Raw genomic sequence first — 144,179 nt, 5'->3', positions numbered from 1 at the left:
GGCCCACAGTGACAGACAATGTGTTCCTTGATGCAGAGCTCAATATACCCATAGGGAAAGCAACTACCACCTTTGGCCGACTTGCAAAATGCACATGGGATAACACCAAGCTGATCCTTAAGACCAAGCTGATGGTTTACAAGGTCTATGCTCTTAGCACCTTGCTGTATGGCTGTGAAACATGGGTGACTCGCAGCTACCAGGAAAAGAAGCTCAATAATTTCCATCTTCCCTGTCTGTGGTGCATTATAGGTACATCCTGGCAGGACAAAATCACAAATGCGGCAGTCCTCTCAAAGGCAGAGTTCCCAAGTCATAGAGTCATAGAGTCATAGAGAGATACAGCACTGAAACAGGCCCTTCGGCCCACCGAGTCTGAGCCGACCAACAACCACCCATTTATACTAATCCTACATTAATCCCATATTCCCTACCACATGTGTTGGGACTAATCAAACAGAGGCGGCTTCGGTGGATCGGACACATCGCAGGATGGAAGACGGTTGCATAGCCAAGGATCTTCTTAGAGGTAGCAGGGGCCAGGTGACCAGTGGGGCGCCCAAAGCTCTGCTTCAAGGATGCTTGCTTGTGTGACATGAAGACTCTAAATGTCGACTATCGCACCTGGAAGTCACTAGCTGGTGAAAGAGGGAAATGACAACACATCCTGTAGACTTCTGTGCACTACCACAATGACCAGTTGCTACAGCAGTTTGGCAACAGGTGCCAACACTGAAAGCAGCAACCCACAGAATCACTTGGCAGCTTCACGTGCGGCACTTGTGGCAGAACCTGCCTCTCAAGGATTGGCCTTCACGGCCATCAGCAAAGGTGCACCAAGAGAAGACACCCCACCTAAATGGATTGTTCGCTGCATGTCCACCATCTATTATAGTTGGAAGGATGTCAACAGAAGGTCGGTATCATATCATTGTGGTTGTGAATCCATCCTGCCCTGGAAAGCAATGTTAATGATTTGGAGGGAGGAAATATAAGGACGTGCATTTCTATAGCATATTTCGTGATCTCAGGATGTTTCAAAGTGTTTCACAGCAAATGAAGTACTTTTGAAGTGTAGTCACTGTTTGTAATGCAGGAAATGCGGCAGTTTGCATGCAAGATCACACAACCAGCAATGTGATAATGACCAGATAATCAGGTTTAGTGATGTTGGTTGAGAGATAAACATTGACCAGGACACTGGGGAGAATTTCACAATGCTTCTTCAAAACCATACCACTGGATCTTTCACATCCAGCTCAGAGGGTACGCAGGGTCTCAGTTTAACATCACACCCTACAAAGAGCACTTCCAACAGTGTTATACTCCCTCAGTACTGCACTGGAAGTATCAGCACAACTTTTGTACTTAATTCCTAGATTGGGGTTTGAACTCACAAACTTCTGTAGTGAACGTGCTACTTACTGAGCCACAGTTAACATCTAAGCTGCTGATAATGGCCAAAGGGAATTCTGACCCTCCATATGGCAGCAGGGTGTGATAACAGGATGGGTGCAGCTCCAACAACACTCAAGAAGTTCGACACCATCCAGGACAAAGCAGCTCGCTTGATTGGCACCCCGTCTACAAACATTCACTCCCTCCACCACCGACGCACAGTGGCAGCAGTGTGTACCATCTACAAGATACACTGCAGCAATGCACCAAGGCTCCTCAGACAGCACCTTCCAAACCCACGACCTCTACCAACTAGAAGGACAAGGGCAGCAAATACATGGGAACACCACCACTTGCAAGTTCCTCTCCAAGTCACACACCATCCTGACTTGGAACTATATCGCCGTTCCTTCACTGTCGCTGGGTCAAAATCTTGGAACTCCCTTCCTAACAGCACTGTGGGTATACCTACTCCAAATGGACTGCAGCGGTTCAAGAAGGCAGCTCACCACCACCTTCTCAAGGGCAATTAAGGATGGGAAATAAATGCTGGCCTGGCCAGCATCGCCCACATCCCATGAATGAATTAAAAAAAACAGGCATCGAGCAGGTTAAACACGGGAAACAAAATATCTTTCACAAAATACTTCTGAAGGTTCTCTGCAACTTTAATCGATCAAGTGGAGACAGTCAGGGCCAGCAGTTTCCCAGGCATTTTCTTTCTGCTCTCAATGTCACAGAAATGATTAATTGAAGGATTGAGATGACGGAATTATAAATCTTCCCAAAGACCTTTTTTTATTGCGCAATGAACTGTCAGCATATGTAAAGGAACAGAAGAAAGGTACAGCATAATCAGAGTGACATAGGAACTTGAGTTAAGACAAGAAGGTTCTAGATCATAATACTCTAATGTATAATGGAGAATCGAGGCACACAGGTCAACGCAAACTTGTTCTCTGGCCATTGTAATTTAAGCTGAGTGCAGAAAATTGCTCTTTGTCCGGCTGTTGTTATCTCTCCAAACAGGAGCTCAGTTCACGGTTCTAACTGGTTCCTGAGGCGTGGCTTGTTTTTCTCTCTTGCCCCTCCTCTCCTGAAGGTGCTGAGTCCCACTGGGGTTCAGATCCCCTCCTCTCCTGAAGGTGCTGAGTCCCACTGGGGTTCAGATCCCCTCCTCTCCTGAGGTGCTGAGACCCACTGGGGTTCAGGTCCTCTCCTCTCCTGAAGGTTCTGAGTCCCACTGGGGTTCAGGTCCCCTCCTGTCCTGCTGTGTCCCACTGGGGTTCAGGTCCATTCCTCTCCAGAAGGTTCTGAGTCCCACTGGGGTTCAGGTCCCCTCCTCTCCTGCTGAGTCCCACTGGGGTTCAGGTCCATTCCTCTCCTGAAGGTGCTGAGTCCCACTGGGGTTCAGGTCCCCTCCACTCCTGCTGAGTCCCACTGGGGTTCAGGTCCATTCCTCTCCAGAAGGTTCTGAGTCCCACTGGGGTTCAGGTCCCCTCCTCTCCTGCTGGGTCCCACTGGGGTTCAGGTCCCCTCCTCTCCTGAAGGTGCTGACTCCCACTGGGGTTCAGGTCCCCTCCTCTCCTGAGGTGCTGAGACCCACTGGGGTTCAGGTCCTCTCCTCTCCAGATGGTTCTGAGTCCCACTGGGGTTCAGGTCCCCTCCTCTCCAGAAGGTGCTGAGTTTCACTGGAGTTCAGGTCCCCTCCTCTCCTGCTGAGTCCCACTGGGGTTCAGGTCCCCTCCTTTCCTGCTGAGTCCCACTGGAGTTCAGGTCCCCTCCTCTCCTGCTGAGTTTCACTGGGGTTCAGGTCCATTCCTCTCCTGAAGGTGCTGTCGCTCACTGGAAGGAGTTGCACAGGTGGCAGGAACCCTCTGGTGCTTTATCGAATCCATGGGCCTGCCCAGTGAGTGCTGGCAGGTGATTATCATCCTTGCTTTCAAATTGTTCCATTTTTCTCACTCCTCCCTGACTCTATAACCTTTTCTAGCCCTACAACCTTCCATCTCTCCATTCCTCCAATTCTGGTGTTTTGCACATCTCCAATTTTCTTTATGTGATTTAAACAGCGCCTTTAACACAGTAAAATGTTCCAAGGCTCTTCACAGTCGTTAGCAAACAAAATTGGAAACTGAGCCACAGAACAAGATATTAGGACAGGTGACCAGAAAGTTCGGTCAAAGAGGTAGAGAGGCGATATGGTTTAGGGAGGGAAGTCTACAGCTTCGGGCCCAGGCAGCTGAAGACACGGCTGCCAACGGTGGAATGAAGAATATCGGGGACACTCAAGAGGCTGGAATTGGAGGAGCACGGAGATCTCAGAGTGTTGTAGAGCTGAAGGAGGTTACAGAGATGCTGATTGAGGGGGGTGGGGGGGGTGGCATCGTGGGATTTGGAAACAAGGATGGAAATTTTTAAAATGGATATATTTGCAGAACGGGAGCCAAAGTAGGTCAGCAAGTGCAGAGTTAATGTGTGAATAGAACTTGGTGCAAGTTGTTGGGAGGCCGGCTGGGAGAGCATTTAGGGCGGCACAGTGGCGCAGTGGTTAGCACCGCAGCCTCACAGCTCCAGTTACCCGGGTTCAATTCCGGGTACTGCCTGTGTGGAGTTTGCAAGTTCTCCCTGTGCCTGCGTGGGTTTCCTCCGGGTGCTCCGGTTTCCTCCCACATACCAAAGACTTGCAGGTTGATAGGTAAATTGGCCATTAGCAATTGTCCCTAGTATAGGTAGGTGGTAGGGAAATATAGGGACAGGTGGGGATGTGGTAGGAATATGGAATTAGTGTAAATGGGTGGTTGATGGTCGGCACAGACTCGGTGGGCCGAAGGGCCTGTTTCAGTGCTGTATCTCTAAACTAAAAAGCATTGGAATGGCACAATGTAGCAACAAAAAGTGTTAGAAATGCAGACAGTAGGTCTGTCAGTAAAGAGAAAGTATGCAGTCATATTTGGGGTATAACTCATCATCGACCAGCTTTTTGATTTCATTTCATTCACTCCTTTAGAATAAATGAAAGAAATTGCCTCCACACAATGGCTGACTGAGTTTAATGAGTGAGTTGGTGAGCCTCACAGCCTGTTTCTGTTCTTGTCTGGCTGCCACAAATGTACACATTCCAGTAGGAAGGGCTGGACCAGTGCAATTCCTCTACCCTATTCATATATGGAACATAGAACAGTACAGCACAGTACAGGCCCTTCGGCCCACGATGTTGTGCCGAACCTTTAACCTACTCTAAGATCAAACTACCTACATACCCTTCATTCTACTATCATCCATGTACCTATCCAAGAGTCGCTTAAATGTCCCTAACGTATCTGCTTCTACTACCACCGCTGGCAGTGCATTCCACGTACCCACCACTCTCTGTGTAAAGAACCTACCTCTGACATCTCCCCGAAACCTTCCTCCAATCACCTTAAAATTATTCCCCCTGGTGATAGCCCTTTCCGCCCTGGGAAAAAGTCTCTGGCTATCCACTCTATCTATGCCTCTCATCATCTTGTACCCCTCTATCAAGTCACCTCTCATCCTTCTTCGCTCCCATGAGAAAAGCCCTAGCACCCTCAACCTTTCTTCGTAAGACATGCCCTCCAGTCCAGGCAGCATCCTGGTAAATCTCCTCTGCACCCTCTCTAAAGCTTCCACATCCTTCCTATAATGTGGGCATTAGAAAGAATTGGTAAGCCAATTGCCTGTTTCAGCTAAAATCAAGTGACTAAGCACAGAGCAGGGCAGGACTCTTGACACCTTCCTGGTCTGTCCTGGGCCAACGTTCATCCCTCAACTAATGCTGCCAAAGGGAAATTAATTGCACGTTCACCAAAGTTTCTGTTTTTCTGGGATCATGCTGTGTGCAAAATGGTTGCCATGTTTGCTTATATAAACAGGACTATGAGGAACTAGTAGGGGGCTGGAATTAATTAGATAGCTCTAGCAAAGAGCTGGCACAGACACAACAGGCCGAGTGGTCTCCCTATGTGTTGTTTCATTCTATGTTTCTATAAAGAAAGAAAGGGCTAGTATTTTGATAGCACCTTTTGGGATCTCAGCGCATCCCAAAGCACTTTACAGCCAATGAAGTACTTTTGAAGTGTAGTCATGTTCTTATGTAGGAAATGGGTTATGACTGCAGCTTCAAAAGTAATTCGCTGGCTTTGAGAAGTTTCGGAGAGATGTGATAAGACAGTGTATCAAAATTAGGATGGCCCCAAATTAAATGAGAGCCAGTGACAAGAAGGACAGTGATGATACACGGGGCCCCAGTGTGTTAAATGGACTGTAAACTCATTCAAGGAAATAAAAAGGTTATTATACAAACCTCAGTGAAGCATCCTGAACAGCTCACTGAAACATGTCGTCACTCATACTCCATGGAATTCTTTGCAAGGTCACACTGTAACAGCCTGGCACAATGTTTCATTCTCACTTGAACTCCTATCAGGACATTACAGCCTCTGTTTGTTGAACAATTTGCACCTCTTTAGAAAATCTAACTATTTAATCCAAAGTATTTAGTCACTGGCTGCTCACAGTCCGAGGGTCACCGTTTATACATTAACAATGTTCTCTCTCATTTATACTGCCATCCTAGTGTCAGGGGAATGGATTATGGGGCTATAGTTAACCCTTTCTATACCTCTCCTCTGAAAAACTGTTGGTAATTTTGATCACAGAGAAGTCCCTGCTCCACACGCCCAATGTGTAGCTTACTACCAATTGGTAATTAATTTTATATTTACTTGTATACGGGGTTGAATTGGTGTCTTTTTATTAATTCTTAGGCAACTCTGGCAAGAGCGCATTTATTGCCCTGAGGAAATTAAGAGTCAACCATGTTGAGCGAGACTCGAGTCACATGTAGGCCAGACTGGGTTGGAATGGTAGATCCTCTTTCCTTACAGATATTTGCAAATTAGGTGGGTTCTTACAACAATCAGGCAGTTTTCATGGTTCTTTTATCAATTGCCAGCCCACAAATTAGAGACTTGTTTGTTTGTGGGAGCTTGCTGTGCGCAAATTGGTTGCTGCGCTTGCTAGATTACAGCAGTGACTACACATCAAAATCGTTCTCAATCGGCTGTGAAGGGCTTTGGCATGTCCAGAGGTTGTGAAAGGTGCTATGGAAATGCAAGTTCTTTCCATCACATGACCTGGCATAGCTGCCACATCAGAACCAGTTTGTTCTGCTTCCTCATGCTGACAGATGTGCTGTGCATTTTCTTTGTTTTCTGCTTTTGTCTCGCAATAGACTTGTCAGATTTGCTAACACCGGAAGAAGGGAAAAGCATCTAAAATCGGATCTTCCTTGCGATTGGACTTCGTGAATTTTGCAAGTTTACTTCATAGTTGCAGCCAGTTGCATCAGATCCTAATAACAATTTACATTTATATAGCCCCTTTAATGGAGTAAAACATCCGAAGGTGCTTCACAGAAGCTATTATCAAACAAAATTTGAAACTGAGTCACATGTGGAGATATTAGGACAGGTGATCAAAATTGGTCAAACATGTAGGTTATAAGGAGAGATTAAAAGGAGGAGATAGAAAGGGAGGCAAAGAGGCTTAGGGAGGGAATTCTAGAGTTTAGGGCGGAGGCACGGCTGCCAATGGTAGAGTGAAAGAAATTGGGTTGTGCAAGAGGCCAGATTTGGAGGAGCGCAGAGATCTCAGAATTGTAGGGCACAAGGAGGGATTGTGTGCTGATGGCTTCAGCACTGATAGTCTAGTGCAGGTATCTGCAACCTGCAGCTCCAGAGCTGCATGTGGTTCTTTAAGGATTCATTTGTGGCTCCCTTAGTGCTGCACTGGAGTGTTAGCCTGGATTTTGTGTCCCGTGTTAATGACACTATATATAAAGCCATCCTTTCTCTTTTCAGACACAGATGGTTATTTCCAGTGTTTTCAGTTTTACATGAGTGGTGACAACATTGTTCAACAGCAAATGCAGTTAATCCCAACCTGATCAAGCAGTAATTTCAGCATGCCATCTAATGAGGGGAGAGATATAAGGAGCAAATATGGTCGCTTAATGGTCACTACCAACTCTCTGTGTTTGATGACATTTTTCTCTAATTAGGCTCTGTTTACTGATTGTGCATGGTTTGAATCTTTCTATAATCCAGTCTTCATCAAACAGGCCCCACTTCATGAATGTAATTACGCAATCCCCATTTTCTGTTTCACAACACAGTTAATCACCTTTGATGAAGACATTCACTGGAATTGGTTCATACATCAGGAGGTCAATATGTTAAAATCACTGTTGCTAGTAGCAACAAGTGAAACACTGAGATTTGCTCCGCTTCTTTGTTCACCCTTTTGCGCGATAAGAATTTCTTTCTTGGGTTTTGTTTTAATGACAAGTATGAATTTGCACCGGTAGTTGCAACTCCTCACAGCTTCCCTAAAGAATTGCTCTTCAAACACCAACAACAGAAAAAACTTGCATTTGTATCACGTCTTCAACATAATAAAACTTCCCAAGATGAGTCACAGGAGCGATTATCAGACAAAATTTGACACTAAGCCAAATAAAGAGATATTAGGACAGGTGGCAAAAAAGCTTGATCAAAGGAGTGCCTTAAAGGGGGAGAGAGAGGTAGAGAGGAGGTGAAGTTTAGGAAGGGAATTTTGGAGCTTAGGACCCAGGCAGCATAAGGCATGGCCGCCAATGGTGGAGCAATTAAAATCAAAGATAAGCTGGAGGTCAGAATTAGAGTCATAGAACCATTAGGTTCTATGTAAGCCATTTGCCCATCAAGTCCATGCCTGCTCTCTGTAGAAAAATCCAATCAGTCCCATTCCCTTGCTCTATCCCTGTAGTGCTGAAAGTTTATTTCCCTCAAGTGCCCATCCAATTTCCTTTCGAGATCATTTATCGTCGCTGCTTCCACGACCCTTATAGGCAGTGAGCACCAGGTCAATACAACTCACTGCGTAAAAGCAGCTTTTTCTCACATTCCCCTGCATCCCTTGCTCAAAACCTTTAATCTGTGATCCCTCATCCCTGTACCATCTGCTAATGTAAACCTTGCTAATGTAAATCTTTGTTTACCTTATCTAAACCAGTCATAATCTTGCACACCTCTATCAAACCTCCCCTCAATTTCCTTTGCTCCAAGGAGAACAACCCCAGATTCTCCATAACATTGTAGCTAAAATCCTTCATTCCTGCAACCACTCTGGTAAATCGCCTCTGCATCCTCTCAAGGTCCCTCACATCCCTCCTAAAGTGTGGTGACCAGACTGAACACAATACTCTAGTTGTGGCCTAACCAGAGCTTTATAAAGGTTCAGCACAACTTCCCTGCTTTTGTACTCAATACCTCTATTTATGAACCCCAAGATCTCACATGCTTCGCTATCTACTCTCTCAATATGTCCTGCCACCTTCAAGGAGTTAAGCTCATGGATCCCAAGTTCCCTCTGTCCCTGCACACTCTTTAGAACTGTGCCGTTAAGTCTAGATTGCCTCTCCATAACCCTTTTGCCAAAATGCATCACCTTACATGGTCGCTGATTTAAATTCCATCTTTCACTTGTCTGCCCATTCTGCTAGCCTACCGATGTCCTGTTGCAGTCGATTTGTATTATCCTCACTGTTTGCCACACCTCCAAGTTTGGTATCATCAGCAAATTTTGAAATTTTACTCTATATTCCAATATCGAAGTCATTTATATATATATCAAAAAAAGCAGAGGCCCAAGCACTGAACTTTGGGGAACACCACTGTCTACCAACCTACAGTCTGAAATATAACCATTACCACTACTTGCTGTTTTGTCGTTAAACCAATTTTTTATCCAAGCTAACACTAACCCTCACATTCCATGAGCCTCAATTTTGTTAGCAGACTTTTAGGTGGTACTTTGTCAAATGCTTTTTAACAACAACAACCTTTAATGTAATGAAACATCTCAAGGCGCTTCACAGGAGCATTATAAAACAAAATATGACACCCAGCCACAAAAGGAGATATTAGGTCAGATGTCCAAAAGCTTAGTCAAAGAAGTAGGTTTTAGGGAATGTCTTAAAGGAGGAAAGCGAGGTAGAGAGATGGAGAGGTTTAGCTTGGGCCTAGGCAACCGAAGACACTGCCGCTGATGGTGGAGCAATGAAAGTCAGGGATGCGCAAGAGGCCGGAAAAGAGGAGCGCAGCTACCTTGGAGTGTTGAAATCCATATAGACAACATCCAGTGCATTCCCTCCATCAACCTTCTCTGTTACTTCATCAAAATTCAATTAGTCAAACATGATCTTCCTTTTACAAATCCGTGCTGGAGGAGCGCAGAGATTTCAGAGGGTTGTAGGGCTGTACGAGGTTACAGAAATAAGGATGGGTGAGACCATGGAGGGATTGAAAACAAGGATAAAATTTTTTAAATGGAGGCGTTGCTGAACTGGGAACCAGTGTAGTTCAGCAAACACAGAGGTGATGAATGAACAGGACTAGGCACGAGTTAGGATATGGGCAGCAGAGTTTCAGACCAATCAAGTTTATGGAAGGTGGAAGCTGGGAGGCTGGCTAGGAGAACATTCTAATAGTCGATTCTAGAGGTAACAAAGATATGAATGAGGGTTTCAAAAGGACACAAGAATTTTTTCCCTCAAATGCTGAGATTACCGGTGTACAGTATCAAAACACTATTGACCAACGTACTCACCCAATGACAGTGCCCCCTATTGCCCCTTCATAGAAAACATCACTGGGGTAGAAATTGGTCTGTAATGTGCCCCTTTTTCAGGCCTAAAACAGGTCTAAAGAATATCAATTTAGCAGTGGGACAGTGTGTTGTCATTGGTCCCCTTTATAAATTAATGGGACCCACCCTTTAATGTGATTAGATGCATTCAGAACAGCCCAAGTTTGCACAAGGGGTCTAAAACAGGCCTGTTATTTGATTATGCAAAGGGCCTTATGTTTGTTTCATGCACAGACCCTGGATGCCTCTTTTTATGCCTTCACCAATATGGTGGGCGGTGTACTACCAGGGTGTAATGAGCACGTGCACACCCAACTTGCCATATTGGATGCTTTTGCACCTGAAAAAATGGGAACAGCACCATCAAATTTCTAGGCCATTGTGTTATGTGGGGCTGAGACAGACAGGTTGAGATCCTTGCTCTGGTCTATGTTAACTGATTTCAGAGCTTGATTGGCGTAGCACAGTTGGCCTCATGCCCCCGGCCAGGAATCAGTAAAAAAATATCCTGTGTTCTCAATCTTAATCACTACCCAATACCTCTGCTGGAAAGTGGCAGAATGAAGTGAGGACAAGATAGGGGGTTGTCTGTAATCCTCTCTCCTGCCTCTCTCCTCTAGAAGAGCTGAGGCTGAGTAAAAGTTTTGGAGGGTAAGCAGCAAAGAACTAGACCTCAGTGCAAGTTTTTAGGAGAGCAAATTGGTGAGATAAATACCAATCCATTTAAACAAATAGAGCTTGTTATTTTATGAGTGATTTATGGTGAAATAGGTCACATTACAGAACCAAAATTGTCACTGTGAGTGTCACTTGGTAACAGCGTGAAGATACCATCTCATGGATACTGGCTTCCTGCCAACCATTGGGTAATCAATGTCACCAGCATTAATGTAAATCAACTGCTATTTCCCTCACAGTCTCAATTTATGTCATGACACAAGGATATTAAATGCCTGAGTGGATTTTGTTTCATCAGCTGTAAGACATCAAATCACAGGTGAGTCCTGGCTTCCTTCAACTGGGTACTAGGATACCGAAGGACATCATTTTCAGACCCTGTTCCCATTGCCCTGTCAGGCTATTCACTGAAGCTGTACCAGGCAAGGTAAAACCTTAGCGGCCTGTTTGACCCAGAATTAAGCTTCAAACCCCATATTCTGTCCATCGCCAAAGTCTTTCCATCTTCAACATTGCCCAACCTCAGCCTCTCCAATGGTGAAACATTCCTGTGCTCCTGTCAATGATAGCTCAGTGCAAACCACTCTCATATCTGATTTAGAAGGGTGGGTGTTCAAGTCCCACTCCAGAGATTTTTTTGAGTACAAAATCTTGGCTGACACTCCAGTGCAGCATTGAGGGAGTGCTGCACTCTCAGAGATGCTGTTTTTCACATGAGATGTTAAACTGAGGTGGTATAAAGGAGGGTAGTGAGCTGGAGTGGTTTAGGGAGGGAATTCCAAAGCTTAAGGCCTTGGCAGCTGAAGGCATGGCCACTCACAAAACCATGGATGCTCAAGAGGCCAGAATTAGAGGAGCTCAGATATCTCAAAGGTTTGTGGGGCTGGAGGAGACCCCAGAGATGGGGAGGGGTGAAGCCATGGAGGGATTTGAAAATTGAGGCACTGTTTAATGGGGAGCCAATGTAGGTCAGTGAGCATAGGGGTAGTGGAAGAATGGAACTTGGTGTGAGTTAGCACATTGGCAGCAGAGTTTTAGATGACCTCAAGTTTATGAAGCGTTGAACATGGGAGGCCAGCCAGGAATGCATTGGAATAGTCAAGTCTAGAGGTAACAAAGGGATAGATGGATGAGGGTTTCAGCAGCAGATGAGTTGAAGCCAGGCAGAGTCAGATGATGTTAAAGAGGGAGAAATAGGCGGTCTTAGTGATAGTGTGGATATGTGGCCAGCAGCTCATTTTGGGGTCATAGTTGCGGACAGCCTGGTTCAGCATCAGACAGTTGCCAGGGAGATGGATGGACTTAATGGCTAGAGAACAGAGTTTTTGATGGGTACCGAAGACAACATCTTCAGTCTTCCCAATATTTAATTGGAGGAAATTTCTGTTCATCCGGTACTGGATGTCAGAATAGCCGTCAGACAATTTAGAGACATTGGATCCCATGGCACAATTTTGAAGAAGAGCAGAGGGGTTCTCCCTGGTGTTCTCAAACAACATCACTGAAAAACAGATTATTTAGTCATCATCACTTTGATGTTCATGGGAGCTTGCTGTGTGCAAACTGACTGCCATGTTTCCCACTGCACTACACTTCAAAAGTACATCATTGGCTGTGAAGTGCTTTGGTATACACTGAGGTCATGAAAAATGGGTGGCACAGTGGCTGGCACCGCAGCCTCACAGCGCCAGCAACCTGGGTTTGATTCTGGGTCCTGCCTGTGTGGAGTTTGCAAGTTCTTCCTGTGACCGTGTGGGTTTTTGTCGGGTGCTCCGGTTTCCTCCCACAGCCAAAGACTTGCAGTTTGATAGGTAAATTGGCCATTGTAAATTGCCCCGAGTATAGGTAGGGGAATTAAGGGAAGGTGGGGATGTGGTAGGAATATGGGATTAATGTAGTATTAGTAGAAATGGGTGGTTGATAGTTGGCACAGACTCAGTGGGCCAAAGGGCCTGTTTCTGTGCTGTATCTCTAAAAAAAATGCAAGTCCTTTTTTAATGTAATGGTTGTAAAGTCAATGGAAATGATAATCGGTGATGCGCTATGTCTCTTGTGACCCCACAGAAGCTTCCCATCCTCCACACTCTATAAACTCCAGCTAATCCCAACCTCAGCTTCTGGATGTATCCTGTCCCAGACTAAATCCTGCACACCGATCCTCCCTATTCTCACTGCCTTCCGTTGTCTCCCAGTCATTCTCCAACCCCCACCCCCGCTGCCCAATATTATCCCCAGAGCCCTGGATCCCCAAAGCATTTTCACATCTCCATCTCCACAAGTGACAAACTGCTTCCCAGCCACGTATTAGCCAAGCTTTTCTTCCAATGCAGTGGATTGTTTATATAACAAGGCCATGGAACATGGGAACGTGGGACATCATTTTACCCGGAATTCACTACTCTGAGCTGAAGCAGAACTGGTCTCCTCCTCCACTGCTGACAGTGGCAAATACTACAAGGTTACACGCCACACTTATCAGGAACAGTGTGTACATGGTGTAAATCACATAGGCAGAGCAGTCTGTTAGTACAGAAACTATCAAGGCATATTTCTTTAAGAAAAAGGGAAAAGCATATTTCTTTCCAATTGTGCCTGCTCTGCCATTCAATTAAATTATGGTTGATCTACACCTCAACTCCATTTACTTGCCTTTACTCCATATCCCTTGACCCCCTCCCCCCCACTTCCCCAACAAAAATCTAACAATCTCAGTCCTGAAATCTCCAATTGGCCTGCAACATGCACAGCCTTTTGGAGAACAAATTTCACATTTCCACTACCTTCCTGCTTTCACCACTGAATAGCTGTATCATTACTTGGGTTCAGGTATCCCAGGCGCTGCATGTTAGTAGGGTACAGGCTTCCTCGGGGGATATGGTCATCCACCACCAGATCTGGCTGGACCACTTAAACACTATCAGGTCCTACTGTTGTCTGCTAAAACTGTTCACTATTTCCAGGATCATCTTGGAACGCAAAGATAACCCCCCGGCTTCTTTTATCTACTGCAAATGTTTTCTTAAACCCCTCTCCCCTGTCTCCTCCACCCTCATCAAAAGGAGCTCATGGACTTCTTTGTCATTACGATCGAGACCATCCAATCAGCTGCCTCTGCCGCATCACTCCCTTCCACTAGCCCACCTGGCCAAACTTCCTATAATGCTACCCACCACCCCCCCCCCAACCCCCGGCCTTGCCCTGAACTCACATATTTCTCAGTTTCTTTCCCATCTCCCCTCATGTCTTCTCTGAGCTCATCTTGACCATGAGACCCACTTCCGCTCCCTCAATCCTATTCCTACTAAAATGCTGATCACTCAGCTTCCCCTCCAGGTCCCCATGCTAGCTAATATTGTAAATACTTCTCTCTCTTCAAATGTTGTCTGTCATCACCCCTCTCAAAAAAAACATTTGACCCCACTGCCCTTGTAAACTACCGCACCATCTCCAACCTCCATTCCTCTCCGAAGTCCTTGAACATATTGTCGCCTCCCAAATCCATTCCCATCTTTTCCTGAACTCATGTTTGAATCTCTCCAATCAGATCTCCGCCCGACCACAGTACCGAGACAGCTTTTTATCAAAGTTACAAATGACATCCTATGTGGCTGTGACAAAGGTAAACTATCCCTCCTTGTCCTTCTTGACCTGTCTGCAGCATTTGACATGGTTGACCACACCACCCTCCTCCAATGCCTCTCTGTGGTCATCCATTTGGGTGGGACTGCTCTCACCTGGTTCTGTTCTTTTCTATCTAATCGTAGCCAGAGAATCACTTGCAATGGTTACTCTTCCTGCTCCCGTACCGTTACTTCTGGTGTCCCCTAAGGATCTATCCTTGGCCCCTCCTATTTCTCATCCAAATGCTGCCCCTCGGCGACATCATCCAAAATCATGGCATTAGTTTTCACATGTATGCTGATGAGACCCAGCTCTACCTCACCACCACCTCTCTCGACTCCTCCACTGTTGCTAAATTATCAGACTGCTTATCCAACATCCAGTACTGGATGAGCAGAAATTTCCTCCAATTAAATATTGGGAAGACTGAAGCCATTGTTTCCAGTTCCTGTTCCAAACTCCATTCTCCAGCTACTGACTCCATCCCTCTCCCTGGCAACAGTCTGAAATTAAGCCAGTCTGTTCACAAGCTTGGTGTCGCAATTGACCCAGAGGTGAGCTTCCAACCTCATATTCGTGCCATTAATAAGACTACCTATTTCTACCTCTGTAATATCACCCGACTTTGCCCCGTCTCAGTTCATCTGCTGCTGAAACCCTCATTCATGCCTTTGTTACATCTAGATTTGACTATTCCAACACTCTCCTGGTTGGTCTTCCACATTCTACTCTCTGTAAACTTGACATCATCCAAAACTCTGCTGCTCGTGTCTTAAATCGCACCAAGTCCAGTTCCCCTATCACCCTTATGCTCGCTGACCTACATTGTCTCCCAGTCAGGTAACATTTTGATTTTAAAATTCTCATCCTTGTTTTCAAATCCCTCCATGGCCTCACCCCTTTCTATCTCTGTAATCTCCTCCAGCCCCACAAACCTCCAAGATATCTGCGCTCCTCTAATTCTGGCCACTTGTGCATCCCTGATTTTAATCGCTCCACCATTGGTGGCTGCGTCTTCGGTTGTCTAGGCCCCAAGCTCTGGAATACCCTCCCTAAACCTCTCCCCACCTCACTTTCCTCCTTTCAGACACACCTTAAAACCTATGGCTTTAACCAAGCTTTTGGTCATCCATTTTGGTCGGAAGAATAGAAAGGCAAATTATTATCTAAATGGAGAGAAACTTTAGAGTGCTTCGGTGCAGAGGGATCTGGGTGTCCTCGTGCATGAATCGCATAAAACTAGTTTGCAGGTACAGCAGGTGATAGGGAAGACAAATGGAATTTTGAGATTTATTGCCAAAGGAATAGAGTATAAAAGTAGGGAAGTGTTGCTGCAACTGTACAAGGCATTAGTGAGACCACACCTAGAGTATTGCGTACAGTTTTGGTCCCCTTACTTGAGAAAGGATGTAGTTGCATTGGAGGCAGTTCAGAGGAGGTTCACTAGATTGATTCCAGAGATGGGGGGGGGGGGGGGGGGGGGGCTTGCCTTATGAAGAGAGTTTGAGCAGTTTAGGCCTTTACTCTCTGGAGTTTAGAAGAATGAGAGGATATCTAATTGAGGTATGTAAGATGATTAAGAGGATTGACAAAGTAGACGTAGAGAGGACGTTTCCTCTTGTGGGGCAATCTAGAATGAGAGGTCATAGTTTTAGGATAAGGGGTAGCAGATTTAAAACAAGATGAGGAGAAATTAATTCTCTCAAAGGGTCGTGAATCTGTGGAATTCACTACCCCAGAGTGCGGTGGATGCCAGGACATAGAGTAAATTTAAGGAGGAGAGAGATAGATTTTTAATTAGAAATGGGTTGAAGGGCTATGGAGAACGGGCAGGAAAGTGGAGTTGAGGCCAAGATGAGATTAGCCATGATCGTATTGAATTGCCTACTCCTGCTTCTAGTTCTTATGTTCTTATCTGACCTGATATCTCCTTTTGTAGTTCGGTGCCATATTTCGTTTTATAATGCTCCTGTAAAGTGCCTTGGGACATTAAAGGCATTATATAAAGATAAGTTGTTGTTAATGTTGTTGTTGTTACTGGATATGCGTTCCCCAAGCACTGAATGTTATATAAACTCCTGTCCTTTGGACAAGTTGGAGTTTATTGACGGTAAAATATGGGAGGCCAGCGTGGAGGATATTTGAGTAATGCAGTCTAGAAGTTGCAAGGTGTAGATAAAGGTTTAATGGTAGAAGGGGCTGAGTTAGAGGCAGTAGCAGACTTAGGAGAAAGTAAGCGGTCTTGATAATGGGCTAGAGGTGGGATTTAAAGATTAGCTCAAGGTTGAACAAGCCACCAAAGTTTTGCACTGTCTGGATCAGCTTGATTGAGAGGCTATGTCAGTGTCAAAAGCATGGAGTTTGCGGTGAGTGCAGAGAAAGCCGGCTTTGGTCTTTCCAATGATAAGTTGAAGGAAATTGTGACTCATATCATACAGGCAGTCGGGTAGCATGGATGTAGGGTTAAGATAGTTGGGGAGAAGTAGGTATTGTTGTCATAGGCATATAAATAGAATATAATCCCGTCCCTGTGAATTATATCACTGAGGGGCAGCATATAGATGAGGAAGAGGAGATTCTTGGGGATCTCTGAAGATGACAGTGTTATGGAGGGAAGAAGAAATAAAAGACTTACATTTACATAATTTCTTTCACATACCAAAACGCTTCACAGACAGTTATTTACCAGAGATTGTCACAAAAACTTTGTTGGCAAACACAGCAACCAATTTGTGCACAGCAAGGTCCCACAAACAGCAATAAGATAAATGATTAGATAATTGGTTTTGGCTGACGACTAAATGTTGGCCAGGACACTGGGAGATCTCCCCTGCTGTTCTTTGAATAGTGCTGTGGGACCTTTTATATCCACCTGAGAGGGCAGAAGGGATCTCGGATTAAAGTCTACATCAAAAAGATGGCACCTCTGACAATGCAGCACTCCCTCAGTACTGCACTGAATTTCAGTCTGGATTATGTGCTCAAATTGCTCGAGGGGGATTTGAACCTCCAAACCTTCTGACCGAGAGGTGAGATACACTTATTGAGCCACAGCTGACAAACGCATTGAAATTGCTTCTTAAACAGTTGGATACTGTTTTGGGGGGTGGGGGCCGGGGTGGGGAAACGGTTGATTCTGGATGAATGAACTGGTCTTGGGTGAATGACCATTCTTGTTCTTAGCTATATTGCAATCGCCGAATGCAACATTTTTACTGTATGTTTTTGGAAATAACAAGTGGGAGTTGAGGAGAACACTGAATCATTTGTGGGCAGCTGAGATGCTTTAAAACATACAATCCATGAGTGGAACTGAGTGTTCGCATTGTCTCTGAGAGAGATTACAGAACAGCAGACGGCAGCAGATTAATACGGACACATGAACCTGATTAAAGACACGGAAACTGAACAACGGCAGAACTGTTATCAGATGTGACAGTGGCTTGGATTCTGACCAGGTGTTTGCTGGATGATAACAAAATGCCGGGCACCCCATGAAATGCTTGGGTTTACAATGAATGTCACTTAATACCAGACTGCAGAAAACTCGCGAAATGCTCACTGGGCTGTCAAGGGAATCAACTGAATTGCATATGCAGTCACTGATTAGATGGGAATTTACATATTGAAATATTGCTGCTGTCCCTGGTTTTCTATTAGATCAAGGTGTAACTGGTTTGAGGTGACATGTCTAGAGGTGCAGACGCTCAATGACCCTTTGTCAGTCTTGATTCAGTGGGTAGCAAATCTGCCGCATGATCAGAAGGTTGTGGGTTCAAGTTCAGGACTTCAGGGAGTACTGCACTGTCAGAGTTGCTGTCTTACAAATGAGCTGTAAAAACAAAGCCCTCTTGGGTCTGCATAAAAGATCCCATTTCAGTGTTGCACTGTTGGAGGCACCATCCTTTGGATGAATGTTAAACTGAGGTCTTGTCTTTTTGATTGGATAGCATGGTTCAACAGGAGCAACAAGTTATCTGGGTCTCCTGGTCAACATTCATCCAACAACAAATGTACCAAAGAAATGATTAGTTGAAACTACTTGTGGGTTTAGTTTAGTTTAGTTTAGAGATACAGCACTGAAACAGGCCCTTCGGCCCACCGAGTCTGTGCCGACCATCAACCAACCATTTATACTAATCCTACACGAATCCCACATTCCAATAACATCCCCACCAGTCCCTATATATTTCCCTACCACCTACCTATACTAGGGGCAATTTATGATGGCCAATTAACCTATCAACCTGCAAGTCTTTGGCATGTGGGAGGAAACCGGAGCACCCGGAGGAAACCCACGCAGACACAGGAGAACTTGCAAACTCCGCACAGGCAGTACCCAGAATCGAACCCGGGTCGCTGGAGCTGTGAGGCGGCAGTGCTAACCACTGCGCCACTGTGCCGCCCAGTTTGTTGGTTCAATTGCCTAAATAATAACAGTCATTGAGGCCTGTGTCCTCAGTACCTTGCTCTACGGCAGCGAGGCCTGGACAACGTATGCCAGCCAAGAGCGACGTCTCAATTCATTCCATCTTCGCTGCCTTCGGAGAATACTTGGCATCAGGTGGCAGGACTATATCTCCAACACAGAAGTCCTTGAAGCGGCCAACATCCCCAGCTTATACACACTACTGAGTCAGCGGCGCTTGAGATGGCTTGGCCATGTGAGCCGCATGGAAGATGGCAGGATCCCCAAAGACACATTGTACAGCGAGCTCGCCACTGGTATCAGACCCACCGGCCGTCCATGTCTCCGTTATAAAGACGTCTGCAAACGCGACATGAAATCGTGTGACATTGATCACAAGTCGTGGGAGTCAGTTGCCAGCATTCGCCAGAGCTGGCGGGCAGCCATAAAGACAGGGCTAAATTGTGGCGAGTCGAAGAGACTTAGTAGTTGGCAGGAAAAAAGACAGAGGCGCAAGGGGAGAGCCAACTGTGCAACAGCCCCAACAAACAAATTTCTCTGCAGCACCTGTGGAAGAGCCTGTCACTCCAGAATTGGCCTTTATAGCCACTCCAGGCGCTACTTCACAAACCACTGACCACCTCCAGGCGCGTATCCATTGTCTCTCGAGATAAGGAGGCCCAAAAGAAAGAAATTACATTAAAAGTAACTCAGTGTGAGGTGCTTTGAGATATTTCAACATTCAATCCTTCCACCACCAGTGCTCCATGTCTGCAGTGTGCACTATCTACAGGATGCACAGCAGCAACTTGCTAAGTTGTCTTTGGCAGCGCTTCCCAAACCTGTGGCCTCCACTGCCTTGAAAGACAAGGGCAGAAGGTGCCTAAAACACCATCACCTCTACATCACCACGTGGACATATATAGTTGCTGGGTCAAAATCTTGGAGCTTCAAGAAGAAGGCCAACCACCACTTCCTCAAGGGCAACTAGGGATGGGGCATCAGAGCTGAACCTGATCCAATTCTCACCCAGTGTCCATTTTCCACCAGGGGTCACTTATCTGGAGCAAGGAGTTTCACTCATTTTATATTTTTGTCCAAGGAAGTTGAATTGTAGTGCCCCCATTGTGTCTTGAGTGAGATCAGTAAAGTCAAAAAAGACCAGGGGTGGAAATTGGCTCATAGCTGCTCTGTAGAACTCAGTACCACACTGGACAGTCCTTTCACTAACTGAACCATGGGGGTGATTTTAATCCCACCCTTTCAGGCAGTGCATTCTGGAACATAACAATTTGCTGTGTGAAAATTATTTTTCGTCATCTCCCCTCTCATTCTTTCGTGAATTATCTTAAAGCCGTATACTCTGGTTACCAACCCTCCTGCCAGTTGAAACAGTTTTTCCTTGTTTATGTTATCAAAACCCATCATAATTTTGAACGCTGTTATTAAAACTTCCCTTAATCATCTGTGCTCTAAGGAGAACAATCCCAATTTCTCTAATTTCTTCACATAATTGAAGTTCCTATCACTAGTATCATTCTAGTGAATCTCCTCTACACCCTCTTTGAAGTCTAAACAGTTAAACTTTGTATGGATCACACACCAGGGTAGAATTGAACATACAAACACATGAAAATGATGGGCAGGAAAAGACCAGCTGATCCATCAAGCCTGCCCCACATTCATGATGGCTATTCTACATCCATGCTGGCCATGTCCATGTTGGCTCTCTACAAGAGCAACTCTGCTAGTTCCAGTCCCCTGCCCTTTCCTTTATAAAACACTGGTTCAGACTCAACTGGAGTATTGTGTCCAGTTCTGGGCACCACACTTTATGAAGGATGTGTAGGCTTTGGAGAAGGTGCAGAAAAGATTCACAAGAACGGGTCCAGGGATGAGAGACTTCAGTTATGAGGATAGTTTGGAGAAGCTGGGGTTGTTCTCTTTAGAGAACAGAAGGTTGAGATGAGATTTGATAGAGGTGTTCAAAATCATAAGGGATCTGGACAGAGTGAATAGGGAGAAACTATTCCCATTGGCGGAAATGTCAAGAAAAAGAGGACACTGATTTAAGGTCAATGGCAAAAGAAACAAAGGCAACATGAGGAAAAGCTTTTCTACGCAGTGAGTGCTTAGGAGTTGGAATGCACTGCCTGAGAGTGTGGTGGAGGCAGATTCATTTGTGTCTTTCAAAAGTGAATGAGATAAGCACCTGAAGAGACAGAAATTGCTGGGCTATGGGGAAAGGGCGGGGGAGTGGAACTAGCAGAGTTGCTGTTGTAGAGAGCCAGCATGAACATGATGGGCTGAATGGCCTGACTCTGTGCTGTAGTCATTCTATGACTCAAAGAAGTCAGTGTAAAAGATATCTTTTGTAAATTTGTAATAAATTCTAACCAAGTACAGCTGCACGAGGATAAACTGTTCACTGGAAAGCATCCATTTAAATTCCCTGTAATCAGAGTACAGTATCACTGCCCACTCAACCATCCCGGCTAATCGCAGTCTTATCTCGCAGGCTGCACCTTATCCCAACATGAGAAATGGTAATTGTTTCTAATTTCCTTATTGAGCCGTGGAGCTCTGTGTTATTATGGGATGGAGTTATGCTAATTAGGGACCAATTATACCTCATTGTCATTATAATGTAGCACTTGGGAGCCAAGCAGTGTGGGCTTTGGGAGCTGTGTGCTGCCGTCAATGTGCTGCAGGCATATCGTGTAATATGATATGTTAAGCAGACAGGATCTAGAGTTCCAAGCTGCCTCCTGCCTGCTGATACTGTACTCTGAGATCACCTTCATTCACACGACACATTTAGCCATCCCTGTGTGTGCGTAGTTATTTGAGAGGAAGCTTCTCATGACAGCTCACTTGAGTGGCTGGGCTCCACAGAACAGGATGCCTTCAGGCTCTGTCCTAGGCCAGGGGTCGCCAATCCTCCAGGACTGCCCTGGAGCCTCCATGAATTGAAAATTTATTTTTCTAAATTGTTTCATGGGAAGTGGGCATCACTGGCTATGCCAGCATTTGTTGCCCATCCCTAATTGCCCGTGAGCTGCCTTCTTGAACCGCTGCAGTCCATCTGGTGTGGGTACACCCACAGTGCTGTTAGGAAGGGAGTTCCAGGATTTTGATCCAGTGACATGAAGGAATGGCAATATATTTCAGGAATGTGTGTGACTTGGAGGGGAGCTTGCCAGTGGGGGTGTTCCCATGTGTCTGCTGGCCTTATCCTTCTAGGTGGAACAGGTCACAGGTTTGGAAGGTGCTGTCGAAGGAGGCATGGGGAGTAGCTACAGTGCATCTTGTAGATGGTACACACTGCTGCCACTATGCGTCGGTGGTGGAGGGAGTAAATGTTTAAAGTGGTGGAGGGAATACCGATCAAGTGGGCTGCTTTGTCCTGGATTGTGTCGAGCTTCCTGAGTGTTTTTTTTATTCGTTAATGGGATGGTGGACAGGCTTTGGGGAGTCAGAAAGTGGGTTACTCACTGCAGAATTCCCAGCCTCTGACCTGCTCTTGTAGCCACAGTATTTATGTGACTGGTCCAGTTCAGTTTCTGGTCAATGGTAACTCCCGGGATGTTGATAGTGGGAGATTCAGCACAGCTGTAAGCAAAAAACCCAGGAGAAAAAAATAATTTGCATTAAACAAAAGTCTTTCAATACTTTTGTTAATTAGTTATAAAAATGTTGGAGTTGGGAAATTAAAAGGTGTTTTGACTGGCACTCAAGAATCATCCACTGAAGTAATGACGAATCTGTTCGCTTTGCAATTGGACATGTTGGGTGACCAATGGGAGGAGCGTGGGGGTGGAGCAGTTGAAGGGAGGAGGTCATGTGATGAAATCTCCAGGAAACATCTAGTCAGAGTTGGCAACCCTACTTCGGCCTGCATTGGGTTAGTGAGGTTGATGCATGAGGTTGGGTCACTGCACTGAATCTCAGGTGTCCTCTGAATGGGGAGTGGGGAAAAGCAGTCAGGGTGTCTGCTCCTGATCACTATCGAGAGATCCCTGTGAGGGGTTGTTTTTAGCTGGGGGCAGAGGGTTGGAGGGGATACTCCCCCAACCCTCCACTCCACCCCTTGGGGACCTCGCTGTGAGGCCAGAGCAAATTCTATCTCCCAGGATTCATTTGAATAAAAGAGAACACTCTCCAGCCTGAAACCCAATGTAGATGAGTAGGAGAAACATTTAGGTTGTGATCCTGAAGAGACCAGGGAACATCAGGAAATAGCTTAAAGTTAGTCCTCGGCAGGGGCTTTAGCAGCCAATACTAATGGTGGGAGTGAACAAAATGGCTGAGGCAGGGAACTCCCCTGTTCTTTTTCTAAATATCGCTGTGGGATCTTGTGCATGCGCCTGAGATGAGACCTCAACTCATCCAAAAGGCAGCACCTCAAAGAGTGCAGCACTGAGTGAGTCAGTTTACATTTTGTGCTAAGATGTCTGGAGTGGGACAATCTTCACACTCAGAGACAGGAGTGTGATCCACTGAACCACAGCTGACACCCAAAAGCAAAGCAATTCAGCCACCAAAATCAAAGGAGGTGAAACTGGTCTTGGACTGCGATGGTAAATAGACGGTAGCAAATCGATTGCCCAGCTTATACCCCACCTGATTTTCATTTCCACAATAGAATGATTTGCAATCTCCTGTTCCTGCATTAGCTCCCAGGACCAATATCAACCCCAAAAAGTGTGCGGTGTTCATTTATCAAATCCCGGCAGCTGGCCATCTATTATATCCTGGTCAACCAGGGATTGTTCGACTATGGAAAAGATATCTTTGGGCTTATCTGGACTCAGAAGTCACCAGAGGCAATTTTATGGTGTCAGCCACGGCTCAGTGGGTAGCACTCTCACTCTGAGTAAAAAAGTTGTAGATTTACAGTCCCACTCCAGAGATCTGAGCATGTAATTGAGACTGATGCTCCAGTGCAGTACTGAGAGAGTGCTGCACCGCCAGTGGTGTTGTTTTGCGATGTGATATTAAATTGAGGCCCTGTCTGTTCTGTGATGTGGAGGTAAAAGATCCCACGGCACTATTTGAAGAATTGCAAAGGTGTTCTCCCTGGTGTCCTGGCTGATATTGATCACTCAACCAAACATCTAAAAACAGATTATTTGTCATTATCACATTGCTGTCTGTGGGGCATTGCTCTGTGCAATTTGGCTGCTGCGTTTCCTACATTACATCAGTGACTACAAAAGTGCTTCATTGTCTGTAAAGCATTTTGGGACATGCTGAGGTCCTGAACAGGCACTATAGAAATGTAATTCTTTCTGTCTTTCAGATGTGAGTTTAAACCGAGGACCCATCTGCCCTCTCAGGCGGCTGTAAAAGATCCCATGGCACTATTTATAAGAAGATCAGGGTAATTATCCCTGGTGCCTGGTCAATATTTATCCCTCAATCAACAACATCAGAACAGGTTATCTGGCAATTATCATATTGCTGTTTGTGGGAGCTTGCTGTGTGCAAATTGGCTGCTACATTTCCAACAGTACTTTGCCATGTCCGGAGGTCATGAAAGGTGCTAGATAAATGCAAGTCTTTCTTTTTTATATATCTGTCAAACTGATGTATCAGGATTTCCAAATAGTTCCTCTGCTCACTGAGGTCTTCCTCCTGTAACGTGCAGTCCTTTCCGCTTCATTGCTTTTCATTCATTCATCTCTGGAAACTCTATGCTTTGAAGCTGAGCTTGGTCAAGATGGGTAGAGTATGTAGAAAAGTCTGTTATTTTTAAGAACAGTTGTGGTCCCACAACCGTCAGACTTGCAACAATTTCCTTGTGTTGCAAGTCTTGTTTAATTTTTCTATTTGGTGTTGCCTAATCTCTGCTTTACTTCTTTTCTTTAAACAGGCAATGGTCCAGTGACCTCTCGTTGATAACTTTCAGCTACAACCGTTTCCGATTCTGGTGAATTTCAGCACATGCAACCCTGTTTCGTTAGATTAAAAAAAACGGAATCAAGGTGGTTAAGTGGAGTTAAGATACAGATCAGCCATGATCTACTCGAATGGTGGAACAGGTCTGGGGCTGAATAACCTCCTCCTGCTCCTATGACTGATACCAGGAGGTTCTTCACAGCAAATGATCAACACTTGGAATGAACTCTGGGCAGACTGGGGAGATGAAGCCCCTGTACTCAATTAAGAAACAGTCAGATACCATAATGAAGGGGAGGTGGGGCCGGGAAGTGTAGGGTCATTTCTGATAGGTGAGCTAAGATGGGCCAAATGGCTGTCCTCATCTGTAAGTATCCTGTGACAGTGAATGTCTGAGTGAAATAGTTGGAGGTAATTTTAACCCTGCCGGAACCTAGTGTCATAACAGAGGCTGATCAAGGAGTTAATTGAGATGAAGTGCAAATCAAAGAGTTCTTTGTGAGGGAGGTGCGATGTGTTAGTCTGTTTAAGTCATGTCTGTGCTGTGTGGTATCTGAAACCAGCGCACTCTCCTGGCACTTACTGCTGAAAGCTCCACACCTGTACCTAACCTTAGGCAACAAACTGAAAAACAAGATATATAGCCTGAGAGGCAAACACCTGCTGCCTGGGCCCTGTTCGGGAGGAGAAGGGGCCTCTGAGGCTTTGTAAAGATTAATAAATACAGTTTTTCTCTGTTTTTGGTAACTCTTTTTGTTTTTTTCTTCTTCTCTGAAACAGTGCTGGAAGAGAGAACTGGTTTCGTGAAGTGAGAAGGTCATGTGGAATCGTAAACATTGTCATCGCTGCCGACGCACTTTGACCTCAGCGGGTCTCATGACGCTGACAGGTGTTTCCCCGAATACCTGGAAGCCAAATGAATGGGCTTGGACCACTCGGACACGATATAAATACTTTGTGTGCATGTGATTCCTACAAATGGGGAACGGGTAATTGTGTGATTGTGTAAATATACTTGGATTCAAGCAAAAACAAGGAAAAGTCACAGTTAATCACAATTGTGACCGTAAATTCTCCAGGGTCTCTACAGATCCTCCACTAAAGTTACAGTGCTTGATTGGGAGCACCCTCAATCCCATTGTGTTTCTGTCAAGTAAAGTATGAGTAAAAACTAGGGCCGAAAGAGCAAGTCACAATTAGTGCCAGTGTGACAGTTTCTTAGGCACTGAAGAGATTCACTGTTAAAGTTACGTAGAAGCTACAACACACAAACAGGCCATTTGCCCAAACTTGTCCTTATTGATGCAAGGTTGAGAAAAGTAGGAGAGAAGGTGAGATGAATAAAGAAGTAGAGCTGAGGGGCCACCAAATTTAAAAGGAGATTGTAGCAGGAAAGGACACAGTTTCAGTCCGGGATCCCACACAGCTGCTGTTTGATCAGACCATCTGGTGGACATTTTTTAACTTCCTGTAGCTAGCGAGGGGCCTTGCCAATGGGTAGTACAAGTCCATATGTGTCAAGTACAAGACTTTCTAGCCATAATTCAAGCCACAATCTCATTCCCCTGGGCCATTATACCCCATCATCAAACGACAGCAAGCTTAAATTCCACATTTTTCAGATACAGGGAAAGGATGAGTTCAAGTCAAAAGCAATGCAACCCATAGGAGCATCAGAGAATCTGCAGTGAGAAAGGGCCATTTGGCTCATCAAATTCACTCATAGGGCTGGATTTTAAGAGCCCACTGCTGATCTTGGCGGAGAGCTCAAAAAACGGCGGCCCACCCACGCAGACCACCGCAATCCCAAGCGTAGCAGCTCATTTAAATAGACGGGGCAGCCCGCCCTGCTCCCCCCCCCACAATCTCGTGGAGGGGGCGGGTTGTCCGTCCCTGGCAATGGTGTCAGCTGCCTGTGCACAGGACCCATTAGATTGTGGCTGATCTGTACTTTAACTCCATTTACCAACCTTGGTTTTGCCACCTGTCTTTCTCAGGTTGGATCTGTAAGCTGTGTAATATGGTTGGAGGTTCAAGTCTTCACTCCAGAGACTTGAGCACCTAATGCAGGCTGACACTCCAGGCTGAACTTTACCCCGATGGCAGGGGTCCAAGCGACAGGCAGGGATCAGGGCTGACCCCGCTTCAGGCCTGTTTTGGAGCCCTGGCCAAATTCCATGGTGGGCAGCCAATTAACTTCCCACCATTGGGGTCCATGTCCCTTTAAGGTCAGGAGTCCCGCCTCCGAGCTACCGGCCAATCAGAGGGCTGGCAGCTCAGTAGTACCGGCAATGTCACCTGGAGCAGTGGTCACTGTTGGTACTACAGGAGGCCCGGGACCAGGACCAGCACTGGAGCCCCAGACCTCAGGTAAGTGGGATGGGCTTGCCGGGCCAGTCCGACAACCCTGGCAAGGGCAGGGGGGTAGTGTGGTCGTTGAAGGCGGGGTGGCGGGGTGGTGTTGTTTGCAGAGGAGTAGCCTTTGCTGCCAGGGGACTTCCATGGGACACAGATTGCCCAAGGAGGAAGGCTCCCTCCCCCACCCCCCAGCCCACAGGGAGGCCGCCTTCTTTTACTGGGCAGCCTCCTCCTGTGGCGGAGATCCCCCCCGCCTTTGGCAAAATACCAGCAGGAAGAGGCCCTGAAATGACCATAAATTGGCCCCATAAGGGCCTCGATTGGCCTCTGGGTGGGAAGGCCATCCTCGGCCTTCCCCACCCCAGACTAAATTCCAAGGCATCAGGAAGGTGGTGGACACTCCACTGCCTCCAATCCCATCCCTAGGGGGCCCATAAAATTCAGCTATCCCAGTGTAGTAAGGAAGTCATCTTTTAGGTTGGATGTTAAACTGAGGCCCCGTCTGCCCTATCAGGTAGACATAAAAGATCCCATGCCATGATGGAAGGGAGGACAGATTTTATAGTTTAACATCTCGTCCAACAGTGCAGCACACCTAGAGTAATGCACTGTGAGTGTCAAGCTAGATTATATGCTCAAGTCTCTGGAGTGGGGCTCAAAGCCACAAACTTCTAATACAATGGCTTTAGTGATACTCAATAAGCCTTAACTGACAATTTAGCTGATTGTCCATCGCACGATATGTAATGGATAGGACTAATAGAGTCTTACAGGGAACTTCGCATCACATGGCTAGCTATTCTATTTCTGCTGACCCTCCATATTATGTGGCTGTCAATCAATACGACAAACAGGTTGTTTGCTCAGTGTTAAACAGGCCTGGAATGATCTCTGTGGAGTGAGGTGATGTTATCTTCAGCGAAACCTGCAGTGTTACAATTGGCATCAGCTTTCCTGGGCTAGGTGAAAACAAAGATGGCGGAGGGAGTCAATATCAGCTGGAATTCACACTCCTGAATGTGTTCAAGTGGCTTCTTGGTTGTGATGCCAGGTCCAGGTACTGGTAGACTGATAGCATCCTTATAATTATATCACAACACAGCAGAGCATTTATAGGAGGAGGAGGAGAATGGGGTGGAGTTTCTGGTTCTTGTGCACATATGGATTAAGGCAAAGGGATGTTCAGGGTGTTTGAACACTCCTGAAATTTCCATGATTTTTTTTGGACCATTCCTTCCTCTGAAAGAACTTGCCTTAAATCACATGATAGAAGCACAGAAGCCAGAAATATTCTTTCACAGCTGCTCAGTTCCACAATTCAAACCCCGTTAGTTGGATATGTAATTGTAAGTGTTTGTACAGTGAATAGTAGCAAAGTTATTGCTAGACTAACAACACATAACCTGCACTCGCACTTTAGAGTTTCTGTTCAAAAAGACTGTCCTTTTCATTTGCTTAATTTGTTTGAATTGTTAGGTTAATGGAAGTGATAATAGACTGGATTTTTACACTCCGATGGGGGAACAAGCACAGATGTGCGCTGGTGCCACATTTTCTGCTTGCCTGGCTTCAGCAGCAGCCACAGGTTGCCCTGTGAAGGGGCTCCCCCTCCACAATGGGGTCCTGGCTGTTAAGGACAGTTTTTATTTTAAAGTTTAAAAAGTCGGAGTGAGGTGCCTGCATCTTGAGGTGCCCTCTCTCTTACTTACCCTGAAAAGGCAGCCTGCTGCTTCTTCAATGCCGGAAGGTCTCCTATTGGCCCTCTAGCTTCGAGAGCCTGTCCACCAGTCGAGCAGTCTCAATCAATGGGTGGGAATCAGAAAGTTTCCCGATCAAATCAGGAGTCAGACAGGGTTGTCCTTTCTCCCCTGTCTTGTTTGTTTGCTGTATCGAACCTTTTGCTGAGTCCATTGAGAAGGATGCTGGCATAAGAGGGGTGACAATCCCAGGCGGGGGAGGCACTCAGGTCAAATCCTCCCTGTTCATGGACGACGTTGTCGTCTTCTGCTCGGATCTGCTGTCCGTTCGCAGACTGATGAGCATCTGCGACCAGTTCGAACGGGCCTCAGGAGCCAAAGTAAATTGCGGCAAGAGCGAGGCCATGTTCTTTGGGAACTGGGCTGATCAATCCTTTGTCCCCTTCACTGTCAGGTCAGACTACCTAAAGGTGCTGGGGATATGGTTCAGAGGGGCCAGGGCGTGCGCCAAAACATGGAAGGAGCAAGTAGCCATGGTACACCATAAACTGAGCATGTGGGAGCAGTGTTCTCTCTCCATTGCGGTTAAGAACCTGGTCATCAGGTGCGAGGCACTCAAGTTGTTGCTGTACGCGATGCAGGTCTGGCACATACCCCACTCCTGCGCTGTGGCGGTCACCCGAGCCATTTTCCCCTTCATCTGTAGATCCAAAATGGGCTGTGTCGGGAGGGACATGATGTTCAAACCTCTGGATAAAGGGGTAAAAATGAACCCAAAATCACCCTCATCCTGATGGCCACCTTTGTGTGTGGCTGCACCAAGCTGTATGTAGAACCCCAGTACACAAACACCAAGTGTCACTATCTGCTGAGGTTCTATCTGTCCCCGGTATTGCGAAGGATGGGTCTGGCCACATTGCTGTGGATTGCTCCATCCAGTTGGACCGTGCCGTACCACCTATCCTTCATGGAAAAGTTTGTCCAGAAAAACACCTTTGATCAATCCATCAAGCAGTGGTCTGCACGGAATGTCCTCAGGGCCCTACGGGAAAAGGAGATGGTGGAATGGAACCTGTCAGATGGTTCCCCGAGCAGACTGCCAAAGTCATTTGGCAGGATGCCTCATCACCAGAACTTTCAAACAAGCACCAAGACATAGCTTGGCTGATGGTGAGAAGGGCCCTCCCCGTCAGATCTTTCCTGCATGCCCGGAGTCTCACCGCCTCTGCACACTGCCTTCGAGGTGGCGTGGTGGGGAAGAGACTGTTGCCCACCTCCTTCTGGAACATGCCTTTGCAAAGCAGGTATGGAAAGAGGTGCAGTGGTTTTTGTTGAGGTTCATCCCGACCAGCTCCGTAACACAGGAGTCTGCGCTCTACGGGCTGTTCCCAGGGTCGCACACCGAGATCATCTGCAAGATGCACTGCAGCAACGCACCAAGGCTCCTTAGATAGCACCTTCTAAACCCGCGATCTCTACCAACTAGAAGGACAAGTGCAGCAAATGCATGGGAGCACCACCACCTGCACGTTCCCCTCCAAGTCACACACCATCCTGACTTGGAACTATAATCGTCGTTCCTTCACTGTCGCTGGGTCAAAATTCTGGAACTCCCTTCCTGTGGGTGTACCTACCGCACATGGACTGCAGCGATTCAAGAAGGCAGCTCACCACCACCTTTTCAAGGGCAATTAGGGATGGGCAATAAATGCTGGCCTGGTCAGCGATGCCCACATCCCATAAATGAATTTAAAAAAAGATAAATATCAACTGCTGCTGGAGGACCATCAACTCGGTGAAAGACGCTCTTTGGTCTGCCCGAAACTTGCTGGTCTTCCAGTGTGAAGAGTGGTCCATGACCGAGTGTTGCAGACTGGCATATTCCAAGGTCCAGGACTACATGCTGAGGGACTAAAGCTTGGGGCAGCCGCCGCAAAGACTCAATGAGGAAAGGCCATGGTGTAAGGTCCTCCTGCTATAGTGAACTGAGGGGCTGGAACCTGTGTCCAACCCCTCGGTCTGTATGTACCAAAATATGGTTTTGCTGTGTATTGCAAATGTACATTGCATGTAAAATGGAATAGAAGGGTTGTGAGGCAACTCACATTCTGTATTGAAGAAAACTGATTTCTTTTGCACTTTCTGGAATGTCAACTTGGAACTGTTTTGTACAGTATTTTTTACAGATTTTTATGAATAAAGTATATTTTTGGAAAAAAAAGAGAGCCTGCCCACCATCATTAATTGGATAGCAAGTCCACCCCCTGGCCACCAATTGGTCAATTTGAGGAAGATCACTGCCAGGGGACTGTTCCCCACATAGTGTGGACTTCTGACCCCCATTTGACCCTGATGTGGAGGTCCCAAAGCCCCTAAGGAAAATCTTGCCCAATGTATCTGTTTGAACCTATTGTGAAGTTCCTGCACAGGATTTTCCCTGCAGGCTTCAGGGTGGCCTGCAGCTGCAGCTGAAGACAGGCAAGTGCGAAGGATCTCAAAGCCTGTCCAGTATGCTGGCCTCCCCCGCATCCCCGCACCCCCCCACCCCCCCACCACCCCCAACTGGAAGATTCCCGTCAACCTCTGAAAATAGGCCTTTAGAGCACCTTAATTGGCTACCTGTTGCTTGCGGGAGGGTCGCCCTGCCGGTCCCCCTATCCACCCTCCAGAAATATGGCTTGGGGGTCGGATGGTGCTAACAAACTGGCACGCTGGCTGGCGATGCAAAATTCCCTGTCCACCTGCCTCTGTGCTCACCCCGATCAGGGCCTAAAAACCCAGCCCCTTATGTTTGAACTTGTGTTTGATAATGCCTGAGGGGAAGAAAGTGCCTTCCAAGAAAGGCGTCAAGAAAACCCTGAATGAATGGTTAGCCATGTTTCCGTTGGTAGCTCTCTCATCTCTGAAGCTCAGGGTTGTGGTGTTAAATCCTACTCTAGGGCTTGACCAATTAAATCAAGGCTGACATTAGTGAGGGGGTGCTGCAGTGTTGGGAGGTGCTGTCTTTTGATGAGACGTTAAACCGAAGCCTTGTCTGCCATCTCAGATGGATGTAAAAGGTCCTGCGGAGCTATTTAGGGTGGCACAGTGGTGCAGTGATTAGCACTGCAGCCTCTCAGCTCCAGCAACCTAGGTTCAGTGCTGGGTACTGCCTGTGTGGGGTTTGCAAATTCTCCCTGTGACTGTGTGGGTTTCCTCCCACATGCCAAAGACTTGTGGGTTGATCGGTAAATTGGCCATTGTAAATTGCCCCTAGTGGTAGGTGGGTGGTATGACAATTGAGAGAAGGTGGGGATGTGAGAGGGAAAATGGGATTAATGTAGGGTTAGTATAAATTGATGGTTGGTGCGGACTTGTTGGGCTGAAGGGCCTGTTTCAGTGCTGTATCTCTCCATGACTCCAAGATTAGGGAAGTTATCCCAGTTTCCTCACCAATATTTATCCTTTGACCAACTAAAAAACAGATTATCTGGTCATTATCACATTGCTGTTTGTGGGAGCTTTCTGTGCACAAATTGGCTGCTGCGTCTCTTACATTACAACAGTGACTTCAGTTCATTGGGACAACTTTGGGACATCTTGAAGTCATGTAAGGCACTATATAAATGCAAGTCTCTCTGTTTTCTTTTTAGCAAAGGGCAGCAAAAAGTGAGGAAGGTCAGTGAAGGAGTGTTGCTCCATTTATGTCTATAAAATGATGAAGCAGGTTCACCCAGCACTGGCATCTCCTCCAAGGTCACGGGCTTTATTAAATTCTTAGTGAACTATATATTCGAGCACATTGTTGGTAAGGCTTCCCTCCTGGCCGATTACATCAGGTGCTCATCCATCAGCTCGCAGGAGATCCAGACCACTGTGCAACTGCTACTGCTGTCCTGGGAGCTGGTCAAGCATGGGGTGTTGGAAGGACTATGACCAAATGCACCAGATCAGAGTAAAATTCCACCTTGTACTGAAAAAAACACAAATGGACCTTTCAAAGTTGCTTTGTTCGGTTTGGCAAACTCATAGTCAAATAGCTCCATTTTGAAAAAAAAAGTTCTGCTTACATTACTGGGTGTAGAAAGTGCAGAATGCATCCATGGGAATTCCATTTCTTGACTGCTGCCTCCTATCGCCAAACAACAACAACTTGCATTTAGTAGTAAAATGTCCCAAGGTGCCTCATAGAAGTGTTGTCAAACAGAATTTGACACCAAGCCACATAAGGAGATATTGGGAGAGGTGACCAAAAGCTTGGTCAAAGAGTTAGTTTTTGAGGATTGTCTTAAAGGAGGAGAGAAGGATGAGAGAGGTGGATATGCGGAGAGATTTAGGGAGGGAATTCAAGCTGATTCACACACAGTATTACTGACCCTGGAGAAGGCCATATCTCCTCACTGTCTCTCTCAGGGGTTATTATACACTGTATAACTGTCTCATCCAGGGTTACCATACTTGTACATTACCCCTATTCAGTAGCTCTACAGTTTGGCTCTCAGTTTACAGGGTAACAGACTGGCAGTGATATTAGTAGTCTAAATTTCTCTGATGCAATGCCAAAGGTTTTTTTTTCTCTCTTCTCCGTCAAATTTCAAAAGGGAATTTAAAATAAAGATGACAGGGCTGTCAGTGCACACAGGATAAACTGGACACGTGTCAGTTCCTGATTAAAACTGGACTCGGGAGAAATTACAGCTCCGGACTGTTTCACTGGGCAGTTACTAGGGCGAAGTGTTCATTAAATCAAGCAGACGTCAGCTGTTTGTAAGCTGTCGAAGGAATAGAGATGGCCGGCAGGTCGTGAGAGACAGAGGCAGTGAGAGCTCACACTACAGGAAGCCGATTATCAGAGGGCAACGCATGACTCTCCTGCCTCGCACTCCAAGGTGAGTTGGTGAGATAACAGGCTAAAAGGATGCAGCTGTCAGCAAGATGATGAAGCAAGTTTGGGAGCAGCTGACTGCATTGGCTCTCCTCTTATACACTTTTGTAAATGGTCTCATATCTCCTGCCCGGCTCACACTGCAGTTTGCCTGCTTGTTAAAGAAACACCAATATTTTCATGAATTACTTTATGTCCACCATATTTTGCTGGAGTGACCACAGTGGCTTAGTGGATAGCACATTTGCCTCTGAGGTAGTAGTTCTGTGAGTTCAAGATCCACTCCAGACGCTTGAATAACCCATCTAGACTGAGCCTCCTAGTGCCAGTGCTAAGGCTACACTGTAAGAGGAGCAGTCTTTTGGATGAGACATTTAGCAGACACCCTGTCTGCCCTCTCAGGTGGATGTAAAAGACCCCATTGGTACTGTTCATAAAAAGTGCACGGAGCTCTCCCTGGTGTTCTGGGCCAAAATTCCTCCCTTAATCACTTTCATTAAAACGAATAATCTGGAAATTATCTCATTGCATCTTGCTGTGTGAAAATTGTGTTTTCTACATGACAACATGCGAAGCTCTTTGGGATGGCCTAAGGTTGTGAAAGGTGCTATATAAATGCAAGTTAATTCTTTCTCTCCACTTTCACCTGTTGACCTGGGATGGGGGTAACTCGATGTTGATGGAACTGTGGTTTAATGTGCCTCCTTTTTCTCTGCTCCCCAGTGTTAGAAAAACCTGGGGGACGTTGATTTTACCACCCATAGTACATACTGAAAGGGCCACTTAGCAACACCCTAGAGTAGCAAGACCGAAAGCAGGATGCTGAACTGAAAGGAAATGCAGGTGCTGAGCTGCATTGCATCACTTCATAACACAGCTTGTTGGTGTACGATGGGTTCTCAAGCAAAGCATTGCGTCCTGGGACATGATACCCCTCTACGAAGCTTCAGTAATAGTGATTTCTAGAAAGAGGAAACGGCACTGAAAAAGAGGGGGACGTTTTCACAAACACCAGACAGGAAGTTTCTTTGGAGGAACAGAAAATACATTGGGATCAACTTTTTATTTCAACAATGCAATTCTGAGGCACTTCTTAAAGATACAGTGTCTTCAGGAAAAAGCTGCTGGCATGTTACTGAATCAGACAAAGCAAATTTGTTAATTGTATCTTAATTGTGCTAATTGTAGGCAGGTGGTGAGCATTAACTGAGGATTCACTTGTGCTCCTATTAATAGACACTCTCTCGGGAGCCTCAGCCCCACAACCTGAGCTGTCTCTCAGAAATCCCCTCCGTGCCATTCCACTCTGGGGAGGGGTTTCCTGTACGGGCTGCTCTTGCACACCCTCCGTTTCCTCATCTTCGTCGGCTGTCCGGACAAACCATGGTGTTCCATTTGGAGGAGGCGGGAGCCCCCAGTAGGAGGCTCTGTGCTCAGGAGTCTTCCCTTTGTACATGGAGGATTTGTCATGGAGGTTGTTGCATGTGGTGGTCCCTTGCAATAGAATGTTAAGTCGATTCACGGACTCTCGGGCCATCTGTAATTTCTGGGGCCTGGAGGAGTTATGTATCACATATGGATACAGTGTGAGTGGTTGCAGCCCCTCTTCTGCTGGTCCTCAATTTCTGGCTGCACTTCAGTTCCACACTCCTGAACTTTAGCCACCCAGTACAGAGAGGAGTGGGCAGATCAGAGGACCTCCACATTGGGACTGCTTTTGGGCCTGGCCAAGGTGGCCATCAACAGGTCCAGGCAGTGGGCGGTCGAGGGGGTCATTTAGCCCATCTGTCTGCCTCTCTTCCGCAGCTACATCCTCACTCAGGTGTCCATGGAGAAGGAGCACACGGTGCTTCAGGCCTTCTGTGACTGGTGGGCACCAGTGGGACTGGAGTGTATCATCACCCTTGGGAATATCACTTGAGTCTGATTAGCTAAGTTTCCTTTAAAGTTCTTGGGTTTTTTTTTACAGTATATTGGTGGCGTCCTTTCAGAAGGGGCACTTCGTGCCTCGCGATTAACAACCTCCTGGTTGGTCCAAAAGAGGTATAAATAGACACTGATTTAAACTGTGATTGTTGGGTTACGAGGTGCTTGCTTGTAATCTGTAGCTGTGTAAATAAATGCTGATAAAAATGTGTAAAGATTGGCTCCAGTTATATCCTTCACCAACTGGCTTTTTGGAATATAACAAAACTGATCACAACCAGGACTCTCTATTTGGCTTAAGCACAGCACTGACTCCAAACTTGTAGCTGATCATGGTGGAATCCCTTAATTAATAAAAGAGTTGTTAAGACTCAAATGCAGGTAATGGCATTAACATTAATCCTTTCAGTCCTCACTATCTAATGCTACACTTTTACAACATCCAAACCTTCTCCCTCCCCCTCGAACTGAAGGCAGAGTGCAGTGTGTCAATGGTGATGGTGGATGCGGAATGCTGCCAGTAATCCTGAGTTGGTGGCCTGCCTGTGACACTGGTTTGTACCGATCATTCATAGCCACCCCCGCCCGTCAACCCTCTCTGCACCCCAATCCCGGGAACAATCTGTGTCCAGCAAAGGAAGGTGAATATAAAAGATCTTACAGCACTATATTGAAGAACAGCAGAGATATTAACCCTGGTGTCCTGGCCAATATTTAATCCCTCAATCAACATCACTGAAAACAGATTATCTAGTCATTATCACATTGCTGTTTGTGGGAGCTTGCTGTGCGCAACTTGGCTGCCACATTTCCTAAATTACAACAGTGACGACATTTAAAAGTACTTCATTGCTGTAAAGCCCTTTGTAAGTCTTTCAATGACAGGTGTGCCTTCAATGCTCCTGCAGATACAGGACACTACCAATGAATCAGCAATTGAACACTCTGAGCATAGCCCTGCATAAAACCTTTACGCTGGATGTGTTTAATTTAACATGATGTCAACTCTTCTCAAGTGAAACTCCAGGCAGCTGCTGCTGAGTTGTAGGAAGTGAGACAGGCTGCTGATTACACCCGTAGCCACTGACTGGTGACTCTGCCATCTTCCCGGAGGAGAAGCGGGACTCTGGTGATGTGTACAGACTGACCACAGATGCTGCAGTGGGAAACAGCTGGGCAGGACATAGTCACACTGCAGGCTCACTTGAGACACTTTAGCAATAGTGACACTTCGTATAATGTGTTTTTCCATCTTCTAAACTGTGCCTTTAAATACATTCCAGGATTCTTTTTATTGGCAGGTTAGTGGACAGCATTTCACATGTGCTTTCCATTGTCTGTTTTTCTTTTGGGACCCCGTACATTTCATGTATATATCTTTCTTAGACATATTTTACCAACCTGTTTCTTCCCTAAAGGTGTTGACTCCCTGGCTGGGGTACAGTTCCACAAGCATTGGGCACTTTCTGATACATTACCCCTCAGAGGGAAGTCTGGGCAATAATTGTCAGTGGCTTGTCATTCATGTAAGTCACAGCTAAGGCAGATCCTGCCTTCACTTGAGATCTGCACACACATACAATCACACACACGCACACATACAATCACACACGCACACTCACACACATACACACACGCAATCACACACACACACACACACAATCACTCACACATACAATCACACTCACACACACATACAATCACACACGCACATTCACACACACATACAATCGCACATACGCACACATACAATCACACACGCACATTCACACACACATACAATCACACATACAATCACAAACACACAATCACACACACACATAATCACTCACACATACAATCACACACACACTCACACACACATACAATCACTCACAATCACAATCACACACACATGCACAATCTTTGCAGGAAGACTCATTGGTTGATTTCCTCTCCCTGGCCCAGCTGCAGCATTTTAAACACTGGCTGCAATAAACTGGTGGGCAAACCGAGCACCTTCCTGTTCTAAAAGCAAAATACTGCAGATACCAGAAAACTGAAATAAAAACAGAAAGTGCTGGAAATGCTCAGCAGGTCAGGCAGCATCTGTACAGAGAGAAGCAGAGTTAATGTTTTAGGTCTGATGAAAGGTCACAGACCTGAAACGTTAACTCTGCTTCTCTCTTCACAGATGCTGCCAGACCTGCTGAGTATTTCCAGCACTTTCTGTTTTCATTTCACCTTCCTATTCTGTTGTGCCTGGTTATACCCAGGAGCTGATACCTTTGCCCACTGAGCCATCATGCTGTAGGCTTGCCCTAGTCGTCATTCTGTGCTCCTATTTTGGGTAAGAATTCAAAGAAAATTCAGAGAAAAGAGGCAGAAGTTAACTTCCAGCATTAGCAGCTGTGGAAGCCCTGATTTCTGTGGTCATAGACTGTAAGATAAATGAGATCCAACAAGCTCACCCAATGGCTTCATAAATAAATGAGCTCCTCTTGGTATGAAACAACAGAGACCAAGAGAGCCTCAAATTCGATAGAGAGAAACTATTTCCTTTGGCGAGAGATTCCAGAATAATGAGACATAACCTTAAAATTAGAGAGAGGCCATTCAGGGGTGATGTCAGGAAACACAGCTTCACACAATAGGTAGTGGAAATCTGGAACTCGCCCCTAAAATTCTGTTGAGGCTGGGGGTCAACTGACAGTTTCAAAACTGAGATTGGTACATTTTTGTTAGTCAAGGGTGTTAGGGATTACGGAACCAAGGCAGGGGGATGGAGTTAGAAAAGCCATGATCTAATTGAATGGTGGATTAGGCTCGAGGCTGAATGGCCTACTCCTGTTCCTATGATACAACAGCAACAACAATTTATATTTATATAGCACCTTTAACATAATAAAATATCCCAAGGTGCTTTACAGGAGCATTATAAAACAAAATATGACACCAAGCCACAAAAGGAGATATTACATAAGATGACCAAAAGCTTGGTCAAAGATGTAGGTTTTAAGTAGTGTCTTAAGGAAGGAAAGCAAGGCGCAGAGGTGGAGAGGTTTAGGGAGGATATTCCAGAGCTTGGGGCCTAGGCAACGGAAGGCACGGCCACCAATGATGAAGCAATTAAAATCAGTGATACACAAGAGGTCAGAATTAGAGGAGCGCAGATATCTTGGAGAGTTGTGGGGCTGGAGGAGATTACAGTGAGAGGAAGGGGTGAGGCCATGGAGGGATTTGAAAACAAGGATGAGAATTTTAAAATCAAGATGTTGCTTGATCAGCAGCCAATGTAGGTCAGTGAGCACAGGGTGATAGGGGAATGAGTCTTGGTGCAAGTTAAGAAAAGGGCAGCAGAGTTTTGGATGACCTCAAGTTTACGGAGAGTAGATTGTGACCAACCAAGAGTGCGTTGGATAGTCAAGTCTAGTGGTAACAAAGGCATGAATGAGGGTTTCAGCAGCAGACGAGCTGGGACAGGGGCGAAGTTAGGTGATGTTACGAAGGTGGAATAAACAGTTTTAGTGATGCCATGAACATAAGGTTGGAAGCTCGTCTCCGGGTCAAATGTTTCACCAAGGTTGCGAACAGACTGGTTTAATCTCAGACTGTTGCCAGGGAGAGGGATGGAGTCAGTAGCTGGGGAATGGAGTTTATGCGGGGAACGAAAACAATGGCTTCAGTCTTCCCAATATTTAATTGGAGGAAATCTCTGCTCATCCAGTGCTGGATGTTGGATAAGCAGTCTGATAATTTAACAACAGTGGAGAGAAGCAGTGGTGAGGTACAGCTGAATGTCGTCATCATATGCGAAGACAAACGCTATGCTTTTAGAAGATGTTGCCAAGGGGCAGCATGTAGACGAGAAATAGGAGAGGACCAAGGATAGATCCTTAGGGGACACCAGAGGTAACAGAGCAGGAGCAGGAAGAGAAGCCATTGCAAGTGATTCTCTGGCTATGATTAGATAGATAAGAATGGAACCAGGTGAGAGCAGTCGTACCAAGTTGGGCGACAGTAGAGGAGGATGATGTGGTCAACCGTGTCAAAGGCTGCAGACAGATCGAGAAGGATGAGCAGGGAAAGTTTTACAATGTCTAATATCTGTTCTGAATTAGGGTTAGGGTTAGCTGTTGTGCTGACAGGGGTGCTACAATGGAAGTCATTGTCACTAGACTAGAGAGAGACAAATCAGCCTGGATTCTTCCTCCTGATTGCTGCTCATTAGCTCTTGCTAAAAAGTTCATGTTTGTTTAGAAGCTAAGAATGCACAAACTCAGGCTTGGATATGCAGTTTCTCACTGTCAAGAATCTCTTTTTAGACTCGCACATGAAGAATAAATCTTGGATGAGATAGGCAGGGAAGGGAGAAAGTATCACCCACCCGATACAAATCTTGACATCCCACTTCCATTTTCAGCTCTCAACTTGTGAATGGCAATTATTCCAACCTAGTGACAGGACGCAAAGCCTCCAGCTTCCCAACCCTGAAACCACCTAAGAGGAAGGCAAGGGAGCTTTTAATCTCCAAACCTGATTTGAGTCCTATAACTCTCCATTCTTTACTCTGAGACCGTGGACTACTATTTGACCTCGAGCCGAGCTTCTAACGCCATAGCTTCTCCATCACCAAGATTGCCTAGCTCCACTGCCATAATATCACACATCTCTTCCCCTGCCTCAGCTCGTCTGCTGAAATCATCATCAATGCCCTTGGTTACCTCTGGACTCAACTATTCTAATGGTCTCCTGGCCAGCATCCAGCCTTCCACCCTCTGTAAACTTGAGCTCATCCAAAATTCTGGTGCTCATATACTAACTTGCACCAAGTCTCATTTGCTCATGAATCCTGTGCTGGCTGATCTACATTGGCTTCTGGTCCAGCAACGCCTTGATCTTAAAATTCTCAACCTTATTTTCAAATCCCTCCCTATCTCTATAACTCCCCCAGCCCTACAAGTCTATGACATCGCTGCACTCCTCCAATTCTGGCTACTGTGCTTCCCCAACTTTAATCACTCACATTTGGTAGACTTGTCTTCACCTGCTTAGCCTTAAGCTCTGGATTCCCTCCCTTAACCTCTCTGTGTCGCTACCTCTTTCATCCTTTAAGATGCTCCTTAAAACCTATCTGACCTTTCCTAATATCTCCTTATGGCAGCTTGGTGTCAAATTTGATCTGATAATGCACTTGTGAAGTGCTGTGGGATGTTTTACTATGTTAGGTGGAATGCAAATGAAAATTGTTGTTACTGTTGGTGAGACAGCTGGAATTAATTTACCGAAAGTCTACTACAAACGGGAATGTGCAGGAGAAGTATTTACGTGATGCAAAGCCTCATGAGTCATGAAGAAACACAAAATGGGAAATGAGGACCACAGGACCTTAACCAGTGTCTCAGTTGTGGTCCCTTGCGAGCTCCCTTATAAAGTTGTTTTTTTGGATATTATTTCCAAATGAGGCATCAGTTTCACAAGTATCAGCCAGCTAGTTCTGTAAATGTCTTTACTGAAGCCAGGAGGAACTTGGTCCTCCATCTCTGGTTGGAGTGTAGCTAGCATTTGATGTTTGTACACACCGACCATTCGCAACACCCCACCTCTGGCCTGGCAACCCTGGGTCTCTCTGTATAAGACCTTTCTCTCATTGTCCTGTCTCAGTTTAGTCCCTTGTGGGTATGAGCCACTGTCCAAAACTGCCCCACATTGGAGGCCTCACTCAGTAGGGGTAAAATGAAGCTATGACAGTGGCATAAAATGAGAGGAAGCATATCGCCTGCTGGTTATACACTTCAATTCTCCTTTCCATCCACTACAAAGCAGTTGTAACTCCCCTTCTCAGGTAGGGATTGAAACACATCAAATCTTAACAGTGTTAAACCTGACTTGGGAGAGCCTGGTGCTGACTCTCAGTGCTTTGAAGGTTTTATCCTCTAGCACAAAATCCTTCACCTTGTAAGTTCTACCAATTATTTTTAAGTCAGGACACCAGACTGCTCCTTGCTGGTTCTATATTGTGCTGAGACCCATGTCATGCAGAGCCCCACCTGCCAAGAATGAGGCATATTAATTTCACCATAAGGACATTAAATTTCAAATTGTAGCTGGGAAGAAGAGAAGGCTTGTTACAAGGGCTGCCAGACACTTGGATGGAGGACATTTGCATACCAATGGAGACAAGAGAGGTTACTTCCCTCATCCATTTAACCTAAAATGGACTTTGATCACCAGGTATTGTGTGTAAGAAGAGACATTCCAGGGTCTGCTAGGACAAGAGAATCCACAAACACGGAAGTTGTTAAACCAGTTGGTCACGTGACCAGCATTTATTGCCCATCCCTAATTGCCCTTGAGAAAGTGGTGATGAGCTGCCTTCTTGAACCGCTACAGTCCATGTGGGGTAGGTCCACCCACAGTGCTGTTAGGAAGGGAGATCCAGGATTTTGACCCAACGACAGTGAAGGAATGGCGATACAGTTCCAAGTCAGGATGGTGTGTGACATGGAAGGGAATTTGCAGGTGGTGGTGTTCCCATGCATTTATTGCCCTTGTCCTTCTAGTTGGTAGAGGTCGCGGGTTTGGAAGGTGCTGTCTAAGGAGCCTTGGTGTGTTGCTGCAGTGCATCTTGTAGATGGTACACAATGCTGCCACTGTGCGTCGGTGGTGGAGGGAGAGAATGTTTGTGGATGGGGTGCCAATCAAGTAGGCTGCTTTGTCCTGGATGGTGTCGAGCTTCTTGAGTGTTGTTGGAGCTGCACCCATCCAGGCAAGTTTTTGAACTCAGAAAGACTGTTTGCTCCTGGACTGAGAAGACCTTCCTGTCTACTCCCATCTCTTTCTTATAAGCCTCTGGACCCACTGAAGACACGTGAACTTCAAGAGAAAAAGTCTCCTACATCGAACAAGGTTTAAGAAGAATACTGGGCCCCAACAAAAAGCAAGACCTACCTACAATCAAGGATTCTACAGCCAGCTCGAAGAACAGTAACCAAAACCATCTTCAGATATTGCCTCAAACTTTTCCACTTTATTTCTTCTGCTCTTTTCTGTCTTTATCTGCATGTGTGTATCGCATGCTAGCGTGGGCACGTTGCGTATCCGTAGGCGTTAACCGAACAGGAGTTAAGTTTAATAAAGTTCAACCTTTCTTCTTTGGACCTAAGAAAACCTGTTTGGCTGGTTTCTTTGCCTTACAATTGGAAAGCAATGAACAAGGATTCACTCAGGGGGAGCTAAACAAAAAAACGGTGTGTTTAAAAATAAACCCTGCTACGGTAAGACCAGGTGAAGGCTCAGAGGGAACCCTAGACCCCTTTCTCACCTGGTCGTAACACCCATGTTGCTGGCACCAGTTTTCACACAGCTGGAAGCAACTTGTCCCAGTTGGGTGGGCCAATAGGTTGGAAGTAACATTGAATTCAGATGGTTGAGGGATGATCTGATCGAGGTTTTAAAAATGATTAAGGGTTTCAGTTGGTTAGATAGAAACTATTCATTCGGTGGAGGAGACCAGAATAAGGGGGCGTAACCTTAAATTTAGAGCTTGACCATTCAGGAATGAAATCAGAAAGCACTTCTTCAGACAAAGGGTAGTGGAATTTCTCTTCTCCAAAAGGCAGTGAGTGCAGGGGGACAATTGGATCTTTGACGATGGAGATTTCTGTTAGGTGAGGGTATCAAGAAGATATGGAGTTAAGGCAGATAAATGAGTTGACTTGCAGATTGGCCATGATCTGCAACAACAAACTGCATTCATATGGTGCCTTTAACTTAATAAAACATCCCAAGGTGCTTCACAGGAACATTATCAAACAAAATTTGACACTGAGGCAGATATTAGGACATCCAGTTTGGTGGTCAAAAAGGTAGGTTTTTAAGGTGTATCTTAAAGGAGGAGAGAGAGATTTAGGGAAGGAATTCCAGAGTTTAAGGACTAGTTGGCTGAAGACACGCTGCCAAAGGTGATGCGAAGAAAATCAGGGATGTGAAAGAGGCCAGAGTTGAAGAAACACAGGGATAGAATGGTGGAACAGGCTCGAGGTACTGGATGGCCCACTCTTCTGTCTATGGTCCTAATGGAAAAGCTCTCTGTACCAAAACTTTCTGGCCACCAGCAAGATTCATTATCAAGGTGCAGTAGACTGCACAATATCTCCAATGAGGTGTTGAGCCAGCTAACACAGTTCCGAGTAGAATATTACAGCAGCTGCAGATGCTAGGTTCATGCTGGCTTTAGAGACACAGTCTGAATCCTATGTGTCAAAGTGTCAAAGAACAAGGCTACAAAGGGGTTGATTGGAGCCGCAGTTTGGGGCATCCTAGCCTCCCCCAGGAGAAGCACAAGGCAAGCAGGCAGACTTCCTTTCATGTGCAGCTTAATGGCTGAAAAATGGGTTGTCGTTTCTCACTGAGCTTCCTGCCAGTGCCGGGAAGATTGTGGCATCCATCATCAACAGGCTCCGCATTGGGAAAGGATATTCCCCTGTCATCATCCAGGTGCTTGACCAGGAATTAATCCCATACTTTTATCTTAAACAGGCTGGATTTAGTTCCTTTTCAAAAAACATTGTTTCCTCAATTTGCAACCCCACTACTTTGTTGGAAGCATGTGGCTTGGTGCTTAGCATTCTCGCTTCCAAGTCAGTGGTTTTTAAGTCCCACTCCAGATGCTTGAGTATGTAATCCAGGCTGACGCTCCCAGCGCAGAGCTGTGAAAGTGCTGCATTGTTGGAGGTGCGATCTTTTTGATGAGATGTTAAACTGAGACCCTGTCTGCCCTCTCGAGTGGACATGACAGATCCGAAGGCACTATTTTGAAGAAGAGCAGGGGAGTTCTCCCTGGCCAATATTTATCCCTCCACCAATTATCTGGCCATTATCACAATTCTGTTTGTGGGATCTTGCTGTGGGCAAATTGGCTGCCATGCTTCCCATGTTACAACAGTGATTACACCAAAAAAGAAAAAAGAAAGACTTGCATTTATATAACACCTTTCACAACTACAGGACCGTCCCAAAATGCCAAGAACTTTTGAAGTGTAGTCACTGTTACATTGCAGGACTTCAAAGGGACTTTATTGACTGCAAAGCACTTTGGGACGCTTTGGTTGGTTGGGGCGTCTAGGACGAGGGGCGTAGTCTAAAAACTAAAGCCAGGAGTGAAATTAGGAAACATTTTTAAACACAAAAGGTTTGGAACTCTCTATCACAAATGGCAATTGATGCTGGAGCGATTGTAAATTTTAAAACTGTAATTGATAGATTTTTGTTAAATTAAGGTGTTATGAGGCAAAAGCAGTATTTGGAGTTAGGTCACAGATCAGCCAAGATCTCATTGAATGGTGGAACAGGTTTGAGGGGCTAAATGGCCTCCTCCTGTTCCTATGTTCTGAGATCATGAAAATTGCATCAGAACTGTAAGTTCTATCTTTTGATTCTTGCTGGGGTACAGTTTCAGAACTCTGGTTCCTTACTAAAGATCTCCTCAATCACACCCTCACTTACACTGAGTCCTGGTGGAGTAAACAAGCACAGGATGAATGGGGGGGGGGTGGGGTGGGGGGGGAGTTGCAGATCGCAACCACTACTTCCACCCCAACTTATAATGGCCGAATTAGCTGGGAGCCGGATCAAGCATCAAACAACACAGCGGCACAGTGGCGCAGTGGTTAGCACTGCAGCCTCACAGCTCCAGCGATCCGGGTTCAATTCTGGGTACTGCCTGTGTGGAGTTTGCAAGTTCTCCCTGTGTCTGCGTGGGTTTCCTCCAGGTGCTCCAATTTTCTCCCACATGCCAAAGATTTGCTGGTTGATAGGTTAATTGGCCATTATAAATTGGGACAGGTGGGGATGTGGTAGGAATATGGAATATAGCCACTCCAGACGCTGCTTCACAAACCACTGACCACCTCCAGGCGCGTATCCATTGTCTCTTGAGATAAGGAGGCCCAAAAGAGAAAAAAAAAAAGAGATAAATTGGGACAGGTGGGGATGTGGTAGGAATATGGAATTAGTGTAGGATTAGTATAAATGGGTGGTTGATGGTCGGCACAGACTCGGTGGGCCGAAGGGCCTGTTTCAGTGCTGTATCTCTAAACTAAACTAAACAACAACTTGCATTTATACAGCACCTTTAATGCATCAAAACCTCCCAGGACCCTTCCCAGGAATGTAATCAACAAAATTTCACACCAAGGCACATAAGGAAATAATAGGACAGGTGACCAAAAGCATGGTCAAAGAAGTAGGTTTAAAGTAGCCTCTTAAAGGAAGACAATGAGGTAGAGAGGGGGAGAGGTTTAAGGGAGAATTCCAGAGTTTAGGGCCAAAGGCAGCTGGAGGCACTGCTGCCAATAGTGCAGCGATGGAAATCAGGGAAGTACAAGAGGTCAGAATTGGAGGAGCGCAGAGATCTCAGAAGACTGCATGGCTGAAGGAGGTTACAGGGATAGGGACCTTCTTAGTGTGTATGTGTAGCTCAGTATCACACTAGGCAGTGCCGCCACCATCAAGCAGCTCAAAGTCAAAATAGGGGATGTATTGACTTCGTTCAGCACTTGCATTCCATGAATCCCATTGTTTTGTTCAGTGAGCGTGTTAAAGGAAACCTTGACCCAAAGTCAAATAGCAATGAGGAGTAGGAATACTAGACCATCTTCTCCTCCCTTCTCTCAGAGAGCTGAGGCCAATTTTAGTTCCCCAACTGCTGGCTTGGATAGAATCATTAAAAAAAGGACTTTATGGCACCTTTCATGACCTCAGTGGAGGGGAGGCGGTGGTGTAGTGGTAATGTCACTGAGCTAGTAATCCAGAGACCCAGGCTAGTGCTCTGGGGACAGGGGTTCAAATCCCACCACAGCAGATGGTGAAATTTGAATTCAATTAATAAAAATCTGGAATTAAAAAGCTCGTCTAATGGCGATCATGAAACCATTGTCAATTGTTCACTAATATCCTTACCTGGTCTGGCCTACATGTGACTCTGGACCCACAGCAATGTGGTTGACTCTTAAATGCCCTCTGAAATGGCCCAGCAAGCCACTCAGTTCAAGGACAGTTAGGGATGGGCAATTAGTGCTGGCCTAGCCAGTGATGCCCACATCCCACAAAATGAATAAAAGAAAACTTTGGAAGTGTAGTCACTGCTGGAATGCAGGAAAAGCAGCAACCAATTTGCACACATCAAACTCCCACAAAAACATGACCATGGCCAGATAATCTGTTTTAGTGATGTTGGTTGAGGGCTAAATTTTGAAAGAGAACTTCCCTGCTGTTCTTTGAAATTGTGTCAGATCTACCTGAGAGGGCAGATGTAGCCTTGGTCTACCATCTCATCTGAAAGACAGTAACCCAGTCAGTGTGGCACTCCTTCACTGCTACACTGGCAGTGTCAGCCTGGATGTTCACAGTCAGTCCTATTGATCCTACCTACAATGGCCCGAGAGGAAGCCCCTCCCACAAGTGATACTAGCACACGCCACCTCATTGTTGGGACAGTGGCATGCGACAAGCACGTGTGTGGAGCGGAGAGGAGTACTGTTTGTATACCACATGCTTCAGTCATCCTACTTCTGCCTGACAACTTGCAAGCATCTGGGAATGTTAGCCCAGGAATCGCTGGACGAAATCCAGCATCCGCAAAATATGCAGCAAGCCAATTCACATTGGAATTTAATTTATGCAGTCCGAACTGTGTAAGAGGCTTGTTTTATTTCTTCAGGAAAGTATTGTACTCAAGTTCTAAGACAAGATGATCACGTTGAAGTGCTTTGGAGATGGGATTGAATGATCACTTCTTAAGGACGAATGTGACTGTTTCTCTTTAGTGATTTGCAGGATTCTCGGCACTGCAGCTATTATTCACATTCCAAGATCTTTCCCACACGCTGTACTCAAAAGATCCCCTCGTGACGGTGGGGTATATATTTTTTTTTGGGTCCGGGCGCCACTCTTTTCTTCATTGTGCAACTTTCATCTGGTGAGGGAGAAAAGGGACCCATTGTGCATTTGAAAGAAGGCGCTGTAGCAAAAAGGGGGGGAGACGATTGCAAATTATAAACGGTGCTTGTTGATAGCTGATTGTCTTGAGTGCAGCTGCACAAAGCCTGAACAACAGGGGAAAGAAAAGAACTGCAGACTAACTGACGCCGGGACTTCAATTCTCCCACCCAGACTACAGCAACTCCAGCATTGTTTCCCTGCCCTTGTCCCCACCACCTGATCTGTAACTGTGTGGGAAGTAATGGAATCTGAAAGCTATTGAAAGTTATAGGAGCTGCACTGTCTACAGATTAAAATCACTGCAACCGCGAGTTGAAAGGGTTCATTTTCGTTTCAACACAAGGCCCGCAGTCAGAAGCTCCATCTGTGGCTCAGTGAATAAGCTGCGCGGGAACAGGAAGATCCTAGGCCAGTCCTCAGTCTGTGACGGGCTAACTACTCTCAACAAGGGTATCAGCCGGCAGGGAGTCCAGGTGCCCTTAAGCAGCTTTGGGGTAGGGAGAGGCAAAGGCTGGCCTTCTGGCTTCTGATCGTTATCAACATTATAAACTCTCCGACTCATATTCAAGGCCATCATCACCATCCCTGGGTCTGTCCTGCTCCACTGCCAGTGGAGCAGGACAGACCCACCAGAGCTGGTGGAACAGTGGTGTACAGTCGGAAGGGAGTTACTCTGGGAGTCCTCAACACTGACTCCGGACCTCATGAAGTCTCATGGCATAAGGTCAAACATGGGCAAGGAAACCTCCTGCTGATTACCATGTACTGCCCCTCCCTTGGCTGATGAATCTGTATTTCTCCATGTTGAACACCAACTGGAAGAAGCACTAAGGGTAGCAAAGGCACAGAATGTACTGAGTGGGGGACTTCAATGCCCATAACCAAGAGTGGCTCGGTTGCACCACTACTGACTGAGCTGGCTGATTCCTAAAGGACATAGCTGTTAGACTGGGTCTGCAGCAGGTGGTGAGGGAACCAACAAGAGGGAAAAACCTACTTGACCTCATCCTCACCAATCGAACTGTCACAGATGCATCTGTCCATGACAGTATTGGTAGGAGTGACCATTGCACAGTCCTTGTGGAGCCAAAGTGCCGTCTTCACATTGAGGATACCCTCCATCGTGTTGTGAAGCACTATCACCGTGCTAAATGGGGTAGATTTCAAACAGATCTAGAAACTCAAAACTGGGCATCCATGAGGCGCTGTGGGCCATCATCAGCAGCAGAATTGTATTCAACCACAATCTGTAATCTCATGGCCCGGCATATCCTCCACTCTACCATTACCATCAAGCTGGGGGATCAACCCTGGTTCAATGACGAGTGCAGGAGGGCATGCCAGGAGCAGCACCAGGCATACCTAAAAATGAGGTATCAGCCTGGTGAAGCTAAAACACAGGACTACTTGCGTGCCAAACAGCGGAAGCAGCATGCGATAGACAGAGCTAAGCGATCCCACAACCAACGGATCAGATCTAAGCTCTGCAGTCCTGCCACATCCAGTCGTGAATGGAGGTGGACAATTGAACAACTAGCAGGAGGAGGAGACTCCACAAATATCCCCATTCTCAATGATGGGAGTGCCCAGCACATCAGTGCAAAAGACAGTGCGGGCGGCACTGCGGCGCAGTGGCTAGCACCACAGCCTCTAAGCTCCAAAGACCTGGGTTCGGTTCTGGGTTCTCCCTGTGACTGTGTGGGTTTCCTCCGGGTGCTCCGGTTTCCTCCTACATGCCAAAGACTTGTGGGCTGATAGGTAAATTGGCTATTGTTTAAAAAAAAAGTCCCTAGTGTAGGTTGGTGGTAGGAGAATTGAGGGAAGGTGGGGATGTAAGAGGGAAAATGGGATTAATGTAGGATTAGTATAAATGGGTGGTTGATGGTTGGCGAGAACCCGTTGGGCCAAAGGGCCTGTTTCGGTGCTGTACCTCTCTATGACAAGGCTGAGGCATTTGCGACCATCTTCAGCCAGAAGTGCTGAGTGGATGATCCATCTCGGTCTCCTCCTGAAGTCTCCAGCATCACAGATACCAGTCTTCAGCCAATCCGGTTCACTCTGTGTGATATCAAGAAACAGCTGTAGGCACTGGATACTGCAAAGGCTATGGGCCCTGACAACATTCCGGCAATGGTACTGATGACCTGTGCTCCAGGACTAGCCGTGCCCCTAGCCAAGCTGTTCCAGTACAGCTACAACACTGGCATCTACCCAGCAATGTGGAAAACTGCCCAAGTATGTCCTGTACACAAAAAACAGGACAAATCCAACCCAGCCAATTGCTGCCCTATCAGTCTACTCTCGATCATCGCAGTGATGGAAGGGGTCAGTGACAGGGCTATCAAGCGGCACTTGCTCAGCAATAACCTGCTCAGTTTGAGCTCCACCAGGGCCACTCAGCTCCTATCATCACAGCTCTTGTCCAAACATGGACAGAAGAGCTGAACTCCAGAGGTGAGGTGCGAGTGACTGCCCTTGACATCAAGGCAGCATTTAACCGAGTATGGCATCAAGGAGCCCTAGCAAAACTGGAGTCAATGGGAATCAGAGGGAAAACTCTTCATTGGTTTGTGTCATACCTAGCACAAAGGAAGATGGTCGTAGTTGTTGGAGGTCAATGATCTCAATCCCAGGACATCACTGCAGGAGTTCCTCAGGGTAGAGTCCTCAGTCCAACCATCTTCAGCTGCTTCATCAATGACCTTCCCTCCATCATTAGGCCAGAAGTGGGGATGTTCGCTGATGATTGCACAATGTTCAGCACCATTCACCACCTCAGATAATGAAACTGCCCGTCTCCAGATGCAGTAAGACCTGGACAACATCCAGGCTTGGGCTGATAAGTGGCAAGTAACATTTGTGCCACTCAAGTGCCAGACAATAACATCTCAAACAAGAGAGAATCTAAACATCTCCCCTTGACATTCAATGGCATTACCATCACTGAATCCCCCACTATCAACATCCTGGGGGTTACCATTGACCAGAAACTGAACCGGACCATCCACATAAATACTATGGCTACAAGAGCAGGTTACAGGCTGGGAATTCATGGTGAGTAACTCACCTCCCGACTCCCCAATGCCTGTCCACCATCTACAAGGCACAAGTCAGAAGTGTGATGGAATACTCTCCACTTGCCTGGATGAGTGCAATTCTGACAACACTTGTCAGGAAAATCCCATATGCCAAATGAGAAATATTAATTTCATCGGTTGAAAACTTACATTAGACTTTTAATGGGAAAAAAATCCTACAGTAACTTAAAAAAAAACTAGCCGCCAACATAGCCATCGCTATTTGCATCTGAAACACCTTTTCATATTCAAAAGATCCACCTGGGCCCAGAACAATGGCTTGATCTAAATGAGTGAATTACCAAAAATGGCTTCATTAGCATGACAGTCAAGGCAATCCTAGCATATTGACTTTGGAAAAGCAAATCCCCTTCAAGTGTAAATTGGCATTCTGGGGCATGTGGAGCCAATTCCTAACCTTGAATTTCATTTGAAGGTTCCAGAAAATCTGTAGTAGCCATGTGACCATCTGTCCATATTGGGGGAGGGGGGGCAGCTGGTTTTGTTTCCTTTGGACAAAGAAGACAAGCAGAAACTGAGACAGCAGCAGCAGAGAAGGCTGCATGCTTTCCTTTCTCTCTCTCTCTTTCTCTCTCCCCAGAAAACATCAAGTTTGAAAACCGTCTGCGACTGTGACCCTCCAAGCCTACAGACTGCTACAGCCAGCGACCACGGGAAGAGAGCCAACTACAATTCTGCCTGCACGAAAACCCTGAGCAAAGCAGGCCAACCACAAAGTGCACTTTGACCAGCAAGGACTTCAAGAATACAGCTTCAGCCGAGGACTACAGGATCATCCACTTCACAGACTGTGTGCTTAAATTCCATTTATTCTGGACTTTAATCCAACCACGAAACATGTTTTTCCCTCTGTAATCTATTTGTGTGTGTGTGATTCTTGTGTGAATGTGTGCGTGAATGTGTAGCGTATTTTTTTTTTGTATTTTTAAATCAGGGTTAGAGTGTTAAGTATAATAAACTTACCTCTTTTTTTGTTTAAACTCAAGAAAATCTGTCTGATTGGTTCTTTCACAATTGCAGTAAAGGTAAAAGGTAAAACACTCACAGAGGTGGTAAACACAACCACTGTTTAAAAGGAATAAACCCTGTTGCAGTCAAATAAGAGGAAGGGTGAGAGGGGAGCCTGAGACCCCCCTCCTCACCTGGCCGTAACAGATTCAAGAAGTTCAACACCATCCAGGCAAAGCAGTCTGCTTGATAGGCACCCCATCCACATCCTTGAACATTCACTCCTTCACCACCGACGCACAGTGGCAGCAGTGTGTACCATTTACAAGATGCACTGCAGCAACTCACCAAGGCTCCTTCGACTGCATCTTCAAACTCGCAACCTCGACCACCTAGAAGGACAAGGGCAGCAGATGCAGGGCAACACCACCACCTGCAAGTTCTCCTCCAAGCCGCACACCATCATGACTTGGAACTACATCGGCGTTCCTTCACTGTTGCTGGGTCACAATCCTGGAACTCCCTTCCTAACAGCACTGTGGATGTGCCTACACCCCAAGGACTGCAGCAGTTTAAGAATGCAGCTCACCATCACCTTCTCAAGGGCAATTAGGGATGGGCAATAAATGCTGGCCTAGCCAGTGATGCCACATCCCATGAACAAATAAAAATGAACCCTTGACCTAGTCATCTCACAGAGCATCTCTATTCTCATTGTATCAATTACAGACATGGCCATCTCTGATCACTTCCTGTAGTCCTCATCAGTCACATCTCTCTCACAACCCCACTTCGTCTGCATTTTCCCCTGGAAAAGAACACTTTCATAAGTCACTTAGAATGGCAAACTCCCAACTGTTTACCCTTTCGCCCTCTATTTGGCAAGATACTTCTGAAATTATTGATCTCCTCGATCACACTTTCAGCTCTGCCTTTGATGCCCTTTACCCAGAAAAACTCTTACTCTCTCCCATTCTGTTTATTTCACCTGTAAGACCCCCATCTTTTTTAAGTTCATTCTCGGGACGAGGGCGTCACTGGCAATGTTGCCCATTCCCCTAAATGCCCCTGTGAAGGTGGTGGTGAGCCTTCTTCTTGAACTGCTACAGACCATGTGGTGAAGGTGCTCCCACAGTGATGTTAGGGAGGGAGTTCCAGGATTTCGACTCAGCAACAATGAAGAAATGGCGATATATATCCAAGTCAAGATGGCGTGTGACTTGGAGGGGAACTCAGAGGTGATGGCGTTCCCTTGCATCTGCTGCCCCTGTCCTTCTAAATGGTTCAGGTCACATGTTTGGGAGGTGCTCTCAAAGAAACCTTAGTGAGTTGCTGCAATGCATCTCGTAGACGGTACACACTGCTGCCACTGTGCACCAGTGGTGGAAGGAGTGAATGTTTAAGGTGGATCGGCTGTCGTGTAAGCAGACTGTTTAGTCCTGGATGGTGTTGAGCTTCTTAAGTGTTGTTGCAGTTGCGCCCATCCAGGCAAGTGGAGAGTATTCCATCACACACCTGATTTGTGCCTTGTAAGTGGTGTGAAGGCTTTAGGGAGTCACGACATGAGTCACTTGCCACAGGATTTCACGTGCTCTAGTAGCTACACCATTTATGCGGCTGATCCACTTGAGTTTCTGGTCAATAGCAACCCCCCAGGATGCTGATGGTGGAGGACTTGGTGACGGGGATGATAATGTCAAGGGGAGGTGGTTAGACTCTCACTTGTTAAAGATGGTCATTGCTTGGAACCTGTGCAGCATGAAAGTTACTCACCAATTATCAGCCAAAGCCTGGATGTTGCTCTTTGAATCCAAGGGCACAGACTTGAACGTATGTGGAGATACAACTGCTTTACCCATTCATAAGCACATCTGACTGAACCACAACAAACACAATTGGGTCCTGTTCTCCTCTGCCAAAACTGCTCAATACTTCAGGATCATCCTGGATGCAAAGATAACCCACGGCTTCTCTTCTCCGCGATCAACCATTCCACTCTTACCAAACGAGAAAATCTTCTGCAATGGCATTTCTTCTTGCCCTGCACCATTACCTCTGGAATCCCCCAAGGATCTATCCTTAGCACCTTGTCCGTTGGGGACATCATCTGAAAAGGTCAGACTCCACATGTACGCTAATGACACCCGACTCTACCACACCACCACATCTCTCGACCCCTCCACTGCCTCTCTATTCTCAGACTGCTTGCCTGACATCTACTCTTGGATGAGCTGAAATTTTGTCCAATTAAAGACAAGGAAGTCTGAAGCCATTGAGTCCCTTCTTTAGTCATTGACTGAATCCATCTTCTTGGCCACTGTCTCAGGGTGAACCAGGAAGTTTACATCCTTGGCATCCTATTCGACTCTGAGTTTCCTCTCCATCACAAAGACATTCCTACTTCCATCACCGTAATCTCATCCATTTCCACCCCTGCCTCAGCTTATCTACTGATCAAATCCTCATCCAAGCCTTTGTGCCTTCAGACTCGACTATTAAAATGCTCTCCAGGCCAGATTCCCATCTTTCATCCTCCATAAACCTGAGTTCATCTAAGACTCTCTGGGCTGAATTTTCAGGGCCCCCCAAAGTCAGGAACGGAGGCGGGGGGGGGGGCCAAAATTACCAGTGCCGGGTGCCGTGTCAATTTCAAGGCGTCAATCCAGTGCCAGCAATAATCAAAGCTCTCCTCCCAATTGAGGCTAATTAATGCTGTTTAAAAGTTCGTTAAGAGCTTGTCAAGGGGTGTACTTTAAATTTTTAAAGAGGCACATGGGTGACCCAAGCCTTCAAGAAACTGACCAGCTGAAGGGAGGTGGGTGAAGAGTGGGGAGCCAGTCATGGCTGCCCCAGGGCATCACCCCAGCCCCATAAGAGGATCAGTGGGGCAAAAGGGGACTGGACACTTGGTAAGGGGGTGCCTTGGCACTGCACAGGTGGCAGGGAGATTGAGCACTCAGCGCCCAGGCTTGAACAGAGTCGGCACCCACCCCCCACCGCCCCCAACAGCATTGCAGGGGCAGAAGAGCAGGGGGCAAGGCTGCCAAGGACAATTGGGCAGCCAGCTGCCCAGAAGGAAGGCTCCAGATGGCAATGGGAACACGACTGTCAGATTTTGGGCCCAGTGGCAATGAGGGGACAATAGCCTTTGCAGGAAGGACAGAACCCTGGGCATCAAGAGGGCACGGGAGCAGAAAGAGGGGCAGGAAGGCAACGGAGGCCAAACCCTCAACACAGGATCTACCACCAAAGATGGAGCTACCTGGAGATGACTGAGACCCAGTGCTGCAGGATACTGCCACACTCCAGATAGGTTGTCACAGAGATCTGTGCCTTCATCGTCGAAGACCTCACACCTCACAGCACTGTCACCATGTCCTGCCAGTGGCCGTCAAAGTCACTGTGACCTTGAACGTCTTCGCTTCTGGCTCCTTCCAAGGATCAGCTGCGGACCTTAGTGGCATCTCACAAATGGCTGCACACCCCTGCATCTCGCAGGTCACTGATGCCCTCTTTCCCAAAGTTGGACAGCACATTCATTTAATGACAGAAAAGGCCTCGCAGACACAGAGGGCAGTGGGTTTCACCTCCATTGTTGGATTCCCCCTGGTACAGGGCATCATCATTGCATCCATGTGACCATCAGGGCACCCAGTGACCAGCCAGGGAGATCTATCAACAGGAATTTATCAACACTAATTTGATTGAGTTTTTTGAGGAAGTGACAAAGATGATTGATGAAGGAAGGGCAGTGGATGTTATCTATATGGACTTCAGTAAAGCCTTTGACAAGGTCCTCATGCCAGGCTGGTACAAAAGGTGAGGTCACACGGGATCAGAGGTGAGCTGGCAAGATGGATACAGAACTGGCTCAGTCATAGAAGACAGAGGGTAGCAGTAGAAGGGTGCTTTTCTGAATGGAGGGATGTGACTAGTGGTGTTCCACAGGGATCAGTGCTGGGACCTTTGCTCTTTGTAGTATATATAAATGATTTGGAGGAAAATGCAGCTGGTCTGATTAGTAAGTTTGCGGACGACACAAAGGTTGGTGGAGTTGCGGATAGTGATGAGGATTGTCAGAGGATACAGCAGGATATAGAACGGTTGGAGACTTGGGCGGAGAAATGGCAGATGGAGTTTAATCCGGACAAATGTGAGGTAATGCATTTTGGAAGGTCTAATGCAGGTGAGAAGTATACAGTAAATGGCAGAACCCTTAGGGGTATTGACAGGCAGAGAGATCTGGGCGTACAGGTCCACAGGTCACTGAAAGTGGCAACGCAGGTGGATAAGGTAGTCAAGAAGGCATGCTTGCCTTCATCGGTCGGGGCATAGAGTATAAAAATTGGCAAGTCATGTTGCAGCTGTACAGAACCTTAGTTAGGCCACACTTAGAATATTGCGTGCAATTCTGGTCGCCCCACTACCAGAAGGATGTGGAAGCTTTGGAGAGGGTACAGAAGAGGTTTACCAGGATGTTTCCTGGTCTGGAGGGCATTAGCTATGAAGAGAGGTTGGATAAACTCGGATTGTTTTCACTGGAACGACGGACTACGGGAAAAGGAAACGGTGGATCCTGTCGGATGGTTCCCCGAGCAGACCGTCAAAGTCATTTGGCGGAATGCCTCATCACCAGAACTTTCAAACAAGCACCAAGACGTAGCTTGGCTGGTGGTGAGAAGGGCCCTCCCCGTCAGATCCTTCATGCACATCCGAAGTCTCGCCCCCTCCGCACAGTGCCCCCGCGTTGGCTGTGGTGGGGAAGAGACGGTCGCCCACCTCCTCCTGGAATGTGCCTTTGCAAAGCAGGTGTGGAAAGAGATGCAGTGGTTTTTGTCAAGGTTCATCCCAAGCAGCTCTGTAACACAGGAGTCTGTGCTCTACGGGCTGTTCCCAGGGACGCACACCGAGACAAACATCAACTGCTGCTGGAGGACTATCAATTCGGTGAAAGACGCCCTTTGGTCTGCCCGAAACTTGCTGGTCTTCCAGCGCAAAGAGTTGTCCACCACCGAATGTTGCAGACTGGCACATTCCAAGGTCCAGGACTACGTGCTGAGGGACGCACTAAAGCTTGGGGCAGCCGCAGCAAAGGCTCAATGGGGAAAGACCACAGTGTAAGGTTCCCCCACCAAGCTGGACTGAGGGGCTGGATCCATGGGAAACCCCTCGAACTGTATCGTTAATATTCTCAATGGCTGTAAATGTAAAACTGTAATTGACATGACAATTGTGAAACGGAAGGGTTGGGAAGAAACTCATGACAGTATTGAAGGAAACTGATCTCCCTTGCAATGTTTGTATTTTTTGGTGCTGTTTGGAAACTGTTTGGCAATGTAATTTTTACAGATTTTTATGAATAAAGTATATTTTGGAAATAAAAAAAAAAACTCGGATTGTTTTCACTGGAACGACGGAGGTGGAGGGGCGACATGATAGAGGTTTACAAAGTTATGAGCGGCATGGACAGAGTGGATAGTCAGAAGCTTTTTCCCAGGGTGGAAGAGTCAGTTACTAGGGGGCATAGGTTTAAGGTGCGAGGGGAAAAATTTAGAGGAGATGTGCGAGGCAAGTTCTTTACACAGAGGGTGGTGAGTGCCTGGAACTTGCTGCCGGGGGAGATGGTGGAAGCAGATATGATAGCAAGATTTAAGAGGCATCTTGACAAATACATGAATAGGATGGGAATAGAGGGATATGGTCCCCGGAAGTGCAGAAGGTTTTAGTTTAGGCAGGCATCAAGATCGGCGCAGGCTTGGAGGGCCGAATGGCCTGTTCCTGTGCTGTACTGTTCCTAGTTCTTTGGAAGGGCTTCCACTCCATTAACATCTAACTGGTCTGTGACCACAACAAGAGATCCCTCCGCGGGTGCGCTCATTTTCCTGGCAGCTGCCATCGCTCATTCATCCTTTTTCAGTCCAGGCTGCCTCAAATCTTCACTCCAACTGTTATGACCAGGTGAGAAAGATCTTTAGGGTTCCCTTTCAGCCTTCACCTGGTCTTACTGTAACAGGGTTTAATTTTAAACACATTGTGTTTTTAGTTCCCCCTTGGTGAATCCTTGTTCACTGCTTTCCAATTATAAGGCAAAGAAACCAGCACAAACAGGCTTTCTTAGGTTTAAAGAAGAAAAGTTGAAGTTTATTAAACTTAAACTTAAACTCCAATTCGGTTGACGCCTACGGATACACGACACACCTACACTAGCATGCATATGCGATACACACATGCAAATAGAGACAGAAAAGAGCAGAAGAAATAAAGTGGAAAAGTTTGAGGCAATATCTGAAGAGTTTTTGTGACGGGTCTTCTAGCTCACTGTAGAGTCCTTGATTGTAGGTAGATCTTGCTTTTCGTTGGGGCCCAGTATTCTTCTTAAACCTTGTTCACTGTAGGAGCCTATTCTCTTTGGGGTTCATGTGTCTTCAGTGGATTCAGAGGCTTGTGAGAAAGAGATGGGAGCAGAAGGGACAGCGATCTTCTCAGTCCAGGAGCAAACAGATCTTCTGCCAAAACTGTTTGTACAAATTCACAAACTCAGGTTGCCCAGCAGGTTAGTCATGTGACTAGCTGGTTTGACCATGTCCATTTGTGTATTCGGCCAGCTTAGCAGTCAGCCTGGAATCCCCCACCTTCAATGTCTGGTGTTCAAAAATCCATTGTGGGTTGAATGTGTCAGGGAATGGCTGCTTTGTCCTTCCAAACACTGTCTGTTAATATGCAAATATCTTTCCAGCCACGGCTGATCTGTTCAACAAGTCCTTTCTTCACTCCAGTAACAGTTTAAAATCAATGTTCATGACAAAATTCATGTGCCTCATTCTTGGCCGGTGGGGGCCTAGCATGACACCAACCCTCAACGTACATGGATGGATCCTAGGGGACAAGGCTAGTCACTTGAAGGGATGGCTACTGACCCTGCTGTGGGAGCCCCAGACAGAGGCACAGAGGTGAAATGACCAATGCCACCTGCTCACTAGAACAACCAATCACCACATCATTGGGCTTCTGAAGATGCGATGCCAGTTCCTGGACACCCTCCTGCTAGGGTCTCAGTCATTGAGATGATTTGCTGAGCTCTCCATAACATGGCGGTCCAGAGAAATGTGGACCTTGAGGACAGTGAGACTCTGGAAGGAGACAGCTCATCAAAGGAGAAGCAGGAGCAGGAGGTAAGAGTGAAGCAGGAAGAGGAGGTGGAGGGAGATGACACTGAACAGAGAGGTGCCCCTGCTGCATGACGAGGTGGCCTCCTCCTGCCACCCTCCGGGAAGAGGACTTCCCTCCTCTACCTCATGGCCTCCAGCATTAGATCCAGGTTGGCATCAATGAAGTGATAGGTCAGCCCTGCTCCAGGTGCCAGGCCTCCCGTTCCCGTGACATTTTGTTTCCCTCTAGTGAAGTGGAAGGCTTTGGCATAAACCGCACATCTCTCCCTCAGGACAACCAGCAGCCTCAGTGATGGCTGCCATGGGGAATCTAAATGAGTCTCACACTTCATCTGACCCGGCTCCGTTCCCGCTCCCACTGGCTCGCATTGGACAGGAAACTCATCTCCATATCAATTAAAGGCTCACCCCCGAGGAAATCTTAGCTTTAATCAGTTTCCCACCGGAAGCAGCTTTCTGACCAGAAAACAAACACAACTCCTGTTTCCCACCTCTGTGGCAAAAATTCAGCCTTCTGGTTGTATACTAAAACGCACCAACTCCCATTCACCCATCACCAATGTTCCTTCTAAATCATGCAAACAGGCAGCCGTACAGCAACCCAGAAGTTCCCGCGCAGAAGTCGGTCCTTTAAATTACCGTGCATGGGCAGCTGCCCAAAAAAACTTAAAGGGCCCACGCACTTAAAATGAATAGGCTGCGCACAGGAAAAAATATTTGAGGGAAAATTGCCCATCATCCTTGTGCTCACTGACCTGCATTGGCTCCCGGTCTGACAACATCTTGATTTAAAAATTCTCATCCTTCTTTTCAAATCACTTCATGACGTTGTCCCTCCCTATCTCTGTAACATCCCCAGCCCCTTGTAAATCTTTTCTGCAGTATTTTGTTATCTTGCACTGTTATGTGGGGGTACAACTCAAAGAGTCACCTGCTGATTTCTCTCAAACTGTCTTTTGTGTTTCCTACAACAGTAACTACACTTCAAAAGTATTTAATTGGCTCTAAAGCACTTTGGGACAGCCTTAAAGGCACTTTATTGCTCTTTCTTTCTAACCTATGCTGGGCTGCTGATCAATGCTAACACTGAGTGCTGACAGTGGAAATATTCTCTATTTCTCAGCACTAACATCTCACACCTTGTCATTTCACAAATAAAGGATTAAAAAGAAAAGGCGGTTCTATAAAAATACGACAATGTGTGAATTAATTACAAAGAATTCAGGCGCAGTGCACCCACGCAATGTGGAGCCTTTCACTTTCAATTTCATGTTTCAGTGCCGGGTGGCTGTTGGATTGCTTGGTGTGTCATTCTTCATATTGCTTCCATGGCTGTATTTGAAAAGATGCAGGGAGCTTTCCTGGTGTCCTGGTTAACATTCCTCCCAAAGCCAAGAACAAAATCAATTAATTGGTCATTAAAAACAACAACCTGCATTTATGTAGCATCTTAACTTCCCAAGGCGCTTCCCAGGAGGGTAATCAGATAAAATTTGATTCTGAGGCACATAAGGGAGATATTAGGGCAGGTGACCAAGTTTGGTCAGAAGGGGTAGGTTTTAAGCTGTATCTTAAATCAGTGGTTCTTAAACTTCTTTGGTTGAAGAGCCCTTTTCAAATGGATTAGTAATCACGAAAAACAACCCCCCCCCATTTAAATTGTATTACTATATAAAACTGATAATATGAGTGTGTTGCATGTAAAGTGTATTTTAATAATGGTTTTAAGACAATGGGTATTTACTTATAGGCATCAGTGAATTGGATGCGCCTGCTTCTCACTGCAGTCTGTCCATCCTTAGTACGATGTTTGACAACAATACTCGTAAATCATTCTCCACTTTACTTTGTCTTCCCAGCTTTAGGGAATATGGTGTCCTGGCCAAACTTGCATTTTGGCGCCCTCTCTTTGAGTTTAAGTATCTAGTACTTAATTAAATATTTTTTTAAAACTCCTCTCTCGAACAAGGCTGAACTCACCTGGTGTTCACTACCAGCCTTGGAAACTGTGGCTCCAGCTGGTGATCTTTGTGCCACTGTCACTGTTCCTGCATCTGCGCGCTCTTCCTAGATGAGACAGCAAGCCCACTTTGTGCTGCACATATAGTGGCTGCACTCCACTCCCACTGAACCCGCCAACGCCTGCCGCTCATTTGCTTAATCTTAGCCACGGTGCCCTGTCACTCACCCTTAAGGCTGGCCCTGCTTGGTGAGCACTTTCATGGACCTCCCAGAAAGTCTCTACAGACCCCCAGGGATCTGACGGCCCCAGTCTGAGAACCACTGTCTTAAATGAGGAAACATAACTGGAGTGGCAAAGAGGTTTGGGAGGGAATTCTAGAGCTTAGGCCTGGATGGCTGAAGGCCAATGTTGGGGCTAAGGAAGTTGGAGATGTGTAAGAGACCAAAATTGTAGGAGCTCAGAGATCTCAGAGGGTTGTGGGGCTGGAGGAGGTTACAGAGATAGAAAGGGGTGAGGCCATGGAGGGATTTGAACACAAGAAAGAGAATTTTAAGAGTGAGGTGCTGCCAAACCGGGAGCCAATGTAGGTCAGTGATGAGTGAATGCGACTTGGCGCAAGTTAGGATATGAGCAGAAGAATCTTAGATGAGCTCAAGCTAATGGAGGGTGAAAAATGGGAGGTTGACCAGGAGAGCAATGGAATAAGATAGTGCTGGAATTACACAGCAGATCTATCAGTAACTGAAAAGAAAAACGATAGGGTTGTGGGTTAGAATATGTCTTGAATGAAGGGTCCTGTCCATAGCAGCTGGGTTCAGTGGGTAGCTCTCCTATCTCTGAGTCAGAAGATTGTAGGTTTGTAGTCCCACTCAAGATATTTGAGTACAAAATCTAGCTGGACAGTCCCAGTGCACTACTAAGAGAGTGCTGCACTGTTGAAAGTGCCATCTTTCAGATGAATGCTAAACTGAGGTCCTGTCTGCCCTCTTAAGTGGACCTAACCTATCCCATGGCACTATTTTGAAAAGAAGGGTGTTTTACCTGGTGCCCTGGCCAATATTTATCCCTTACCCAACATCACTAAAATAGATTATCTGATCATTATCTCATTGCTGTTTGTGGGACCTTTCTGTGCACAATTGGTTGCTGCGTTTCCTACATTACAATAGTGGCTACATTTCAATAAGTACTTCATTGGCTGCAAAGCACTTGGGGGGGGGGGGGGGGGGGAATGGTTCTGAGGCAGTGAAAGGTGCTATAGAAATGCAAATTCATTCTTTAAAAGTTGGCCACTATTGAGAGTCATGATTTACTTGGTGTGAATTCTGGTAGTCCAGTCACACACTATGGGGAATTTCACCCAGAATCCCAAACTGACTAAACACCAGTCTGAAAGCTGTTTGATGAACGTGGGGCTAGTACTCATTAGATTTCCCTATAATTTAAACTTTGCAAAGCACCAAAACAAGCTTTGTTCGTTGCTGCTGTTGACCCACAATCCTGACTTTTACATTTGTTTAAGATCCTCTTTAAAAAAGAACAAATGCAAATGTGCAGGTGTCCTTGTAGTAAAATCATCTCCATTTGAGGCAGGAGCGGGCGGGAAACACACAAACACATTTCCTTATTGATCTGACACCTCTGACAAACAGCCTTGGAGTAATCCCAGAGCTCAGGGTGATTGCTGCAAACCAACACCCAACGCAGGGCTTGACTGACAGCTGCCTCACTAAGGTTACAGCCCCGTGGGTCGGCCCCCGCCTGTTGCTGATTGGACAGCCCGGGAGAAAAAAGGCGTTTGATTGACAGCTTTTATCCGGACTCCTGGTTACAGTCGCCCTGGAAACCGCCGCAGCGGCGCCAGCGCTGGCTCTCATGAATGGGTGACGTCACGGGGCTGGCGCCAGGGAGTCTGGAGCTGAGTCTGCTGATTGCTTCTTGTTCCTGCCAATTCATCACCTGTCAAAACTAGCCCTGTTTGCCTTGAGAAAACGAATCTACCTAGATCAACACAGCTGGCAGGGACAGACAGATGTGCAAAGATCAGTTTAAAAAAAAATGTTATGACAAAGTATGCAAAAGTTGAAACTTTGGAATAGTTCAGAACTTCGCAGAAAGTTAAAAAAAACTTTGCAAAACAGTTAAAACTTTCCACAAAAAAGTTGAAAAGCAACCTCATTCCTTTTTCCAAACTATAAATGCAACAACTCCAATAGCAAATATACTAAAGCGAGACAAAAAAAAAAGCTTTCAAATGTTTGGGAAATTTAAGCTTAGACATGCCAGCCAGAGAACGAGGAATGTTTTCGGAAATGTACACAGCACAAACGGCAAAGTCACGAGCTGACAGTTTGCATGTTAAATAGAACAGTAACGGATGCAAATTGAAATCGAGATTTAGGTGCCAGTACTTTTGCAGATTAGAACCGTTTGGAATGATGCAAAAAGGCATTTTAAAACAACTGTCGATTTGCACAGCTGCATGAAACCGCCGCTTGCATTAGTCACAACGAGAACCTTTTGCAGAAAACAGTCTTGAAGGTTTTTCATTTCTTGAGAAAGGGGGGGGGGGGGGGGCGGTAATCATCAACTACACGGATAAACGGTAGAGGACTGGGAGAAAATGCCTGGGATCAAAGTAAAGACTAAATACTTGCACAAGCCCGGGGAAGACAATGAAACTTGCACATTTACTTGATAAAACCAGCCCCAGAAAGTCACGCCAAAAAGAATTCAGCTAAAGTGCAGTTATGAATCAGAAGGGATTTTTTTTCACTTTAAGGTGATTGCAACTGTCAGCTTTTGAATATATAAGCTTTCAGTTCTTGAACTTTCAGAACTTTTTCCCAATATCTCGAAAGCGGTGGTGAAAAATTTTGGCTGACAATCCATTATTTTCAATACTTTGCTTAATAATTTACTTTTCCATTCTGATGCATTTACACTCAGAACACAATTGTAAAGGAATTCTCTCCATAAAAGCCGGCTTGTTCCAGTATCTTTCTCTCTCTCCCAGCTGGCTCGCTCTTGTTCCTTATTCCTGTCGGTGGCGCTTGTAATTCGTTAGACGGTGTCCTATCGGAAAGGGCGTTTCTAAATCACCCTCTCTCCTTTCCAAAGATGGTTTTTCACTGGGCTACAAGGGTAGGTGAAGTGACGTTGCGTTTCTGCACAAAATGTGGGGGTGTGGCTGGGAACTGAAGCGAGATAAATAGAGGAAAGTCCAAAACATAGCATTTCTGCTTTTACTGCGGAGGCTGTGTAGGGAGACAGACAGACAGTGCAAGTTTCAAGATCCTTCTGTAAACATTCATTAAACAGGAGGGTTTTAAAAAAAAAAGCGTTCCAAAAGGAAATTTGACAGAGGAGAGATGAAAGCCATCAGCCCCATCCGATCTGTCAGAAGCTGTTACGAAGCAGTTTGCTGTTTGTCTGATCAGAGTATGGCCATCTCACGGAGCAAGAACCCGTTGGAAGAGTCCATCAGCTTGATGTACGACATGAACGACTGCTACTGTAAGCTGAAGGAGCTCGTCCCCAGCATCCCGCAGAACAAGAAAGTTAGCAAAATGGAGATCCTGCAGCACGTTATCGATTATATTTTTGACTTACAGATTGCATTAGAAAGCCAACAACAGGATCCCGCCAACAACCCTGCATCAAGCAGCTCGATCCTGACACTGCAGGTAAAAGAACTCAAATGATTCATTGGCGAATTATGATGTGATACCGTTCCTTTTTGGAACGAAGTTTCTCGCCTCCCCCTGCCCTTGTAACGTTTTTTTTTTACTCTTTACCTTTAGCGATCGGAACTGTCTAGTGAAGGAGATAGTTTGAGCTTCTGTCACTGATTTACCCAATGGTGAGTTACTGTACCTGGAATTGAACACATTATATGCTGCAAATGGTATTCAGCATCCACTGAAATAGTTTTTATAAAAACCATTAAAACTAATGACCACGATTTAAAAGTTTAAGAGTTAACATGTTTCTACTATCCTTGGGAGTGGACAGATTGAATTAAGATATACATGTGGGGTATAACTTATTTATTAAAATAAGAGGACAACTATAATTTTTTAAAAAATCTCCAGTCCAATCAGCTGCCTATTGCAGTTTAGCAAAGAAATTCGAGTTAGATGCCAACAGCCCTGAAGGAGGAAAGAAACATTTTGGTTGTTGCACTAAACAAACCAGAATGAATTAAATGGGAGGGAAATTGAAACTTGGCAGAAAGGTTTGTATACAGAAATTCAAAGTTTTGGTAATTAAATAATGGTTAGGATGTGTTTAGCAGCAGGAAGGGAGTTGTATAATTTGTATCCTTGTTGCACCAAGCTCTGATGCTGGAGCCTTGCAGATGTTTATCTAGATAATGCATTCTCCTTCCCCCCCCCCCCCCCCCCCCCCCCCTCGCAGGAAGGGCGCCACTAAACATTAATATTTTTGTTGTTCTTTGCTTTGCAGTAATCTTGCCCGGGTAATTTTAGCTCCCATCTGCAAAGACTTAGGGAAACAACAACTGTGTGCCAGTTAACAAACGCTTTCTGTGGAGGGAATGGGTTGTGTGTGTGTGTGTTTTAAAGCGGGTTTCACTCTATGCTGATGTATTATCAGTCGGGGGCAGTGCAAGTTTCCTGCATGGCGCCAGTCTGTCTGGCCCTGATCTGCTCTGCTCTCACACTGACTGACTGACTGACACGCCTCTTTCCCATTCAATCCTGCAGGTGTGCACTTAACTCTCCGCTCCAGCATTGCTCCAAGAGTATCCTGCCAGCAAATCAGCCAACAATAAGACCCCCTTCTCTCCTGTCTCCACTTTAAGCACCGTCTTGAACACTTTTACATTCATTTTATGGACAAATCGTGTGAATTCTGAAAGGAGCAAGCCAGTACATAACTGAGAAATTCATTCCAATTAGCATCCAGATCACGAAATTTAACCTTTAATAGTTTTTTTTTTAGCCACTAAAGGACCAAAGACCCTCAATGGAGTTATCTGTCATGGTCATTCGGTGAGAAATTATGATTAACTTTTGAATGTTGCTGGTTGATTTGAACTTGGTGAAAAGCAACAAATGTCAGGACTCAGTGTTATTTCTTTTTATTCAAGTTGTGAAATAAACTGATTTTTTTTGAGAGGGACCTGGACAAGGAGACTCAGCTGATCTCCAGAGTTAAATACTAGAATGGCCTGTGTAATTGCAGTTGAAAATATCCAAAGCTGTTCTTGGTTCTTGTAGCACAGATGACTGTGTCTTGTGATGTGGGACTTGTCCCTCTGTCTCCTGTAGAGTGGATCACTGTCTCCCAGGGTCACTGTCACCTGTAGTGTGGATCACTGTCTCCCAGGGTCACTGTCTCCTGTAGAGTGGATCACTGTCTCCCAGGATCACCGTCTCCTGTAGCGTGGATCACTCTCCCAGGATCACCGTCTCCTGTAGCGTGGATCACTGTCTCCCAGGGTCACTGTCTCCTGTAGCGTGGATCACTCTCCCAGGATCACCGTCTCTTGTAGTGTGGATCACTGTCTCCCAGGATCATTGTTTCCTGTAGTCAGTATGCTCTGTAGTGAGACTCAGTGCCTCCTGCTGTATGGGTCAGTGTTTCCTTTAGTTTTTCTTCTCTGTGCACGGCCTTTGTGTCACATTCTGTACTACATTCAAGATTACTGCGCAGATGTGCACCTATGCAACATGGAGGGAACTTTGGTGTGGGTTACTGTCTCCCATAGCATGGGCCAAATCTATCACAGCCTGCATGTATGTGAAGTATCTACAATAGTGCAGTCTATTTGCATGATACCTGTTGGATCCACCGGCATATGTGGGAGGACAGCTTAGCTCGGTCACTCCCTTAGGATCAGTATAAACGCAGCTTAAAGTTGGATCAGCAAATGTCGGCAGGGCTTGAACCACGGCATGACTCGTTTTGTTGATCAAAATCTTAAATTAATCTCACATTACTGGATGGGATCCTCAGACACTGAACTACCAATAGTACCTCATGCAGAGTGGGCCAGATATCGGAATAGAATGGGCACGTTGCATAGATGTTAACAGACGGAGAATTGCAGGCTGTGAATCCAGTGATTTTCCTGTAAGACTGCAGCATGGAGGCCTCTGGATATTCACATCAGGAGATGTTGAGTAAAGCAAATCTTTGGGTTAATCAAGACTTGTGACGTCTACCACTTCACAAGTTGGAAAGTTCTGGGCAGCTGAGTGAAAAAGATTGGTGGGTACAGCCCTGTAACTGTGAACTAGAACCAGTGTTCCTTGTATAATTTTTAAATCTAGTCAGGAATATTATCCTAATGCAATTGGAATCTTAGGAAGTAGTACCTTGAATGTGCTGGGAGGCAAAAAAGTTTTCCTGAGGATGTCTTATTCTAGTGGAAATGCACAAATCTTGGAGAAGAACTTCAAGTAGACACTGCTTCACCAACCTGTAGAAGAGGGAGTGAAGCTCCCCAACCTTTGCGAACTCTATACTAGAGTATCTTTTGTATATTTGCAGGGAGAAATGTTCCTGCAAACAGTTTTATTTCTTCTGTTTAAAAAAAAACTTTTTATAAAAGTTTATGGAAATGTACATTTTATACATAATTAAAAAATTACATTTACAAAAAGAAATTGTAATTTATTAAAGGCATGTGGTATATGAGTAATATGAGGCATGTTGTGTGATGAGTGTAGCATGCTTGGGAGGTTCCCAGTGCTCTCCACCAGTGGGGGTTTTCCTCACCTCATTACTGGGTCTGTTACAAACTAATTTATAGAGATTGATGTCTGTGATCAGTTAAGTCCCATTATCATTGTATCATGTGGCGACCAGGATGTTAGAGGGTGAATTAGATGAGTGCTGGTCTTTTTTCACACAGCAATTACTATGTAAACTATTTTAAATAGTTATACAAATTCTCCAGATATTGGGGAATTCCTGCTGTACAAGGATGGGTAGAGTGTTTTAATTTCTTTCATACTGTACTACAGCTCTATGAGCCTCTTGTACTTTGTCCAAAGTTTAATAAGCCTCAAAAGGGTCTCCCCGCAAATATTAACATACTCGCAGAGATTGTGTAAAGTATTAACACCCCCAGAGACCCTCTGTAAATACTAACACACTTCCAGAGACCCTGTAAAATATTAACACACTCGCAGAGACCCTGTAAAATATTAACACATTCCCAGAGGCTCAATGTAAATATTAATGGATTCCCAGAGACCCTCTGTAAATATTAACACATTCCCCGAGACCCTCTAAATAATAGATTGCCAGAGACCCTGTAAAATATTAACACACTCCCAGAGACCCTCTGTAAATAGTAATAGATTCCCAGAGACCCTGCAAATATTAATAGATTCTCAGAGACCCTGTAAATATTAACACACTCCCAGAGACCCTCTGAAAATATTAACACTTCCAGAGACTAGAATATCAACACACTCCTGGGGATCCCCCAAAATATTGACATTCCCAGATACCCTTAAAATATTAACACACTCCATAGAACATTAACAAATTCTGAGGAATCCCATGCAAGTGCAGCATATGATCTGCTGGACTTCCAGTGATTTCCTATTGCTCATCAGTTTCAGGGCTGTTTATGGCCCCAGTTCAGTTGAAAGTCTTTTAGCTATTTTAAAAGTTGTAAATATCTTGGTAATCTTGATAAATTCTGTACCTTGAGATTGTAGGATTTAAAAATGGGATTTGAGTGACCCCTGCACACCCCCATTGGATTTCATTATTCTTAGATTAAAGTTCTGGAATTCCAGTGCCCAGGAGGGGGAAATGTGGCACGATTTTAGGGGTGGGTGGGCAACACAATTTGGAATGATCTATCTTCAACCTACAACAACAGTAACAACTTGCATTTATATAGAACCATTAATGCAGTAAAACGTCCCATGGAAGTTTACGGGAGTGATTATTGTTATGACCGAGGCGGGAGGAGTGCACTGTTTATTCTAGTTCCACTTCTCCACGGGTCACAACATGTATTTAAATATTTTCCCACTTACTGATACAGTCAATCATAGACTCTATTTTTATCCCAGAATAAATAACACCAACCAGGTTTCTTTAATAAACAACAAAATTATGAGTTTATTATAAAACAAGTCTTAACCAGTAATGAAGTAAAGCATAAACACACAGATTGAAATATTAAAGTTCCCTTTTTACCTTAGCCCCTCACACTCACTCACACACACATACATGTTAGCCGGGAAAATAAAAGGAATTTTTTTTTAAGAGCTCTATTGCAGACCAAAAAAACCACTTGGGCCGAATACTAGCTCATTCTTGAAGAAACAGCAGATCAGATATGTTGTGTTCCAAAACTGGCATACAGTCTGGCCTCCCAAGTACGCATACACGGGTCACTGGGATCTTTTAGAACAGTTCTTTTCAGGTGGCGTTGAGAATTAATTCAGCAGGCTTTTCTTCAAAGACATGAGATGAGTTGACACTGGATTTCTCAGGGTCTTTTAGAGAAGTGCTGGAAAGCTGAGTTGTGGCCTTCTCTCTTTGGAAATTCCCTTTTTATACAGTTTAACCCCAACTCAAAACAATTCAAAAGCAAAACTGACAACAAGAGGTCAACCTTTTGACCTCCATTAACCCTGGTAAACAACTTCTCCAGGTGTCTAAAGTTCTATGTTTATTGAGCTGGATGTCAGGTGGTTTCTTGGAAAGGCTTGTTGTTGTTGCTGGAAGTCAGGTAGTTTCCTCGAAAGGCTTGTTTTTCTCATAAGACTTCTCAGTGCCCCTTTTAAAAAAGATTTCCAGGGATTGTTTATCAAAGTCAAGTGGCCTTTACATGATCCCCTTTAAAAACCCCAAAGTTTACATTTCTTCAATCTTTCAAAAATGAATCCTCAAAAAATATATTTAACAAAACAGAGGCACTTTTGTAAAATTATCAAACAAAATTTGACACCACCCCAAATATGAAGACATCAGGATACGTGACCAAAAGCTTGGTAAAAGAGGTAGGTTTTATGGAGTGTCTGAAAGAAGAGGGGAGTGGAGAGGTTGAGGGAGAAAACTCCAGAGTTTGAGGCCTAGGCAGCTGAAGATACGGCTGCCAATGGTGGTGTAAAGGAAATCAGAGATGGGCAAGAGGCCAGAATTGGAGGAGTACAGAGATCTTGGATGTAGAGCTGGAGGTGGTTAGTACACCCAAACCCATAAACAACCTGGCTAGCAGTTTGAGGGACCTATCTTTGTGTGTGTTGCTAGTCCAGGAATCTCTGCCAGCTCAGTCCTCCTGGTTTGGAGACCCCATGACTGCTCAAAGCTTTGATGGAGGCCTGCAGTGAAGAAAGCAAATGGCAGTTGTTTCGGAAGAGTTAATTATTGTTTCCAAGGTGCCTTTTGGACTCCTGATTGAAGGATTTGATATCTCTTCAATGTCTTGCTGGGCGTCCAGCAAGGTGTTGGTGGGATGTTTAGTTGATATTTCGTTTAATTCCGCATTGTGGGATCATGCTTTTCACAAATGGGCTGCCTATAACTTGCCTACAAAATAACTTTGCAAGTAATTCATTGGTTGTGAGGCAGCGTTGGGGCATTCTGAGGACATGAAGGCACCCTATAAATCCAACTCTTTAACATGCAGGGCAGCTCTAAGGGCTGCTCTTTCTATTGCAAAGTGGACCCATATTAATGCATTCGCCCAGCGAGTTTACGTTACAACATTTGGACAGTGCATGATGTTTATTAGATGAGTGCTAGCCCATCTCAGCTGTGATCCTCAACAACAATCTCAGAGGAGCAATCCTGGGGCACCATCGTATTCCCACATGACCCATTTCATGAGCTTGGCTGTTCTTGAACAGCTTTGAATTGTGGTCCCACATCCATTACGCTGACACTCCCACCGCAGTACAAAAGGAGTGCTGCACTTTCGGATGAGATGTTAAACTGAGGACCCGTCTGCCCTCTCCCACAGCCATTATTTGAATTTGAGAAGGGTAATTATCCCTGGTGTCCTGACCGATATTTATCTCTCAACCAACATCAAAATGGATTATCTGGTCTTTATCACATTGCTGTTTGTGGGAGCTTGCTGTGTGGAAATTGGCACATTGTAGTTTCCTACATTACAACAGTGACTTCTCTTCAAAAGTACTTCATTGGCAGTGCAACACTTTATGTCCTGAGGTGCTATTCAAATGCAAGTCTTTTTTCTTCATTATGAGCCCAAAGGAATGTCGTTAAATTGCAATATATTGGCATCGATTGCCCTCCAGTTTGGAAAGGTGGCATTTGCAGGTTATTCTTGGGTTGGGGTCATAACAGGCTTTCTCCACATCTGTGCTCTCAGCATAGGTTGAGAACAGGGTGCATTTCCCCTCCCGAACCCAGGATCACTGACACCAGTTGTAACCATCTCTCCTACTGTACCAGGCGAGTTCCATTCATTCATGTCTGGTGTGGAACGAACCCAGGTTCCCTGGAAGAAAATAAGCTGTGACATATAGCCCTAGGCTGAACTGAATACATTTTCAGCTGACACCCTCCTTGTACTGGATGGTTTCTATCATCCTTGAATTGGTGTTTTTGAAACTGTCTCAACAGCTGCTTCAAACTATCATTTGCATGAAAATGTTGTTCTGAGGTTCCCCATGTGATAAAATTCTCTTCTTTGTATTTAAATCTCTCTGTGACCTTGCCTATCTCTATCTCTATAACCTGCTCAAGCTTTACAATCCTCCAAGATCTTTGTGCTCCTCCAATTCTGGCCTCTTGCACATCCCTGATTTTAATCGCTTCACTACTGGCGGCCATGCCATAAGCTATCTAGACTCTGGAATTCCCTTCCTAAACCTCTCCGCCTCTGCCATTCATTTAGATCTTGGCTGATCTGTACCTCAATTCCATTTACCAACTTTTGCTTCAGATCCCTTGGTACCCTTAAGCCAACACTAATCTATCGATCCCAGTCTTGAAAGCTCCAACTGACTCCCGACATCCACAGCTTTTTTGCAGAAGAGAGTTTCAGATTTCCATTACCCTTTGTGTGAAAAGTGCATCTTGATGGCCTAGCTCTAACTTTAAGATAGCGCTCCCCTATTCCTGATTTCCCCCACCAGACGAAATACCTTCTCTCTATCTACACTATCAAATTCTTTAAACACTTCAATCAGATCACCTCACAACCTTCTAAACTCAAGGGAATACAAACAGGGTTTAGGCAACCCTCTAAGGCCCAGTATCATTCTGGTGAAATGTGTTGCATCCTGGGGTCCACATCCTTTGGACCCACAAGAATTCCCGAGTGCTCCCAATAGCAGAGAAATTTTGTGTGGAGCGGCCCTCCTTCAGGCCATAGAGAGATACAGCACTGAAACAGGCCCTTCGGCCCACCGAGTCTGTGCCGACCATCAACCACACATTTATACTAATCCTACATTAATCCCATATTCCTACCACATCCCCACCTTCCCTCAATTCTCCTACCACCTACCTACACTAGAGGCAATTTACAATGGCCAATTTGCCTATCAACCTGCAAGTCTTTGGCTGTGGGAGGAAACCGGAGCACCTGGTGGAAACCCACGCGGTCATAGGGAAAACTTGCAAACTCCGCGCAGGCAGCACCCAGAACTGAACCTGGGTCGCTGGAGCCGTGAGGCTGTCGTGCTAACCACTGCGTCACTGTGCCGCCCCAGGTGAAACACTGAGGCTCTGACTGCCGATTCAGCTGGACAGAACAATTCAAAGCAGCACAAGCCACTTCCCTCAGTGTCACGGCCAACATTCCTCGCCCACTAGATACAGTGTGGGATCTTGCTGTGCAGATTGGCTGCCAAGTTTGCCCACAGAACAACAGCAGTGACTGCACACCAAAGAAATGTGTTGCCTGATGCACTTTAAGACGCTTCTCTAATAAGCCACACTACAGCTGTAAGTCTGTCCTAACAAAGGAGGTGCATCCTTCTGCTTAGGCAGTCCCTCGCGATTGACGGTGACTTGTTTCCACTCTGATTCGATGGGTTCTGAGATGATTGATAAGTCTAATGTGTGATCTACAGACTCTGCCACATGAGGGGCAGGTGGTGCTTGATGGGTCAGGTAGATGAGTAGTTTGGAGGTTTATGCATTCCCTCCGACACCTCAACTTCTCCGTATGTTCCCGATGAAGTCCCTCAAGGTGCCCAATGCCTTCCAGAATAAGCTTTCTCCATCTCGGACGGCCACGAGCCAGGGGCTCCCACAAGATGATGGGGATGTCTGATCTTTTCAGGGATGCTTTAATGATTTAAAAAAATTTTTTTTAGAGATACTGCACCGAAACAGGCCCTTCGGCCCACCGAGTCTGTGCTGACCATCAACCACCCATTTATACTAATTCTACACTAATTACATATTCCTACCACACCCCCAACTGTCCCTATATTTCCCTACCACCTACCTATCCTGGGGGCAATTTATTATGGCCAATTTACCTATCAACCTGCAAGTCTTTGGCATGTGGGAAGAAACCGGAGCACCCGGAGGAAACCCACGCAGACACAGGGAGAACTTGCAAACTCCACACAGGCAATACCCAGAATTGAACCCGGGTCGCTGGAGCTGTGTGGCTGCGGTGCTAACCACTGAAGTGTTTCTGCTGTCCTCCTGGGAGTCTCCTGCCGTAACCAAGTTCTGAGTAAAACAGCTGCTTCAGGAGTCTGGTGTGAGTCCTGCCCAGCGGAGCTGGTTCTGGGTGATTAGCGCCCCAGTGCTGGGCAAGTTGGCTTGGGAGAGGATGCTGCTGTTGGAGCGTCTTTCTTGCCACTGGTTTTGGAGGATCTTGCGGATGCACCTCCGGTAGTATTTCTCCAGTGCTTTGAGATGCCTGTCATAGATTGTCCAAGTCTTGGAAGCGTATAGGAGCATAGGGATCACTGCTGCCCAGTAAACCATGATCTTAATCTCGGGTTTGAAATCCTGATCCTCAAATGCTGTCTTCCTCAGTCGGCCGAAGACTGAGCTGGTGCATTGGAGGCGATGATGAACCTTGTCATCTATGTCTGCCTTGGTCGAGAGGAGGCTCCCAAGATATGGAAAATGGTCACAGACTGTCAGGGCCCAGTGTCACGCAAACTGTCCGAGCCAGTGTCACACAGACTGTCAGGGCCCAGTGTCTCACAGACTGAAAGCTCAGTATTACCAAACTGTTGCCTCGGTGAGGATAAACAGAAATGTTGTTCAGTGCTGAATAATCCTAGACTCCATGTCCAGCGTGTGCTCAATCAGCAAGGGCCAGTGTGGCAACGGGACTTGTCTTGGATTAAAAAAACAGCCAGGGTTTCCAGAGTGCTATCCATTGACCCCAGGCTGAAAGCTCCTCAGAAGACATCAAGTAGAGACTGTCTGGGACTTGAATGTGATGCCCCCCATAGCCCACCAGCATTGAGTCAAACACAGAATGAAGCAACTGCTTTCACACTGAGCTGAGTGTGGTACTCATGCCGCAGTTCTTAGTGAACCCTCTGCTCACTGACCGACATTGGCTCCCAGTCTGACAACACCTCGACTTTAATATTCTCACTCTCATGTTCAAATCCCTCCATGACCTCATCCCTCCTTATCTTTGTAACCTCCTCCACCCTTACAACCCTCCGAGGTCTCTGCACTCCTCCAGTTTTGGCCTTGAGCATCCCTGATTTTAATTGCTCCCCCATTGGTGGTTGTGCCTTCAACAGCCTCGGCCCTAAGTGCTGGAATACCCCTCTCTCCTCCTTTAAGACTATTCTTAAAACCTACCTCTCAGACTAAGCTTTTTATCACGTGTTCCAATACCTCTTTATGTGGCTTGTTGTCAATTATATCAGTGCAAATTATGTACGTTATCTTGCTGAACTGGGCTCATTCTCTGTGGTCAGTCAGCAAGATTACTGATAGTCGTGGATTTTTGGCCCTGGGATTTTTCTGTTTCCACTACTAAGTAAGAACTCTGGTTTTAATGTGAAGATCTGCTGCCCCCTCGTGGAGAATTTGGGATAAATTTGTGACCATCTTTATCGGTGACAAAACTGGCTTTTAAACACCTCTACTCCTTTACTCTCTTCCCTGCATGAACAAACGTGCCTTTGTATCGTGCATTTCACAAGCCCATGATGTCCCAAAACACTTAACAGCCAATTAACTACTTTTGGAATGTTGTCACTGTTATAATGCTTTGTTTCATTTAATCATTCTGGGTTGTGGGTGTCACTGCCCTTCGTAATAGTCTGAGGAGTAGATCAAATGGCAGAGGTTGGTAAAGCAACACTCACTAACATTCTCTCTCTCCTCCTGACCCCCACCAGGTCACTGCATCAATCTGGCAGAAGGAACCTGGGATGAATTAATCTAAAGGTATCACCAAATTTTACTACATAGTAAAAATAAACAAACCATAATCACACCAAGTAAAAAAATTCATTTTATATAGAACACTAAATTCACTATATTTTTACATTAAAATGTGACATTTTGCTTATAAAATTCATTGCCACTTATATAACTCTTATAATGAAAGCTATTACCCTTTTTGTTCCCATTATATAAAACAATTGGTGGAGGCACAAATTCTGCCCCAACATTATGAATCATATTTAAATTAGAATTTCTTGAATAAACTCTAAACTATACCAAATCAGATATCCTGAAGCAGTGGCCTAAACAGCAGTAGCCCCTCATACAGCAAACTTTTCATATTCCGCAGGCACAGACTCTCACTGGGGTACAGTTCCACGGGCACTGACTCTCACTGGGGTACAGTGCCGAGTTAAACCCAGAATTAGAATCCCTAAATGGGATTGGGAATTGAATCCCCAAACACAGGAGTAAACATAAAATCTGATCCTCCATGTAAGCGACACTGCTGCCAGCTCTCTGGGTGTGTATCGACTACACTAAGAGAATAGCTAGGATTCATGGAGCAATCAAACAGGAAAAGAGGAGATACCTCTGATATGGTGACTTCATGTCCTGCTACTCACTACTAGAACATAAAGTCTGAACAGAGAAACTGTGATTCATCACGAGTCGATATCTGAATATCCCATCATGGACATGCTCTCCGCCTTCCCATTCGCTACAGTGCCTCAGATATACCATACACTGATCCAATAGTATTACAGTCCAGAACACGGGTATGGCTGTCTAGTGGTCAAGGTACTGAACGAGCAACCCAGAATTTACGAGTTGAAATCAGACAATAGTTTATTGTGAAATTGAATTTAATAAATTTGATAATTTGTGGTCTGGCAATGGACCATGAAAACTGCTGTATGGATTGTTGCAAAAACTAAGGTTCACTAAGGTCCTTCAGGGAAACAGTCACCTTCACCTGGTCTGACCTACACGTGACTCCAGTCCCACACCATGTGGCTGACTCTGAACGACCTACAATAAATGCCAGCCTCTCCCTCGCCACCCGCATCCTGCAAACCGACTGGTGTTAGCAGGTGAGCGACGTTTGCATTTGTGTAACACCCCTCAGTCTGCCATTATGTCAGAGGCAAAAACCCATTTAAAATAGTGTTAACTCATCCCTTGAAATAGCAGAGTGAGAATGTTACACAGGGTTGGAGGTAATTTTGACGATAGTTATTTCTGACTACTGCGCTTAAATGGCAATAAAGAAAAAAAATACACAGTTCCCTCTGACTCCCCATTCACTCTCTCCCATTCCCTCTCCCAGGATCCATGGATTTCTGACTTTGAATTCCAGGTGAGACATTCCAAACTCACTATGGATTAAAATGTTAGTTTAGTAAACTAGCCAAGTCCCTTCTCTTGGACTGTGGTTTTCCCCCCTTTCCTTTGCCCAATCTCCTCGCCACCCTATCACCCTTAACTCTGAGGTTGGGGGGTGGGAGGGGGGGTATGGTCTGTGTCTGTAAAGGGACCAATAAAAGTGGATGTAATTGTAATGAGGGATCACACACATATACACATCTGGGGGATGTGGAACCTGCATCTCAGAGGGAGCCTGTTGGTAAACAGGGAACACCCCCTCCTTACTCTCTCACCCTCCCAGAGTGAGGCAGAACAAGGGTCAAAGGTTCTTTTGGGGAGGGAGCAGTGGAGAGGGTGGCTGGAGAGGAGGGTGGCTCCTGTGTCAGAGTCTAGCCATTTGCTCTTCAGCAGTTTATATTGTTACAGCATCTGAATCTCCCACAGCTGAGATGGATTTTCCTCGTCTCGTTTACAGATCATCGCAGAATCCCAGTCGTAAGACTTGCCGCCTAAAGTGAAAGAGACAAGAGTCATGTCAGCAGATTGACTCAGACATGGGGTTTGGATCAGAAGAAAGATTTCCTCCTTCCCTAGAATAGGAAGATGGGAGAGACGGATAGTCAGAGAATGGAAGGGGACGACTGGATGAATATGGAGATTAGAAACAGAGTTGTTCTGAGAGTCATAGAGTTATACAGCACAGAAACAGGCCCTTCGGCCCATCGTGTCTGTGCCAGCCATCAAGCACCTAACTATTCTAATCCCATATTCCTGCACTTGGCCCGTAGCCTTGTATGCTATGGCGTTTCAAGTGCTCATCTAAATACTTCTTAAATGTTGTGAGGGTTCCTGCCTCTACCACCCCTTCAGGCAGTGCATTCCAGATTCCAATCACCCTCTGGGAAAAATCTTTTTCCTCAAATCCACTCTAAACCTCCTGCACCTTATCTTAAATCTATGCCCCCTGGTTATTGACCCCTCTGCTAACGGAAAAAGTTTCTTCCTATCTACCCTATCAATGCCCCTCATAATTTTGTAAACCTCAATCAGATCCCCCCCCCTCAGCCTTCTCTGCTCTAAGGAAAACAACTCTATCCTTTTCAGTCTCTCTTCATAGCTGAAATGCTCCAGCCCAGGCAACATCCTGGTGAATCTCCCCTGCACCCTCTCCAGTGCAATCACATCCTTCCTATAGTGTGGTGCCCAGAACTTTACACAGTACTCCAGCTGTGGCCTAACTAGCATTTTATACAGCTCCATCATAACCTCCCTGCTCTTATATTCTATGCCTCGGCCAATAAAGGCAAGTATCCCATATGCCTTCCTAACTACCTTATCTACCTGTGCTACTGCCTTCAGTGATCTATGGACAAGTACACCAAGGTCCCTCTGACCCTCCGTACTTCCTAGGGTCCTACCATCTGTTGTATATTCCCTTGCCTTGTTAGTCCTCCCAAAATGCATCACCTCACACTTCTCAGGATTAAATTCCATTTGCCACTGCTCCGCCCATTTTACCAGCCCGTCTGAGTGTACAAGGACTCTGGAGGAGATTAAAATGGGTGGGCAGTGTCCATGTTGGAATAGTGTGCTTATAGGCTGTGTGAAAGGAACAGACTGATAGGTACATAAAGCACAGTGAGTCAAAGCCATTCAGCCTATCAACTGGTATCAATCTGTCAAAAACAGGAAGTGGCTGTGTTCAGTTGCAGAAGTGAAGCCTCTTCATTCTGTTTAATTTGATATGTAAAGTAATTTTGTTTTAAATTGAGAAATCTAGATAAGGAGCCAAGGCCCAGGATGCAAACATGTTACTGAGTTAGCTAGTGATGAGGAGAGTAAATTGGGAGGTTGGACCAGCTATCAGCTAACAAGTTCTTTCATGCCTTTGCTGAGTTGTGCGAGAGTGGAGACAGACGAGATGGGATCAGTTTTGAAGTTTGTAATGGACTGGGGTTGTATAGAGTGAGGGCTGAGTAAGTACTTGGTGTTAAAGAAGAAAATAAACTTCTTAGAAGTCAAGCTTAGTGACAGAAAAGGTGGTGAGGCCAAAAGCATCATTCGAGAAAGGTGCAAGGATGAAGACAACAACAACTTGCATTTATACAGCACCTTTAACACAGTAAAACCTCCCAAGGTGCTTCAAAGGAACATAATCAGACAAATATTGACAGAGCAGCATAAGCCACATTTTTAAGATGAGAATAATAAAATCAAGTTGTAGCTGGACTGGTAGCCAATGTAAGTCAACGAGCACAGGGGTCAAGGATGAAGGGGATTTTTTTTATTATTCGTTCACAGGGGATGTGGGCATCACTGGCTAGGCCAGCATTTATTGCCCATCCCTAACTGCCCATGAGATGAGGTGGTGAGCCGCCTTCTTGAACTGCTGCAGTCCTTGGGGTGTAGGTACACCAACAGTGCTGTTAGGAAGGGAATTCCAGGATTATGACCTAGCAACAGTGAAGGAACGGCGATATAGTTCCAAGTCAGGATGGTGTGTGGCTTGGAGGGGAACTTGCAGGTGGTGATGTTCCCCTGCATCTGCTGCCCTTGTCCTTGCTGCCAGTTACAATACGGGCAGCAGAGCTTTGGATGAGTTTAAGTTCAGAGAGGGTGGAAGGGGGAGGCTGACCAACTGAGCGTTGGAATAGTCAAGTAACAAAGGCACAGTTGATGAGCTGAGGCAGGGTTGGATCATAGAAAGTTTACGGCACAGAAAGAGGCCACTGGGCCCATTGTGTCAGTGCCGACCGAAAAACGATCCACCCAGTCTAATCCGACCTTCCATAGTCCTGCAGATTACAGCACTTGAGGATATCCAGACTCCTTTTGAATGAGTTGAGGGTTTCTGCCTCAACTACCCTTTCAGGCAATGAGTTCCAGATCACCACCACCCTCTGGGTGAAAATATTTTTCCTCATCGCCCCTCTAATTTTTCTACCAATCACTTTAAATCTATGCCCCCTCATCACTGACCTCTCTGCTAAGGTGAATAGACCCTTCACATCCACTCTATCCAGGCATCTCAAAATTTTATACATTTCATTCAGATCTCCCCTCAGCCTTCTCTGTTCCAAGGAGAACAACACCAGCCGATCCAATCTTTCCTCATAGCAGCATTTTTCCAGTCCTGGCAACATCCTCATAAATCTCCTCTGTACCCACTCTAGTGCAATTACATCCTTTCTGTAATGAGGTGACCAGAACTGCACACAGTACTCAAGTTATGGCCTAACCAATGAGTTATACAGTTCCAGCATAACCTCCCTGCTCTTATATTCGATACCTCTTCTAATAAAGGAAAGGATTCCATATACCTTCTTAACCACCTTATCGACCTGTCCTACTACCTTCAGGGATCTGTGGACATTCACCCCAAGGTCCCTCACTTTCTCTACACTTCAGTATTTTCCCATTAATCTTGAATTCCGTTGCCTTGTTTGACCTCCCCAAATGTATCACCTCACACTTCTCCGGGTTCAATTCCATTTGTCACTTTTCTGCCCATCTGACCAGACCATCACTATCTTCCTGCAGCTACAGCTATCCTCCTTGCTATCTACCACACGACCAATCTTTCTGCCATCCGCAAACTTCTTGGTCATGCCCCCTACATTTACGTCCAAATTGTTAATACATTCCACAAAAAGCAGGGGTCCCAGTACTGAGCACTGTGGAATGCCACTGAAAACAGCCCTCCAGTCACTAAAACAGCCATCAACAATTACTCTTTGTTTCCTGCCACTGAGCCAATTTTGTATCCACTTTGCTGCATTGCCCTGGATCCCATGGGATTTTATTTTTTAACCAGTCTGCCATGTGGGACCTTGTCAAAAGCCTTGCTAAAATCCATGTAGACCACATCAACTGCACTACCCTCATCTATCTTCCTTGTTACTTCAAAAAAATTTTTATCAAATTTGTCAGACATGATATTACCTTAAAAAAGCCATGCTGACTATCCTTGATTAACCTGTTCCTTTCTAAGTGACAGTTTATCCTGTCTCTCAGAATAGATTCCAATAATTTGCCCACTACTGAGGTTAGACTGACTGGCCTGTAATTATTCAGTCTATCCTTCGCTCCCTTTTTAAACAGAGGTACAACGTTAACAGTTCTCCAATCCTCCGACACACACCTGTATCCAGTGAGGACTGGAGTTGGGCAATGTTACGGAGGTGGAAATAAAAGCCTTGGCGATGAAGCAAATGCAGTCAGTAGCTCATCTTTGGGTCAAAATGACATCAGGGTTGCAAACGGCCTTGTTCGGCCTTAGAGTTACCAGGAAGAGGAGTGGAGTCTGGCTCAGGACCGGGTTTGTGGTGGGGACTGAAGAAAATGGCTTTAGTTTTCCTAATACTTAGGACCATTGACGCAAGAGAAGGCAACTGTTGGCTGGGCTCAAAAACACGGTGTCTACAAAGCATTGGTTTAGAGAACACTTACCTTTGATATCGAGCACAAACCCCTTGTGCAAGAGGCTTTGGATTGTGCCGCTATGTTCAAACGTCCAGCAATGCCTCGGTATTCGTTTGTCAGACCAGAGCACGACCTTATTGCCAGCGTCACTCACTGTACCAATAGTTTGAAGGCTCATGTCCGGAGCAAACTGCAAAACGGTGACGAAAAAAATGCATTAAATAGGACATGCAATGAGGTACAATGAAGATTTATCTCTTTATCTAGTGCGACATAGACTACGGTCCTTTTTGTAATAGAAACCAACTCTTCTCAATGTGTTGACTTTTGCTGCGGTACTGATTCCAATGTTATCAACCTGTCCTCTGGTACCAAACAACAAGTCTACCAAATGAGCGACACTGGACTATTTGACTGTGGAGGCCATTACAGTAAAGCCCAATCATGTTCTCAACTAGATTTCAGCTGCGGCTCAGCAGGTAGCACTCTTGCCTCTGAATCAGAAGGTTCAACTCACTCCACTGTAGTACTGAATGGGTGCTGCACTGCTGGAGGTGCATCTTTCGGATGAGACATCAGTTGCAAATTTTGAAATTGTGCCCTGTTTCCCCAAGTCCAAGTCATTAACGTATATCAAAAACAGCAGTGGTCCTAATACTGAAGTTTGGGGAATTCCAAAGTATACCTACCTCCAGTCTGAAAAACAACCATTCACCACAACACTCTGTTCTCCATCCCTTAGCCAATTTTGTATCCGTGCTGCTACTGCCCCTTTTAGCCCATAGGCTTCAGTTTTGCTAGCAAGCCGAATATGTGGCACTTTATCAAAAATCTTTTGAAAATCCATATCCATATCAACTGCACTGCCCTCGTCCACCCTCTCTGTTACCTCATCAAAAAAATCAAATCAAGTTAGTCAAACACGATTTACCCTTAAACAACTCCATGCTGGCTCTCCTTTATTACTCCAGTGGCTGTTCATTTTCTCCTGGATTATTGTTTCTAAAAGCTTCCAAACCACTGATGTTAAACTGACTGGCCTGTAATTGAAAGGTTTATCCTTCTCCACTTCTTTAAAAAAAACATTTGCAATCCTCCAGTCCTATGGCACCACCCCTCTTGGTAGGTAAACACTGATACAACATACTCATTCAGTACCTCGGCCACACTTTCCACCTCGATCAACAGATCTCCATTTGGTCTCTAATTGGCCCCACCTGATGACCCTTTTTGTAAAAAAAAAATTATTGTGCGGGTTGCTGGCAAGGCCTGCATTATATACCATTCCCTATAATACTGAGGAGCTTGCTGGGCCATTTTAGAGGGCAGTTAAGAGTCAACCACTATCGTCACAAATAAGCCGGATCAGGTAATGAACCTGTTTTTCCGACAATCTGGTAGTTTCATGGTCAGCATTAATGATACTAGTTTCCTGACAACGCAGAGCATGCGCAGAGCGATTGTCGACGTCATCAGTGCATACGACCACTTTCCAGCATGAATCTGGGCATGGGCGCGGCGGTGTCACCATGTAACGATGTCCCACATAATGACATCTGCAGCGGCAGCGAGGGAGAAGCTGTGAGGTGGGGACGGGGAGGAAGTGGCGAGGGGGGAAAATAGCGAGGGGGAGAAGCGGCAAGGCAAGAGAGAGCAGCGAGTAGTCAGGAGGGAACGGCGAAGAGAAAGCGGCCATTGAGCGGCGAAGGGGTTTGGGTTCAATTCACTACTTTGAGTCAAATTAAGCAGCACCATTTTAAGTACTGCCGGCTGCCTGAGATGTCACAGACAGCGACGTTTCAGTCGATGAGGCTGCATTTGCGCATGTGCCAGTACTGCGCCACCTAGTGGTTGCATTGTCAGCAAATGCAGCCTTTTATTTAATGAACTGAATTTAAATTCCCCAACTGCTGTGGTGGGATTTGAACTCATGGCTCGAGATCATGAGTCCAGGCTTTTGGATTACTAGTCCAGCCACATAACCACCACGCTACCATAGCCCTAATATGCCTTTGGACCTTTTGATTCCTTTTTACGTTAGTCGCCAATTTCCTCCTGTACTGTCTCTTTGTCCCTTACTTCCTTTTCCACTTCTCTGTACATTTTACATTTAGCCTTACTCGCCCTCGCATTTTCAGACTGAATTGGGTCATATGTCACCCCCCCACCTTTCTGCTTCATCCTGTTCTCCAACTCCTTCTTCATCCAGGGACCTCTGGCTTTGGTTACCCTCCCTTTTCCCCTTGTGGAAGGTACTTAGACTGTAACTGAATGATCTTCTCTTTCAAGGCCATCCATTGCTCCATTACATTTCTACCGAGCAGGCTTTGACTCCAGGCCAGATCCCTCCTCAATTTGCTGAAGCTATTCCTCTTCTAGTTTTGCTGGCAGTTTGGAGAATGTACTACCCATAGTGAGCTCACAGGAAATATAGCGGAACAGGCTCTAGGGACCGAATGGCCTACTCCTGTTGCTAGGTCAACATAGCAAAGTCATCGGCCTTGCTCTGCCTGACTCCAGGCAAGTAAAAATAATAGGGGAGAGATGGGAATGCAGTCTGAACACTCTGCCATCTTAACTCCTCCCCTCCTCCCCTCCCCCCCCCAATCACCTTAGCCCTCCTGCAACAACCGTCAACCCTCCCGCCACCCGAGTGTCACTCAAACATCTCAGGGTGCATCACATTCGAAAAAAGGGTGCCGATAATGAGCCCCTCTTTAAAGGTGAGTGTCACGCATCAGCTGTTGCTGAGCTGCACTGGGTCCCCTCTGTAGATCACTGTAAACACACAGCAAGAGTCTCATACCTTGGGTTTCAGCAGCCCTTTCTCAAAGAACCAGACCTGCTCCAGTTCCTTATTTTTGGGAGCGAAGATGACCCGTGTGGACTTTGCATCCTCATGATTCACAGTAACTGATAGGAAACCGTCACTCTCTTTCTTCGTGATTTGGAAAAATGCACATTTCTGTGAACAAGAGGAGATTTTGGCATTAACCTCGAGTGTGCTGGAGGAGGTGGGTTCTGGTCTCTCTTTTCTCTGCTTGTACTTGTGTTAAGTGTTGCATAACAGGAGGGAGGGAAACAGCAAAATGAGGTTTAGGACAGGGTATCTAGTACTCTTCAAATGTGAGAAGCTGAAGTGCTGAGGCCCTTAGTATGGGGTACTCCATGAAGACTCCACCTGCCACAAATGAGGCATATTAATTTCATCAAATGAAACATTAATTTTAAACTGTTGCCGGACTGAAGAGATGAATTGTTTAAAGAGATCAGCAGTGGCTAGAAAAATTTGCATTTTAAGAGACAGTTCCTTAGGAAAAGACTATGAACTGCTCCCTGATCCAATTAACCCAAATAGATTTTGATCACCAGACTTTGAAGGTTTGCAGGTGGAACAAGCCAGCATTTCATTTCCCCGCCACCACCCCACCCCCCACACTGAGGGTGTCTGTTAAGATGAAAGGAATCTACAAAACGCAGGAGAGTTTGTTAAAAAAACTAGTCACATGACTAACCTGCTGGCCCAGGGTTTTTGAATTGTGCTCACAGGACAGTTTGAAGACAGAGACTGCTTTGAAGACAAAAGAGAAGGAAGGTCTCTCGCCCTGGCCCCCTCTCTCTCACACGAAGTTCCAAATCCAATGAAGCCACTTAAACTTCAAGAGAGAAGATTCCTACATCGAAACAAGTTTGAAAGCGTGCACTGGGCCCCAATGAAATGAAAGATTTAACTGCAATAAAAGACTCTACATCGAACTCAAAGGACAGTAAATGAACCCCGAGCTATTGCTTCAAAGTTTCCCTCTTTATTCGTACTCCTTTTCTGTCTCTATCTGCGTGCGTGTTTATCACGTATGCATGCTAGGGTGGTCGCGTCACGTATTCATAGTCATTTTAACTGAATTAGAGATTTAAGGTTAATAAATTTACACCTTTCTTGTTTAAAATCGAAGAAAGCCTGTCTCGTTGACTTCTTTGCCTTACAATTGGAGAGCAGTGAACAAGGATTCACTGAGGAGGAGCTAAAAACATGGTGTTTTAAAAATTAAACCCTGTTACGGTCAAACCAGGCAAAGGCTGAGAGGGAACCCCTAGAACCTTTTCTCACCTGGTCATAACAGAAATTTGGGGGCTAGCGGCCAGATTTGACCCACAGACAAATGAGAAATTGGAAGTGGGAAGTCAAATTGATCTCAATCAAAAAGAAAAAAGGTTTCAATACAGGTTTTCTTGTGGTTGTGTGTGCTAGAATACTAACATGTCTTTGACTGAAACCAGTAACTGCCCAAGCCAGGGTGAAGTAATTTGGGATAAGTTAAAAGCACTGTCTATAGAAGAGTTGAGAAAAATGGCTGAGCCATGCGGGATCATTGTACGTGCCAAGGCTAGAAAGTCTGAACTCCTAAGACTAGTGGCCAACCATTTTTCCCTTGAATCTGAAGCAGCAGAAACAGGGTTGGAAATAGACTCTGACAGGGTATTGCTAGCAAAGATACAACTGGAACAGAGGAAACTTGAATTAGAATACAAGGAAAGAAAAAGAGAGAGTCTGCACAGAGTGCAAAGAAGGGAGTTTGGTAAGTGAGTGAATTTTAAGGGTTAATCTCTCAAGACTAGGTTTTGTTTTGTTTACATCTAGCAATGAATTGAAATTCCCATTTCAGCTAAGAAGTAAGGTTTCTTGGAGTTTTAAACAGGGGTATACCAACACTGAGAATAGCTGTAGGCAGTTAATTAGGTAGCTAGCTTAAACTGGTTTCTGAGCTGTAGCAGAGCTGACAGCATTGTTTCAGAATATAAATTCACAGGACACTCAGTGCTGCTTGTCTGCACTGAGTGCTGCTGGAGGGCACAGTGTGTTACGGGAGTTTGGTAAGGAGGGGAACACAAATTAAGAAAATAACTTGAGTGCACAGAGTGTTAAGTAGGAGTTTGGTGCGTGTGAGAAGGGCTCCTTTCTTTCTTTCTTTGATCTTTTTTCAGTCTCCAGTAGCTGCCTCTCTGTTCGATGCAGGGGAAGTAGTCGATTAGTGAGTAACTGATAGCTACTTCTCATTTTAATAAAAAGTTTTTAAAGTTACGGCATGGCAGGTCAGCTTGGCCAAGTGGAATGTACGTCCTGCGGTATGTGGGAAATCATGGATGCACCACGTGTCCTAGACAAACACACTGCAGGTAATGTCACTGGCTGTAGAAGCTTGAGCTCCGGGTTTCGGAAATCAAGTGGCGGCTGGAGTCACTGTTGTGCATCCACGAGGCAGAGGACTACATGGATAGCACGTTTAAGGAGGTGGTCACACCGCAGGTTAGGAGCATGCAGGCAGAGAGGGAATGGGTGATCACCAGGCAGTCTAAGAGAATCAGGCAGACAGTGCAGGAGTCCCCTGAGTCTATCTTGCTTGTTAATCGGTTTTCCATTTTGGACACCGGTAAGAGCGATGGTTCCTCGGGGAATGCAGCCAGAGCAAAGTCCGTGGCACCACAGGTGGCTCAGCTGCACAGGAGGGACTGTAAAAGCTTCTACAGGCATGTAAAAAGGAAATGTTAAGCTAAGACAAATGTGGGTCCTACAGGCAGAGTCAGGAGAATTTATAATGGGGAATAGAGAAATAGCAGAGAAGCTAAATGATCACTTTGTGTCTGTCTTCACTGAGGAAGATACAAGAAATCTCCCAGAATGAGAGAATCAAGGGATTAGGAGCAATGAGAAATTGAAGGAAATCAGTATTAGCAAGAAGGTTGTATTGGAGAAATTAATGGGGCTGAAGGTTGATAAGTCCCCAAGGCCTGATATTCTACATCTAAGAGTGTTGAAAGAGGTAGCTATGGAGATAGCAGATGCATTGGTGATCATCTTCCAAAATTCTACAGATTCTGGAGCGGCTCCTGCAAATTGGAAGGTCGCAAATGTCACCCCACTATTTAAGAAGGGAGGGAGAGAGAAAACAGACCTGTTAGCCTTACATCAGTCGTTGGGAAAATGCTGGAATCTATTCTAAAGGAGGTGATAAATGGACACTTGGATAATAGTGATTTGATTGGGCAAAGTCAACATGGATTTATGAATGGGAAATCACGTTTGACAAACCTGTTGGAGTTTTTGAGGATGTTACTACCAGAATTGATAAAGGGGAGCCGATGGATGTGGTATACGTGGATTTTCAGAAGGCTTTTGATAAAGTCCCCCACAGGAAGTTGGTTAGCAAAATTAAAGCACATGGGATAGGAGGTAATACACTGGCATGGATTAAGGATTGGATAACAGGCAGAAAGCAGAGAGTAGGAATAAATGGGTCATTCTCGCGTTGGCAGGCTGTGAGTAGTGGGGTACCGCAGGGATCAGTGCTTGGGTCCCATCTGTTCACAATATATATCAATGATTTGGATGTGGGGACCAAATGTAGTATTTCCAAGCTCGCAGATGACACAAAACTAGGTGGAAATGTGTGTTGTGCGGAAGATGCAAAGCAGCTTCAAGGGGATTTGGAAAGACTTTGTGAATGGGCAAGAACGTGGCAGATGGAATATAATGTGGAAAAATGTGAGGTTATCCACTTTGGTAGGAGGAATAGATGTGCAGAGTATTTCTTAAATGGTAAGAGATTAGGTGGTGTAGATGTACAAAGGGACCGGGTGTCCTTGTCAATAAGTCACTGAAAGCTAACATGCAGGTGCAGCAAGCAATTAGGAAGGCTAATGGTATGTTAGCCTTTATCGCAAGAGGATTTGAGTACAGGAGTAGTGAAGTCTTCCTTCAATTGTATAGACCGTTGGTTAGACCGTACTTGGAGTACTGTGTGCAGTTTTGGTCCCCTTACCTTAGGAAGGATATTATTGCCGAGGGAGTGCAACGAAGATTCACCTGACTTGTTCCTAGGATGGCGGGACTGTCCTATGAAGAGAGATTGGGGAAACTGGCCCTATATTCTCTAGAGTTCCGAAGAATGAGAGGTGATCTCATTGAAACCTACAAAATACTTAAAGAGATAGACAGCTAAGATGTTTCCCCTGGTTGGGGAGTCTAGAACCAAGGGACACAATTTCAAAATAAGGGGGAAGCCACTGAGGACAGAGAGGAGGAGAGATTTCTTTACTCAGAGGGTTGTGAATCTTTGGAATTCTCTACCCAGAGGGTTGTGGAAGTTTACTCATTGAGTATGTTTAAAGTAGAGATTGACAGATTTCTAAATACCAATGACATAAAGGGATATGAGGATCGTGTGGGGAAAAAAGGCATTGAAGTGGATGATCAGCCATGATCATATTGAATGGTGGGGCAGGCTCAATGGGCTGAATGTCCTACTCCTGCTTCTGTGTTCCTCTGTCCGAGAAACAGGAGAGAGAGAATGAGAGAGCCTTCCAGAATGAACATGATGAGAGAGAGAGAGAAGAATGAGAGAGAGAGGAGAATGAGAGAGAAAGAGAGGAGAGAGGGAGAGAGAGAGAGAGCGAGAAAGAAAGAGAGGAGAGAGAAAGAGAGGAGAGAGAGAGAGCGAGAAAGAAAGAGAGAGAGCGAGAAAGAGAGGAGAGAGAGAAAGAGAGGAGAGAGAGAAAGAGAGGAGAGAGAAAGAGAGGAGAGAGAGAAAGAGAGGAGAGAGAGAAAGAGAGGAGAGAGAGAGAGAGAAAGAAAGAGAGGAGAGAGAAAGAAAGAGAGGAGCGAGAGGAGAATGAGAGAGAAAGAGGAGAGAAGGAGAGAGAGAGAGCGAGAAAGAAAGAGAGGAGAGAAAGAGAGGAGAGAGAGAGAGAAAGAGAGGAGAGAGAGAGAAAGAGAGGAGAGAGAGAGAAAGCCTTCCAGAAGGAATGTGAAGAGAGACAGCTGAGGCGGCTTGAGTTAACTAGGGGGCAACAGAGTAACCCCAGTGAAAGCATGGCCAACATGGAAGATTGTAATTCAGGGCTGGGTACAGAATTGTTAAAATTTTCCCAACTGATTCCAAAATTCAATGGGGGAGACATGGAAGCATTTTTTGTATCTTTTGAAAAACTTGCAAGGCAGTTAAAGTGCCCAGCTGAGGCTTGGACCCTCCTGCTACAAAGCAAGCTAACAGGAAAAGCCTATGAGATTTATTCCCTGTTGCCAGATGAGAGTTCATCCAATTATGAACTGACAAAAAATGCTATCCTCGGGGCCTATGAGCTAGTACCGGTAGTTTATCGCCAGACGTTTAGAACCTTCAAGAAGGAAGCTGATTAAACTTACCTGGAGTTTGAGAGAAGTAAGCAGCTGGCTTTTGACCAGTGACTGAGGGCTCTTAAAGTGCAGCCCAGCTATGAAAATCTCAGAGAGGTAATTTTGCTCGAGGAATTTAAAAACTCCCCCCCCACTCTCCATAAAGATACATGTAAAGGAACAGAAAGTTCATAGAGCCCGGCAAGCTGCAGTTCTGGCTGATGAGTTTGCTCTCATTTATAAGTCAGTTCCTTAGGGGAAAACCTTTCCTATTCACTCCCACAAATCCGAAAAGGACAAAGGGTGGGAAGGTGATAGAAGCCCAAGCAGTCCTGGGAGAGAAAAAGCAGGAGACACAGGGGGCCCTCCTCCAGCCAAAAAGGAAGGTGCTGTAAGTAGGAGTGAGACCCGGAGACCTGTGTGCTTCCATTGTAATACAGCAGGTCATCTAAGAGCTGACTGCTGCAAACTATGGGGAAAACCTATAGGGTTAATCAGAGCACACCTGCTCAGTGAAAGAGAAGGAACCCTGATGGAAAGCACAACAGAACAAGCTGTGGCTTTAACTGCAGTAATAGTAAGAGGCAGGAAGTCTACTGCTGCAAGTGCAGGGAAATTTAAAAGGAACAAAGACACCCTAGGCGGTCATGGAAACGTGCAAACTGACAAACTTCCCCAAAAATCACATGTTTATTGGGATGCCAAAAAGGGCAGTTTAAAGCATGTGATGTTGACTTGGTTGGGATTGAGGGTTGGAGGTTAGGGGGGAGGGGTTATGTGTGGCTGCTGATTTACAAGAAGCACGTGGTCTTGCACTAACCTGTAAGACTGGCGACAAGGATCCGATTCTGGAGAAGCTGCTGTACCTGGGCCAGTTCGAAATTTCAATGGGCTCCAGCAGCACTTGTCGACCTCGGAAGTTGCTGTGCTCATAGGCCACCCAGCTGCAGACAGCAAAGAGAAACAGAGTGAGGGTGGGTCACAGCGCGACAATATAAACAAGCTTGCTTAATGCCCTTTAACCTTTGGGGTTCTGATCTCTGCGCAGCCTGTCACAGACTAGTTGGGCATAGCGAGCGCCTGGGAATACTGCATCACAATGCAATCACATGGAGTAGGCAGGCTGGAGATGTTAATGCTTAGGGGCTTGGTAGTTCTGCCCACTTGTGTTTGGGTTTTACTCCATGTCACGATGCCCACAGATTGACATGCGGAATAGTCTCATGCTGTTTAGCTAGTCACAGTTTGAGACCTTTCCAACTCCAGAGCATGAGGCTAGGGTTCCCAACCTTCCAGGATTGTTCCGGTCTCTGGGAATTGGAGAATTATCCTCAGGACAGTGCTACAAGCAACACAGGAGAAAAATCATAGCGGTATTAAAAAAATTGTGTTTTCCCCCCATTTTCTTTAAACGTTTTTGAATCTATTATAAAAATATTGACGAGGATAAAAGAAAGGCTGTTTGACAGAGTTGTCAAGAATCATTCAATCGGGTAGTGAAGAGTCTGCTCACTTTCTGATTGCTGTGGCAAGGCGGGGCATTGTGAGGATGGACGTGGTGGGTAGCCAATGGGAGTGAGGTGACTGGAGGCCAGAGGTCATGTGATGATGCCTCCAGGAATGGATCCAACCAAGTTGGCAACCCTACGTGAGACCCATAAACAGTGCAGTAGGAAAGTGGAGACAAGTGTCCATCACTCATGACAAAACCTGTCCGTCACCAATTGTTAGCACGATAGCAAAATAAACCCCTTTAAAGCGGGAAGTTTCCTTCCTGTGCAATGGAAAAGAAGTGAACGGAGCACAATAGGGGGCATGGGGTGGGGTTCCACTGCTTCCCATAACGGGTCTTAAAGATTTGCAGAGGGCCATCCAGGTGTGACAATCCCACTGGATGTCTCTGGTGACAGATATTATAACCTTCGCTCAACACCTGCCTGCTCAATGCAGTTTCAATACGAACAGGACTGAAAAAACTATGACCCTCTCCCTTGCTCACCTCTGTCATGCTTTCTGAATCTCAGCAACACGGGTAACCAAAGTATAAATTCCAGGATCCAAAGATCACACCTTCATAAGTTGTCATGTCAATAAAATAGGGCTGCATATCGTGACACCTCTATCCCAGGCCAGAGTGGAATGATTGCACAATTCCTGTCACTCATGCCTGGAAACTGTACTGCTAAGTGACTGGAATTAATTTTATGCACAAAACTTGTATGATGTAACTATCCTCCATTCACTGCATTTTGCTGGAGAAATAATCTTGCTTTTATCGGGAGACTTTGCTGTAATTTCAGTCATGAGTCCGGAGACACTGTTTGCTGTACACCCACCTCCAACTCACTGACTGACAAGATTTGCTCTGGAAAAAAAAACTTCACTTTCCAAAGAGAGTCACCAAAGAGGTTTTGCTCATTAAAACTCATTCCGTACTTACACACCACCACTGACACGGAGAGACAGAACCATATTGTTGTAACCATCGGAGATCAGATTCTTCACTTCCGCGTCCAGTTCAATCTCCTTTCCTTCAAAGTTCTCCAAACTGTATAAAGTGAGCGAAGGCTGAGAGAAGACCTGTTCGGGACAGACAGACAGCTGATGGGCCACACGCTAACTCCGCCATTACTTTCTTTGTTCCACTTCCTTCATATAAAATTCCCACTGGTTTTCCCATTGGCTCAATTCTTGTGAGGGATGTGGATTTTAAAAAAAAATTTAATTGGGAAACTGGGGGAGGACCAAAGGCAAGGAAGAACTTGCATTTACATAGTAACCTCAGGATGTCTCAAAGTCCTTCACAGTGTGACAGAAACTCCACATGCCAAATGGAAAATATTAATCAAAGTTTCATACGACAAAACTGAGAACTTTTTACTGGACATTACAAATAACTTTTAAAAAGCAGAACAGAACAGCTAAAGATGGCCACGCTGGTGTAACACTGAGTTTTGTGAATTGTGTCTCAGAAAGGAAGAGACGGTAACTGACCTCCAAGAAAGGAACATCTCTCTCTCCTGTATCCCTCTCCAGCAAAGTTCCAGGGGAACCTTGCTGCAGCCAAACCTCAAGCTTACAGGCAACAACCAAGATGGATAAAGCCTCTCTTCGCCTGTCGGAACCAGAGAAGCAAGCGTGAATTGTGCGCGTGGCCCCGGCAGGGACTTCAAGACTTTAACTGTAACTAAGGATATTGAAACTCAGTATTTGAATTCTATTTACTATGGATATTACTCCAATCTCCCAACTCTACTTTTCCCCTCTGTATCTATTTGTGCGTGTGTGCCTCTCATATGAATGCGAGTGTGGATGTGTCGTGTAGTTTAGTAACTTTAACTGGTTCAGAGTGATCAGGTTAATAAACTTACATTTTTCTTGTTTAAACTCAAGAAAACCTGTCTGATTAATTACAATTGCAAATGAACCAGAGTAATAGCAGCAAGTGGTCACTGAGTTGGTAAGTTAAACCACTATGTCTAAAAGATAAACCCTGTTGTGGTCAAACCAGAGAAGGGTCAAAAGGGGAGCCTGAGACCCCTTCCTCACATGGTCGTGACAACAGGCAATGAGTACTTTTGAAGTATCATTACTTTTGTCGCGTTACTGAGCGCCACCCAGGTGGGATGACCCCATTGGAGGTCATAGTGGGAGGTACCCTAATCTTCATTCAACACCTGCCTCACCTACTCAACACGGCTTAGTTAGGAAGGGGACAGAAAGCTCTGTGAACCTTTCAATCGCTCACCTCAGTTAACACTGACTCAATCTGTTGTAATTTAGGCAAACACTGCAACTAATTTGCCCTCAGTTGGATATAAAGTCACCTTGGGCAGTAATGGAACACAGGAAGCCCAACAATTTGCTCAAATTCCTTTTCAATGTTTGATTCATTATTGCCATCCTACGCACTCTTCCTCCTCCCTGTATCCTCACAGTGTTGAAATGAAAGGGGGAGCTTTAAGTTCTGGGCAGGGATCTAGGTGGATGTCCAGGGCAACTGCCCCTGGCCCCCCGCCCCCCCCCCACAAGCCAGAGGCCACAGTGGGAGATCTGTTCCTTTTAATAGCTGAGCCTCACTGCATAGAATTTACAGCACAGAAACTGGTCATTCAGCCCAACAGGTCTGTACTGGTGTTTATTCTCCACACGAGCCTCCTTCCACCCTCTCTGGGTAAAGAAGTTTCTCCTGAATTCCATATTGGATTTATGAAAATATTATTTATGGCCCCTAGTTTTTGTCTCCTGTACATCTGCCATCTCAAATTCTTTCATAATTTAGAAGACCTCTATCAGATCATCCCTCAGCTTTCTCTTTTCTCCAGAAGAGAGCCCCAGTCTGTTCAGCCTTTACTGACAGTTAGTTACATCCCACTGACAACTGCTTACTGCCATTCCTGATTGACTGCCACACCAGCAATCAGGTCAGTCATAAGGGTTTGAGGGTTCTTTGTCGGCACTCCTGCTGCCGGGAGTCCCATGAAACTGTAAACTTGCAAACCTACCCGACAGGGCCTCTGCCAGGTGTTACTGAGCAGAGTTACTACTCCAATAGGCTGCATCAAGATCCTAATGACATCATAAGGGTCCAATTTACAATTACTCAGGAGGCTCCTGCCGAAGCCAATCGAAATTCTCGCATGCCCAGGAAACCAGCTGTGTTAAAATTGCCATGGGGCGGAAGAAGAACAGAAAGCTCACCGCTCAGATTTTAACTCCTATTCCACTTGGTGTTCACCAGGAAGAAGGGGTTAAAGCTGCCCCCCAAGATTCATCGCTGCCGACAACTGTAAACTCAATCTACTGCCTTTAACCAGCTGAGTCATTGGTCAGGTGAATGAGTGCACTCCTCTAATAGCTGGGACCCACTTACAACAATAATTTGCATTTATATAGCATCTGAAACATAGTAAAACATCCCAAGGCGCTTCACAGGAGCGTAATCAAGGTTTGACACCGAGCCATATACGAAGATATTAGGCGAGGTGACCCAAAAGCTTGGCCAAAGAACAAAAAGAGATAGGTTTTAAGGAAAGCAGAGTGGCCAATGGTGAATGCTTACATGTGGTATGGCCTTGAGACTTCGGATGTGGCTGGTCATCCTGCAGCCCATTGACTGGAGGTCTGGGTACTCTCCTTCCCCAACCACAAAGACTCTCCCATCATAGTCCTGGCCCTCGTACAGCGCCCAGCTGAAAGACAAAGCGTGCTTGGATTACCGAACACTGCACCAGACTGGGGCATAAAACTGTAGTGTTCACAGCACAGAAAGAGGCCATTCAGCCCAACTGATTCATGCCGGGGGTTTATGCTCCATAAGTTGAACTTTACTTCAAGGAGGCTAGAATACAAAGGGGAGGAATGTGTGCTTCAGTTGTACAGAGCCTTGGTCAGACTCCAAGTTGAGTACTGCTTTCAGTTCGTGGCACTGGACCTCAGGAAGGGGTGCAGTACAGATTCACCAGAATGATAACAGCATCAAAAGGGTTAAATTATGCAAACACGTTGCATAGACTAAGCTTGTTTTCCCTAGCATATAAAAGAGAGGTGGTCTGATCAGGATGTTTAAAATGATTTAATGGATTCATATTTCCTCTGGTGGGGGAGTCCAGAACAAGGGGGCACAATCTTAATATTACAGCTAGGCCATTCAAGGGGGAAATCAGGAGCATCTTTTCACATAAAGGGTAGTGGAAATCTCTAACTCACTCCCCAAAGGATCCTGAATGCCAGGGGCCATTGGAGCTTGCAAGATAAAATTAGACACATTTTTGTTGGATAAGGGAGCAAAGTTGGCTAAATGGAGCCGAGGTACTGGTCAAGCATGATCTAATTAAATGGTGGAGCAGCTTGAAGGGCTGAATGGCCGTCTCCTGTCCGTATAACATGGATGACTGGTGATTGGAGTCCGTCGTGCTTTGGGGTGCCAGTAGGGGGAACCATAGAGCAGAGATGCAGATGGCTGCCCGCAGCTGGGGAAGTGGGGAAAAGTCAGATTTTTTACTGGGAATCGAGTGATGAAAGAGCAGCATCGGCAAAGGCCAGGGCCCAGAAATCCACATCTTCTCAATCAGGGAGAAGAATCTAGAAATCACTGTTTAAACACCACTAGCCAAAAGTTTCTGTCTTGATTGCCCTGCTGCTTCACACAAACAGTATCTCGCTGTCTATCACCATTGAAATGCATTGAACAGCGTGAAGTTGCTGTATTTGCACGGTAGGTACAATCTAAACTCGTCGTAGATATTTAGGGCAAGTAATTACGTGTGTATCTATGGGATAAGTGCTACTGGCTGCCACTCAACCTCTCTGGCACTGAAAAGTAGCTATTGTAAGTGCGGGATCTCATCTCTTCAGGTTATGAATCATCTTAGGGAATTTTAAAATGTAACCGTTAAATTAAAAAATTTATTTTTGCTTTTCGGTCTCTCTTTTCCCCACTCTTCCTCAATCTAATCTTTCTTTCACGACCTGATTTGACATTGAACTCTCCCCCTTTAATTGAACCTCCTTCTCAGGCTCTCCACTGTTTATTTGTGAATCATAAAAGGTCATTGATTAAGATACCCAGTTGGTTGCCCTGTTCACTCAGGCCCCGGATGCCTGTTCCCCTCACTGTGACATTATCAAATCACACTTTCAGTAACTTAGGGGGCAAATAATGTTTGAGCTGAAGGGTGCAGGGGCAAGTTTAACAGCGGACACTATTATAGGCTGCTACAGCAAAACCTGGCCCACCGTACTCAGCATTTTCCCAGTAATGGCGGCTGCTCCATAAAGAAGCTGGTCCCGGATAATAACTAGCTGATCAGAGGAGGGGAGACCATGGATGTAAAAAGACTTGCATTTATATAGCTCCTTGCACAACCTTAGGATGTCCCAAAGCACTTTACAGCCAATGAAGTACATTTTTCCCCAAAGTGTAGTCACTGTTGTAATGTAGGAAACGTTGCAGCCAATTTGCACACAGCACAGCAAACAGCAATGTGATAATATCTAGATAAATCTGTCTTTGTGATGCTGATTAAGGGATAAGTAATGGTCAGAACACCAGGCATAACTCCCCTGCTCACACATGTCTCAATCATGATGCACAGTATGTCACATTATACTGGCAATTGAGTGTATTTACCTGCCGCTTAGGACCCTGCAAGATTGCATCTTAAAGGTTTTCGGGATTCCTATCTTGTTTTCCTCCAGGACCAGGCAGCGTCCACTGAATTCAAACTCCGCGAAGATCTGGATCTTTGTGGTGAAAGAAAAGAATTTGAACCTTATTTTAATCGCACATGGAACAAGTCAGCAAAAGGACCAAAGGCAAAAATTTATTTTAGCAACTAGCAAAATGAGAAATAGAAGAATGTAAGCTGGCAGGTGGTAGACATTCCTGTGTGTATCTATCATTGTTGTTTTAAATGCACATGTGAGCATGCACTGAAAAGAAAATAATATGACTTGCATTTATATAGCACCTTTCACATCCTTAGGACGTCCTAAAGAGATTCAGAACCAACAAAGTACTTTTGAAGTGTAGTCACTTTGAATGTAGGAAATCAGCAACCAATTTGCACACAGCAAGCTCCCACAAACAACAATGTGATCTTGGCCAGATAATCTGTTTTTAGTAATGTTGGTTGAGGATAAATATTGGCTGCCTATTCAATCTAATCTTGAATGGTGACATAGCTTCTGCTTCAATCACTAACCCTGGAAGTTTATGACACAGCCTCATAGCTAATTTTATGTGAAGAATTTTCTCCTGCTCTGTGCTCTAAATTTCTTCATTTAATCTTGTAACAATGGCTCCTGTTCCTGACCCCTCAACTACTGGAAATAGTCTGCTTCTATTTACACTCTCCCATCCTTTGATAATTTTAAACAATTCTGTTATATTGCTCTGTAATCTGTTGGTTGGGGGTTCTCCACATTGGGGGCTTTCTATGTTCTGACACATGTTGTGGTGAGTTGTGCTGCTTGCGATACGTGATGGAAGTTCAGAGCCAAGTCAACACTGCACAGTTATCGTGATAATCCGAACCGGGCAGGAACGTGTTAATGATTAACCAGCTAGCCTAGCTCACCAATGGAACTGAGACTTCCAGATTACCCAGGCTAATGCTCCATTCCCCAACAAATTTTCTGTTCCTCTCTTCCTTTTCTGAGGAGCTCAACTCTTGCTACGATGCAGTTCCAAAGGAGACATTTGCATTAGGTTAACACACTCAAGAAGTCTCTTGGCATTGTGTGAGCCTTGTGAGTGAAAGCTGGTATGGGGGTCATCACAACCAAGGCTCATCCTGTCCTGCATTGGATGCCCACATTCTGACAGAGAGCATGCAAAAGCCTGACTGATCTTCTACTGCAGAACACAGGGACACTGAAGCTAATTGTAGCACCCCTACCCCTATCTTAATGAAAATCTCTAACTCAGTAAACCAGGTGTTAAACTAGGAACCTCCCTGGTATCGGAGTTCAAGGACTTTTCATAGGATCATAGACAGTAAAAGCACAGAGGGAGGCCATTAGGCTAATCCCGCTTGTGCTGGCTCTTTGAACGACTGCCCAAATAGTCCTAGTCCTCTGATCTTTTCCCATTGTCCAGCAGAATTTTTCCCTTCAAGTATTTATCCAATTCCCTTTGGAATTGAATTCCCTATTGAATTTGCTTCCATCACCCCTTCAGGCAGTGTTATTATAGATCGCAACAACTCGCTGTGTAAATTGTTTTTTCCCTCTGTTGCCTCTGGTCCTTTTACCAATCACCTTAAATCTGTGTCCTCTGGTTATTGACCTTCCTGCTAATGGAAACAGTTTCTCCTTATTTACTCTATCAAAACCGTTCATATTTTGAACATCTCCATCAAATCTCCCCCTTAAACATCTCTGCTCTAAGAACACACCCAGCTTCTCCACATAACTAAGTCCCTTATCCTGGGTACCATTCTAGTAAATCTCTTCCACACCTTCTTTAACGCCTTGACATCCTTCCTAAAGTGTGGTGCCCAGAATTGGATACAATACTCCAGCTGGGGCCTATACAGTGTTTTATATAGGTTCAGCATAACTTCCTTGCTTTTGTACAACCCACTTATATTGATAAAGCCAATTTAATCTCATTTTAAAAATAAATCCAGTGGGCAGATGTGGAGAATGATTCTTACCTTCAGTCTGAGCTGCTGACCATCGGGCTCCACCTGAACACACAAAACACAAGACAGTGTCACTCTGCCAGCCAGCCACACTGCACTGCCCAAATCTCAGAGCGATACAATATTAAACACACTAGATCAGGGTTCTCTCAACCTCTTTTGCTTCTGAGGCTCCCCCTCCACTGTCATAAAAACTCTATGGTCTCCCCATAACACTACATGAAGTCTTTTTCTGTATAACATTAGTTATACAATTAAAGATTATACATGTATTATTTTTGCTTTACTTAAGGTGATACTAAATGGATCCAACATTTTCAGTGTTTGAAAATACAGCACCACCATCACAACCAGACTGACACAAACCAACTGGATCAGTGCACGCACTGGAAAAGGACCCCCTCACATGTGCCACTGACTGCCAAGCACTGATTATTTTTCTGGGATTATCTGCACCCACTGAGGAGTTGCTGCCTTGTCCTTGTGGCAGAACATGGAGGGTTCATGGGAACTCGATATTGGGCAATGTTTAACATATCGGCCCGAGCGTGGCCAATGTTTAACATATCCCAGAAACTACAGCACCTGCTAGGTGCTCGATTGTTCCCAGCATGCCTCTGCACCACAAAACTACACACATTCTGATTGGACAATGTTACTGTCCATCAAAGGAAAGGGGGGACTTTTCAGCCCCCCCCCCCCCCCACTTTTCTATTTAGGCTTGGGGATTTTCTTTTGCACCAGGCCCATTTCTACTTTTAAAAAAAGCTTTAGTGTCATTTTAATTTCAAATGAAGTTTAATTTTACTTGAAGTCCATTCTTGGTATGGTATTTATAATCCCCTCAGGATGGAACGCTGTTGGTGGTGTCCCAGCAGCGCTGCTTTCCCCCCAAGCTTGACAACAGCCGGGTGGCCACAGGTGGTCAATAGCGAGGGAGGGAGGGAAGCACAGAGTAGGTCGGCCCTCACCGTGTAGGTCGGCACATTGCAGTTAGAAGTTCTGGCTAAAGCAGAGTCTTGCCAGGGAGGCGCCATGCTGGATGCAGCTCATGGAGCCCTTGCAAACAATGCAGGGATGGTGATGGTTACAGCTCCATTTCTCCCTTCTCCATCCCCCCCAACCCTAATGCAAACCCCTTGAAATCGTCTCATGGACCCCTATGGGGGTTGCGGACCCTCAGTTGAGAACGCTGCGATAGATAATACAGCAAACATTGGAGTAGAAACACAAACCAGTTTCTTATTAGATTTTTGTCAGAAAAGAGTATTAAGGACTGTGGAAAAAAGGTGGGTAAATGGGAATGAGGTACAGATCAGCAATGATTGAATTAAATGATGGAACAGGCTTGAAGGGCTGAATGGCCTTCTCCTGATCCTATAAAATGAAAGATTATTTTTAAAACACTAGAAATAAGGTTTGTAATGTTCTGTTGGATTACAGAACATTTTTCTTGTTAATTATGACACACTTGCCCCTTGAATGACATTTTGAACACCTCACTGGTGTTCTAAGCAATCTGCCTCGTTGTAGGACTCAGTGGTTCCGAGCTGACAGGATAACCCACTCATACCCCTCTAAAGCAAGTTCCAATAGCAAATAAACATCCCGATAGACCTCTGTTGTGTAGAAGGGATTTTTTGAGAAGAATAGGCTCCTTAAAAGATAGTGTTTTCCTCAAGGACTTTCTTCTCCCAATTTTCCATCTCTCCTGCCTCCACTCCCAAAGGTGCTGATTCTTTACCGGAGCACAGGTTCCCCGGAAAGCAAACACCCTGTTACCTCCCGGTCTGTGACCTTTCGACAGAACACCAAGTTCTGATGAAAGGTCAGAGACCTGAAACATTGACTTTGCTTCTCTCTCCACAGCTGCTGCCAGACCTGCTGAGTATTTCCAGCACTTTATGTTTTTGTTTCAGATTTCCAGCATCTGCAGTATTTTGCTTTTATTACCCTGTTACCTCCCCCTGTTCTATCCACCTTAACCTAGACTCTGAGTCTTGGCTGGCTATTCAACAATTGAAGAAGCATCAAGATCAATTCAAATTCCCTTCTCAGCTAACGTCCACACATTCTCCCCTAGGGGTCACTGGACAGCAGTCAGGAGCAGGAACCCTGGTTGATTTCTTTCCTTTTTTTTAAATAACCAGTCCATAGTAGAGTTGCCAACTCCAATTGAATGTATTCCCGGAGGTTTCATCACATGACCACCTGCTTCCAATGACCCCATCCCCACACTCCCATCATTGGTCACCTGACATGTCCATTCTTGCGGTGCCCTGCCTTCCCACAACCAATTGGAAAGCAAGCAGATTCTGTTACACAATTGGTTGATTCTTAGCCTATTTCATATCTTCAATAATTTCCTAATAAACAGGAGACTGCCAAGAAAATGCAAAAACATCCACAATTTATTAATGACTAATGATGCGACTGAGGCTGGAGGAGTTCACTGTCGTTCTCTAGTTCCACTTCTCCACGGGTCACAAGATATATTTAAATGTTTTACCCAGTTACCGATACGGCCAATTATATACTCTATTTTTATTTCAGAATAAAATCCACCAACCAGGCTTCTTTAATAAACAAAATTATTAAATTATAAAACAAGACTTCAATAAAGAGGCAAAGCTTCTTAACACAGGTTGAAATATGAAAGTGTCCTTCTAAATTAGCCTAACACACACGTGCGCGCACACATACCAACAGGTTAAAAAAAAAAAGTTTTTGCTGCAGAGATCTCTTTAAAAAAGGCAAAATAATACTGTGGCCAAATACTTGTTAATTCATAAAGGAAAAAGGATAATATGGAATTTTCCCAGATGGCCCTTTTTCTGGTGTCCAAATACGCGTAGATGGCTGTTACTGGGATCTTTTTAGAGCAGTTCTTTTCAGGCGACGTTGAGGATTAGTGTGGCAAGCATTCCAGGAGAATTACTGCATCAGGGGTTTCAGCTATCACATTGGATTCTCAGGGTTTCTCAAAGAGGTGAAAAAGGATGAGCTGGTGGCTTCTCCCTTCGCAGGCTTACCCCCAACTGACTCAATACAATATCCAAAACGAAACCAACTCTTGACCACCATAAATCTTGACATGTCACTTCTCTGTAAACAGCTCCCCTAGTCACCAAGGCTCTTGCTGTTTGCTTAGCTTAAGACATGTGACATCCAGTAAGGGTTTGTTTTTAAACAAAATCCCAACTCCTTCCAGTGACCTTTTTTAAAAAAAGAAAAGTCCAGCATCTATGGAATCTCTTCAGTCTTTCAAATGAATCCATTTCCACAACTTTTAAACACGAGTCCTCAAAAAATATTTTAAAATGGAAGTACTTTCATAATACTAATGACTTTTCTCCAGGTTTGCTTGCAGCAGTATCCTGGGGATTAATCTTCAATTCTTGGGGAATCCAGGGCAATCCTGCAGATTTGGCAACCAGAATCCAGCGGCTTTGAGGCCAATGATGGTGCTCCTCACCACTGTCCTTGCTGACTCTGTTCAGACCAGTGATTGAATTTTGGACCCTCTGGGTCTGAACAGCTCGGGTACACAGTGAAGAGTGCATTTGCCTAGCGAGCCTTTGGGGCAGCTCAGAAAACAATGGTTTATTTACCAAGGCAACATTAGGGGCAGGGAGCACATTATTTAAACGCACAATATCGAGGTAAATGTTCTGCTTACCAGTAAGATGGGGTGCAGGGAGCTAATCTTACAGTTCTCAGCACCCCAGTCCTGAGGGCTCCGGTAAATTCCTTTCTCTAAAATGTACTGAGCTCCAGAATAATTGACACCCTCGTAGGCCACCCATCTGAAAGAAGAAATAGTGAATATTTAACAGCAAGGAAGCAGCTCATCTCTGAGCATTGAACACTGGTTCGGCACCTCAACTCCTGGACATCGAAGAACATTTTCAGCACCTTGACTCTGGGCATCGAACCATAGCCTTTGCAGTTGCCCATATACAAGGTTTTATTCATTTTTATAGCAAGCCATTCTTATTCTGCAGGATTTTCTCCCTGGTTTGTTGGGGGCCAGTAGTCATCCCTGTACCTCAAGATGCCTTCCTCCAAGTGTGAGCACAGACAGACAGCCAGTGTTAACGGGCTGTTTGACTGTGGAACACTTTGCAGTTTACATCGGAGCCCACCCGATGCCACACCCATTGGGTCACTCCGCAGTGAGCAGCGGCAAACTCCGCACCTTCCACATCCAAGGCGCTAGTGACGAATTTGCGGTACTCAGCTGAAATTAGATCACCCAGCAATAGGTCAGAGATCAAACCTGGGACCATCCTGGTCAGCATGGGCTATGGCATGGTATCCTAGCCTCTAACACAAGGGGGCAGCAGATCATACACACAATCAGTTATTATAGGGAATAGCAGCCTTTGTAAAACAAAGGTAATAATAGCCAAAACGTATATTAGAATATAGCAGCCCCCATATATATTACATACTCCCAGCCTGTGTTAATTCCTTGTTACATTAAGGTATAGTTCAGAGCGCTGCAATATGGTTACTGTCACTTACACTCCGTTCAAAACTTTCATGGATTTTATTGCATCCCCAGAATCAGTTTGCTCCAGGTCTGGGACTGATTTAGTCAACGTCATTGAATCCTCTTTGTCTTGGCTATTTTCCCCTTGCACAGCAATCGCGGGGTTGGAAAAATTCTTCAAAAAAAAAAAATGACATCAAACAAGGTGACTCACAGACACACTTTCTGCTCAGTTACTGCCACTCACTTTTACGAAAAAAAATCATCAACTCTTTTTAACAAAATTAATCCAACCCGCACTCTCCCTCCCCCTGATGACGTTGGCACATTGCTGAGAGCGCAGGTCTAGTCATCACCCTACTGTCTGTTCTACTTGTCTCAGCCTGGTGTGTTGGTAGGCTGTTCTACCAGGTAGATATCACAGTTGGGCATCAACACACGCATGCAGCCCCCTGCATCGCCAACACACGTGTGTACCAGCCCAACATCCCCCGGCATGCATACACCAGCAAACCCCCCTCCACCCCCACCCTTAGACAGGATAATCATCAGGAGCAGGAATCCTGGCTGATTTCCCCTAATCCCTAACCTAGGACCACCAAGACTAATTATACCACACCTAATAGAATCATAGAATAATACAGCACAAAAGAGTGATCATTTGGCTCTTTCGACAAGCTATTCAATTAGTCCCACTCCCCTTGTTCTTTGCCCATATCCCTGCAAATTCTTCCATCTCAAATATATATCCAATTCCCGACTGAATGTTACGACTGGATCTGCTTTCACCACCCCTCCTGGCAGTGCATTCCATGAGGCAGTGCAATGCCACCTCACATCACAAACTGGACTTTGACAATGGGGCACGTGTCATCTTCAAGCCTGGACTGCTCAATTCCCTTTACCAGGTAAGCCATTGGGGGAAAGCTTAGCTCTTTGCATAGCTGTCCCTTTACAAGGAAATTCCCTCTCTGATCTGAACACTTACTGCCCGAATGAGACGCAGTGACTTTAAATCCTCATCGCAGCCACCCCACGACTTCCAGTCCAGGTACTCGCCTTCCTCCAAGAGATACTGATGACCCCTGAACCCTTCCTTTGAGTAGCCAATCCAACTGCAATATGTTGAAGAGAAAAAGACAGCATGTCAGCATAAAGCATTTAAAAAGCCGCATCTCCATGAATAAACATCCAACCTACGTTTCTGGGAGTACAGAGAATAAAAAGAATTTATATTTCTTTTGTGTATTTCATGACCTCAGGGCATCCCAAAGCTCTTCACAGCTAATAAAGTACTCTAAAAGTGAAGTCACTCTTGTAATATAGCAAACACGATTGCCAATTTGCACATAACAAGCTCCCATATAAACAACAACTGCAAAAAATTACCAGATCAACTGTTTCAGGGATGCTGGTTGCGTGATAATTATTAGCCCAGGACATCAAGGAGAAGGCCCCTGCTCTTTGAAATAATGTCGAGGATCCTTTACATCTTCCTCAGGGGGAACACCAGGCCTCAGCGAGATGTCTCATCTGAAAGACGGCACCTCAGAGTGCAACACGCCATCGGTTCTGCACTGGATATGTCAGCCTAGTTTTTGAACCCAGATCTTCCTGACTCAGAGGTGAGGCAGCTACCGACTGAACCACAGTTAACACTAATATCAGCAATGCATTATTGTTGTGAAAAGGGAGAAACAGAGAGAGAGAGAAAGAGGAGGAGGAGGGGAAAGAGGAGAAAGAGGAGGAGGAGAAAGAGGCGGAGGAGAGAGAGAGAGAGAGGGGCAGGATGGGCGTGTGACAGGGCAAGAGAGACAGGGGGCAGGGCAAGAGAGAGAGAGAAAGAGAGAGAGAGGAAAAGAAAGAGAGAGAGGAAAAGCGAAAGAGAGAGGAAAACAGAGAGAGTGAAAGAGAAAAAGAGAGCGAGGGAGCGAGAGAGCGAGGGAAAGAGAGAGAGACAAAGAGAGAGGGGGGAAGAGAGAGAGAGAAAGATAGAGCGAGGGAAAGAGAGAGCGAGGGAAAGAGAGAGCGAGGGAAAGAGAGAGCGGCACAGAAAGAGAGAGGGGAAGAGAGAGAGAGAGAAAGGGAGCGAGGGAAAGAGAGAGCGAGGGGAAGAGAGAGAGGGAAAGAGAGAGAGGGGCAAAGAGAGCGAGGGGCAGAGAGCGAGAGGCAGAGAGAGAGGGAGGCAAAGAGAGAGAGGGGGGAAAGAGAGAGAGAGAGGGAAAGAGAGAGAGAGAGAGAGAGAGAAGGAAAGAGAGAGAGAGAGAGAGGGGGGAAGGAGAGAGGCAGAGGGGGGAAAGAGAGAGAGAGAGAGAGGGGGAAAGAGAGAGAGAGAGGGGGAAAGAGAGAGAGAGGGGGAAAGAGAGAGAGAGAGGGTAAGAGAGAGAGAGAGAGAGGGTAAGAGAGAGAGAGAGAGGGGGTAAGAGAGAGAGAGAGAGGGGGAAAGAGAGAGAGAGAGAGGGGGAAAGAGAGAGAGAGGGGGGAAGAGAGAGAGAGAGAGAGGGGGGAAAGAGAGAGAGAGAGGGAAAGAGAGAGAGGGAAAGAGAGAGAGAGGGAAAGAGAGAGAGCGCACGCGAGCCAGAGGGAGACAGCGCACGCCCAATGAGATCGCAGACAAGTGGCAGATGAAATTTCATGAGGCAAATGTGAAGTGATTCCTTTTGGTCGGAGGAACGCAGAGAAACAATATAAAGGGTACAATTCTCGAGGTGGTGAAGGTGCAGAGGGACCTGGGTGTGTATGTGCATAAATCATTGAAGGTGGCAGGACAGGTTGAGAGAATGGTTAATAAAGCATTCTGTATCCTTGGCTTCATCGCGGCATAGAGTACACAAGTAAGTAAGTTATGTTAAACTTATCTCGACCACTGGTTTGGCCTCAATTGGAGTATTGCATCGAGTTCTGGGTGCCATACTTTAGGAAAGATGTGAAGGTATTAGAGAGAGTGCAGAAAAGATTCATGAGAATGATTCCAGTGATGAGAAACTTCAGTTACGTAGAAGTTGGGACTGCTTTCCTTGCAGAGGAGTAGGCCGAGAGGAGATTTGACAGCGGTCTTCAAAATCATGAGGTGTCTGGACAGAGTAGATAAGGAAAAACTGTTCCCATTGTTGGAAAGATCGAGAACAAGAGGACACAGATTTAAGGTAATTGGCAAAAGAAGCAATGGAGGCATGAGGAAAAACTTTTTCCCGCAGCAAGTGGTTAGGATCTGGAATGCACTGGCTGAGAGTGTGGTGGAGGCAGGTTCAATTGAGGTCGTTGAAGAGAGCATTGGATTGTTATCTGAAAAGGAAGGTGGTACAGGGCTACAGGGAGTGGCACTAGGTAAACTGCTCCTTCAGAAAACCAGCACAGACACGCCAGGCCAAATGGCCTCCTTCTGTGCTATAACAATTCTGTGATTCTGTGATATCCACCCGAGCAAGCAGCTGGGGCCTCAGTTTAACGTCGCATCCAAAAGACAGTGCCTCCAACTGTACAGCACTCCCTCAGTACTGCACTGGAGCATCAGCCTTGACTTTTGTACTCAAGCCCTGGAGTGGGATTTGAACCCAGAACCTTCTGACTCAGAGATGAGTGTGTCACCAACTGAGCCACAGCTAACACTGAAGAAAGCCATTCCACTGACAGTAATATAATGAATAATTACTCACATACTGCCAGCCCTGCATTGCAAATGGCTCCTGACCCACGAAAGTGGATCCTGGTAGGGGAGGGGAAGGGAGGGAAGTGAGGGGGTGGGTGGGTGGGGGGGTAGTGGGGAAGGGTAGTTGGAAATCTCCTCCCAACCCCTCACTACTCCTCCTCAAGGAGGAGAGCCCTGACAGTCGGACCAGTGATTTGAAAGCTGTATCACCAGGCCGTGTTAACCCTTTCTGTGCTGTAATACTCACATTCCTCCATCCACCTTTATGGAGGCGGCATTTGAGAGAGGGGCACCAGTGTTGGGGTATCTGGACAGGAAGTCCGATGAGTCACTGTACACTTCTCTGCTTCTCCCCGTAAAGTAAGGTTTCTCAAAAAGGCTGATCTGCAAAGAGAACAACAGAATTTTTTTAAAGTTGGGAGACCCAGGAGAAGGGCTGGGATCCATTGTATCGGTAAGCAGCAAGGCTGGAAAGAGTAGATGAGAGTGCATGTTCCAGCTGTTTTTTAAAAATCATTCATGGGATGTGGGCATCACTGGCCAGGCCAGCATTTACTGCCCATCCCTAATTGCCCTTGAGGAGGTAGCGGTGAGCTGCCTTCTTGAACCGCTGTAGTCCATGTGGGGTAGATACACCCACAGTGCTGTTAGAAAGGGAGTTCCAAGATTTTGACCCAGCAACAGTGAAGGAATGGCGATATAGTTTCAAGTCAGGATGGTGTGTGACTTGGAGGGGAACTTGCAGGTGGTGTTGTTCCAATTGATTTGCTGCCCTTGTCCTTCTAGTTGCTAGAGGTCGCGGGTTTGGAAGGTGCTGTCTAAGGAGCCTTGGTGCATTGCTGCAGTGCGTCTTGTAGATGGTACACACTGCTGCCACTGCATTGGTGGTGGAGGGAGTGAATGTTTGTAGATGGGGTGCCAATCAAGCAGGCTGCTTTGTCCTGGATGGTGTCGAGCTTCTTGAGTGTTGTTGGAGCTGCACGCATCCAGACAAGTGGAGCGTATTCCATCACACTCCTGACTTGTGCCTTGTAGATGGTGGACAGGCTTTGGGGAGTCAGGAGGTGAGTTACTCGCCTCAGGATTCCTAGCCTCTGACCTGCTCTTGTAGCCACGGTATTTATATGGCTACTCCAGTTCAGTTTCTGGTCAATAGTGGCCCCCAGGATGTTGATAGTGGGGGATTCAGCGATGGTAATGCCATTGAATGTCAAGGGGAGATGGTGCTGAAGAGTCATTGCATCAGGCCAGTGTGGAATATAATTTGGGTAAGGTATTGGAGTGGTTCTGGAACTGCATTAATAATTAAGAGGGCTGGACTAGTGATCCAGAGAATGAGAGTTCAAAAAAAGTTTGAAGAATCTGAATTCAGTTTTAAGAATCTAGAAATGAAAATCTGGTATCAGTAAAAGTAACCACGAAGCTGCCAGATTATAGTAAAAACCAAAATGATTTCACGCATGTTTTTCAGGAAAGGAAATCTACTGTCCTTACTCGGTTTTGGCCTATATGTGACTCCAATCCCACATCGACATGGTTGATTCTCAATTGCCTCTGAAATAGCCGAGCAAGCAGTTGAATCAAACTGCTAGAGTGCGTTTCAAGAAGGTGGTTCACTCCCAGCACCTTCATTGGGGCAAATAGTGATGGGGAATAAATGCTGCACTTCTCAGAAGGATGATGGAGGAGAGAGTGGGAGGGAGAGAGAGAGAGAGAGAGAGAGAGAGAAATAGAAGTAAAAGGAAGAGAGAAGACTGGAAGTGAGGGGGGAAAAGAGGAGAGAGAAAGGAAAGGGAAAACATTTCTTCCACTAGTACTCACAATTTTACAGGGATATTATGTGGAACAATCCAGAAAATACAACTTTTTCCCCCAAAATTTCCCTCCCCCAAGATGTATTAACACAATCGATCTGCAATTAAAGAACTGATAAATTCCACTTGGCGTTTTCCTACCTTGGGTTCGTACGGCTTCTCCACCCTGGGTGGACCCTGCAAATAAATCACACAAGACACTCAGCCCTTGACTGTTCAGCCTGGAGCACTTGATCTGTTAGAGGGGATCTTATATTAACGGCCCTTTGCTCTGGTCTTATCCACAAGTGGACTCAGTTTCTCCACATCCACCTTGTCAAACCCCTTCATAATTTTGAAGAGTTCTATCAGGTCTCCTTTCTCAGACTTCTCTATTGTGGAGACAAGAGCCCCAGCCTGCTCAAACATTCTTGACGGTTTGTAATTCTGGGATAGCTGGTTACTCACTGTTATAGAGTCATAGAGTTCTACAGCACAGAAACAGGCCCTTCAGCCCATCGTGTGTTGGTGATATCAAAGGAGCAAACCTACTTGGAAGGATACCTAAGGTAGAAGGGCCTCCACAGGAGCTCTATCCTAACACATACTTGCTCCTGCATTAGTAAGCTGGGAGATTGGCCAGTATCGACCCCCCCTCCCCACTTTGATATCCCTTCAATGATATTTTTACGTTACTTTGGGTTTGCGTGTGTACCATTTGTAGAGGCATCAGCGATCCCACTTGTGCTTTCTCTGCTCCCCATTCTTCCAGAGTTCGATAGGGACCCATGTCCAGACTGCATTGCTGGCCTTCAAAGAAAGGCTCGGAGTAAACAAACCATCTGCAGAGATAGAGAAACATTAGTGTGGATCCTTTTAAATCTGTATTAAAATTCTCATTCTTGTATTTGAAATTCTCTCCATACTCCTCGCCCTCTCTCCATCTCTCGAATCTCCTCCAGCCTTACAACCGTTTGAAATCTCTGTACTCCTCCAATTCTTTCCTCTTGTGCATTCCCAATTTCCATCGCTCCACCATTAGTGAACGTGCCTTCAGCTGCCTGGGCCCTAAACCTCTCCCACCTACCTTGCCTCCTATAAGACACTCCTCAAAACCTACCTCTTAGACCAAGTTTTTGATAGCCTGCTCTAATATCACTCTACATGGCTTGGTGTTTGATATTGTTCCCGTGAAGTGCCGAGGGACATTTTACTACATCAAAAGGTGCTATATAAATGCAAGTTGTTGCTCCTCACATGCCCCCATTTCTCTCCTACCCTCTGTTCAATACACTGACTGCTCCTCAGTGTAATTCCACAATGGCTGTGAACCTAGGCAGCGGGTCTTGCCAGGATATTCAACCTTAGAGGACATCACTGCCAGGCATGATGCCGTCTTCACATGAAGTGTACATGGGGTGAAGGGATAGCAATCAGGAGCAGGGTTCTCTGTGCCCCAGTGGTCCTGAGGCTAATTGTGGCATCCTCACTGCTCAGGCTGCACACAGCAGAGTGTTGACACTCGGCCCATTCGGCCCATCATGCCTGTGCCGACTCTTTGAAAGGGTTATTCAAATATTCCCACTCCTCTGCTCTTTCCCCATAACCTGGCCAGTTTTTCCACTTTGACTACTTATCCAATTCCCTTTTGAAAGTTACTGCTGAATCCACTTCCCCTATCTTTACAGACAGTGCATTCCACATCATTACTCACTGCGTAAAAACAAAATTTCTTCATCTTGCCTCTGGTCCTTTTGCCAATCACCTTAAATCTGTATCCTCTAGTTGCTGACTCTATCAAAACCCCCTCATGATTTTCAATGCCTCTATTAAATCTCTCAACCTTCTCTGCTCCAAGGAGAACAACCTCAGCTACTCTAATCTCTTCACATAACTGAAATCTCTCATCCCAAGTACCATTCCAGTAAATCTCCCTCTCCGGGGCAACATTCCCTTTAAATTTTTTCTTGAGAGCACGGGCAATTTATTTAAGTGCGTGGTCCCGTTAAATTCTTCTGGGCGGCAATGCATATGCGGTAATTTAAAGGGGCCAACTTGTGTGTGGTCGGCTGGGGACTTTCATGTTGCCGCGTGCCTGAGCCGCTTAGAGGGAATGTTGCTGCAGGGCCTGAACATCCTTCCAAAAGTGTGGTGCCCAAAATTGGACATAAAATTCTAGCTGAGGTCTAGCCAGTGTTTTACAAAGGTTTAGCCTAAGTTCTTTGCTTTTGTACTCTCTGCCTCTATTTTTACAGCTTAGGTCCCCAGAAACTGTCCTTAAAAAGGTTTTCCATTGCGATGTGCCAGCACGCAAGTTTGGTCCATGATGGAGACCAAAGGAGGGAGGACAAGTCAGTTCAGAGTGGACAGCCATGGCTCAATGGGTAGCATTCCCACTTGTACGTCAGATGGTTATTGGTTCCAGACCTACTCCAGAAATGTAAAGTACATAATCCCAGGCTGACACTTCCATGCAGTTCTGAGGGAGCACTGTACTGTCAGAGATGGCATCTTTCAAATGAGACATTAAACCCTCTTGGATGGACGTAAAAGATTCCATGGCACTATTTGAAGAAGAGCAGATGAGTTCTCCCCAATGTCTTGGCAAATATCTTATCCCTCAACCAACACCACTAAAACAGATTATCTGGTTATCATATTGATGTTTGTGGGAGCTTGCTGTGCACAAATTGGCTGCTGCACTTCCTCCATTACAACAGTGACTAAACTTCAAAAAGAAAAAAGTGCTTCATTTGCTGTAAAGTGCTTGGGACATCCTGAGGTTGTGAAAGGAGCTGTATAAATGCAAGTTCTTTCCTTCACTCACACTGCCCACACTCATCTCATATGGACATAGACCCAACATTTGGGAATGGGATCCTGCTCACCATCTCGATACAGGGACTGTTAAAGACATAAGGGGCAATTACAGGGATGGGAGAAGATACAAACGAGTAGGAACGAGCACTCAGCCCCACATTTGGCACATGCTTAAACCAACCAAGCCATCAGTACAGACATCCAATGAGACCCTTTAACAACAAGAGTGCTGAGAAACTTACAGTCCGGAATTCACAATGATGGAGGTTGTTTTTGGTGGATACCCGAATATCCGAATATCCTCGGATTCACCGTAAAACATTAGCTTCTTCCCCTCACCGTTGGCATCTGAGAACAAAGATATTTGTGGTGTGGTGTAGTCCTGAAAAACAGCGACCCAAAGAAATAATGTGTCATGGAATTATTCTGATTAATGAAGCTCGTTAAGTATGGAAATACTCTCCATGAATACCATCGCGTAGACTTTACTCTGGTTTAGATATTCTGTGCAGCTGTGTATATTGCTTATACTGCTTTGCAGAAGCATATGAACAGGAGGAGACTATTCAGCCTCCTAAGCCTGGCAAACACCAGACTCTAAGGACCAGTAGAGAGAGGTATCCTTCGTCTGTGCACTAACTGTCATCCAGAGTCTTAATCATTGGCCCACTCCTGCTCCTTTCCGTCCGTTGAACCTGTTCCGTCATTCACTTAGATCATATCTGACCTGTATTTTCAATCCATCTTATGCACCTTGTTTCCATAATCCTCCCTAAATCTCTCTCCTCCTTTGCCACTCCTTAAAACTGACCTCTTTGACTATGCTTTTGGTTACCAGTCCTAATATCTCCGCAGGTAGCTCGGTGTTGAATTTTGTCTGATAATCACTCCCGTGAAGCACCCTGGGGAGTCTTTTACTACATTAAAGGCGGTATATAAATGAAGGTTGTTGCTGCTGTTGTCGTAAATTGTTTATATTTGCTTTGGGCTGGAAAGTGGAGGATTTATTATCCACAAGTCACTTTGGATGGGAGTCCTTTACGGTACAAAGCTAAGCTTCATCGGACAGTCCACAATTACACTTGAAACTCTGACCAAATGTTAACTTTGCTCTAGAGCATCATTCCAAGGCAACATGACATCTTAGGGTTTCAGACGTTTATAACTGAGTAACCCAGAGAATGCGAGTTCAAGCCCCACCAGGGCAGTTTGTGAATCTGATTTCAGTTTAAGATATCTGGGATAAAAAGCTGGTAGATGTAAGAGTTACCATGAAGCTATGGGATTGTTGTTAAAACCTTATAGCGGCACAGTGGTGCAGTGGTTAGCACTGCAGCCTCACAGCTCCAGCGACCCGGGTTCGATTCTGGGTACTGCCTGTGTGGAGTTTGCAAGTTCTCCCTGTGTCTGTGTGGGTTTCCTCCGGGTGCTCTGGTTTCCTCCCACATGCCAAACACTTGCAGGTTGATAGGTAAATTGGCCATTAGCAATTGCCCCGAGTATAGATAGGTGGTAGGGAAATATAGGGACAGGTGGGGATGTGGTAAGAATATGGAATTAGTGTAGATGGGTGGTTGATGGTCAGCGCAGACTCGGTGGGCCGAAGGGCCTGTTTCAGTGCTGTATCTCTAAACTAAACTTATGGATTCAGTCATGTCCCTTTTGGGAAGAAAACCTGCCATTTGTACCTGGCCTGGGCCTATATGTGACTCCAATCTCACATCGCTGTAGTTGAATTTTGAATGCCCTTTGAAGTGGCCTAGCAAACTGTTCCGTTAATTCAAACCATTCCAAAGAATAGCTGGACTGCAGGGCACAGGCTCCTCCCCCCCACCCCCACCCTGAGAATGACCAATAAATATGGTCTTGCCAATGACACCCACTTCCTGAGAATTAATTTTTTTTTAAAACACAAAGGAAATACTTTTGCAAGCCTCTCTTACCCTGACTGCTATCCTGAGGGAGCCGATGACAATGGGTGTGGAGGGAGGTGGCTTGGAGTCAGGATCTTCAGTCTCTTCTTCAACTTCCTCTGACCAGGGATCCACCAACTCTACATCCTCTTCTGCAAATATCACCTTCTTCCCTTTATAATTTGGCTTCTCGTAGGCCACCCAGCTAAAGAAGATCAGAACAAAACCACAGGCTCTTTCAGGCTTTTCATTTTATAATCACACAAACTCTCAGCAACGAGACCATTGTTCCACTATTGATGCAATCACTTATTCCACCTCTCTGTCTATCTTGCATTGTTTTGGGGAGAGCAACACATGATTGCAATGTCACGTACAAGTAGAGTTGTCAACTCTGATTGAATGTATTTTCATCATGACCTTCTGCCACCAAATGCCCCAGCCCCACACTTCCACCATTAGTCACCCAACATATCCATCACCGTGGTGACCCCGTCTACCCCCAGCTGATTGGAAAGGAAACAGACTATTTATTACCTAATTGGATGATTCATCACTAAGTCAAACCCAACTGCCAAATTTTTAAATTAACAAAAATGTGTTTAAAGAAATATATAACTTTTAAAAAATGCTATGGTTTTTCTTCTGAGTTTTACTTGCGGCAGCGTCCTGGAGATTCATTTTTAATTCTCGGATACTCCAGAACAATCCTGGAGGGTTGGCAACCCTGGATACAAGTAACATGATGATGTATTGATAATGTCATAAATCTCTATCTATTCATCGAGAGACAGACTGACATTCCCTGTACTATGATAGGCCAATGATCCCAGAATGAGATTCCCTGTATGACGAGATGCCCCCTTAATATTTACTGAACTTTTGGAATTCTGCTACTGTCTCTCTCCTTCATCCATTTCCTCTTCAGAAGGTACTGACCCTTAACTGAGGTTACATCACACAGGGACCCTCTTGAAACTAATGTGATTGACCCCTTTGTTTCCATGCATAGGAACAGGAGGAGGCCATTAAGGCCCTCGCACCTGCTCCACCATTCAACGAGATCATGGCTGATCTGCGACCTAACTCCAGCCTTTGCTCCATATCCCTTAATACCTTTGACTAACAAAAATTTATCAATCTCAGTTTTAAAATTAACAATCTGTTACAGACAGGTGAGAGATGATAGGGATGGCTCCCCCTTTTTTACCTCTCGACTGACCAAAGGCAGTGTGTTTTTAAAAAAGTAGTGTTTTAACCCAAATGCTTTAATTGTCAAGAACAGGCAAATGATAAATTTTCTCTTAAGTTTAAAAGATAGATAATGCTTATTTTATAACAAGTATATCTACCACAACATCCACTCTGACCCTCAGATACACACGCACTCAGGAAAAAGAGAGATTATAAAGTTAGCATGCGTTTGGTCTGATGATTTTGAAGAGTCCTCTGTTAAGCTTGCTTTTCCCTGGGGTGAAGACTTGAAACGGTGCAGGCCTGTATTCTTTTCCCTTGTTCACTGAAGAAAGACTTGGGAGATTTAGGAAAATGGATGCACTGAGGCAGATTGCTTTTGTTATACTCCTGCCAAAGTTCACTGTTGAATGCCTGGTATGATTTCTCAGATAGTGAGCTCAAGGCCCAAACTCCAGTCACTGTCTACATGTAGTTCAAAGCTGGTAATCTTAGGCAGGGTCCTGTCTCTTCAATGGCGTAGATGGATCTCCTTTGTCTACCCAGAATATACCTTTATAAAAGCTCTTTATCAGAATCTAGTTTCTGTCATTTGACCATAGATTCTCCTTCCATTGTTCTCATAAATAGTTTCTGATGGTGAGGCCATTGTAAGACAATGGAGCCCAGATGTCATTCATCCTCATCTCACCTTGATAAAGTAGGTTTTTTCACACCCATTTTTTGGATTTTCAGTTTGGAGTCAAAAAGTCTGCAACATCATTGTTAACCCAATCAGTTGGAGAGATGCAGCCATTTCCACAGAAAAGGTCATTTCCATTTCAATGATTTCTCAGGGATGTGTCCAGAAATGTTGTATTTTAATGACTTCTCCAAAACTTGCCCAGACATGAAAATTAGCTGAGAGTTCTTCTTGTAGCTGTGTGTTGGCAGGTAAGGAAGGGTCACCTGACCTCTTACTCCATTTTGTTTACAAGAAAAGTGTCAATTTCAGATTTACTTCATAAGTTCATTTTATAGTTCATAAGTTCGGCTTGCGTGGGCACGACAAATTGATCTAGCATCAGTTGCTGTTTACAGAGCAGAGTTCCAAACTTCTACCAACCTTTGCGTGAAGAAATGTTTCCTAATTTCACTCCTAAAAGATCCGGCTCCAATTTTCTGGCTGTGCCTCCTAGTCCTAGGCTCCCCGACGAGTGGAAATAGTTTCACTCAATTTATCCTATCTGTTCCCCTTAATATCTTGAAAACTTCCATCAAAAATGCAAGACTGTGAACAGTGAAATCAACAGCGTGAATGGAGGATAGGGGTGATATCCCATTCCCATCCTTCCTTGACATTCAGGTGCACATTTTCCAGAGTGGTCACAGGATAATGATCAGAAGTGGGATTCTTTCTCACCACCAGCAGTTTCCCCACCCCCGCACACCCCACCCCGCCACCAACACCGCCAGCACCAACTACTCCAGTGGCACTGAGGCCAACTGTAATCCTGACTGATATTGTGGCTGAGATCAGCTAACTTCGCACTGACTGGGGATGGAACCTATCTGTATGGTTCAATACTAGAGTGATTGAGTCATGGGCAAAGTCCATCAAAATTCTCAGGGGGTTAAATTCACTGTTGTGCACCCCCTCCCTCCATGTAATTTTACTCCTTCGTGCACAAACAATGGGGTCAAAGGAGCCCTGGAAAGTGGGCCTTAGACCATATCATCGTGAAGCCAGGACTGTGGGAGGCGGCTGCATCAGTTACATCTTCCAACCAATGTTGCAGCAAGGGACCTGAAGCAAGCATTGGGTCCTGTATTTGTATATGCAGATGTCCTAACTACTGTTTCAGGGCTGGATCAAGGACACCTCGTTTGTCCTTTTCCAATATGGCAGGTGGTGTACTTTTGGATCGGGCGTGCTGTACACTTCCTGCCAGTTTTTTTGGGGCCTTAGAAGACAGTATGGCACCTGTAAAATGAGTGCTACACTCCCCAAATTTAACCCCCTTAAATTTTAATGACCAATTCAATAATGTTTTTTTTATACAGTGTGGAAGGGAGCCAAGGGAAGAAAACTCCGTGGGTCTAGAGAATTAGTAATTAACATACCCTCCAAGAGGTAGTATGTCCTTGGCCAATTGTGAAGTGTTTGGATTGGACTTACCATCCTCGAACAACCCTTACTGAAATGACAGCGGGAAACTGCCATGACGAGCAATCAGGCACATCACATCTAATTTCTCTCTGAAAACCGGTGAAGTTTGGCTTGTCATAAACGAGGATCTAAATTGCGAGAGAGATGGAAGATTGAAAAGAAAACAAATCAGGAGTTGATTTGCTCCACAGAGAAATTCAGCTACAAGCGTCATCACCCACCTAGGGTGTAGGTTTGTGCATTTTTGTTCATCGCGAGCCACATAGAATTGCATAGAATTTATGGCACATATACCAGCCATTCTGCCAAACTGATCTATGCCAATGTTTATGCTCCACACAAGCTGCCTCCTACTCATTTTGGTTTCACCCCATCACCCTATCTATTCCTTTCTTCTTCATCTACTTATCCAGGTGCCATATAAAAGATAAAGGCTCATGGGGTTGAGGGGAATATATTAGCATGGATAAGAGGATTGATTAATGAACAGAAAGCACAGGAGTAGGAATTTTGTTTTATATAGAGATACAGCACTGAAACAGACCCTTCGGCCCACCACATCTGTGCCGACCATCAACCACCCATTTATACTAATCCTACACTAATCCCATATTCCTACCACATCCCCACCTTCCCTCAATTCCCCTACCACCTACCTATACTAGGGGCAATTTATAATGGCCAATTTACCTATCAACCTGCAAGTCTTTGGCTGTGGGAGGAAACTGGAGCACCCGGCGAAAACCCACGCGGTCACAGGGAGAACTTGCAAACTCCGCACAGGCAGTACCCGGGTCACTGGAGCTGTGAGGCTGCGGTGCTAACCACTGCGCCACTGTGCCGCCTGTGGGCATTTTCAAGTTGACAGGCTATAAATAGTGGGGTGTGGCCAGAATCAGTGCTGAGGCCACAGCTATTTGCAATCCATATTATTGACTTAGATGAAGGGACCGACAGCAATAGATCCCAGTTAGCTGAAAGTACAAAGCTAGGTGGGACAGCAAGCTGTGATGAGGACACAGAGGCTGCAAAGGAATATAGATAGGTCAAGTGAATGGACAATAAGGTGGCAGATAATGTGGGGAAACGTGAGGTTATTCACTTTAGCAGGAAGAATAGAAAATAAGAATTTTTTTAAATGGTAAGAAACTTTCAGATGTTGATGTGCAGAGTACAAGAAAAACAGAAAGTTAGCATGCAGGTACAGCAAGCAATTAGGAAGGCAAATAACATCTTGGGTTCAACTGCAAGGGGGTTGGAGTATAAGTTTAAGGAAGTCTTCCTATAATTGGGCGCGACTTTGGCGAGACCACACCTGCAGTATTGTGCACAGTTTTGGTCTCCATACCCAAGGAAGGATATACTTGCCTTGGAGGCGATGCAGCAAAGATTTACTAGATTCATTCCTGGGATGAGACTGTCCGATGATAAGAGAAGTAGAATGGGCCTAAACATGATGGAGTTTAGAAGATACTGAGAGGCGAACTCATTGAAACATACAAGATTCTGAGGGGACTTGACAGGATAGATGCGAGAGGTCATATCCCCTGGCTGAAGAGTCTAGAACTAGTGGGGGGCATAGTCTCAGGATAAGGGGTCGATCATTTAAGACTGAGATGAGGACCAATTTCTTCATTCAGAGGGTGGTGAATCTTAGGAATTCTCTATCCAAGAAGGTTGTGGATGCTCAGTCAAGTCTATTCAAGGCTGAGATAGATAGATTTTTGGAGTTCAGGGGAATTAAGGGATATGGGGATCAGGCAGGAAGGCGGAGCTGAGGTCAAAGATTAGCCGTGAATATACTGAATGGTGCAGCAGGCTCGAGAGGCTGTATGGTCAACTCCTGCTCTTACTTCCTATATTCTTATGGTATTGATTTCCATATTTTCATCACTCTCTGGGTAAAAAAGGTTCACCTGAATTCCCTGCTGGAACCTTATATTGATGGCCCCTAGTTTTGGACTCCCCCACAAGTGTACCCTATTAAAACTGCTTCATGATTTTAAACACCTCTCCGACATCATCCCTCAGTCTTCTCTTTTCTTGAGAAAGAGCCACAGTCTATTCAATATTTATCGATAGTTATAACCTTTTGCTCCTGCTATTAACCACGGGAATTCATTTTGCACTTTCTCCAATGCCTCTATATCCTTATTTATAATAGAGACCAGAACTGTTCACAACATTTTGACAAGTCACTGGACTTGCTTTAACCCTGTTCTGCTCAGTGAGCTGAGGGGTATTATTCTGCAGTAAAAGCCAAAAATGCTGCAAAACACTCAGCAGGTCAGGCGGCATCTGTGGAGAAAGAAACGGGGGTGGGGGTGGGGGGGGGGAGTTTTATGCTTTTCCCCCACATCAGGTTTGGAAGCAGGTAGAGCATATAATCAGGCAGGATGGTGGCGGGGGAGTGGGGGGGAACCCTGCTACCTTCCCACCTCCACCCAAATTAAAATCAGGGGTGGGAAGGTGCCCTGCTGCCAATTGAGGCCCCTAAGTAGGCAATTAATGCCCAACTAAATGCCTCATCCAGCTGCTGCCAGGATTAGCCCAACAGCGGGTGGGCCTGTCGCTGCGTGGGGAGCACACCAAGCAAACCTGTGTGGGTTGTTTGCAAGCTCTAGTGTGTGGGGGGGGTGGGGTGGTGGGGGTGGTTGCGGGGCACAGGGGGAGTGTCCCTCATCAAAAGACACTTTGTGGCTGAACACGGGATCCAACATTGGGAAAGCGGGGGGTGGAGGGGGCTCCTTCTGAGAGCCACCCCCTTGCCCTTGCTGTGGCTTACCTGTGGCCTGGTTGCAGGGCCTTGGGTGAGTTGACTTCCAACGGGAGCCACCGCCTTTGCGGTGGCGCTGCTCAGTTAAACAGCTGCCGGCCTCTGATTGGCCAGCAACTCTCAGCAGTCGAGACTTCCGTTGCTGGGGTCCTTGATCCTGGGGAAGGCCCACCGCTGTCCACTTAAGTGCTTAATTGGCACTTTTGGTTTGGCAGGCCTGCCCCAGAGGAGACAACATGGGGCTCTCACCGACGCTTTTTGCCGGTGGTAGAGACTCCTGTCTCCAGGAGAAAATCCGTCCACAGTTCATGTTGCAGATCAATGGCAGTTGTGACAAAAGATCATTGACCTGACTCGTTAACTGCGTCTCATTCCACAGATACTGGCCCAGCTGCTGAGTGTTTGCAGCATTTTCTCTTTTTATTTCACATTTCCAGCATCCACAGTATATTTGCTTTTGTTGTTAGGTTTCGTCCTGCCTTTGTTTGCTGATTTAATAGGCACCTCCTGTTCTTTTGACCTGAAGGACCTGCTTCATCCCATGGTGAAGATCAATATGTTTCATGGAGATGTGTGATGTGCTCGTACTTTGCGGGAAATTCATCACTGCATTTGTGTGATTGTGTTGGAGGGCTGTTGTTTTGTTCTTAATTCTCACATGACTTTAGTTGGAAAGGATGAAGCTGAATTGTTTTTCGAAGGTTGGCTTCGCTTTGTGTGGAGAATTCCTTCAATTTGTGGCTATGGAGCAGTTAAAACATCACCTGACTCACAGCCAGAGAACTTGTTTTGCTGTAATTGGAGCTGTCACTTGTAATATTTCCTGGAGTGTTCGAAAACACATGCAAACAATCTGACCTTTGACATAGAATTTACAGCACGGAAACAGGCCACTCCATCCAACTGCTCTATGCCAGTGCTTATGCTTCTTACAAGCCTCCTCCCACCTTACTTTATCTCACCCTATCAGCATATCCTTCTATTCCTTTCTCCCTCATGCACCCATCTAGCTTCTTCTTAAAATACATCTATGCTTTTCCCTTCAGCTATTCAATGTGATAACAAGTTCCACATTCTAACTCTTCTCTGGGTAAGGAAACTTCTCCTTAATTCCTTATTGGATTTATTAGTGGCTAGCTTATATCTATGGCCACTAGTTCTGGTCTCTTGCACTAGTGGAAACATCCACTTTACACCTATCCTATCGAACCCATTCATAATATTCAAGACCTGCATTTGGTCACCTCTCAGCCTCTCTTTTTCCAGAGAACGTGGAGAATCACTGTACACGTCTGAGCATTGCTGAGATGAGATTTGTTGCCTGTACTTTGGCCACGTGGGTGAAGGAATTCTCGTCCAGCTCCTCTCCACCTTACTACATCCGTCTGCGCTTTTTAAAGTCTCCTCTCTTTCGATTAACTTCTCCAACTCCTGCTTGGTGTCTGAATCTCAGCCCTCTCTTCCCCTGCGAAACCTCTGGGAAATTTCATTACATAATCGTCCTGCCAGAACAATCAGTTTGCCAAGAGGCAAAACTTGTCTATTCTTGTGTCCAGGAAATATGTTTTTTTTTTAAAAGCTAGGAATTTTCAGAGTATTTTGCTGAGGTTTTGCCAAGCCTTGAAGTTTCCCTCTAACTCACCTGCTGTATTTTGCACTGCTAGGCTGTATTTTACATATGATTTGCTCAAGCTCCTGAAGGTAGTGTTCGGCAGTGTTTAGACACCTCTGTCCATATTCATCCCTTTAACCTTCAAATTTTGTTCTCATCTAGATTCTCATCCAACAACCTTTTATAAAAGTAAGTTGGTGGACACACAAGTAAATATTCAATATTTGGCTTAATAGTGAGATTCTCAACACTAAGTCAGAAGGTTTTGGGCTTAAGCCAAAGTCTACACTGATAATTCAGTTTAAGGGAGTATTGCACTGTCAGAGGTGCCATCTTTGAGATTAAGTGTTAAACCGAGGGCCCCTCTGCCTGTTCAGGTGGAGGTGAAAGATTCCATGGCACTATTAAAAGAACAAGAGCATTTCTCCTGTTGTCCTGGTAAACCTTCCTCCTTCCAAACATTATCTGCTGATTCGCTTCATCATTGTCCTTGGGACCTTTTTGTATTAAGATGGTAGCCATGTTTACCCACAAATTAATATTGACTACATGGTGATGACACTTCAAAAAGTAATTGATTGGGAAGTCCTGAGCGGGTGAAAGGAACTATGCTTCATTTTGATACACTCCAGGAGCCCACTGGCTTGCATAAAATAAGATCTGTTCATTAGAAATAAAAGTTTTGCATTCCCTGATTCACAGTTCATTGTTACAGTGGTAAATGTCTCTGCCACTTCTTCACTCATTGAATCATACAGCACAGGAGGCCATTTGGCCCATTGTGCCTGTTCCAGCTCTTTGAAAGAGCTATCCAATTAGTTCCACTCCCCTGTTCTTTTCCCATAACCCTGAAATTTTCTCCCCCAAGTATTTATACAACTTGTCTTTCAATGGTATTACTGAATATACTTTCACCACTCTTTCAGGCAGCACATTCCAGATCATAACGCGTTGCATTAAAAAATTCTCATCTCTGTTTGGCTCTTTTGTCAATTACATTAAATCTGTGTTCTCTGGTTACCGATCCTTCTGCCAATAGACGACCTTATTTACGCTATCAAAACCCTTCACGATTTTGAACACCTCTATTAAATCTTCCCTTATCTTTATCCGCTCTAAGGAGACCAGTCCCAGTTTCTCCAGGCATGGCATGTAACTGAAGTCCCTCATCCTTGGGTATCACTTTGGTAAATCCCCTCTGCACCCGCTCCACGTTCTTGACAACCTTCCTAAATTGTGGCGTCCAGAATTGGTTCATTGATTTAATTGCTCTAGATCTCTCTGAATGGCATCAATTTATTTTCACAGGTACAGCTGGCAAAACTACTTAATGCTATCAGTTGATCAACACCCTTGTTGTCTAATAGCAGACGTTAACATGCACCTCGGCCATTTCTCTTTTAAATTAAGAAAACCTGTGTGAAAGCCTCTAGTGCAGGGCACCATCAGCTTGAAGAGTCAGTACAGAGGCTATGATGCTAACCTTGTTTTTTTTAAAAAAGAGGTCGTGGACTATGGGAGGAAAGGGAAACTGAGGTTGGAGGGTTGAGTTCCTGGGAAAGAATGAGCCACGTGGAAGAAGACAGAGTGAGGAGTCTGGGCTTCAGCATAGCAAGGAGAGTGCAGGACAGCATCGCTGGGGCCCCGAGAGGATCATAAGAGGAAATCTGAGGAACACTGACCCAAGTAGCATCAATAAAAGAAAGAGGTTCAAGACTACTTGAAGTCCACAGAGGTGATGTGTACATTTTTAGCTTGAATGGAGCAGGTGTAAGAAACTGAAGGAGGCTATCCTTCCCGTACAATCTGTATTTCTTACCTTGCCAGGGCGTGGGTAAGTTTTTCCCTGTTCCTTTGGTTTGCATTTCTGAAAAGCAAAATATACACATCGGTGAAAATTTTGATTAATTAGAGTTGTTTCACAGTCAATGATGGGAGTACCTGTCAAGTGGACAGTAAGGGTTGAAATAGAGGGTGTGGCTATAACATGCATAAACAAAGAGTTAGCTGAGATGTCAAGAATAATTCTTCTCCCAGAGGTTTGACTACACACATGCACGCACATACACAAATAATAATAATAGCTGTTAGTTTGCTTTAATTAGCTGCACTGACACTCCCTGGAGCTCCACTGATGGTTAAACGATTGAAGTCAGGGAATAATTAGGATGATTTAATTAATACAAAATGGAAAACACAATGGAAAGTAGGGGTGGCTGATATCCTGCTCAGAGTTTACTGAACTCACTCAGGGCCATGACAGAGATGGCAAAATTGGCCCTTGTAGAAAGAGGGTATAAAGAACAATCAGGATTTGTGCTCCTGGTTACAATCGAATGACTCCCTTCAGGTTGTGCACAGGTGAGGATGTTGAGGGGAGGGCAGGATTTAGCTGTGTTGATGTGTCTCATAGTCGAACAGCCTAACAGCACTTACTGCCTAGGCAGATACCTGAAGAACGGTCACTTAGATAAGGTATGGGAGGGTAGCCATCACTTATGGAATCATAACCTAGCAAGAGTTAATATTGGAGGGATGTAAAGCGGACATTAGCGGATCTTCTGCCTGTTATACACCCTCACCTGATTTTTTTTTTAACCTTTCCAATGAATTCAACTAAAGAAGAATTGGGCCAGGGCGAATAAGGGGCAGCCAATCCTCTACCTCCCACTTTATTCCCCCATCAGAGTTGAAATTTTCGCTAAGCGTCTTCAGGAGAGACACAGGGCGGCACAGTGGCGCGGTGGTTAGCACCGCAGCCTCACAGCTCCAGCGACCTGGGTTCGATTCTGGGTACTGCCTGTGTGGGGTTTGCAAGTTCTCCCTGTGACCGCGTGGGTTTTCGCCAGGTGCTCCGGTTTCCTCCCACTGCCAAAGACTTGCAGGTTGATAGGTAAATTGGCCATTATAAATTGCCCCTATTATAGGTAGGTGGTAGGGGAATTGAGGGAAGGTGGGGATGTGAGAGGGTAATGGGATTAATGTAGGATTAGTATAAATGGGTGGTTGATGGTCGGCACAGACTCAGTGGGCCGAAGGGCCTGTTTCAGTGCTGTATTTCTAAATAAAATAAAATAAAAAATAGGAATGGTGAAAGAGAGGAAAAAGGGAGAAATTATTTTGAAACTGTTTCTAGGTTATATTTTGTTCCATTTTCTGCCCGAGGTCCAATTTTCCTTCAAGACTTGTTAACATGAAACAGCCAAACCCACACCACCATTCCCTTGCCACTCCAATGTCTCCGCATGTCCCAGAGAGCAAACTTCAAGCCTCCTCTTCTCACCTATAAATCCCTCTGTAGCTTTACCTCTTGACCTTGTGACGTCCAGCTGCAGGTCCATGCACCCACCCACCCTTCAACTCCTGCTAGAGTGATTTCATTCTCATTCTTCATTCCTCACTCCTTCCATTCCACTCCTTCAGCTACTTGCCCAATTCTGAGATGCTCTTTATACGTGGAGTTCTATAGGAACGTAAATTCTCATTTGTTTTTTGTTTTTTGTGTTTATTTTTTTTTATTCATTCATGGGATGTGGGCGACGCTGGCCAGGCCAGCAATTATTGCCCATCCGTAATTGCCCTTGAGAAGGTGGCGATGAGCTGCCTTCTTGAATTACTGCAGTCCATGTGAGGTAGGTACACCTACAGTGCTGTTAGGAAGGGAGTTCCAGTATTTTGACCCAGCGACAGTGAAGGAATGGCGATATAGTTCCAAACCAGGATGGTGTGTGACTTGGAGGGGAACTTGCAGGTGGTGCTGTCCCCATGCATTTGCTGCCCTTGTCCTTCTAGTTGGTAGAGGTTGTCGGTTTAGAAGGTGCTGTCTAAGGAGCCTTGGTGCATTGCTGCAGTGCATCTTATAGATGGTACATACTGCTGCCAGTGTACAATGTCAAATCCAATGAAGCTACTTCATGGCACAAAACAGACTCAGGTTCTGTCAGCATGTCTGCACTTTCCTCAAGTTTATTTTGGCCCTGCTCCTGGAGTGCAGTAGCCACGTGCTGAGTTTGCCCATGTAGAAATCCAGCTCTGTAGTAAGAGTAGTTTGGTGACATATTTTTCAACATTGATTTGCTGTGTCCTGAAAATTCTATAAATTCCACTGAACCTGTACTTCAGAACACAGCTGTTAATTAAGCTCCCAAAAGGCATTCATCATTATACACAGGTGCACATATGCTGCCCCCTGCTGCTCTCACACGCGTTCAAGTCTTCAGAAGGAATTTTCCTCCACACAAGATCAGGTGGCAGGTTGTTCAACCTTGCCCACCTTAGAGCGAAGACCAAAGTACGGAAAGTCCTCATCAGGGAACTCCTCTTTGCTGACGATGCTGCATTAACATCTCACACTGAAGAGTGTCTGCAGAGTCTCATCGACAGGTTTGTGGCTGCCTGCAACAAATTTGGCCTAACCATCAGCCTCAAGAAAACGAACATCATGGGACAGGACGTCAGAAATGCTCCATCCATTAATTCGGCGACCACGCTCTAGAAGTGGTTCAAGAATTCACCTACCTAGGCTCAACTATCACCAGTAACCTGTCTCTCGATGCTGAAATCAACAAGCGCATGGGAAAGGCGTCCACTGCTATGTCCAGACTGGCCAAGAGAGTGTGGGAAAATGGCACACTGACACGGAACACAAAAGTCCAAGTGTATCAAGCCTGTGTCCTCAGTACCTTGCTCTATGGCAGCGATGCCTGGACAACGTATGTCAGCCAAGAGCGTCATCTCAATTCATTCCATCTTCGCTGCCTCTGGAGAATCCTTGGCATCAGGTGGCAGGACCGTATCTCCAACACAGTAGTCCTCAAGGCGGCCAACACCCCCAGCTTATACACACTACTGAGTCAGCGGCGCTTGAGATGGCTTGGCCATGTGAGTCGCATGGAAGATGGCAGGATCCCCAAGGACACATTGTACAGCGAGCTCGCCACTGGTATCAGACCTACCGGCCATCCATGTCTCCACTTTAAAGACGTCTACAAACGCGACATGAAGTCCTGTAACATTGATCACAAGTCGTGGGAGTCAGTTGCCAGCATTCGCCCGAGCTGGCGGACAGCCATAAAGGCGGGGCTAAAGTGTGGCGAGTCGAAGAGGCTTAGCAGTTGTCAGGAAAAAAGACAGAAGCGCAAGAGGAGAGCCAACTGTGTAACAGCCCTGACAACCAATTTTTTCTGCAGCACCTGTGGAAGAGTCTGTCACTCTAGTATTGGCCTTTATAGCCACTCCAGGCTCTGCTTCACAAACCACTGACCACCTCCAGGCGCTTACCCATTGTCTCCCGAGACAAGGAGGCCAAAGAAGACATCTATATAATATATACACATGTATTCATAATCACACGTACAATGTAAGCAACAAACATACATCACTAAAATATCTTGCTGTACTAAATTGGAATCTTTTCTGTGATTTAATGCACTTCACCAGGTTTTAAAGGCACACAGTTTTCATGAAATGTTTGGCTAAATTCGTATTGCCCAGTGAGGGAGAAGAATCACGCAACTTTATCATGATGAGATTTGTTACAAGTGAAAGATTTTATGCACTTCCTAGTGATGTGTTTTAACTCTCTTCATGCCATTGTGTCAAAAAATGGACAATAATAGTTCAAGCCTTCAGTGAATCTCAAAATACAAAAGCTACTTTTGCTCTCTGGGGTGCTAACTCTTTCTGAGCTACAGGTGCCACAGCAATAGGTCAACCTCACTACCTCACCCACATGGTCATTCTTTATTTGGAAGCCTAGAGAGTGAGTATCGAAAAGCTATTTGGTAATGTCATCTCAACCAAGTTTGATTCTCTTCTCATCTAACGGCCACACATGTAATTTCCAACAGGGGTGGCACGATAGCGCGGGGAATCTTGATTGACTCCTTCTCGGCAATCCAGGGACACTGGGGATAATTATGAAGCTCCATTACCATTCAGATTGGTTGACATTAGCCAACACACTGCTGACTATAGTGTGAGCCTTGACTTGTTCAATATGGATCACTACACTAAATGATGTATTTAGTATGTGCACTCTAAGACAGTTCACCTTGTGATACTAGGGCTGCCAAATCTCCAGGATTGTCCTGGGGTCTTAAGGTATTGAAGATTGATCTCCAGGGCACTGATGAGAGCAATCCTGGAGAAATATCATTGGGATGTTAACAAAATTGAGAGAGTTTTTTTTAACCCAAATTCTTTGAACACTTTTGTTTATTAGTTATAAAAACAGTGGGGATAGGAATAAAGAGCTGTTTGATTGAAGTTGAGAATCAGGTAAATGAAGAGACCATTCACTTCCCAGTCAGTGTGGGAAGGCAGGACGCTGCAAGGATGGACGTAACGGGTAACCAATGGCAGGAGCATTGGGGGGGCTGGGTAATTGGAAACGAGAGGCTGTTTGTTAAAACCTTCAGGAATACATTCAACCAAAGTTGGCAACTCTACCTAATACACATAGTTTGTTTGAAAGAGGGGATCTACCCAGATACTTCCTGTTGCTGCTCTTTGACTGGCTACAGATTGGTAGCAACACGAGAGTAAAACATGAGAAGGCCAGTCACCCAATTAGTATTGGGTTCAACCACTACACTTTACTGATACCACCCAACTTAACTCAGTCACCCCCTCGAGGTATGTAAGCTCAGGTGAAAATTCACTGAAGGCAATCAATCAAAACTCTAGGATCTCAATCTCAGGTCACAATTTAAAATATTCAACCTGATTATTCTCGTTCCACAAACCACATACTTGTGCTTCAAAAGAATTGTAATTCAGACATTCTATAATGTTTAATAACCAGATATTCAATCATAATTCACAGCCCAGCTACCAGCATTGGTGACAGAACATTCAACCATCGCAACTTGCTCTCTGCAGTTACCTTCACAAAGACTTCATCGCTCAAAGCTTTCTCAAAACCTACCTAATTGATGTTGTCTTCAGCAACGTCCCTTAACAATTCCCCCATCTCATGCTCCATGTACAAGCAAACTCAATAATTCTCCTCCCCACACAGGTACACATAATTCAGCCCACAAGTACCTTGGGCCATTTCATTACAGGAACCGACCTGTATAAGTGCATGTTTTTGTGTTTTCTCGAAAAACACAGATTTTGGGACCTCCAAAGCATTGTTGTACCAGATCTGCAGATAACAGATTGTTCAGATTGATGATTGCCTGACAATGCGTGATGGAAGTGTGCATCGATGGACTTAGATGAAACTTGAAATGTCAGTGATGTCCAATTAGTTTCACTTAAGGAAATCACCTTAGACTGGCAAAGGGGCTAAATATTATATAGAATTTACAGAACAGAAACAGGCCATTTGGCCAACTGCTCAATGTTGGTGTTTATGCATCACACGAGCTTCCCTGCCACCCTACTTCATCAGGCCTTAGCAAGTCTCATGGAGACCCCCACCTGCAAAGAATGAGGCAGATTAATTTTGTCATATGAACATTGATTTTAATCCGTTGCTGGAGTAAAGAAATGACTCGTTTGAAGATCACCAGACACTGGACTGGAAGGACATTTGCATACTAAGAGACACTGCTTGTGGAGACAAAGGACTATTCCCTGCTCCAATTAACCCAAATGGATTTTGATCACCAAACACTGAAGGTGTAAGGAAGCGCATTCCAGAGACTGCTAAGGTAATCCAATCCACAAACCTCGCAGGAGCCACTGTTCCAAATAAGGAGCTAGTCACATGACCAACCTGCTGGGCAACCTGGGGTTTTTTGAATTGTGCCACAGAGAAAGACCCAGAAGGCAGTGTGCAACTGAAGCTGAAACAAACAAGTCTCTTGCCTGGCTATCTCTCTCTCACTTTCTTCCCAAGCCACTGGACCCACAGAAGACACATAAACCGCAAGAGAGAAAAGACTCCTACATCAGAATAAGTTGAAGCATGAACTGGGCCCCAACGAATTGCAAGACTTACCGGCAACCAAAGACTCCACATTGAACTTAAAGGACTGTAACTACTAGATATTGCCTCAAACTTTTCCACTTTATTCCTTCCACATTTTCTGTCTCTATCTGCTTGTATGTTTAGTTTAGTGATACAGCACTGAAACAGGCCCTTCGGCCCACCGAGTCTGTGCAGACCATCAACCACCCATTTATACTAATCCTACACTAATTCCATATTCCTACTACATCCCCACCTGTCCCTTTTCCCTACCACCTACCTATACTTGGGGCAATTGCTAATGGCCAATTTACCTATCAACCTGCAAGTCTTTCGGCTGTGGGAGGAAACCGGAGCACCCAGAGGAAACCCACGCAGACACAGGGAGAACTTGCAAACTCCACACAGGCAGTACCCAGAATTGAACCCGGGTCCCTGGAGCTGTGAGGCTGCGGTGCTAACCACTGCGCCGCCTAATGTTTATCGCGTATGCATGCTAGCATGGTCGTGTTGCATATTCGTAGTCATTAACCGGATTAGAGTTTAAGATTAATAAACTTCCACCTTTCTTGTTTAAATCTAAGAAAACCTGTTTGATTTCTTTGCCTTACAATTGGAGCATTGAACAAGGATTCACTAAGGGGGAGCTAAAAACAGTGTTTTAAGATTAAACCCTGATACAGTTAAACCAGGCAAAGGCTGAGAGGAAACCCCTAGACACCTTCTCACCTGGTCATAACAGGAACACATCCTTCTATTCCTTTCTCCCTCATGTATTTATCTAGCTTCCCCTTAAATGTATCTTTGCTATTTGGCTCAACTACTCCATGTGATATTAAGTTCCACATTCCAACCATTCTCTGGGTAAAGAAATTTCTCCTGAATTCCCTATTGGATTTTTTTTTAAGGGCGGCACAGTGGCGCAGAAATCAGCCTCTCATTTCTGATATCATCCTTGTGAATCTTTTTAGTACCTTCTCCAGTGCCTTTGTATTCTTTTAATAATATGAAGACCAGAACTATGCACAGTATATAAATTACGTACTGTAGCATTTGCAATTGAATCTCTTCCCAAACGTTTACCAGGGTTGGTAATAACTTGCCGAAATCTCTAATGACCTTTATAGTTCACCCCATCATACAATGAGAAAGAGAAGCAAATCATTTAATAAACACCACAAAGCAGACTTACTGCAAAGATTAAAACCCTTGGTATTAACAATAACATCATGAGATGCTTAAGTATCAACAAGTAGCTGTTTCTTAGTTGGTGAAATGTACCTAGTAGTGTACCCTAGAGTTTGTATTAGGACCCAGTTCTCCACAAACAAGTGATTTGAGCATGGGCATAGATATCAAAAGTTGCTGAAGATACCAAATTAGAGGACACAGTAAAGTAACGACGGATGCAGGAGAATAAAGGCAAGGTGGGGAAGGGGGTGGGAATAGGCAGATTACTGGGAAAACACATGGAATCCCTGTATAGCGATCAGAAATGGGAATTGTCAGAAAAAAAAGGAGGGAGGAAAACTTTCTACTCACCCATGCATCTGGAAAAGCTGTCACTTTTCCTGGTTTTCTATTGGCAATAGTATGCTGGTCTAAATCAGAAGGTAAAGAAATTCTGTGGGATTGAAAATTCCTCGAAGTATCTGACAGACTGGAGTATCCAGCCATCAGCCTGTCAGAGATGCCTGAGGGCAAACTGGGCCTTCTAGTGTCCAACAAACTCCCTTCAAATGAGCTAGTGAGGAAAGTTGGTGGTGGGAGCTGGTCCATGGCCATTGTTGTTGTGTCGACATCCTCAAATGACAAACTTCTGCATACGAGATTTGGTAAGGTAGTCAATGGACTTCTTGAACTTGCAGTTGTTGACTTCAGGTTGCAGTCCAACGATTTGCTCGAAAAAGACTTCATGGGCGTCTGAGAATTGGAGAACAACATGGTGTTGCTAAGTCGAGACTGCTTTCTATCTGCACTGAGGGTTTCTTTGTTTTCTGAATTTGCACGAATCTCCAGGTTGGTCTTCCCCAGATGACTTGCTCGGAAGACTATACTGCTCTCTGCAGAAGTACGTTGGACACCAATTTTGGGCTTTTCATTGAGCTGCATCTTCAACATCTGTGCAGGGGTGAGAACTTCTTTTTTTGGAGTCTTTGAGAAATCTTTGCTAGGGAGTGGTGAAACAGGTTGGGTGGGTAGGCTTGGCAAAGGCTTTCCATTGATAGCTTCAGGGTCCGACAACTGTTGTGTTTTCTCAGTGTTTGATGAAGATAGAGAATTCTTTGGATTGGTTTGATCCTCTTCTATTGGAGGCAATGTGAAAAAACTGATGGAATGTGCCCTCTGGTTACGACTCAAGAGCATCGGAGCATCCAAGTTACGAATGGTATCTGCAAACCCATCTATTTCTGATAAACGATCAGGGTCATCAGAGATATTTGCGGGCTTTCTCTTCCTTTGATTTTGAATGAAGATGTCAAAAGAAGACAGTTCATTCTCTAGAATGGGGCTTCCAGTTGGTTGGAGCTGTTCCTCACCACTTCCTGTCTTCTCATTTCTATACTTGAATGTCTGTGCTTCAAAGTTTGGATTGACTACTATGGAGCTTTCAGCCTGGAAGTCTTTTGAATTCTGTGTAGGATTTTGAATGAGAATACTTTTTGAATCAGGAACAGGTGTCTCAGCAGTGTATACATTGAAGGAGTCAAAAGGGCTTTTAATAGTGTTTTGAAGTGGTATGTTTTCACAATTTAGGAAAGTATTTTCAATCGGCTGTGGTACAGGACCTTGATCCATTTTCAAGTTTTCATGGACATTTTTCTCACTGGTTGGAGAGCAAAGTGTGTTAGAAACAAGATCAATCTGTTCAGGGCTCTGTTGATAGAGAGTATTTATCTGCTGAGTAACTCCAGACAAATTCACATTCTGCAACACATCACCAAATCTAGCCTCTTTGCTGGTCTGCTGAACTGGATCAGCTCCAGTTCTCCCAACATCCAGAACTGAATTCATGGTGGTATGGCTGCCAATGTTTACCACAACATTGCGCTCTGTTGGACTGCCAGACAGAGGGTGATCACTTCCATTCACAGCTCTGCCTTCATCTGAATTGGCTATCCCATCATCACTCTGTTTCGAATCTGTCATGCTTGGTTGTGAGGAACTATTAGTAAGTGAAGAGTCAGGACTCCCTGCAACTTGCAAAGGCATCTGGCTGGAGAGGCACATGTCTGTTTCAGCTCCTGTTTGGCTGTCAGTGTTCGTGATCATTGTCCCAGCATTTACAGCTTCCACTTTTTGTGTATTCTCTTGGTTGCTTACTAAGCCTCCTGCTTGCTTCCTCGGCAAGTTCACCAACTTCAGAAGACCTGTTCTGCTGAAAAAGACAAAAATTAAACAATTTTTTGTTACAAAATTGTTTTGCCAGAGACCGTCAAGACACAAGCTAGAGACAAAACTTCAAAGGGAACTTTTTTTATTGAAAACACACGGTCAACATACTGGGGCTCTTTTCATTAGCAATGAGAACACTGAGGGTTGACCTGATCGAGATCTTTACAGATTATGAAGTGGCTCAATAGGGTACATGTAAAGAAAATATTTCAGTTTGCTGGGGAATCCTAAACTCGGGACTTTAAATTTATTTGTGGCTCTCTGTCACAGGATACACTATGAAATGAAACAAGACAATCTCAATCTAAAGTACAAAACAGCCTCTCATTCGATAGTACCTCCTCAGGCTCCCAGGCTGGCACTCAGTACGTCCTCAGGCTCCCAGGCGGGCACTCAGTACCACCTCAGGCTCCCACACAAACTGTCAGTAGCTCTTCAAACTCATTCTCACACATTAATTCCCCAAACTCCCACACAGTAATTTTTGAAACTCCCTGGCCTCTTCAAACTCTCTCAGACACATTCAGTAACTCATCGAAAGCCCACAGACTTCCTCTATAACAGAAACCCTGATCCCTTTAACACAGACCAAAAACATCCTCTGACAGTGCGGCAGGTGCTTTTCATCTTCCCTGTTAAGTTTCTGTTTTGTTTAGAATTTGCTCAGTCCCATTCCCAGCCCTGCAACCAACTGTTATCAGCAGCAAGTTGGCTCAGTGACATCCCTGTGACACTGCCTCAGTCTCTCCAAACCCAGTCTAGCAATAACCAAAGTCAAACAGCTGTGGACACATCAATTAACAGCTCTTCAAAGTTCCAGGTTTCTAACTAAAATAGAGGCAGGCAGTAAAACATTTACAAGAGTGAAAAGCCAGTTAAAATATTTTTTTTTGAAAGATGATATTCTGAGTGGTATCAGTTTGACCATGTGTGTATGTGGATCACTCACCTTTCAAGCGGAGTGCTGGGCGGCTGCTGCAGGCAGCGGCTGTAACCGGACTCCCTCGGGCTGAGCCAGGGCTGGAAAGTTGGGATGTAACCCCCGAGCAGTGGTGAAGACTCTAATCTGCTGTATCCCAAACCGGCGTAACCACCCAGTGACCCGAGAGGCGTGCCCCAAAGATCCACCGCATACCTCTGACATTCTTCAGTGTACAGGACTCGCCCACTAGGGCACATGTGATTCGAGAAGCGCCTCCCTGCCATTTGTTCCGTCTCTGATTCCGAGCTCTTTTGGACACCTGTCTTTTCCCAAACTAAACCCCTCTCATCCCACTGTTCCTTTGTGTCCCCACAGACTTCCTCTTTGGTCAGGGTGATGATAATGTCGTACTTAGTCTTTGCAGTTTTGGCAGGAGCTGTTTTATCCCGGGACTGGCTCACTGAACAATGCAGGAGTTCCGCACTTGCCCCCAGACTCTGTTTGGACCCTGTCTCGGCGAAAAGACCAGGAGAATTTATTGTGGATTCAAGTAGCTGGGCTTTATTCGGCAGTGGGAGCTGTTGACTGCTGTCTAAATGGGTATTTAAAATCTCAGCCCAGTCAGGGAGTTTCTGTTGTGCATCAGGTTCTATTGGGGAACTGGTTTGGTGTTGGGTGTCAGAAATGTTGTGATCTTGATTGCCTTCTTCAGTACTGAAACACACAGTGTGTTTTACAGGGCGTGACTCAGGGCTTCCAGCTCCCGAAGTTCGATTCGGACACTGCCGGCTATCTAACTCACTGGGATCCTTCCCAGCCGGGCTGTCTGGACAGCGCAGCCACCCCTCCTGGACTGTCCTAGCCTCTGAATCTTCCTTTTCCTTCTGGGATTGTCCAGGTCGCTTTGCTGCTGCCCTGGGCAAGTCGGTCAAGGAGCTCCGGAGACTGGGACCACTCTCTTTCACCTTCTCACCCAAACTTCCAGACTCGTTCAAAATGTTCCTCAGGTCAGACTCGGAAAAACTGGTGCAGCGATTCTATATGGAAAAATGAGGAAACATAAGGAGCATTAGTTGGTTTCAAATGAACAGAGAGTGCCTGAAGGAGTTGCCGGTCTCAGTGCTTTGTAACTTTCCTGTTGATATTCAATAGGACTGTCAGGTTCAGCTAGTTAATAATAAAAGTTAAGGTGTGCCACTCTAGTGTACTGCAGTGAAGGCATTAACCATTTCACTCCTGAGTTATATTGAAAACTTTTGGAGCACCACGTTCACCAACAAAAAAACCTAGATTGATGCATCTTCAAGTACCACCTTCATGTTCAAATTTTCATAGCCTCACCCTTTCCTCTCTCTGTAATCCCTCTCCTCCTCCAGCTCTACAACCCTCTAAGGTATCTGCACTTCTCCAATTCTGGCCTCTTGCCAATTTTCATCCATCATCCCCCACGATTGATGGTCATGCCTTCACTTGCCTGGGCCCCAAGAAATTCCCTTCCTAAACCTCTCTCTCCTCCTTTAAGGCACTACTTAAAACCTACCTCTTTCACTGAGATTTTTGTCACCTGTTCTAATAGCTCATGTGGCTCAGTGTCAGATTTTGTCCTGTGAGCAGTTTGGGACACTTTACCATGTTAAAAGTGCAATATAAATGTAAGTTGTTGTTGTGTAGGGGAGTCAAACTAATTTCATATGGTGGAGCTGATCTGATGCCCTGGCACTTGGTGGGAACACATTTAGCAAAAAGTATTTTGACACATTGGGGTAAAAATTGATATTGCTTTCCCCTGTTTATCGGGAGTAAAGCAGGCAAGTTCCAGCACCTAATCTGTGCCAGTGGCATAGATGCCATATTGGTCCTTGGTGTCTTTAGATGACTTATATCCCACAACCTTGTATTAGGGGGTAAATTTATCAGAAGTGAGGGAGGGAGTGGAGAACTGCTTCCACTTGTGGGAGGGTTCAGAATAAGCGGGTTAAATACAAGATACTGACAAATCAAATAAAGAATTTTAGGAGAATTTTATACAGAGTGATCAGAATGTTCAACTCCCCATCACTTGGGGTTCCCGATACTCCCAGATTGCTTGGGAGTCTCATGAAATGGGACATGAATTCCTGGATGCTATCTCCAGCCACACAGGAGGTCCTCGCACCTTGAATTTAGCACCACAGTTGTGGCACCCGCCCCCACCCCCCATTTCACCCCTGTCTGTGAAGTCATTGGCTTTCACCCCAGAGGAGCCTCTGGCTTGATGATGTTACTCTTTCCCACCCCCCGCACACCTCCATTGGCTGCAGAGAGCTGGGACTTGCTGGTATGCTGGCAGTCAGGAGGCAACATAGGAATCGCAAGGGGGGTGCGAGGGGGGGGGGGGGTGCGGGGAGGTCTCAGGAATAGAGATCAAAAGGTAAGGGGAGTGGGAGAATGGGAAACACAGTGAGAATGGACTGATAGTCCCAGTGACATCACTGCACTGTGACTAAATTCTTCCCATGCCTGATTTTCGTTAAAGGGGTGAGAAAACCTCCACCCACCATATTAACCGCTTAGACAAATGGGGTTAAACTACAGTTTTACACCTCAGCCGCTCTGTGTTGGCCAGTGCAACTGATTTGGGAAATACTGCATCGCCTTTATCTGGCGCGTTTAAATATTTTCAGGTTTACGATGTGTCAGAGTACTTCCATGTTTGTCAGTAGGAAGGAGACTGCAGGCACAGAAATACTCAAGATATAAAAACAGAAAGTGCTGGAAATAATCAGCCATTCTGGCAGCGTCTGTGAAGAGAGAAACAGAGTTAATGTTTCAGGTCAATGACCTTTGAAAGGAGTCAGGAGTGTGAGGAATACTGTTCAGTTGCCTGGATGAGTGCCATTCCAAGAACACTTAAGAAGCTCAAAACCATCTAGCTCATTTGATCGGCACTCCATGTACCACTTTAAACATTCACTCCCCCCACCACCAGCGCATAGTGCACTTGTAGCAACTCGTCAAGCCTCCTTCAGCAGCACCTTGCAAACCTGCAACTTTACCACATCGAATAACAAGGGCAGACACATGGGAACACCACCCCTTCCAAGTCACGCACTATTCTCAGTTGGAAATATATCACCGTTCCTTCATCATTGCTGGGTCAGAAACTTGGAACTCCATCAGCAATGTGGGTGTGTCTACATCAAATGGACTGCAGCAGCTCATCACAAACTTCTCAGGACAATTAGGGATGGAAAATAAATACTGGTTTTACTAGCAATACCCACATCCCATGAATGAATAAAAATAACTATAAAATCTCCTTTTAATCTTCATTACTCCAAGGAGATAATTTTTTTTAGTGACATTGGTTGTGTGATAAATATTGGCTAGTACACAGTGGAGAACTTTCCTGCTCTTTAAATAGTGTTATAGGTTGTTTTATATCCATCCGAAAGGTTTAATGTTCCAAATGAAAGACAGCACCTACAACAGTGCAGCACTCCCCGAGTATGACACTGAAGTGCTGACCTGGATTATGTGCTCAAATCTCTGCAGTGGGACTTCAAGCCACAACCTTTTGACTCAGAAGCAAGCATGCCACCACTGAGCAGGAGCGCCACACCCAGTAAAATAAAGCAGAATTGAAAAATTTCATAGCAGAACATTGTTACAAATCTGTGTCTGTCAATCTATTACACAATCGCATTAGTGCTAACAAAACACATCTTACCACCACTTGTGCATAACACTGGTAAAAATGGCACATGCTGTTCTAGCTGTCTTCTATCCACATAAAACATGTACCTTTTTTTTGCAGGCTGCATCTTTAAATACACTTACCTTTAATGTTTAGGAGATTACTTTTCATCAACGTGGCAGTAAACTTCAGGGGCACTTCTGCATCATGTCAAAAAAAAAACGTAGAGAAGTTCTCAGGATAGACACATGCCTCGCGTGTTGTGTGTGTGCGTGTGTTGCACTGTCTTGTGTCAGAGTGCCAAAACCATAACTAGGAGCAGATTTACTCTGGGTAGCAGGATCCCATTGGGAGCAGCCTGCAATCTTTGATCCAGGTACGTGTCGGGTTCCGCTTCATAAACAATTTCAAAACTGGACTGAGAAGAAGGTTTGCCTTTCCAAGCTATTTCTTAAATCTGCTTATAGTACACCCACACAAACATGATTGGCTCGAAACAGGTGTCTCCAGATTAACCTGATGTTTCAATAGCAGGATTATATATCAATCCTACCTCCTGCCTGTGGCAAAACAGTTCATCTGCATCAATCTGCCCTCCTCAGTCAGCATTTATTTCAATCTGTCAACAGGTTGTCAATAGGAAAACCTTTGCTGTGTTGGGCAACCTGACTGAGAAATCTTGAACATCGATGTACATGGAGTGAATATCAGTACAGAAGCAGGACATTCAGCTCTAGGCCTGTGCTTATCCTCCACACAAACCCCCTCTCACCCCTCTCCATCTCATCCTTTCTCCCTCATGTATTTATCTAGATTCCCTTGAAGTGCACTTATGCTATACCCTCAACCATTCGATGTTAAAGTTGTTTAAAAAAAAAAAGAGGTTTGTGAGCGCGGTTGCATTGTGTATTTTAGTAATTTTAACCGAGTTAGAGTGATAAGGCTAATAAACTTACATATTTCTTGTTTAAGCCTAAGAAAACCTGTCTGATTGGTTCATTTGCATTTGCAATTACAATTAGAGAGCACTGAGTAAAGACTCACTGAGGTGGTAAGCTAAAATCACTGTGTTTGAAAAGATAAACCCTGTTATGGCCAAATCAAAAAAGGAGAAAGAGGGGATCCTGAGACCTCACCTGATCGTAACAGAAATTTGGGGGGTAGCATCCGGATTGAACCCACAGACAAATGAGAAATTGGAAGTTGGAAATCAAATTGATTCCAATCAAAAAGAGAAAAGATTTCAATACAGGTTTTCTTGTGGTTGTCTGTGCCAGAATACTAACATGTCCACAACCGAAGCCAGTGCCTCCCCAAGCCAGGGTGAAGTAACTTGGGATAAGTTAAAGGCACTGTCTATGGAGGAGTTGCGGCACATGGCTCAGCAGTGTGGAATCACTTTCCATGCCAAGGCAAGGAAATCCGAACTCCTAAGACTAGTGGCCAACCATTTTTTCTTCGAACCCAAAGAATCAGAGACAGGGTTAGAATTAGTGTCAGACAGGGTAATGTTAGCAAATATACAATTGGAACAGAGGAAATTTGAATTAGAAGACAGAGAAAGAGAGAGAGAAAGGGAGAGAGAGAAAGAAAGAGAGAGAGAAGAGAGAGAAAAACAGAGAGGAGAGAGAGAGCACGAGGAAGAACCTTCCAGAAGGAACAGGAGGAAAGGGAGCTGAGGTGGCTTGAGTTAACTATGGGGCAACAGGGTAACCCCAGTGAAAGCATGGTCAATATGAAGAATACAAGTACCGTGGGGCTGTGTCCTGAGTTTTAAAACATTTCCCAATTAATTAAAAAAACTCAATGAGGAAGACATGGAAGAATTTTTTGTAACTTTTGAAAAAGTGCAAGGCAGTTAAAATGACCGGCTGAGAGCTGGACTGTCCTGCTGCAAAGCAAGTTAACCAGAAAAGCCCATGAGGTTTATTCGCAGTTGCCAGATGAGAGTACAAATTATGAACTGACTAAAAATGCTATTTTCGGGGCATATGAGCTCATACCGCCAGAAGTTCCAAACCCTCTGGAAACAAGCTGATCAAACTTACTTGGAGTTTGAGAGAAGTAAGCAGCTGGCTTTTGACCAGTGGTTGAGGGCTCTTAAAGTACAGCCCACCTATGAAAACTTCAGAGAGGTGATTCTCCTCGAGGAATTTTAAAACTCTCTTCCACTCTCCATAAAGATCCATGTGGAGGAACAAAAAGTACATAGAGTGAGGCAAGCTGCAGTTCTAGCTGATGAGTTCGCTCTCATTTATAAGTTGGCTCCCCAGGGGAAAATCTTTCCTAGTGACCCCCACAAATCTGAAAAGGACAAAGGGTGGGAAGGTGATAGGAGCCCAAGAAGTCCTGGGAGAGAAAGAAAATTTGGACACACAGGGGGCCCTCCTGCAGCCAAAAATGGATTGTGCTGAAAGTAGGAGTGAAACCCAGAGGCCTGTGTGTTTCCATTGTAACAAGGCAGGCCACCTCAGAGCTGACTGCCGGAAACTACAGAGAAAGGCTGTAGGGTTAATCAGGGCACACCCGCTCAGTGCAGGTGTGATGCAGCAGCAGTAAGACCCACAGAAAATACTGCTGTGGGTGCAGGAAAATCTATTGCGATCCCTGAAGGCTATCAGGATTTTGTATCCAAAGGGAGAGTAACTCCCTACCCCTCAAGTGGGGCAAGCAAGCCTATAGCAATACTCAGGGATACAGGGGCCACTAGATCCCTTTTGCTGGGAAAAGGCCTGACCTCTCTTCCAGAGACAGCAGTAAATACCAGAATGGTGGTGAATGGTATTGGAGGGCAGTGTACGCCCCTACCTTTACACTGAGTGCACTTGAAGTGCAACCTAGTTTCAGGATCGGTGACTGTAGGGATTGTCCCTAGTTTGCCTGTGGATGGGGTTGACCTGCTCCGAGGTAATGATCTGGCTGGGCCAAGGGTGGTAGCCACCCCCCCAGTAATGAAAGAAAGACCAAAGAAGGTCAAGGAGCTAGGGCAGCGGCAGGAGATGGTCCTCTGCAGCTCCCCTGATTGTGTAGTGAATCAGACCATGGCCAAACCAGCTCCCCCAGAGGAGACTGAAATGGCACTGCAGACAGATGACCATGAGGTCTGTCTGTCTGAAACTTTCTTTGGAAAGTTAGAGGACCCAGGGAATAGAGCAAATGGATCTTACCTAGCTGAGGCTTAACAAACCGACCCAATATTGAGAAAGTCAGCAGAGGGAGTCCCTGATTGCTACTATATAAAGAATGAGGTACTGATGAGGAAATGGAGTTCTCCTCAGAGACCTGAGGACAAAGAGTGGACAGTGGTTCACCAATTAGTGGTGCCGCAGAGGTACCGGAGAGAAATATTGAGAATAGTCCATGAGATTACAGTGGCTGCACATGTTGGTATACGAAAAACCAAAGACCGTATAAGACAGCAGTTTGACTGGCCAAAACTCCACAAGGATGTGGTGGAGTACTGTAGGAGTTGCCACATGTGCCAGGTTGAGGGGAGGCCCCAACCTACAGTGAGATACGCTCAGTGAATTCCTGTACCGGCGTTTGGAGGACCCTCCAGCAGAGGGCTGGTGAATTGCAAGGGACCCCTACTGAGAACAAAAGGGGATAGACAGGCACAGGTCTGGCAGAAAGTTAGAGAGGAAGTGGACAAAAAGGACAAAGAGACGGTTAAAGGAGGTCCGGGAGGATTCCCAAATGAAAACCCCGACTGTCTGGTCAGCCAACCCCGAAATGTTGGAAAAATTAGACCCCACATCCTCCTATATAAATGCAGACAACAGAAGCACCCTATCATGGCTGCTAACAGCATTTGCAGAAACTTGCAGGGGCAAAGAAAGTCCTCAAGAAGGCAGAGAAACAGTGAGGGTTATGATTCACCTAGTTGAAGTGCCGCAGGGGAGTGCAGGGGAATCTGGACAAATACCTGCAAACAGGAATGTTTCAGAGGATAAAGGGAAGATTAGCAAAGATCCGCCTCCACAGTCAGGAGAAAGGGAACCAACAATACCCTGAAATGAACAGCACTTGCATGACTCGCCAGAGCACTGAAAGTGAGGTCAGAGTGGATCCACCCACTGCTGATTCGGTTAAAATTACTAAAATATGCAATGCAACCACGCTGTCATGCATACAAGAGAAACACACACACAAATAGATACAGAGAGGGAGAAAGAATTGGGGTGGGGGGGTTGAAGTAGAGTTTGTAATAAATAGAATTCAGTTACTGGATGGTAATGTCCTCAATTGAAGTTAAGGTCTTTGAGTTATGTGCAATGTCCAGTTAAAAAAAAACAGGTTCAAGTAGTGTTCCATATGACAAAATTAATATGTTTCCATTTGGCAGGTGTGATTTCCGTCACACCTCGAGCTCTCACTGAATGAAATGCAACATTAGGGCAGCAATTCATGATCAGTTAGAAGGAAGAGAAAATACAGGAAAGCACACATGCATTTCTCACATTCCTTTTCATTCATTCAGAAATCTTACAAATTATTTTAGTGTATCTTTCCTTTGTAGCAGTGCAGCTTTAAACTGCCCCTTTTCTTTGAGGGGGTCTGAGATTGTTAAGTGTTGCCCAAGAGGTTTAAATTTTCTTTATTATTCCCTTGCAATACGTTGGGAATGGGCATTTCGATAAATATGTGATTTTTGGGGAGGTTTGGGGTTTGCACATTTCCATGATTGTCTCGGGTGCCTTTGTTCCTGTTGGGGGATGCTTAGGATTAATTAGCTCTGGGTTGGAGCTCTGATCATTGCACGTGCTTGGTACCCTGTGTCACCTGCTGTTAAATGCGCAGGTTGGGTAAGGACAGCATACGCCAATGCTCTCCTGACTGGCCTCCCGTTTACCACTGTCTGTAAAGTTGAGCTCATCCAAAACAATGCTACCCGCATCCTAAATTGCATTAAGTCCAACTCACCTATTAACCTATGCTCGCCAACCTACATTGGCTCCCTGTCCAGCAATGTGTTGTGTTTGTATTCAAATCCCTCCACAGCCTCATCCCTCCTCAACTTTTTGACCTCCTCCAGCCCCACAACCATCACACCTTACATTTTTATCTTAGCTTTTCTTAACTTATCTTAATTTAGCTGCGGACCAGGAAGCACTGAGAGTCCCCATGTCCCAACAACAGTACATCTCTGCACTCCTCCAATTCTGGCCTCTTGCGCATCCCTGATTTCTGTCACTCCTCCATTGGAGGCCATGGCTTCAGGTGCCTAGACCCTAAAATCTGGAATTCCCTCCCTAAACTTCTCAGTTCCTTTAAGACACTCCTTAAAACCTACCAGTTCTGATGAAGGGTCAGGGACCTGAAACATTGACTCTGCTTCTCTCTCCACAGATGCTGCCAGACCTGTTGAGTATTTGCAGCATTTCTTGTTTTTATTTCAGATTTCCAGCATCTGTAGTATTTTGCTTTTATTACCTACCACTTTGGCTCAGTTTATGGTCACCTGTCCTTGTATCTCTGTGGCACAGTGTCAATTTTTGTTTGATAATCACTCCTGTGAAGTGCCTTGGGATGGTTTACTACATCGAAGGCGCTATATAAAATGCTAATTTTTATTGCCATTGTTGCAGCGTTGGACACAGCTGCAAGGTCCTTCATGAACAAATATCCTGGCAACACTCACTGTCTAGACTCATACACAAAGAATGGCCACTAAGCTGCGGACCAGGAAGCACTGAGAGTCCCCATGTCCCAACAACAGCCTTGCTCTTCAGCAGGCTGGCTTTAACCCCGAGACTTGGTATTTGAGGGCCATGGAATGAAATAAATAAAAATGTAAGAAATTAATCAGTTCAGGAATTAGAAAGGCAGAGGCTGAGCATTCCAACGCAAACAGTACACTTTAATCACACGTAAACTACACTTGCATCACATCCATCCTCCACACACATGGACACACACACACATGCACATAAACACCTAGACCCCCACACAGATGAACGAGCCCTACCTTTTCATTACTTCAAACGCGGAGGATTTTCATGCAAGCGACAAGGGTCAGAGTTTAAAGACCCTGGATTTCTCAGTTGAATCGTACAGAGACAAAGTGTTTGGCATCAAACCAAGGAAGCATTGTTAAATTATTGCATTGGAGGAGGAAGTAAGCACAGCTATTCTTTAGCTTTTGTTGGTAGTTACGGAGTAGAAACACATAATTCATTGCTCTACACTGGCCTTACTGTTTTACTGTGGAGAATTTGTCTGGGGATTTAGTTTTGATCTGCAATCAATTAACAGGAACCCAACAAACTGGCCTTATGATCACTTCCCAACCTTCCTGAGTCCATTTGAAGTGACATGAGGCAGTTTCAAATCTGTTTTTATCATTGAATGCACATGGCCAGCTTTCCCTGTCCTGCTTGGTTGGAAGAAAAAAGCAAACATCTCAGAAGCAATCAATTCTATGTCAATGAATCATCCATTTACTGGATAACTCAGATCTCTGCACTCCTCCAATCCTGGCCTCTTGCACATCGCAGATTTGCATTGCCCCACCATTAACAGCTGTGCCTTTAGCTGACTAAACCCCAAGCTCTGGAATTCCCTCCCTAAATATCCCTGCCTCTCCATCTTCCTTCAAGTCATTCCTGAAAATGCTCCTCTTTGACCAAGGCTTTGGTCACCCGTCCTAATATCTCTTTATCTGGCTCAGTATCAAATTTTGCTTCATAATCTGTCCTGTGAAGTGCCCTTTGGGACGTTGTATTACATTTAAGGGCGCTATATAAATGCAATTTGTCACTGGCAGAATCACCTGAAGCTTCAGTTTTTCAGAACACACACTCTCGCAAAAAACGATTCCTCTCTTTTCTCTGCAGTTCTTCCAGCACTCCTGTCCTGATGGTGCTGATCCTTTGCTGGGGTACTGTTCCAGATGAACTGACGGCACTCCCTGCCCCACAGCCCACTACCTCACTCCAAATGGTCGACAGTCAGTCTGCACAGTAAAACCGGGGATTTGCAGGAGGCCAGAATTGAAGGGTGAGAGAGATATTGGAGGGTTAGAGGAAGTTACAGAGATAGGGAGGGCAGAGGCCATGGAGGAATTTGAAAACAAGGATGAGAATTTTAAAATCAAAAGGTGTTACCAGACTGGATGTCAATATAGGTAAGCATACACAGGGATGATGGATAAACAGGACTTGGTGCGAGTAAGGACATGGACAGCAGTCTCGAATGAGTACGTGGGAGGCTGGCCAAGAGTCCATTGGAATAGTCAAAACTAGAGGTAACAAAGGCATGGATGAGGGTTTCAGCAGCAGATGAGTTGAGGCAGGGACTGAGTCAGGTGATGTTATGGAAGGACAAGCAAGTGTCAGGCAATGACCATCTCCAACAAGAGGGAATCTAACCATCACCGAATCCCCCAAAATCAACATCCTGAGGGCCAGAAACTGAACTGGAGCAGCCACATAAATACTGCGGCTACAAGGGCAGGTCAGAGGCTGGGAATTCTGCAGTGACTAACTCACCTCCTTACTCAACAAAGCCTGTCCACCAACTATAAGGCACAAATCATGAGTGTGATGAAATACTCTCCGCTTGCCTGGATGCGTGCAGCTCCAACAACACTCAAGAAGCTCAACAGGAAAAAAGCAGCCCATCCACCACCTTCAACATTCACTCCCTACATCACCAGTGCACAGTTGCAGCAG

General features: G+C 45.3%; 2 protein-coding genes across 2 annotated transcripts; one reads left to right on the top strand and one right to left on the bottom strand.

The window, feature by feature from the left end:
- Window positions 1-63,952: 63,952 nt before the first annotated feature.
- id3 (inhibitor of DNA binding 3) lies at window positions 63,953-67,336 on the top strand. The gene is made up of 3 exons (XM_068011461.1): window positions 63,953-64,409; window positions 64,527-64,585; window positions 65,451-67,336. Exons 1-2 carry the CDS (start codon window positions 64,095-64,097, stop codon window positions 64,572-64,574), a joined length of 363 nt encoding a protein of 120 aa, XP_067867562.1. The 5' UTR covers window positions 63,953-64,094; the 3' UTR covers window positions 64,575-64,585; window positions 65,451-67,336.
- A 7,887-nt stretch (window positions 67,337-75,223) lies between these two features.
- LOC137347049 (beta/gamma crystallin domain-containing protein 2-like) lies at window positions 75,224-137,673 on the bottom strand. Its single transcript, XM_068011055.1, has 24 exons — window positions 137,643-137,673; window positions 136,650-136,706; window positions 135,559-135,610; window positions 134,371-134,434; window positions 132,858-133,867; window positions 130,055-131,891; window positions 122,411-122,458; window positions 116,213-116,331; window positions 112,891-113,065; window positions 111,190-111,329; window positions 108,843-108,969; window positions 108,290-108,325; window positions 106,582-106,718; window positions 103,674-103,800; window positions 102,718-102,860; window positions 101,870-101,996; window positions 98,203-98,235; window positions 96,174-96,286; window positions 94,104-94,233; window positions 91,482-91,621; window positions 89,862-89,985; window positions 83,678-83,836; window positions 80,899-81,061; window positions 75,224-76,958 (listed from the first exon to the last, which is right to left on the bottom strand). The coding sequence occupies exons 1-24, from the start codon at window positions 137,671-137,673 to the stop codon at window positions 76,870-76,872; spliced, it is 5,181 nt and encodes a 1,726-aa protein (XP_067867156.1). The 3' UTR covers window positions 75,224-76,869.
- Window positions 137,674-144,179: the final 6,506 nt, after the last annotated feature.

This window comes from Heterodontus francisci, chromosome 31, assembly GCF_036365525.1.
Source record: "Heterodontus francisci isolate sHetFra1 chromosome 31, sHetFra1.hap1, whole genome shotgun sequence".
NCBI lineage: Eukaryota > Metazoa > Chordata > Chondrichthyes > Heterodontiformes > Heterodontidae > Heterodontus > Heterodontus francisci.
This window is presented reverse-complemented; position numbering and strand designations above follow the sequence as displayed.

Excerpts from the sequence above, each read along its gene's own strand:
- id3 (XM_068011461.1), top strand. The coding sequence starts at position 64,095 with ATGAAAGCCATCAGCCCCATCCGATCTGTCAGAAGCTGTTACGAAGCA. Across the intron at positions 64,410-64,526 it reads GCTCGATCCTGACACTGCAG|CGATCGGAACTGTCTAGTGA; the intron begins GTAAAAGAACTC and ends CTTTACCTTTAG.
- LOC137347049 (XM_068011055.1), bottom strand. The coding sequence starts at position 137,673 with ATGCTACCCCCCAAATTTCTGTTACGATCAG. Across the intron at positions 111,330-112,890 it reads CCCTCAGGATAGCAGTCAGG|GACTACACCACACCACAAAT; the intron begins GTAAGAGAGGCT and ends GCTGTTTTTCAG. Across the intron at positions 96,287-98,202 it reads GTCAGCAGCTCAGACTGAAG|ATCCAGATCTTCGCGGAGTT; the intron begins GTAAGAATCATT and ends TTCACCACAAAG.